The 144179-nt window shown below is 41.4% G+C and overlaps 3 protein-coding genes across 3 annotated transcripts; 1 reads left to right on the forward strand and 2 right to left on the reverse strand.

The window, feature by feature from the left end:
* Positions 1-467: 467 nt before the first annotated feature.
* LOC149287545 (thrombospondin-type laminin G domain and EAR repeat-containing protein-like) lies at positions 468-59504 on the reverse strand. Its single transcript, XM_089492754.1, has 12 exons — positions 59426-59504; positions 46470-46687; positions 35662-35900; positions 34557-34647; positions 29072-29231; positions 27623-27754; positions 26827-27059; positions 14965-15151; positions 12008-12237; positions 2777-2964; positions 911-1012; positions 468-621 (listed from the first exon to the last, which is right to left on the reverse strand). Exons 1-12 carry the CDS (start codon positions 59502-59504, stop codon positions 468-470), a joined length of 2013 nt encoding a protein of 670 aa, XP_089348880.1.
* Positions 59505-106877: 47373 nt separating this feature from the next.
* On the reverse strand, positions 106878-109620 carry LOC149287546 (ubiquitin-conjugating enzyme E2 G2-like). The gene is made up of 3 exons (XM_089492691.1): positions 109573-109620; positions 108782-108922; positions 106878-106990 (listed from the first exon to the last, which is right to left on the reverse strand). The coding sequence occupies exons 1-3, from the start codon at positions 109604-109606 to the stop codon at positions 106878-106880; spliced, it is 288 nt and encodes a 95-aa protein (XP_089348817.1). The 5' UTR covers positions 109607-109620.
* A 25537-nt stretch (positions 109621-135157) lies between these two features.
* On the forward strand, positions 135158-139754 carry LOC149287547 (small ubiquitin-related modifier 3-like). Its single transcript, XM_089492684.1, has 4 exons — positions 135158-135178; positions 138818-138946; positions 139383-139454; positions 139692-139754. Exons 1-4 carry the CDS (start codon positions 135158-135160, stop codon positions 139752-139754), a joined length of 285 nt encoding a protein of 94 aa, XP_089348810.1.
* The last annotated feature ends 4425 nt before the right edge of the window (positions 139755-144179 follow it).

Consider the following 144179-nt stretch of genomic DNA (forward strand, 5'->3'; position numbering starts at 1 on the left):
ATGTCTCTTTATCCCTGTATTATATGAATATACTTTTTTTGCTTTTGCAGTAAATAATATATGTCCAAAGATATCTGTGCATTCTAAATAAAATAATGTAATTGTATTGCCGTGTCAAATATCTAAATCAGTGGGATATAATAAAGCGTAGGAGTAGGATAGTGGCTTCCATTTTTTGCTCTTAGTAGAAGTTTGTTTCTATTGATTACAATGGAGCTTTTTGTGACCGCAATTATGGTAGTAGTCCGGATGTTGAATTGCAAACCATATATTTTCAACTACTTTAACACTAATTGAGGTTTAGATGGGTAATGAAGTCCCTTACCTCCATATGCTATACAAGCAAATTCTATTGATTTCCCTACTTGTTTTTTAACAAAAAAAATAAGGCATAATCCATTGCATTACAAGTGTCTAAAATAACACAATGATGGGTAGATTTCCAATGATTACAGATATTTGTGTTTTCAGAAAGTCTTCAGTTTAAGCACTCTGGAGGTAGGTTCTTTAGCACTGGAATACATTAAATACGAACCAGTGCTGGTATTGAAAGCCTCCCAGTCTCGGCAGCCATAGGTGGGAAGATAGTGGGCAGCTACAAATCCCTCATATCCTTGCCACCTGTGAAATAAATAAAACACAAAAACTGACACATTCTACTAAATGTTATGATGTACAGCTGGCTGCATAGTGCATCAAGAATATTGTGATGATAAAAAGGTGTTACAAATGACATAAGCATCATAAGCAGCTGGAGTATAGTCCGAAATGAAGAGGAGAATAGAACTGGGTTACCATTAATTCCTATCATGTTGGCTCTTATTGCACCACTAAAAGTGGTATTGCATGAGTATTATCTGTCATATAAATACCACACCCTTTATGACAGCATAAATTGTATATACAGTACCTGTATATAACACTGTTGACAGAGAATGAGCTGCCATCAAAGGAATTTGCCACAACCAAGAAGTAGTCCTCGCCAACTATGAAGAATTCCCAGTCCACTGCACTAATAAAAAAAATGAAAGAAAGACATACAGAAGAAAAGGGTGTAAAAATTGGGTAAGACTGGAGGAACCAAAGTCATATAGACTGTGAGCTATCGAAAGACAGGTAACTATCTTGATGGGTGACTTCCTTAGATAGACTGAAGGAAAGAGAATAGTTTAAGATTGAAGAACAATAGATAAATGCAGTTATTCTCTACAGTCCCAACTGACATTTTCAAATTGCAGGCAAGGTTATGCATGTTTTTTGTGTCATTAGTGAAATTCCAAGTTGGACTTTTCTCCAATACTGTAACATCCAAGAAAGTTTGCTAAGTATAGTCGCATATTGCTAAGAGCCACATCTCTGCTCTATATTATACAGCTCATGGAGAAATATGTTATTCTATTCACACCACAGCTATATAATAACACCTGAAATAAGGTATCCCAGAGAAAAGCACACACCCACATATGCACACATATCAGCAATCTGCAAACATATCGGCAATACACAGATTGATTTCTGATTACTGGTGTTTAGATGTGGAAGATAAAATTGGTTCAGTTTTTTGGGCAACATAGTCTATGCAATTGTTATTGCACACTACTTGGGCAAGTACATGGACAGCAGGGGGAACTCCATTTTTTGTATTACTGGCATCAGGTAAACAAAAAAAAATGGCTCATTATTATTCACCCAACCAGATACTCTTATTAAAATAAATAATCAGCTCAGTATGGTATTTGAACAACGCAAGTATAGTACTTGCGTTGTTTTCTGTTGAACACTAAGAGGAGTGTTGTTCTGGGCCGCTGCAGTACTGTGAGGAAGTACCTTTTTATTATTTCATTTCTCACGTTCACTATCTGGTGTTTATTTCTTTTACCTTCTGGTGTTACAGTATGGTATTTGAGTAAGGAAAGTCATCAAAAATATCACATGAACGACTAGCACCCTTAGGTCTGCAGATAAAGCAAGCTGGAACCAAGATAAAAGCCTTTTTTTAATGCTAAATTGCATTACTGTACATAGCACTGTATTTTATGCTGAAGTTCAAAAATATTTGAAAAAATTAGGCTAATAGAGGGGGCTCTTGTATAGAAAAGCAGACTGTATGTATAAATATATATTTAAATGGAGAAGTAAGCACGGCAAGTAACAAAACTGTTCTCCACATACTACAAAATAAGGCAAAGAAATTAGTTTCACAAAAGAAACATACAATGGAGAACAAAGCAGATTAACATATGAGGAGGAACTAATACTATAGTAACTCCAGAACCAAAGCTTTACATATAATATATGTAACGATTATAGAGTTTCTTGCTCTACTTAAAACTTATCTTCAAAATAAGTCAGCTATTTTTAAAGTTGGTGATAATTTAACAGTAAGATGTTGATGATGATGATGATATAAAGAGATAAACCCTTGTTCCATTTATACTACTTATAACCTTTAAAACCTGCATGAACCATTATTCCGAAAGAAGGTTTTTAAAGCCATTTCCCTAATGGTTAAGATTCAAGAAATTGCTATCTATCTGATGAACAAATAACCACTCTCTTAGGGATCCTAATGGTTTGCTGATCAAAAGCTGAGAATCTACGATGGAATTAGTTCACATAGTTCACAAGCTAATGCTACTTCAATAGCTCTGAGCATCATTATATTATTGATATTCATTTACAACCATGATGTTCCAAAACTAATTTACATATAAACATTTCTCCAGGATGCTTCACTATTTTCAGAGTTAGAGGCAGAGCTCTTTCAGATGAATACCTGTAAGTGAGGATATCCTGGAACTTCACAAACAACTGTCCAGTGATGTTCAGCTCGTAAATTGTTGAATTGATGACATACAAATTTTTGAGCTCCTGTGTCCCTACATCGTAACTGTGACTGTTGGCAACAGCAAGAAAAAAACGGCCCTGAATTCGGAAAAACTCCCAGTCAGAAGCGCCAAATGTCTAAAATAAAAAGAGAAAGTATTGATTTTACAGCATCAAAAATGGCAGAAACTGTTCAGTTCTAGTCTAATGGCATTACAACCTATTTCACATGACTCCACATCGGTATTATCCTTTACTTATATGGTGTAAACAAATTCAGCAGTGATAAGATACAGTACAAAAATGAGGTTTGGACACTCAATTTGACAGCACAGCAATACTGGGGATTATAAAACTGAAATGTTATGGGTAGAGAGTGATTAAGATTTTTTTTTATTTATTTCTTTTATTTCTACAAGCAGTGGATAAAGTACAAACAATGTCATTAAAAAAAAATAAAAGAAAAAATCATCAAAGGAGATATATAAAATAAATATATACTGCATTTGCTCGATTATAAGATGACCTTGATTAGAAGACGACCCCCCAATATTTTAATATTTAATTTAGGAAAAAAAGAAAAACCCTGAATATAAGACTACCCTATAAGAAAAAAGTTTTACTAGTAAATATTGATTCACATGTAAACTATTTTTCATATTTACTTTCAATAGTTTTTTATTAATTTTCAAAGAAATAAGAAGTACAAATAACACCAATAGTAATACATGGGAGACAGTCACAGCTGTCAGTTATGATCAAACCAAGACAGTCGCAGCTGTCATTACATTGAAAATTCAAACCATCTTGATAAGCATTTATCTCAGTTACATTGTAACATTATAAGGTAATAAAAAACGTAAACAAGAAAACTTCCCTGTAAAGGAAGAGGAACAGAACAGTATGCCTGAGTGAATTTTTAAAAAAAGTGTATATCTGCTCAAGTATTTTATAGTGAATAGTTTTAATAGTAATCACGATTTAATAGTAATCGTGACACCGGGCTTGACCCGGAGATTGCCAGATGAGCACTGCTCCTTCGGTTCTCCGGGTCAAGACCTGAATCCTCCAGGTCGCGGAAGCGGGGTCTTGACCCATCCCGCTCCCCACCCATTTTTTCCTTTAGCCGGAGCCGAGAAGTTCCCAGGTATGCTTATAATGGAGCAAATACGGTATTTATAATACAAAGTGACAAACGTGAAAATTTGGAAAAGGGAAGAGAGAACAACAAAAAATCATAATTACAAAATAACCTTTAAGGATTCAAATTAAGGGAGAAAAAAAGGTTTAAAACTATCAAATATTTTTTATTTATGACCTTCGATATTTTGCTTTGTTAGAACTATTATCCCTTTTCTAAATTTTTTATTAAGTGCAAATTTGACTGAACATACATACCATCACACATACAAAGTGACACCGTGGCTTCTGAGGGCAGAGGTGGATCTTCCCACTTGGGGAATTAAGATAAAGGGGGGAGGCGTCAAATAGTTTGGCTTAAATGGTTAGTCCAGGGTTGCCAAATAAGGTGGTAGGTGTATATTTGAAGCAATAGAAGCAAATAAACCAAATTCCTTTTTATATTGATATTCAATCTGGTTTATTACCTCTGAAATTAGTGGGGTTTTTTTCATTTTCTAGATATTGTGATCTTTACAGCCATTAGAATCTGAATTAATAATTTCTGAGATAGTTTTTTAACAGGAAGAGTCATATGAAAAAAACCAGATTTGGTCTTATTTCTATATCCAGGGAAAATATTTTAATCAGTAAATTTTTCTAAAATATTTTTGAGTCACGTTTACTGCTTTGCTACCAAAGATGAAAATAGCAAAATTTATCTTTAAGGCATCGCCAGCAGAAATCAGAGTTTGAACTATGGATTTTATTAAGTTTTGTGGGGACATTATTTTACAGTGCAGTCCTGTCAATGATATGCAGGTTTCCTAACAAATGTTATGCCAGCTAAAAATTCTTCGAGGGGTAACGATTGTCCCAAAGTATCCTCCCATTTTTAAAGAAACAATGTTTACCACTTATTAATTAAATATATTTTAATACTTTAACCCCTTAACGTCCATTGCCGGGTCAGGCACGTCATGCAAAACGGTCACTTAACGACCCATGACGTGCCTGACACGTCATGAGACTTAAACAAGCTTAGAAAGTGATCAACGATCACTTTCTAAGCTTAAACGGTGTTGCTGTAATGCCTCGATGTCGAGGCATTCAGCAACACCGAGATCGGCATCATGGGCCATGTCTGGCCCCTCCCCGGGGCGTCAGCATCCGCCATACATTAAAAGCCTTTAGGAGCCGATCAACGATCACCTCCTAAACTTCAATGGTGTCGCTGGAATGCCTCGATCAGGAGGCATTCAGCGACACCAAACGCTCAGCCCTGTAAAAAAAAATAATAAAGTTGAAAAAGTTTGCTAGATGGTCTCCAGACCCTCTAGAGAACTCTGGCTCCACTTGCAGGTAGAATACAGGTACTCCATTCAACCATACAAGTCAATGGAGCCCAGCTTTCTAATCACTATGTGATTAGTAAAATATAAAAAAAAAATAAAAAAAAAATAGCATAGTAACATTTAAAAATTATGCATCAGAGGAACTATCCAGTTCCAGCAAAATGTAAAAAAAAAGTCCAAAAAGAATAAAATAAATAAAATTAAAAAATGAAGTTTATTATTATGAGCAAGTGCTAAAATTAGCGCTGTATCTTCCCAAAAATCCTGACATGGAAAAATTTAAATAAAAGCATTTCAAATACCCAAGGGGTGTCTAATTTAAAAAAATTAATGGTTTGATGGGGTAAATTGGAGTGGCCGGGCTCAAAGATATGGCATAGGCACAGACTGACCGAAAAGGGGAAAAAAAAGCGCACTTCCAAAATGTGGCATTTTAACCCCAAACACCAGACAAACCCATACATGTGGGGTATGACTGTACTCGGGAGATGTTGCTGAACACGCATTGGGGTGTTTGATAGTGACGTATACCTGGAGCTATACATTTATACCCAAAGTACAAAATTTTGTGTGAAAAAAAATACCGAAAAAAATACTACCACAAAGGCTGGTGGCAGAATCTGATGCATGGAAAGGGTAAATACTACCATTTTAAGTACCTTGGGGTGTCTAGTTTTCAAAAATATATGGTTTGATGGTTTGACCAGATGTAAAAGTTCCAAGTTAAAAATTGTGCACTTCCTAATGTGGCGTTTTACCTCCCAAACAACCCGACAAACCCATGCATGGGGGGGTATCACTGTACTCGGGAGATGTTGCTGAACACATATTGGGGTGTTGTTTGAAAGTGTTGTATACCAGGACCTGTAAATCCATACCTGAAGAGCAATTTTAGCGATAAAAAACAAAAATAAATTACTACCACAAAGTTTGACAAAGACTGGTGGTGGAATTAGTGCATGGAAAGAGTTAAAATTCTAGCATTTGAAATACCTTGGGGTGTCTAGTTTTCAAAAATATATGATTTGATGGGGTAAATTGCATTGGCCGGCTTCAAAGATACCCGAAATGGCACATGGGGGGAAGAATTACCAGATCTGGAAAAAGTGGTTTTGAAATAGCAAAACGCTACTTGTACTTAATGCTCCATAACGTGCAGAAAAAAGCAAAAAAACCATAAAAACATTGGGTATTTCTAAACTCAGGACAAATAGTATAATATATTTAGAAGGTTTTTTCATTAGCTTTTTTGGACGAGTAAAAGATTTTTGGGGTAAAAGTCAGAAAATGTGGGGGTTTTTTTTTACATTTTTCAGCATATTTTATTATTTTTTATGGGAAATTAGATAATATCATCAAAACAATGGTATCTGAAGAAAGCCCTTCTTTTCCTGAAAAAAACAACATATAATTTGTGTGGGTTCACTAAATGAGTGAAGAGAAAATTACATCTAAACACGAACACCGCAAAAGTGTTAAAACCTCCGTCCCAATGGTACAAAAGGTAAAACACAGCCTGGTCCTTAAGGGGTTAAGTATTCTAGAGATTTTTATATATAAACAAGGTTTTTAATAGATCAGAACATTTCCTGGTGGTCAATTTTTTTTTAATTCTTAATTAGGAAAAAACACTTTTCTGGGAGTCAAATTAGATTTTTCCTGTAAATTTGAAAAGTTTATTTTGGTTCATTATTTCTGAAAGTAAATTTATGCCCTTAAGGGACCAAGTAGTCAGATCCAGGTCATCTATTCTAAAACTTTTGATTGGAGTAAATTTTGACAAATGTCCTAAAGTATGGATTTTTTTTTTTAATAGTTATTAAAAGCCCTTTTATAACCATATTGCTTGTCTAACATTTTTTGATTATATTTGGACAAAGCCATAACAAATGGGATGGATGATAAGGATAACAGTCCAACTTGTCCATAAGATACCAACTAGTATTTTCTAGTTCCGGGTTTAACCAGTTTCGGAAATGGGAAATCAAACATGCTTCTTGTAATTTGGAAATGTCTGGGATAGGAAGATAATGGTTATATACATTTTATTGTAAGTCTTTTCTTTTATCTCTTGTTTTAGTTTTATTAATTTATTTGTCACAAAATAATTTGTTCGGTTCTTATTTAAGTTTTTAATTTTAGCCAGTTTTATATGTAGTGTTGAGAGTTCATCTTATTTTTCTTTTTTAAGGTGAGCCCTAATTTGATAAAAAGGGTGCGCATGAATCATTTGAAGGAACAAGTTTTGAGACTTCATTGTTTTCGTTTATGCTAAGATAATTTTCAGCTTCATTAATTGTGTAACATGTACTGTATTACTCAAAATTTTTTTTTTTTTGGATCTTAATTTATATGCTGAATATGCTGGAGAGTAAGCTGACCAAGTAATGGAACTGATTTTAAAAGCCATGGACTCCAAAAATTTAACTTTAATGAGAAACCAATGTATTCTAGAATAAGATTGGTGTACCTGTGGAAAAAAGTGTAATCCTTTCATTAATGGAATTGATATTGAAACTAAAAGGGGATCCATTTTTTTCCTAGCATCTAGATTTTTATCTACTCTAAGGTCCATCATGCAGTTAAAATCACCTCCTATAATCAAGGTGCCACGAATACCCAGTCTACTTTCATCATTACTTTATTTAAAAACCTAAGTAGGTTTTCATTTGGAGCATATTTATTTACCAGAGTGTATAGAATATTGTTTATTTTAGCGATCAGAATCTGATATCTCCCAAGATTATCGTTGAAATCATAAACATAAAATAATTATAGTAGTACCTCTGTTTTTCTTTTCCCTCTTAAGTTTGAAGCATAGACTATAGGAAATCTTTCAAATCTCCATAGTTTACTGGGGGATCAGGCCAATGTGTCACAAATATTATATGTAATGAATTATCCTTCAGATATTGGAACAAACATCCTCGTTTTTCTTTTTTTAACCCTGGGCATTATAGAACGCTATTTTTAATGACATCCAACCTCAGACCCCAGAGACCCAAATATCTGCCCTGTGACTCTGATCATAAAACTCAAGATGAACAAACATTCTGATTACCAAATCAAGACCATAGAGTCCTAGAGTTGCAACGATCGCCTCCTAAACTTCAATGGTGACTCTGAAATGCCTCGATAGCGAGGCATTCAGCAACACAGAACACCCACCCCAGGACGCGCTGAGACCGCTCCGGAGAGACTCCTCTCAGTATCTTTAGATCTGAGTAAAGTAATAAAGAAATGAACCAAATTGCGCAGTATTTGTCACCAGTGTAATTGTAACCACCTTACCTGTGGCTACGGCTGCAGCATCCTCCCGCGGATGCTGTCAGACTTTGCGCATGCGCAAGCCACTCCAATGATAGCCAACCATTTACTCCTGTGGCAGTATACGCATGTGCAGGCCATTTCTCCGTCATTTGTGCACTTGGCTTGGGGCAGGGTTATCTGCTTGGGGCCTATTTTAGGGCTCCTAAGCTGTCCACTAGCTGCCTGTCAAAGTGATTCATTGCTTGTTCTCTGGGCTCTGCTCGTACGTCTAAGTTATCCTGTTTGTTCTGGTTCTGACCTCGGCTACGTCTCACGGCTATCCTGACTTCACCAATCCTTGACCTTGGCTACGTCTCACGGCTATCCTGACTTCACCAATCCTCGACCTCAGGTTCGTTTGTGGACTGCTGTACCCGTGTCCCAGACGCCTGTTCTGGTTCTTGTCTGGGTTCTGCACTGTCCCTTAGGAAAAATTACTGCAGTTTTTTCTGAAGTAATACTGCAGTTTTTTGGACATGAAAAAACTGCAATACTGCACTTTTACTGCAGTATTACTGCACATTTACTGCACTTTTACTGCAGTATTACTGCACATTTACTGCACTTTTTTTTTATACTGCAAACCTACAGTTGTACTTCAAAGTACTGCAGCTTTATTGCATTTGTACTTCCGTACAAAAATAACTGCAGTACAACTGCAGTACAGTGAAAGTACAAATGCAGTAAAAGTGCAGTAAATGTGAAGTAATACTGCAGTAAAAGTGCAGTATTGCAGTTTTTTCATGTCCAAAAAACTGCAGCATTACTTCAGAAAAACTGCAGTATTTTTTTTGTAAGGGGTGGATCCTCAGCTACTGATCCTGACCATTCCTGGCCGTTACGGTAATAGTATAGAAAAAATTGCACTTACGAGATGGTGAGCACACTTGACTGTGTGCTAATGAGCTGTCTTATTGACAAGGCCAATAAAAGGTTATTACACAACTAAGGAGGGTAAACCACAACATTAGACAGCCTGGCCATAGGAAGGGTAAACAGGTTTGCCATGTGAACTGGCTTAAGCCCTAGAAGGATAGGGAAAGATGTTTTTCTGTAGACAAATCCCCAGTTCCAGAGGTTAGAATTTTTGCTGTTCTTACCCCTGGACAACAGAAGGAAGCTAAAGAAATTATATAAATAAATAGGTCTTCTCAATTATACCTGGAAGAACTAGAGAAATCTGCCATGATATAATCACAGAACCAGGAGTAATGGTAAAATTAAAGGCCTATAGTATTCCTGAGGCAACAAGGGAAGCAATATAAATGGAAGTAATGAAAATGTTAAGAGCTAGTAGTTATCGAGGAGTCACATAGCCAATGGTCTATCTCCATAGTCTTAGTACCTCAACCAGATGGGTTGGTAAGTTTTTGAAATTATTTTAGAAAATGTAATGAACATGCTAATTGTGTTTCAACCTACATATTAAGTAGCACCTGTTTGGTATAAGTGTTTAATTATAGCGGGGAAAACTGGAATTATTTAACCAGGCAGCGTCATTGCTCCTAATAACCAGTTATCTATAGTGGGAGAAAAATATTTGCATTTCTTCCATATTATTGATTATTACGAAAAGTGTGCACATTGAACCTTTTCTTTTTAATAAACCAGGTCATATAGCATATGTACTGCATGTCTACTAATTATGTACACTAATTAATCAGTGATGGTAATTCTGTAAATACACCATCTTACTAGTTATAGATTTTACTTATGCATTTGAGAGTTTGGACATCTATTTCTTTACATTTGAAGCAGTTCTTACATTCTCCTCCTGTTGATAGATTCATAGCTTCCACATAAAATTATGTGGGTATACTATGGTTTAACACTATATAGTAAACATTTGCTTAAGGTAAGGAGTCTGTATTGCTTATTTATTTGGTAGTGGTTGTGGGAAATATATGCTGCAGGACCAAATTTAGGTCATTACACACCTTAATGAAATTTTTTATGAGAATCAACAGTTAAAGGGGATATCTGACTTGCTCCTATATTTATAATGATTAATCATATCCCCCCTTTGGTATGATGCAACTACTATAGAGTTTTACTTTAGGAGTAGGGATTGGGATTGAGGTTAGAAGAGTTTGTTAGGCTCACCACAAAGTTACAGTGCAGAATCATTGAGTTCCTCCATTTTAATATGTTTTAGAAACTAGAGGTGCTTTTATTAGGAGAAATACAGACCAGGATTCATGATGACCAAGAAATCTATAAATGTACTACTATAATACATCCTCTGTTTAAAGCCTTGGACAGACATTCAGACAACCTGAAATCTCCATATAAAACATATTTTCTACAAGCTTATAAGTACAGTACATTGTAAAGTGTGTTTTCATTACAATGCAGCATCTTATCCAGGGCCGGCCCAAGGCAAAATGCCGCCTGGGGCGAATTTTAAAATGCCACCCCCCCCATTATCTACCCTTCCTCTCCCCCCCCCCTTGTACTTACCTTTCAGCAGTCCTGCGGTGAGTCTCCCTGTTCGGTCTCGGTGCCGGCTTGTAATGCTGAGCGCCGGAAATCTTCCGGCACTCAGCATTACAAGCCGGCACCGAGAGCGAACAGGAAGAGTCGCCACAGAGGAGGAAGAGAGGGGAGCCGAGCGGGTACTGACAGCTTGGTAAGCGAAAACCACTCGGCGCCCCTTTCTCTCTCTTTCGCTTTAAAGAAAAAAAGGGCTTGGGGCGGCAAAGTGCCGTCTGGAGCGGTTGCGCCACTCGGCTCCATTGTCGGGCCGGCCCTGATCTTATCCCAGCCAATGAATGTTTCCACAGCAACTATATGTGACCTTGTGACAACACTTCCTGGAAGAAGAATGGTAGAGGTATAAAGTGTATATAAAAACAGCTGGCATTGAACATATTATAGGCTCCTTAAAATGTGGATGCAACAAGATATCATTTTATAACCTCTCAATGCCAAATCTACTACAAAAGCTAGCTATGTATAAATATGATAAATGTGTCAAACTGTTGCCATTTTCATGCTCCATTCCACTAAATGAGAATGAAAAACTTTTTATGTTCACCTAATGGAGTTCTAATATTCCATGAATTCCTTGTGTTTAAGTTTATACAATTTTTCCTGTAGATTATAAGGTTGCTACCTATTGTTCAAATATATATAAATATTTAGCTGTGAGAAGATGTCTAAAATTAGAAGGCGGGCAACATTTAAAAATAATGGTATAAAGCAGTAGGACATCATTCCTCTGACACAAAATGATGCTAGGTACCTGGAGGTACCTTGTTAGTCTTATCAATTAAGGGAATAAATATTGAGACAAATGGCTAGAAAGATGGAATGAAATAAATATATAAGATACTGTAGCTTTAAACGTATAGGTAAAACAACTGTATAAATGGGAACAGTTAGAAAGTGATACTTACTGTTATGGACTGGAACAGTCTGAAGGCACCTCCTAACCAAACGTAGATATGGGAATTGATATTGGTTGATGTGCCATTGAAAGTGTTTGCAACAACAAGGAACGGATAGGGTCCTATAATGAAGAATTCCCAGTCATAGGCTCCAGAGGTAGGTATGGTCTGGTTAATCTCAAAAAGTCCACTGACTGCATTCCACTTATAAATAACACTGTTAATGTTGTGGTTATTGTCTGGAACAATAAAATGTGTAGTAATTAACAAATACTTATCAAAGTATGTAGAATGTTATTTGAACAGCATACTAACCTCCAAAGTCTCAATTAAACTGCCATTTCTATGTCATGAATATATTTTACAGTATTTTTTCATTGCAATGTGTTTTCAATGTGTTCTTTCCAATTTTCCACTTGTATACATTGTTCTAAATTACAACACAGTTAGACTCACTGGTACACTTCATAGTAATTTTGTATAGATTGTACATTTACTGACTAACTAAATTGTATTAGATTGCAAGCTTTCATGACTACATATTAAAAATCTAAAAACCTTGCAATCTAATGGAATTCATTTACCCTTCAAATGTATTTTCTTTATCCGATTTTAACTTTTTCTTTCCATAGCTTTCATGGTACAATTCTGTAACTCCTATGGGATCTATGTTTACCGTAACAATTGGTTGAGGTAGCTGTTTAATGAATGTGTATTGTGAGGGTATATCTGGTTGGTTGTTTTTTTTCTTTTTATTAAAAGGTAAAGTTGAAACAATTAAAGGCATGATTTTTAAACGCGGTTTCTAAAGTTGACATCAGTACTAATAAATAAACTTCTCAATTGGTGCACTAGTAAGACTTAAGTCATAAATTAATAAACCATGTTAGGCAGGCAGAGTATTAGCAGCAAGTTGAGAGGTACCATGCAGCTAATAGGACTTCTGTACCCATTGTAAATTGCTGCAGAATATGATGGTGTTACAGAAATTACCGGTAATAATACTTATGCAGTTGGTCTTTCTAACATAATGTCAGATTCATATCTGAAAATTGCAAAAAGTAACCATGTCAAATTCACAATTCTCCATACTTATTTTAATATATGAGAATCAATGGTCTGGTGGTATTATGTTAATCTTACTAATGGATTTTACATACAAGTTAACATTAAAGCTTGGAGGGGTTTTACCTCTGAAGAAAATGATTACGAAAAAACGTACTTACTTTTAAAATACAGTTTACATAATCCTTATTTAGGAAATGTAACCCCTTCGGGACTGGATCTTTTTCATACCCTAAGGACCAGAGGGTATTTTTATTTTTTGCCATATGCTTGTTAAACCATGATTTCCTTTTCCATATTTGATAAACTCACACAAATTATACATCATTTTGTTTAGAAGAAATGGGGACTTCTTTTAAAATCATAGAAATACATAAAACATATTAATTCTTAGTGATAATAGATTAAAAAAAAACTATACTAAAATATTTTTTTTTTTGCAATTTTACTCATTGCAATGCTTATGAGCAATCAGGGGTCCCAGCATGGTCTAGACCAGTGCTCCTCAAGGCACACCTAACAGTCCAGGATTTAGGTATTACTCAGGTGTGTCTAAGGTGTTTAAGGTATTTTTGTTAATTAATTGTGCAACTTAGAAAAACCTGAGTAATACCTAAATCCTGGACTGTTAGGTGTGCCTTGAGGAGAGGGTTGAGGAGCACTGGTCTAGACAAACCCCCCTGTCCTCAAGTGAACTTTTGGTGTCAGCAATGACTCCTCCCAGAAGGAAATTGTTTCTAGTCAAGACGTACTGGTAGATCCTAATGTGCTTTTACCAACACCAGAGAGGAAAGATAGGGTTCAAAGAGCAAAACCCAGAAATAAATGCATGTGGCTAAATACACAGAGTGTATAATCAAGGCTACATTGCCATAAGGCACTCAAAGGGTTCAAAACCAAATACTAAAAAGCACACTATGAATCCTCATAGACAACCCTTTTAATAGAAGAATATATATAGGGAACAAAACTAAGTATCAATATGAATAAGTATATAAATAGATTTATTTATAGAAGAATAGAATTTATAAAAATGTTCTCCCCTCCTGCCTACCTGATCAGTCTGTTTCTTCTACTTTAGAATAGTTTTTAATGCAGTGCCTGGGCAAGCTGTTTTGATAAGGCCATTCATAACCTGGCGCTGATGCATGGCCTGATGTCTGGTAGCAGACTAGATACTTTACTTTTGCATTATGGGTCATTTATTTATTAACTAGTTAATATCGATACTTAGTTTTGTTCCATATATATATGTTACATATATTTCTTCCATTAAAATGGTTGGTTATAGGGATTTATATTGTGCTTTTTTTAATCCTTTGAGTGTCTTATAGCAATGTAGCCCTGAGCCAAACGCACATTTGTCATGCCAGTGTTTAGTGATTTATTTCATACATATTAGGGAAATTTTACTCATCATTGTTTTATTCATTTATTTTTAACTTTATGAATTCGTTATATGTATTTAATTTATATTATATAATTTATATATCGGGGTTTTGCGATTTGCCCTTTCTGTCCTCTTTAGTTTTCTCATCTAGTTGAACGGGTTATCCCCATATTCATTATTCTGTTTATTATTTAGCACCTCTTTCATTTTTGTACTAATGGGCTTTTAGACGTAACTTCTGATGACAAACAGGTATGTCAATATGGTCGCATAGGGCTTAATTACAAAAAAAATATCTGTTGGAAATGAGGATTTGAAAGGGAGCATGAACATTGATAACAGATGTACTATTGACAACCTATTCTGCCCACCAGGACAGACAAAAGGCACTTCCCAGGAAGTGATCATCTATATGTAAATTTGTTGGATATTTTATCTCTTAACGTATAATTGTAAAAACAAGTGAGGTTTTCCTAATTGTATTCCTAAAAATAGAAAATGGATCTAATACCTTCTCGGTGGTTAGCAACAACAAGGAAAGTGTCTCCGTCTATGTGAAAAGCCTCCCAATCACGAGCACTGTATGTCCTTATCTTCTGATACTGTAAAAACTTCATCTTCTTGGGATTCCATTTGTAAATGATTGAAAACTCTTCCCCTTTATCATTCCTCTCAAAATTGGCTAAAGCTAAGAAAATCTGAAAGCAAGAACAAACATGTAACTGTACAAAATGCAGGACTAAGAAGAAGACCATGGATCTAGACCGGGTTTAAATAAAAAAATTAAAGTGTTAAGAATGGAATATTCTGTTGGTTTCCTTGTGACTGCTCCACATTTAAAACTTTGCAATATACATCATGCTGTGCCTCCCCCAACTTAAACACCATCTTTTTTTGTGGGAGATGGGGAGAGAGGGTATATAGTGAGAGGGAGGGTAGATAGTGAGAAAAGGGGGAAGAGGGGTAGATGAGTGAGAGAATGAATGAATTAATGTGTGGATGCATTGTGTGAATGAGTGAGAATAAATTAATTAATGTGTGTATTAATTGTGTGAATGAGTGAAAGAATTAATGAATTTGTGAGAATGCACAATTGTGTGAATGAATTGTGTGAATTAGTGAGTCACTGTAAAAGTGGTTGTGTGTATCAAAGGTGTATAATCGATTTGTAGAAAGGCAAAGTTGACACAAGTAGGGTGTTTAAGCCTTGGGGACAAAGATGGCACAGGTAGCATGTTTATAGGACAAAGATGGCACAGGGTGGGCTTTTTGGGGACAAAGATGGCGTACGCTGGGCTGTTTGGCGACAAAGTTGACTCATGCTGGGCTGTTTGGGGACAAAGATAGCACGTCCTATGTGTATAATTTGGGTGCTGGTCAGGTTCTATGTGGGCAGTATGAATGCCAGCCTGGCCTTTGGGGTGTGCAACCTGTGATCTTTGCCTGTAATTTGGTGGGTTTTATCTATCCCTTTAATGCTGAGTTTTTATGTGAATTCCAATTGATCTATACCTGCAATGTATTTTATGTTTCCATACATTATTTATGTATACCTGCAAATACAGGGTTTGTATGTCTTATTCAGTTGATCAATACCTGCAATGTTGTTTCCATGTGTTGTTTATTTGATGTATACCTTCAGTGCTGAGTTTACATGTGATTTCCAGTTGATCTATAACTATTATGATTCCATACATTATTTATGTATACATGAAAATACTGAGTTTTTAAGTCTTATTCAGTTGATCTATACCTGCAGTGCTGTTTCAATGTGTTGTTTATTTGATCTATACCTGAACTATAGGGAGTAAGTAAAAGAGAGGTATGGCTTAGTGAAGGAGGGGACAAAGGGACTCTGGGGATGAGGACCTTTCAATGTCACGGTAGGGTCAGAAAGAGGGAAGACTGCACTGACTCTCACAGTCTTCCCCTAATCTATGGTCAGTGTGGCAAATATCTTTTTGGTGTGGTAGTGGAGGGAGTGATTGCATGCTAACGAGCCTGGAGTGGGGCCCAAGGAAATGCTTTCCTGGGGTCTAATTCTTTTCAATATAAAATATATTGGTTGCAGGGTCTAATATTTATATATATTGGCAGCAGGGGCTAATATTAATATTAATATATACCGGCATATATATATATATATATATATATATATATATATATATATATATATATATGCCAGTATATATATATATATATGCCAGTATATATATATATATATATATATATATAATTGCCCCCCCTACTTTGGTCCCTGTCCCCCCATGTGTCCCCCTAAATATGAAAGCTGGTGACGCCCCTTCTGATGTGATTTTCCGGCTCCTATAGCACAGAGACAAAAACACTGTAGCCTTCCACTCCTATTTCAATATCCTCAACTGTATGCCATTACAAAATTAAACATCTATAGCTCCTTGGAGTTTGACTCGCTTTGTAGCCCTCACTAAGGGTTTAAACATCTAAGCCAATTTCCACCTCATGTTGAATGTCATTATCGACTTAGATCTGCCTTGTCTCCAGGCCTTTGTACTTCCCTTTAAGCTTTAAAATATCTCACTTGAAAAGTAGATTTCACCTTGCTCTGCTGTTTTAGAAGCTGTTTTACTCAGGATCTGACACTCACACCCAACTTGTCTACATTTACCAATAATATTAACAGTCTTATAGAGAACACACACCTCCAGCTATCCTTCTTCAGAGTCCCAGGGAACTCTGCTACTGCCTGCGGCTGTATGGAAGTAGTAATATAAGCCCTTAGTGAGGTTTTTTTATCCCAGCAAGAACCAGCCAAAAATGGTTAAGGGGGATAACAAAACAAACAGTACAAATCCAAGTGGTGCAATAAAAAAAATATTCTAATGTGTAACTAGGGCAAATAAACCAATAAATACCATAAAACAGCCATTGAATAACAGTGGGTGTATGTAAACTACTACAGTAGGGAAAAGACACCCAATGAAGAAGAGGCTGTTCTTTAGACTGTAAACAACATCCCCCATGTTATGTAAAAAGGAAGGGAGACCAATTATGTTATGTAATTGGGGAGACAGGGTAATTGTAGAAGGACCTACCCTGTCTGTGTTATTTGAAGGGGACAGAGGCAGCTTACCCTTTAATTGTATGTGTCAGCCCAATGCGTTACTATTCCCAGGGATACCCTAACAAATACTCTCCCCTCCAATTATGCCACACACCCTGTCTGAATGTCATTGCTTCAGTTGCTGATCATGAGTGTTTTAGGTTTAAGAGACAAATTACATTTCTTTTATTTCTTATGGGATTCATATTAACAGAATGGCATCATAAAACTTAACATGGCAACAAAGAAAAGATTTAAATGACCCCTGTTCAAAAGTCTGCATACCCTTACTTCTTAATATTAACATCAATGCAGTCTTTTGTAATTGTGACGGTATAGCAGCTTGCCGCAAATACCTAGAACAGGAGAACCTAGGAATGGAACCCATAACACAACTAATACATTTTATCCTCAACCACAACTACTTCACATTTGGACAGGACTTTTATCTCCAAAAAATGGGGACTGCAATGGGCACACGGATGGCACCACAATATGCCAATTTATTCATGGCCAAACTGGAGGAGGACTACATCTCCACCTGCCACAACAAACCACTGGTATATCTCCGCTACATCGATGATATACTAATCATCTGGACTGGTAGCGAAGAGGAAGTCCTCAGATTTCATGAAGGCTATAATGCCTTTCATCCCACTATAAACCTGAAACTGAGCTACTCCCGCACTAACATCCAGTTACTGGACACTACCATCTACATAAAGAACAAGTCCATTCAGACTTCACTCTATCGCAAACCAACAGATAGACCAACCTATCTGAAACACAACAGCTTCCATCCCAGACATACCAAAAACTCAACCATATAGAGTCAAGCTATTCGATATAACCGCATCTGTTCGGATCCTATGGACAGAGATAAACACCTCCAGAATCTCAGGGAGGAATTCATCAACCATGAGTACAGTATAAAAATCACAGACTTCCAAATACAGAAAGCTATCAATATCCCCAGGGAAAACCGTCTGAGATACCGGCAGCCACAAAAAAGAGATCGAGTACCATTAGTGGTCACCTATAATCCACAAATGGAAGCCCTGCGCAAGATCTCAAAGGAACTACAAGAAATCTTGCACACTGATGAAAGACTTCGGACAGTATTCCCACATTCCCCACTGCTCTCATTCAAACAGGCTCCCAATCTCAAACAATGTATAGCGAGGAGCACCCTTCACAGGCAAATAGCAAATGGTACCTCTCCCTGCCAACAAAAGAGATGCGAAACCTGTGCACTCATCCTTCCCACAGATGAAATACAGATCCCAGGCTCACACTTACACCACAAAAGAAATGGCTGCTTTACGTGCAAATCATCTAACGTGGTGTACCTCATCATGTGTGCTAGATGCCCAACAGCGATGTACGTGGGGGAAACAGGCCAAGCATTACACAAACGGTTTAATTCCCACAGACATACCATCAAACAGAAAAAAATAGATACACCTGTTGGAGAACACTTCTGTCAGCCTGGACACAGCATTCAGGATGTGAAGCTGTCAGTACTGATGGGATTGTTCTGCACCCAGAGGGAAAGAAAAATATGGGAGATCAAACTAATATACCGTTTTAATACCCTACTAACTGGCCTCAACAGAGACAGAGAATTCATCTCCCATTATAACATTACAAACCATTAATCCTCTCACAATTTGAATTAACTATAAACAACTTATTCCTGGGAACATATGACACCTTCATGGATCTGGCATATGTCAAATGGTTTTATGGCCCCTCTAACCAGGGAGTAAACTGACCAAGGATGCTTTGATTGAATCATATCTGTCCATTGGATCTCTGCTAGCTAATTTACTGCTGAACAAATTCCCCAATACCTCTGTGTTTATCTAAAGTCTTTGTTAATGTGTGAATTGTGCTTTTATATTTAGAAAAGTCTGTGTTAGCTTCATTAATGCCTGAGGAAGGGACCTAACAACTTGGTCTCGAAAGCTCGCAATTAAACTCTCAGTTAGCCAATAAATGGTATCATTTTAACTATAGTTTTCTCCTGTCTTTTGTAATAGTTATCTATGAGGCCCCAAATTCTTAAAGGTGGAATAGCTGCCCATTCGTCATAGCAAAATGCCTCCAGGTCATGCAAAGTGTTTGGTCTAGGGCTGCAACTAACGATTATTTTCATAATGGATTAGTTGGCCAATTATTTTTTCGATCAATCGGATAAAAAAATTAATGTAAATTTTTCATTTATTTAAAATAATTTAATAAACAAACAGGATGTTAAAAACAAACAGCAGAATAATTTTTTTTATATAAAATTCATTTCTTGTTTTTATTTCCCAACCTGCCCCCCCAGTTGTGCACATTTGAGCCCAGGCTTGCCACACTGCCTCCCAGATATGCCACTCCACCCTCCCACATATGCCTTATCCCCCTGATACGCCACTCTGTCCTCCCCACATATGCCTTATATTCCCTATAAGCCTTATACGCCCAGATATGCCACTCCGCCCTCCCCACATATGCCTCATATCCCCACATATGCCTTATACCCCCTGATATGCCTTATACCCCCTAGTATGCCACTGTGCCCCCTGGTATGCATTATACCCCAGTAGCCTTATACCCCCAGATATGCCATAGTGCCCTCATGGATTCACAGACTCGTTCACATCACACTGACACAATACTTTTATAAATAAATACAGGATTCATCTTCACTGCTCCCCAGGATTTAGATTCCCCCTTTACATCTAACTGCACCTTAATTTAACTTTATTAAATTAATTACCGTATTTGCTCGATTATAAGACAAGGTTTTTTCCAGAGCAAATGCTCTGAAAAATACCCCTCGTCTTATAATCAGGGTTGTCTTATAATCAGACCTCAACTAGGTCTGACTATGAGACTAAGATCCAGATCCCCCGCAGCGTTACAGGGGACCTGGATCCTCCTGTCTCCCCCACACACACACAACTTTGCGATTCGCCGGCTGTCAGATATCAGAGTTCCCCGTGATCTCTGACAGCCGGGGAAGGTCTGCGCGATGGACGCAGACTACCCCCCAGCCGCTAACCGCACCTCCTCCCAGGTGCAGGGGAAGTTGTCTACGCGAATCGCGTAGAGCTCTACATGCTGCCCGGACTATGCACCGGGGACTCAGAAGCTCCGGTAAGTTTGGAGGAGGGAGGGAGTGTTAAATGGGGCATAGGGCATTTCTGTAGGCAGAGTGCTGTGTGAAATGCCTTTTAACCCCCTTAATGCCACTCTGCCTCCAGAAATCCCTTTTAACCCTCTATACGCCACTCTGCCTCCTGAAATGTCTCATACCTCCCTATATTCCACTCTGCCCCATAATATGCCTTTTAACCCCCTAAATGCCAGAGTGGCATATAGGGGTATAAGGCAATTCTGGAGGCAGAGTGGCACATAGGGGGTCAAAAGGCATATCATGGGGCACAGTGGCATTTAGAGGGTTAAAAGGCATATCATGGAGCACATTGGCATATAGGGGGTATAAGGCATTTCTGAGGCAGAGTGGCAAGCCAGGGAGCAGATGTGCATAACTAGGGGGGGGGGGGTCAAGTTGAAAAAAAAGGAAGTAAGAACAAAATATTTTTCTCAATCATAGCATGAATTAACATTTACTGGTAAAACTTTTTTCCTATAGGGTCATCTTATATTCAGGCTTTTTCTTTTTTTATAAATTAATATTCAGATTTTGGGGGGTCGTCTCATAATCAGGGTCGTCTTATAATTGAGCAAATACGGTAAATTAACTGTCAGTCCTCAGCATTAAATTAACCCTAAAGACCCCATTAACCACAACTGCCCCTAAATTAACCCTAAACACCCCATCAACCACAACTGACCCTAAATTAACCCTAAACACCCCATCAACCACAACTGCCCCTAAATTAACCCTAAACACCCAATCAACCACAACTGCCCCTATGCTGACATCTGTATATATGTCTGTGCTTAGTATATATAAAGTTGGTTCCTTACACTGCCACCTGGTGGTGAACTTTGGCCATGTTTTTGTCAACTTCCTGTTCCAGGTTATTCCACTGTAAGCAAGTCTGAGGAGAAGTAACAGTTATGAGCTCTCCCTTTTTCTTACACACAAGCCTTGGAAATATAAGTCTGTAAGTCATTGTTTTAAATGTATTAGTATATACTTTCACTGATTTAAGTACTGTTTCATGTTGGTATATATTATTTTCATGTCAGTAAGGTGATATGAGCTTGGCTAGCTAGGCCTTTGTTTTCTGTCAGTTGATATTTGAATAGTCATATATGCCTGTCACTTGTATGCATTGTAGTTTGAGAATGTGTACAAACAATGTTCTAATATATGTTCCTAATTCTGTATATTTAGCAGTTAAATAAGTGTTAAATAAGGGATGGGACCAATCTGCCCCTGACTGCAGGGAGGGACTAGGAGAAGGAAATGGGCAGGTCAATCGGCAGTGACTGCAGGGAGGGACTGGTAAGTAGTAACTGCTGCTGTGAGTCACACTGAATGAAACAGATTATAAAACGAGGGGTATTTTTCAGAGCATTTGATCTGAAAAACTCTCATTTTATAATCAATAAAAATCGATTCAACTAATTGATAATGAAATTTGTTGGCAACGATTTTCATTATCGATTATTAATGATTTTTATCGATTAGTTGTTGCAGCCCTACTTTGGTTTTGCATGAACCGCACGTTTGAGATCTCCCCAGAGTTTGAGCACAAGTGTAAGTAAGGGTAGTCCATACAAAGACCCTTTCATATTACATGAGAAATATCACCATACCGCCCAACTTAAGTTTATGGAATAAACCTGCAAATTATACTAGACCTTAGTCAGCAATTTCCTATCAGTCTCTCTTGTTCTGTCTCACTTGGTCTTCTTTAAAAGCACAATGGTTCATTTGAGTCTACAATTGAATGTAACAAATGTAGAGCTGTGTACATCAAAGGAACTCTTGGCAAGAATAAAGAAGATTTGTGAAAGGTTGATATTTATGCATTAATGTTTTTATTTCCAACCTTAATTACTATGTTACTATGTTACCATCTAATTAAGCTTAACATTTTTCTCTACAATTACCACCCTCCTTCATAAGAAGGAAAAAATCCTTTTATCTCAACTGAATAAGTTTAAAGAGGAAAATATGTATCCTGAAATCTTGTAAGAAGATTCATTGATAGTGTTACTGAGTAATTATATAAGGAAGAAGATGAGTTGATAAAATACACATTAAATATATCATTAATGTGTTGCTTGTAGAACTAGCCTCTGGCAGAAGTTTTGCTATATAACTGCATTACAAGTATGAATGAGGACTTGATTACTTATTATCAGTGTCCACTGCAGCTCCTGTGGTGCATGGGGCTCCACAGTCATTGGGAACTACCAAAGACTTCTGGAGCTCAAACGGCTATTTTGAACCCAGAACTAATGACATATGTTGCTGATGTCGTCTGTAATGATTAAATACCAGGCAAGGTGTTATCACTGACACAATGTGTTTATCACCTCATAACCACACAAAAGTACCAATTTCACATCTATATAATAACATGTTACAAGACAGATCCATTTAATCCAAAACAGGATATATACAAGGAAACAGGTTTTTTTTATGAGAGGGGGGCAACATTTTATGTTACACCACGTTTCCAGAGTGATCTTAACCTGTCACCTGTCAAAAATTGATAAAGTTATTCATCTTCATGAAAATCTAGCAATACATACAATGTGAATGACTTGTATGAAACAAGAAGGTCCCAAAGAAGAGAAATGTGTTATTGTTTATGAGAGGGCTGCAGTGCAAGGTTGAATTTATATTTATTTTAATGAGAACATCTTCTCTCTCATGCATCCACTAGCCTGATCGAAATGTGTGGCAGGTCACATAAAAAATCACTATGACATGTGCTTATTCTGTTTCCAACAGGTCCAGTGTCATATTAAAGCTACCTGCGTCTGCCTTTCTGTCACTTGTCACAAATCCTATATTTTCTTCATTCTGAAATTACCTATATTTATATAGGCTACAGGGTTTACAAATAAATCCGTATTAGAAACCCACTTCATATATATATATATATATATATATATATATATCTTGAAGATGTAATCTTAAATCTTGGAAGTTAGAGTTCTACTGTATTGCATTTTGCAGTTTTTGTAAGGAAAGTATTACTTACATATTAAGTAAAGGAAACTGTTAAAATTGGGTAATCTATATCTATATCTGTGGTGATTACTCTAAATTTAGCTCTTTCTTTTGCTTGAATTTTGCCTAAATAAATATTATTTTCAGTTTGACAGTTTACAAATGTGATATATTCTGTATTCTCTATGAGCATGAGGAAATCCACTCCCCATCTTAGAGAAAGAAAGCCAGTAACACAGCTGTTTTTATAGAAAGTTTCAATATATTCATAGCATGTCCTTGCTTGTACTTCATACAGCCTGGGGTGCTACATAATCACACCAAAATCTTTTCCTCAGTTTTTTACTCTCTGTTCAAACAGCATAAAACAAACAGTATAGCAGCTATTCTGTTCTACCATAATATTTGTCAAAAATAGGTTTCCTAGAAAAGATAAGGGGACAGCTGCAAAATATTATAAAGCAACATACTTATTAATGAATGTTGACTTACCCATTACACGTGGCTGTTTTCCAAAATCAATTATCTGTATCTGAGACTAGATGTCGAAAAAACCACCTGAGAGTTGGTCCATTTGTCATTTATAAGCACAAATTCATGGTCTGGATAATTTAATGCACGGCACAGAAACTCCAACTTACCAAGGCTTTTTTTTATTCCATTTGAAGCTATGCTATCTACTTCTAGATGCAATTTGTCTTTCAAATCACAATCAGCTTGGAAGAGGTTATATCTTTAAATGTACAATCTACAAATTATGGCCAAGCCAGTGTTGACAGGAGCCATGCCTAGCCCAGCACTCGCCAGTACTCGTACAGACCTTCCTCGTGTTACCTTAAGTTACATCAAAGACCTTGTGTGCAACCTCATAATATAGGGCAGGGGTGTCCAAGTTTTTTCTGCAGTGGGCCACTTCATCAGAATTGTATACGTGCGAGGGCCGCACTCATTTTTCACTGAGAGAAAATATGGCCTTTAATAAGATATGCAGATTAAAATAAAGTAAATGACACAAAACCTTTACTTTTCCCTCACTGATTTCTGGGCCTACAAATTCAGGATTCTGGATAAGTAAAAATAAAATAGTTCTATTTATTTTAGGGATGCACTAAAATGAAAATTCTGGACCAAAACTGAAAATTCAGGGTTCACTTAGCCGAAACTGAAAGTGACCCCCCACACACTTTTAATAAAAGTAAGTTACACACCAAAATTGTACAAAAAAATTATATATTATGTTAACAGCAATCTCAGGCATACCCAGATTCCAGCATGTACTGGTTGGCTGGGCATTGTATTTTTTGTCCAATTTTAGTGTGCAACCACACTTTTATTAAAAGTAACACACCACAATTGGACAAAAAAAATCAACAATATGACTTGGCATGATAGGAGTGTGATTGCTAACAGCAAACACACTCTTTTTATACCCAGGCAACCAGTGAATGCTGGAACCTAGGCATGATGGGACTGTGATTGCTGTTAGCAGATTGCTGTTAGCTGTTAGCAATCTCACTCCTATCATCCCAAGTCAGCCAATACATGCTGGTACAGGGTGGCTGTAACTGCAGACCCCATACTGCTTGCAGCATCAATACACAAGGGGGGCAGCTAGCCAGGTTTCAGCATGTACTGGCTGACTTGGCATGATAGGAGTGTGATTGCTAACAGCAATCATAGTCCCATCATGCCTAGGTTCCAGCACTTACACATCCATGCTATCACACACACACAAATTCATTCATTCACAGATTCATTCCCTCAATCAGACATACTCATTCACACAACCTCCCCCACCCCCTTACCTTCACTACAGCTCTCGATGCCGCTCACAAACTTTAGCGGGGGGTGCGGCCTCCCTCGTTCTCCCCACAGAGGAAGCATCACTGAAGCAGAGAATAGACCCTCCCACAAGTAAGCAGCAGGGCTCTTGTGATCCTGGCTGCCGATCTCACGCCGGCCGCACCTCGAGGGCCGCATGTTGGACGCCCCTGATATAGGGTATAGCTTGGCTAGTAACAACCAGTCAGCACTGGCTGACAGAAAGGATCCCCCACCTATTTCTTCCTTTGTTTTATATTTTGAAGGTAGTGATAAACTAGGTACAATGGGAAATTGGGTTGGTTGTAGTTTGTTTGGTTTGCTTTGTTTTTTGCTTTTTTTGCTTTCAGTATTGTCACAGCAGTGGATTTTGCCTTGCAAGCCTGGTATTAAGATGAATGAAAGAAGAAGAATGGGAAGTCCAGATGTGCCTAATGGGTTGTGTAAGGCTTTGGAACTGTGGAAGTCATTACTTGCTCACAGCATAAGCTGTGGCTGGCATGTCATTTATATTAATATGTGTTGAGTGTATGTGAGTTTAACCTGCCTTGCAGCAAGTTTTTAATCTGAATATCATTGACATACGAGAAAAGATAGTTGTAAAGGCCTACTGCCTACTAGTCAGATGAATATACTTAAACGTATTTTCCAACTTATTTATATTTTAATGTATCATAGATATTCTACTGGCATCCAGCAGATGGAATCTAAATTGCAGAGGTTATCACATACCTCACCACCTGTGTAAAACACTTAAATGCCTTTCTCTATTTTAAAGTGTGTGGTCAGAATAAACAAACAATGGTACTATTATATGAAAACTGTTATCAATAAACCTATTTGCACAGTAGGTGTAGTGCAGACCTAGACTAGTCTAGTTGTTTGTCCCACTCTGGTGGTGGCTTACTCTTAGATAACATACATGTACTCGCACATCATTCAATTGTATTACACACCATGGCGTATTATTTAGTTTTATGATAACATAGCTAGTATCATAGTAGTTAACTATATGAAAATTCGACAAAATTTACAATTGGTTCACATTGTTATAGCAATATATAGGCTTCTTTCTATATATCACAGGGGGGGTTTCATGTAGTTTTAGTTAAATTTAGCAACTTTCAGATGAGGAAAAAGGGCGAGGCAGTTATCATGCAAGCACAAAAAACCTCAGCTAAATTTGGTCAGTCAAGTTAACACTTAGTAATTAATAGTCCCCTCAATTATTAATGTCAAAGGTGGCTATGACAGATAAATAAATAAAAATTACATGATATGTATGCTGGCAATATTGTTAGATACAGTGTGATTTTTACCCTTTTTCCTATTGTAAAGTGTTTCCAGGCTTGGGCTTCGTTGGTGATGAAGTACTGATGAACTTTAAACTTTCCATCAATCCATCTGTAAAGAACTGATCCAGGCTGATTATTCCTGTTGGCCATCACAGCAAAATGGCCCATGTTTGGGATCAAGAAGATTTCCAGTCCCATAGTCTCAGAGTCAGTGGCCAAATTCTGATATTCCTCCACATAGTCCAGCCTGTCCTTTCCTTGACCATACAAACACATACACATTACATCTGTAAGATCATGCTTTTGTATTCAACTTAGATCATCATATTTTTCCACATTTGCTATCTCAGAAATATATTTTCACGTTTTGCATTCTATCGGTGCAGAATATTATTCTTCGCTATCCATTATATAACAATCCTGTGCTATATATGCTCTTTTATTTTCATTCTCGTACAACCTTAAGTGAATCTCATGCTGTATGTAGCAAGACTTAATTTATCTGTATGTTAATTTTCTATTGGGTAATTACATTTTTTAGTTTCCCTAAGCAGTTCAAAAGGTGTACAGAAATTCAGTTTAGGAAAATGTGAGGTAAATCATTTATAATCACCAATATTGTCTTCTATTAACCAAGACAATTTGCTTTATTGGTTAGCAGTCAGACCTTTTCTGTTTATCTTAACAAATTACTTGTTTTGGTTAACTGATTCACACTATGTCTCAGTGCAAATGCATAGTTTTGCAGCAATATGTTGCTACAATAACATCAAGACACATCAATTTATATCTGTAAAAAAACGTTTTCTTTCTTTCTTACGTTGAAGCACTGGGATCCACTTGACCCCATTACAGATGAAGAGACCTTTGAGGGATGTATCTATCCAAAACTGAGACATTTCACTGTCTGTGCAAGGAGGATGTAGGCCCAAATGTACCTTCATTTCAGCTTCTAAACATAATGAAAAATGAGTACTGTTAGGTCAAGCAGGTTAAGGACAATGGTTAATAGAGTCCTATTTTCAAGTTGTTTTTTTTTGGCAAAGCCAAACTGGCAACTTAAGGCCAGCAGCCACCTGATGATTTAAGTGCAGCCAGCTGCTGGATATGCACAGATGCATGCTTAAGTTTTATATCCAGCTTATGTCCAGCTTCTGGTCGCACACTGCCAGGTAACCACCCCAGCCCTCCTTATTGGAGTACATTTTGCATGTGCATTTTACTGCATACAAATCTGTGCAGGCATTTAGTTATTGGAGTTAGAAAATAAGAATTTAACTCACTGACTCATAAATAAGAATAATTGACTAATGTATCTTCTCCTCCAGCTGCCTGCACTGAAAATAGGGAGCATACTTTATTATGCTTCTTGCACACACTCAGAAAAACTCATATTTTAGTTAGTGGAAGCTGAGCTCCCATTGAAATAAATCAGGGTAGCAGCAGCCAATCACATGCAGTCTGCATTTACAAACATTAGTGAAAAAAATGGGTCATTCCAAAAAGCTCAGTGAATTCAAGCATGGTACTGCCACCAAAGTCAGTTTGTGAAATGTCATTCCTTCTAGATATTCCACTGTAACCAGTATTATTGGAAAGTGGAGGCATTTAGGAACAGCAGGAACTCAGCCACGAAGCAGAAGACCACGTAAAGTCACAGAGCAGTGTCACTTAGTGCTGAGAAGCATGGTGCGTAAAAGTCGCCAATGCTGTGCTGATTCCATAGCTGAAGAGTTCCAAACTTCCACTGGCATTAATTTTAGCACAAAAACTATGTGGGGGGAGCTTATGGAATAAAATATACCAATCCCTCAGTTGTTATGTTAAAACTTCTCTAAAGTATATTTTCTTTTACAAATTCATTATATAATTTAAAGCAAGTGCAATTGTTTGTAATTAGAAATCCTAGAGATAAATAATTGTTTCTGGAAGATTTCCAGAAGTAATTCACTCTAATAGGTAGGGAAAGCATCATATGTGTGTGGAAGTTGGAAGCTAAGCTCACAAGGAAGGAGTTAGCTATACAACATGGTAGCTCTGAATAAGTGAAAACCTAATTGATAACGTTCTGAAACTGTTATATTTCAGTTCAAGAAAATTGCCTTATTCTGTTTTTTTTGTTTTTCTTTATTGTGTAGACACCCCAGCCCTTGTAACCAATAAAATAAATGCATGTATATATATTTCCACCCTTGAAATCTGTACTGTTAGCATTGTTAAATCTTTCTTACCAAAATTCAGAATTTATATTTTGAACTGTCCCACTGACCATATGGATACGTGAGATGTGGTCCAGCATTCTGCATTTTCAATGGTAGCGCCTTCAGCACCTCTGGAACTGACAGCTCTGCAAGCCTTGGTCTTGTGTTTGGACATATTGTGGACACTGCATCTGATCCTGGCAGGAGAACAAGCTGTCTCAACAGGCCCTAAAAATAGTAATACAATCATTCCATATAATGTAGAGGCATATCCTGCTATAAGGACCTTTACTTTAAGGACACTCAAGAATAAAGACATAGTTACAGTGCAACCATACTCCTGTTTATGTACGCTTGTTTCGCGAAAAAGGACACATAACAGCGTGATGTCAGCATGTTAGCTAGCGCTTTGTGCTGGAAATATCTGGATGATTACAGTGCAGTAGTACAAGTGAAAAAAGGTTGTGTTTCACTTTAAGTGCCTATTTGTTTTACATACATGTTCTGGAGCTATTGTGTACATTAATGCAGGGCATGTCTGTGTTCCAGTACAGCAGCCAAAAACAAGAGCTTGTTAAATCGTTATTTTAAATTTCAAATTTAAAAAAAGGTTTTGAAAGATATGGTCTCAATCTTACATTCTATCCCAATTTTATATCCACTACATTTTCCATTAATCCAAAACCGGTTCTCTGTTGAACATAGGAATAAAAAGGGAGCAGATTTTATATATTTAAACACATGTTGATCCACCTAGATAAAATAATAACTGAATATATTAAGTACTGCAAAATAATAAACAATTATCATTGTATTTATTGCCAATAACTAAATCGTTTAGCAGTACCATCAATTATTAATGGTGTAAAAATCTAATGTGTTAATAGCTGAATATTCTGTGTGTTTCAGTTATTTCATGTAAACTAACTTATAAAAACAGCTGAAAAATAGCCGTTCATTACCAGTCATATGTAAGTCCGTAAACGGCACAATTTTGTGTAAGATTCATGTAGCGTTTTTTGCTATTGTGTTATATATACCGTATTTGCTCGATTATAAGACGACCCTGATTATAAGACGACCCCCCAAAATCTGAATATTAAAGAAAGAAAAAGCCTGATTATAAGATGACCCTATAGGAAAAAAGTTTTACCAGTAAATATTAATTAATATAAACAATTTTTTGGACGCTTACATACCCAGACACTAATATACCCTCCCAGACACTTATCTACCCCACCCAGACACTTAACTACCCACTCTGACACTTACCTACCCACTCTGTGTGACCCCGCTAGGCCCCGCCTCCTCCAGAAAATTGAAGAGGTCTACTGGATCCGCTCTGGGATGGCACAGTGCCGCTGGGTCCCGGACCTGCTTCTGGAGCAATCTCCCCAACCGGCTCTGCGTCCCCGCAGTGGGCGGGCTATCCCGGGAGAAGGAAGGTACGCGCGTATGCAACCTCGGCTGCTGCCGGCACTTTCGCCGGCGCTCGGTGATAGACGCCGGCAGCTGAGGTTGCCATACAGGAGGATCCAGGTCCCCTGCAGCGATGCGGGGGATCTGGATCTTAGTCTAATAGCCAGACCTCATTTGAGGTCTGATTAGAAGACGACCCCGATTACAAGACGAGGGGTATTTTTCAGAGCATTTGCTCTGAAAAAAACCTTGTCTTATAATCGAGCAAATACGGTACTATTACAATGCATGCTAATAAACAGAAAAGGTGTTCTTTAGAATACCACCAAAAAGCATAAAGCCGCCCAGTATTTCAAATATTTTTAGGAGTTTTGTTGGCAAGCTTGTGTCAAATTAAGGGGCAGACTGACCCATAGGCCACTCTGGCACGGACTGGGAGCCCACAAAATTCAAAGGCCCGTCTGCTAGTGGTGTAGTCAGGGGGCGGTCTGCCTAGGGTGTGTGCCCCTCCAAAGGGGACTGTACTGCCTGCCACTCGAGGACCAAGGCAGGTTGAGGAGATCATGGATATCGCCCTAACAGTCCCAAAATCAATGGAGCGCTAAGCACTGAAGCTGTTCCCACCGAACAGAAGGCAGAACAAGAAGAGAAGATAGCAGTAGAAGGAATAAGAAAGAGAAGCTGCAGGAAAGGAGACAGGGACATGGAAAAGGCAAAAAGCCATTGTGAGAGTGTGAGAAAGCATAAGTGTATACGTTTATATGTGAGAGTGTGATGGGAGTTATGGTGTACCACCATCAGTGGCTGTCTCAGTATATAGAGATGTGAGTTATACTGTATAAGAATCAATGTCTGGCTCAGTATATTGTCATGGGAGTAATAATGTACCACGGTCAATGTCTTGCTCAGTATGTAGTGTTGGGAGTTGGCTGTATTACGCTCTGTGTTTGGGAGTTATGCTGTACCACCGTGAATTTCTGGCCTATTATATAGTAATGGGAGTTATGCTGTACCACCTACTGTCATTGTCTGGTTCAGTATATTGTGATGGGAGTTATGCTGTACCACTGTCTGTGTCTGCCTCAGTATATTATACCGTATTTGCTCGATTATAAGACGAGGTTTTTTTCAGAGCAAATGCTCTGAAAAATACCCCTCGTCTTCTAATCGGGGTCGTCTTCTAATCAGACCTCAAATAGAGTCTGATTAGGAGACTAAGATCCAGATCCCCCGCACCGCTGCAGGGGACCTGGATCCTCCTGTCTCACCCCCCCCCCCATCATACACACACTTACCGGTGCTTCCTGCTGTATTGCCGGGGCAGCGGGTTGACGTCTACGCGATCCGCGTAGACAACGTCCGCTGCAGCCGGAAGGAGGTGTGGCTAGCAGCGGGGGTTGTCTGCGTCCGTCGCGCAAACCTTCCCCGACTGTCAGAGATCAGAGTTCCCCGCACCGGTGCGGGGAACTCTGATCTCTGACAGCCGGGGAAAGTATACGCGACGGACGGATACAAACCCCCGCTGCCAACTCCACCTCCTTCCGGCTGCAGCAGAAGGTGACGTCAACCCGCTGCCCCGGCTGGAAGCACCGGTAAGAGAGGGCTGAGAGGGGAGGGGAGAGTGTGTGTGTGTGTGTGTGTTAGTTAAATGGGGGTATAGGGGGTGTGTGTGTGTGTGTGTGTGTGTGTTAAATGGGGGCATAGGGCATTTCTGGAGTGGCGTTAAGGGGGCATTTAATAGAGCACTCTGCCTCCTGAAATGCCTTATACACCTATATGCCACTCTGCCCCATAATATGCATTTTAACCCCCTAAATGCCAGAGTGGCATATAGGGGTATAAGGCATTTCTGGAGGCAGAGTGCTCTATACAATGCCTTTTAACTCCCTTAATGCCACTCTGCCTCCTGAAATGCCTTATACCTCCCTATATGCCACTCTGCCCCATAATATGCATTTTAACCCCCTAAATGCCAGAATGGGATATAGGGGTATAAGGCATTTCTGGAGGCAGAGTGGCATATAGGGGTATAAGGCATTTCTGGAGGCAGAGTGGCACATAGGGGGTCAAAAGGCATACCATGGGGCACAGTGGCATATAGAGGGTTAAAAGGCATATCATGGGCCACAGTGCCATATTGGAGTGGCAAGCCTGGGGGCAGATGTGCGTAACTGGGGGACAGGTTGGAAAATACAAGAAATAAAAACAAAAAAAATATTTTTCTCAATCATAGCTTTTATTAAAAAAAATAGTTTACATGAATTAACATTTACTGGTAAAACTTTTTTCCTTTAGGGTCGTCTTATATTCAGGCTTTTTCTTTTTTTCCTAAGTTAATATTCAGATTTTGGGGGGTCGTCTTATAATCAGGGTCGTCTTATAATCGAGCAAATACGGTAATTGGAGGTATGCTGCACCACTATCTGTGTCTGGCTTAGAATATAGCTTAGTGTATTGTGATAGGAGTTATGCTGTACCGGTGTGTGTCTGGCTCAGTATATAGTGAACATGAATATAGCTTTGATGAAGTCATTGATCAATTTGCAGAAATGTAAGCTTTAAGGGAGAGGATGTAAATCCCTTTGCCTTGGCAGAATAGACTAAGTAGTCACTTTGGACCTGTGTTTTTGGTTTCTTTTGTTATGATAGAACACAGTATTATCTGTTCAAAAAATGTTATTTATTTAAACTTATTTTTTTATTAAGTAAATTTTTCATCTTAAAGTGTGTTGGGGTGCCACATATAGGATCCATCCAAGTGCCAAATACTCTAGGTATGCCCCTGCCGTCTGCCTCTGTGCAGAGCTATTTTTTTCCTTTAAAATGTCAGCCCCCCAGGCTGAGGAGCCATCCAAAGACTATTACACCTATCTCGTGGTTAACTTTTATTAAATGGACCTGCTGCGGCCGATTAAATAGACTTCCCTGAGTCTCCTGTGCTCAGGAAAATGTAAACTTTAATGCACATGCCTGCACGCTTTTATGCAGCATGTGGAAGTTAGGGAGTCAAAACATTAGCCAGGCCAATATATTGTTCTTCTCCTGTACATTTTATAATAAATTATGTTTATAATAGTTGGTGATTTCATATTTGGTAAAAGACCTACTTTGTGTCAAAATCTTAGTACGCTTTCAATCAGCCTTTGCACTACCTTGTTTTAGTTCTTGCTTACAATGATAGTAAATATATTAACTTTTATATTTTTCAGATTTATTTATATATTTATGTATTTAAGGTTATTTTTACAATATTGTTCTATTTTTCCATTTCTGGCCATTTTATTTAGTATTATTATATCATATATACTTTATATATTTTAGTGATGTTGTGTGAAAACCACAAATTATTTTTACACTGTTTAAATGTTATCTCTCTTTGTTACTACTAATACTGCAAACATAGATATGTGGTGATGTAACCACAAAGGAGGGGCTTAACTAGGAAGGAGTGTGGGGCCCTGGATTATCTCATTCCACCCCTGGTCACATTAATACAAGCCTTCAATAATCAGGCCATGACTGAACATGATTAAAAAGTAGTTATGATAAACACTGAGAATTTAAAGATAATACGGGGGTATTTTTAATGTGATATTATGTGTTATATTTTGCAGACTAGAGGAAACAACACTTTTATTGGTTTGTTTGCTTGTGAACTTTATGTAAAACCATACAACTGAATATGTACTTTAATAACTTGTTTACTAAACTAACATATACCCCTAGAATGAGGTTGTTCCCTGATGGTATTTTATACACAAAAAAGTTAAATTGCAACAAAAGTAACATTATAGATGTAGAACTTGGCAGTTTGTAGCAAAACTGCTTATTGAACCCTCCTCTCTCCTCTCTTCTGTTAGTCAGTCTGCCAGAACCATTTAAATTTAACAAAAGAGGAGGCACAAAATAGTGCTACCAGTAGGTTCATGATATTTACTTTTTCACATTTACATTGAATAGGTTTAATTATACTGAACCAAAAAGAATTGGAAAAGCGATAGATCCACTTTAAGTGATCAAAGATTTTTCATTAATAAGCAACATTAACATTTTAAGGATTCATTACTAGTTCTTAAAAAAACCAGAATATAGTGTACTTAAGGATTAAAATTACTTTGTCGTTTTGCTACATACTGAGAAAAAGCCCTTCCGACGTCTTCTGCTTCCCACATATATTGAGGAACCACTGGTGTTTAATGATACAGGAAATGGTTTATCCAGGACTCTACACATAAATATAAATATCACATTACAGTAATAATTATTTGCATTCTTTATAACATAACATAATATCCCACAGTTTTATGCTGTGTGAGGGTAAAATGAACAACTGAATGGTAAGTCTGTCCCTGTACATTGCTATGTAGGGTTTCCCTTTAAGCTGTACTAATATAACTGATTGTAATTCTGTCTTTGCTGTAGATATACTGCAGTGCTTATTTTCAAACCAAAAAGGCATCAAGTCTCCTCACTCTCTGTCGTTAATTGTTCATATGACAAGGTATGTGTAAAGTTACTGAAGTCCTATGTAGACTACAGTTAGACTGTTATGTTCTTCAGCCCGGTAAGGTATCATGTCATAAAGCAGGCATACAGCTTCCTAAAAGCTGTACTGAGTACCATTAGTTTATATTTATTTTACTCCATTCCATAGATATAATCATAGTAAATCAATAATCACAATATGTTCTACAAGGACAGAACTCAGTTATGATATCTTAAATAATATAATTCTATAAATGCATCACCAGTACATTGGGTATTTAAAAGACAACAAACTGACAATCTACCTACAACCAAATAACACACAAAATGACACAATGATACACACACAAAATACCACATAGCTATTCTAATGATGACAGGTTATACATAAAGTGTTATAGGAGTGAAGAGCATTTTGAGGTACACACAATTTCATTACCTTCTTGCAGGCTCCTAATTCTGTATTTTATTTATATGTATATGACATAAGGCTACTGTAATATACTGTCCCATATAGTTGAAACCTTAATTAAAACAGGGTCTTAATAAGAATTTATTATAGTGTTTTTTAGTATTTTGTACTTCAGTGGTAAAATAATACCACTAGCCATGTGTAGTTTTTTTACATAGCATAGACATAACTAAGAACGTTAGCAAATCACAAAAATATATTCATTTTAAAGAGTAAAGAATTCTGCTGTGAGAAAAAAATATGCGATTTGGGATTATTACACACATCATGTCCTATACTTACATTTCAAGAGGAAGACTGCAATCAACTGTGAGAGACAGGGATCTCCCAGACACCGCTAGGACTAATGTATGCCAATGGTTATCAGCCAACAAAACGCCTCTGAATGTGGCTTTGGTCTGCAATCCATGAGAGAGGTCAGGGTTTGAGAACATAAAATGGAGCTTGTTTTCAGAGTATCTGATCCCAAGGAGAAGATGTTTATTACTTTCTGTGATCATGGTGAACAGGTACTCGTTTTTCTGTAAGACATCATAGTTTGGTGTTAGATACACACAACAAGTATCAATGTTTTATGCTCATAATAAATATTAGCTTGTAGCTATAGGTAATTAGGCATTATAATTATCTTACAAATATTTGCATATAAAAACTGTTCTAAGGTGGCAGGATAAAGAATCCTGTCTGAGGCAGTATTCCACATGAGTCATATACAGTATTATGTTTGTGTTTGCATGTACTTCTCTGCCCCATGATATGCATTTTAATCCTCTATATGCCACTCATCCTCCAGAAATGCCTTATACCCTCCTATATGCCACTGTGCTCCATGATATGCCTTTTAACCCCCTATATGCCACTCTGCCCCATGATATGCCTTTTAACCCCCTATATGCCAGAGTAGCATATAGGGGGTTAAAAGGCATATCATGGGGCAGAGTGGCATATAGGGGTTTAAAAGGCATTTCTGGAGGAATATATACCTATATGATTGCTAACAGCAATCACACTCCTATCCATTCCCAGGCAGCCAGTACATGCTGGAAACTGGGCATGATAGGAGTGTGATTACAGCCTCCCTATGCCATGCTACCCCCCCCCCTTACACATCCATGCTATCACACCCACACTCCTGGCTTCTGCTGTCAGGGGGTACGTCCATAGGAGACTGAAGGGGTTAAATAAAATGCGCCAACACCAATATTAATATAGCAAGCTGCGAACAGACCTCCATCCTAGGGACAACATCCTTAACCTCTTTATTTATTTTTTTGATGTTTCCATCAGCATGCACAGGGAACAAATTACTGCATTTAATTTTTCCCTTTTAGCGTCAGCATCAAATTGCCTTCCTATTTAACCACAACAACAAGTTCACAGAACCTTGAAATGGGTATAGTGTTTATTTGTTTTCATACGTAAAACCACCTACAGGTTAACAATCCGCCACCACATACACCCTGGACCTCGCAGGAGCTACAATTGCTTTTGCCTTTGGTGTGTGGATGTAACCACAAGCAGCGCCCTCTGCCGTATGCAGTATACTTCTCTATATGACAGCTCCCTCAACAACAAAACTTAGAGTTAAGTAAGTACTCTCTCTCTCTACGGAGTATTCACTTTTGCCTTCCTTTTCCTTTTCCAGAACCTACAACGTAATCACATACACAACATATAAGTTTTAATTGTTACATCCATAGTTCTTCCATTACAAACATAAACACATTAACTGTATCCAGGCCCGGACTGGGACAAAAAATAGGCCCGGGCATTTAAGCCTGAGCAGCCCATATTTATTTATTTATTTATTGTTAAAGCCCACCCTTCATGTACCATCTTTGCATTTAATCATTCACACAAATCATTAACACATTCATTAATGCAGTCTCACAAATCATTCAAGCAATTCATCCACACATGAATTCATTAATTGTCATACGCATTCACACAATTCATCCACACATTTATTCATTCATTCTCATACGCATTCACACTACCCCCTCTCATCATCTTATCTGCCCCTTCTCACTATGTTCCCCCTTTTCACTATGTAACCCCCTTCCCCACTTCTCAATATGTACCGCCTCTATCTATCCCCTCTCCCCCTTTCTCACTACCTAACCCCCCTCTGCCCCTTCTCACTGCAGCCCCTTCCCTCACCCTATTTACCTTGTTGCCAGAGCAAGCAGCAACTGCGACCGCGCCTGTGGCAGGGCAGGATTGACTTAGGGGCTGATGGAGCTGCAGCTCCAGGCTCCTACCTTAAAATAGGCCCAGTCAGGACCGGACTGACTGGGCCTATATGGCCGCATTAAGGCAGAGCCCCTTAAGCCCGCCGCAACTGCAACCGGGTCCGCCACTCTAAGGCAGAGCCGGCCTTAGGTGTTCTGGCGCCCTGTGCGGACTACTCCTCTGGTGCCCCCCCATCCCAAAAAAAGAAAGGAATAAAAACTTGTAACAAAACTCCCCTTTCTCACTATCTATCCCCCTGTATCACTATCTACCACCTCTGCCTCTTCTCACTGTTATCATTATATACTGAGGCAGAAATTGACGGTGGTACAGCATAACACCTACCACTATATACTGAGGCAGACAATGACGGTGGTACAGCATAACACCTATCACTATATACTGAGGCACACATTGACAGTGGTACAGCGTAATCCCTATCACTATACATTGAGCCAGACATTGACAATAGTGCAGCATAACCCCAATCACTATATACTACGCCAAACATTGTTGTGGTGTAGGCCTACCACTTCATTGTCTGGCTTAGTAGTAGGGATGCACCGAAACGAATTCTGGACTGAAACCGAAAATGCAGCATTTACCTGTCCGAAACCGAATATGACCTCCCCACACCATAAAAAAAACCCTTTTATTTAAAGTAAGTAACACACCAAAATAGGACAAAACAATTAAAAAACAATATTATATGTATATATATATGATTGTTAACAGCAATCACATTCCTATCATGCCAAGGCATACCCAGATTCCAGGATGTACTCGCAGACTTGGCATGATAGGAGTATGATTGCCCTATCTACCCCTTCTCACTCCCTTCTGCCCCATCTACCCCTATCTACCCCCTTTCCCCCGTCTCACGCCCTTCTCCCTATCTACCCCCTCCTAACTATCTACCCTCTCCCTCTTTGAAGTTCACTTACCTTTCAGGAGTCCTGCGGTGAGGGTGCAAGGCCTCTGCCTCCCAGCTCTGCCACTGTATGGAACAGTATAGAGTGATGGGAGTTATGATGTACTTTTAGAGCATAATTAGATCATGAAAAAGACATTGGAAATGGTACAGCATAACACCCATCACTCTCACACACTTACCAATCCACACCTATATACCAATCCACACCTATATACCAATCCACACCTATATACCAATCCACACGTTTATACCAATCCACACGTATATACCAATCCACACATATATACCAATCCACACATATATACCAATCCACACATATATACCAATCCACACATATATACCAATCCACACATATATACCAATCCACACATATACTAATCCACTCTCACTGAATATTTTCCTACCTTTCCTCTTTTCTCCTTACAGCTCCTTTTCCTCCTCTTCGCTCCTCTTCTTCAGTTCTTCTGTCTTCTCTGTCTTCTTCCGGTTCAGAGGGCACGGACAGCGGTGGGCGCGGCTTCAGTGTTGTGCGCCGGGGTCTAACAACAAACCCCGGCGCACAGCAGCTGTTGCCGCGCGGATCACAAGGGAGCGGTATCGGAGGTCTTTAGCAGACCTCCGATACCGCTCCCTTGCGAGCCTGCTCCTCCAGCGGCGGACATTACTGTCCGTCTCTGGAGGGGTGCCGCAAGGCGGCACCCGGTGCGGACCGCCCCCTAGAGTGTGACGCCCTGTGCGGTCGCACACCCCAAAGGCCGGTCCTGCTCTAAGGGGCCGGGAAGCCCCCACCAGGGCCGGCCTTAGGGGTTTGCGGTCGCACAGGGTTTAAATTAAAACATCGGGGGGTTTTTTCAACTTTATTTAACATCCTCCATGTTAAATAAAGTTAAAAAAAACTTTATTTAACATGGAGGATGTTAAATAAAGTTAAAAAAACCCCGATGTTTTAATTTAAACCCTGTGCGGCCGCAGACCCGTAAGGCCGGCCTTGGTGGGGACTTCCCGGCCCCTTAGAGTGGCGGACCCGGTCGCAGTTGCGGCGGGCTTAAGGGGCAGGTGCCCCTTATGCCCTGCGTTAATGCGGCCGTAGGTAGGGTAGGGGCCTGGAGCTGCAGCTCCATCAGCCCCTAAGTCAATGCGGCCCTGCCGTGGCCCGGCCCACCGGGCAAACGCCCGGTGTGCCCGATGGCCAGTCCGGGCCTGACTGTATCATATCTATACTACAAAACCCATATAATAATTTGTTGATTCCCCTAAGTGGGGGTTATCACATACAATGAACTGTATAAACATGGATGCAAACATCCATGTTTTTTCCCCAGGACAAAAAGGGCTTTCTTCAGATACAATTTTTTGATCATAGTCATTTTCTATAAAAAAAAAATAATTAAAAAAAATATATATATACCGTATTTGCTCGATTATAAGCAAATGCTCTGAAAAATACCCCTCATCTTATAATCGGGGTCGTCTTATAACCAGACCTCAAATAGGTCTGACTATGAGACGACTAAGATCCAGATCCCCCGCAGCTGCAGGGGAACTGGATCCTCCTGTCTCCCCCCCCCCCCCGCCCCACTTACCGGTACTTCTGAGTCCCCGGTGCGTAGCTGGGGCAGCGTGTAGAACTGGTGCGGGGAACTCTGATCTCTGACAGCCAGGGAAGGTCTGCGCGATGGACGCAGACAACCCCCGCTGCCAGCCACGCCTCCTTCCTGCTGCAGCGTAAGTGCGTTGGATCTACACGCTGCCCCGGCTACATGATAGGGAAGTCAGAAGCACCGGTAAGTTTGGGGGGGCGGGGGAAGGGAGTGTTAAATGGGGGGCATAAGGCATTTCTGGAGGCAGAGTGCTCTGTGAAATGCCTTTTAACCCCCTTAATGCCACTCTGCCTCCAGAAATGCCTTTTTAACCCTCTATACGCCACTCTGCCTCCAGAAATGCCTTAAACCTCCCTATATGCCACTCTTCCCCATAATATGCCTTTTAACCCTCTAAATGCCAGAGTGGCATATAGGGGTATAAGGCATTTCTGGAGGCAGAGTGGCACATAGGGGGTCAAAAGGCATATCATGGGGCACAGTGGCATATAGGGTTACAAGGCATATCATGGGGCACAGTGGCATTTAGAGGGTTAAAGGGCATATCATGGGGCACAGTGGCATATAGGGGGTATAAGGTATTTCTGGGGCAGATGTGCATTACTGGGGGGCAGGTTGGAAAATAGAAGGAAATAAAACCAAAATATTTTTCTCAATCATAGCTTTTATTAAAAAAAAATAGTTTAGATGAATTAACATTTATTGGTAAAACTTTTTTCCTATAGGGTCATCTTATATTCAGGCTTTTTCTTTTTTTCCTAAATTAATATTCAGATTTGGGGGGTCGTCTTATAATCGAGCAAATACGGTGTATATATATATATATATATATATATATATATATATATATATATATATATATATATGATTACATAAGTTATGGTGGGTAAAAGGTGATGGAAACCCTTCCATTTAAATTTAAGGGGTAGTAGAAGTATTATTAAACACTCATCTACAGACACCAGTTTAGAAATACCCAATGTTTTTATGTTTTTTTGCAAGTTATGCGGTAATAAGTACAAGTAGCGTTTTGCTATTTCCTAATAATTTTTTCAAAATCTGGTCATTCTCATAATCAGGATAAGCCGAATCAGAATCCAGAGTTGGGGTCAACAAGCCGAATCAATACCAGACGAGCAGGAATCAGGAGCCGAATCAGAGTGACAGGAGCGAGGTCAACAAGCCAAGTCAAAACGGAGCAGTCAGTCACAATCAAATGCACAAGCAAGTAGTAAAATACACCAACCAAGGTTGACCCAAAAGAGGAAGTCCAGGTTTAAATAGGGAGAGGAGGAGCCGTGTCCTGCATGAAGAGGTCACCCGAGGTTATAAGAGCATGTTACATATCTTGATCCATAATCCAATTAGTAGTAGTCAACATGGATTTGTGAAAGACTGGTCTTGTCAAACCAACCTATTAGCATTCTATGAAGAAGTTAGTAAAAATATAGACCTGGGTTTTGCTGCAGATGTGATTTATCTGGACTTTGCCAAGGCGTTCGATACAGTTCAGCATAAAAGGCTACTCTATAAATTAACAGAAATAGGCTTAGGGGCAAATGTCTGTATGTAATTCCAAAATAATGCCCCAGCGGAGACAAGGGTAAGTTACAACTGAAAACAAACCAATCCCGTTCCCGGGATCAAAAATACCCTTATTATTACCCCACCCTAAAACATAACTTTTATTAATGTATTTGTTAAACGGTATAACCAAAAAAGATGTTTAAAAACACCAGTGTCACCAGTCCTACCATGAAAGGTATACATCACTGTAACATGAGGGCATATGCCCACAGTCGTATAACACTAATAATATCAAATCATATATACTGTTGATGGCTGCAGTCCTAACAACAGAAATAATTGAATTATGACCAGTGACACAGGCTTGTTAAAAACTCAAACAAATAGCCCCCCTGACATGTTTCGCTCCTCAGAGCTTCATCAGAGGTCTGGGCTAATTAGGGGGCTATTTGTCTGAGTTTTTAACAAGCCTGTGTTTGATATTATTAGTGTAAGTGGGGGCTGGTAACTGTCTACGATCATAGTACTTGTTTTGATCCTGAGAGGCAGCAATCGACACAGAGGAGCACACTGAAGATAGCCACTTAAGATGGTCATCCAACGCAGGAACTCTCGAATCAGGGGATCTCGCAGGAAGAACAGTCGGGTGGAAACCATAGACACAATAAAAAGGTGTATGCTGGGCAGAGCTTTGTACAGCATTGTTTAGGGCGAACTCCGCGAGTGGAAGAAGGTCAGCCCAATCGTTCTGGTTGTCATTAATGAAAGCCTGCAAATACTGTTCAAGGCGTTGGATCGTTCAGCCGCTCTGTTGGTTTGGGGGTGATAAGCGGTGGAAAAGGAAAGGGTGATACCCACAGCATTGCAGAAGGCTCTCCAGAATCGGGAAACAAATTGGACTCCATGATCGGAAACAATCACCTGGGGAAGGCCGGGGAGTCGTACGACGTCTCTGACGAAGATGACTGCAAGCTCCTTAGCTGTCGGTAATTTGACAAGAGGCACGAAATGAACCATCCTGGAGAACCGGTCAACAACAGTAAGTATAGTGGTGTAGCTATGAGAGGGAGGTAGCTCCACTATGAAGTCCATGGTGATGTGGGTCCAGGGACGACTGGGTACTGGAAGGGGCAATAGCAGACCGGAAGGGGTCTTGGTCGTAGCACAAGTGTGGCAAGATTTAAGGAAGTTTGCAACGTCCTGTCTTCAGGAGGGCCACCAAAAACGTTGCATAGGTGCGCTGGAGAACAAGGTGGCCCGCAAACTTTGTGGTATGGTGCAACTGGAGTATCTTCTCACGGTATACAGGGGGCACGAACAACTTGTCAAAAGGGGTCTGGGCTGAAGCAGAGGGTTGACTGGCTTGAACACGTTGCAGAAGGGGAGAGGAAACGGCAAGAATGATAGCAGAGATGATACGGTTAGTAGGTACGATGGTTTCCAGGTCAGGTTTCTCCTCTGAGGCTGTACAGAACATACATGATAAAGCGTCGGCCTTGGTATTTTGGACCCCGGACGATAGGAGATTATGTAATTGAAGCGGGATAAGAAAAGGGACCATCATGCTTGTCGGGGTGTTAGTCGCTTGGCATCGCCAATTGTAACATTTCACCCTTCGCTGTATGGACTTGTTTAAACTTTGTGCTACTCATTTCACGTTTCCAGCCACTAGTGGCCGCCCTTGCCACTCAGAACCACTCAGACTGATTATCATGTCCAGGTGCACCTTGTTACCTGATTATCACAGCCTATATAAACCTGCCCAGCCCTTCAGTCTGGGCCTTGACACAGGACTGCCTGTTTGGTTCCTGATCTGTTCCTGCTTTGGTTCCTGATCTGTTCCTGCTTTGGTTCCTGATCTGTTCCTGCTTTGGTTCCTAATCTGTTCCTGCTTTGGTTCCTGCTTTGGTTCCTGATCTGTTCCTGAGTTGCGGCCAGCGCCCCACTAGTGGACTCCCAGGTCGAGTGCCCTGCATACGGGCTCCCTGGTTGAGTGCCCTGCAAGTGGGCAACCTGCTGTGTGCCCTGCAAGTGGGCAACCTGCTGTGTGCCCTGCAAGTGGGCAACCTGCCGTGTGTGCCCCATCCCGAGGGCTTCCTGCCGTGTATGCCCCATCCCGAGGACTTCCAGCCAAGAGACTTTCCTGGTTTATATGTTGTTGTACCATCATCTACAATACAACTCTTAACTCCGCATCTTCTGTCTGTGGTTTATTTCCTGCGCCTGTCTGTAACAACCCCAGGCCATCATGCATCATGGGGTACAGACAGAGCCCCTCGTATCCCCTGCACCTGGGCTCCTATCAGACCTGCTCACCCGGTTCGTGACACCAATATACTGGAGGGTCTTGTGATCCCTGTGGTTGAGGCCATTGCAGAATGGACTGGAGCTCGTCAGGATCCATCTCGAACCTGACGTAACCTAGGAAGGATACACGGTTGACTTCAAATTCACATTTCTCTAGTTTTGCGTACAACCTGTTTTCAAGAAGACGTGTGTTCGATGTGAAAGCAGATCAGGCGAATGGATTAGAATGTCATCAAGGTAGATGACAACGAATTGGTGCAAATAATCCCGAAAACAGTTATTTACAAAGTCCTGAAAAACAGCCGGGGCATTACAGAACCCGAATGGCATTACTGTATATTCATAAAGACCAGAGTGGGTGTTAAAAGCTGTCTTCCACTCGTCGTTCTGACGGATATGAATGAGGTTGTACGCACCCCGTACAAACAACTAGAGATGATAGGCAAAGTATAAGTGTTTTTGATGGTGATTCGATTAAGACCTCGATAGTCACTGCACGGACGTAGACCTCCATCCTTCTTGGAAACAAAGAAAAATCCCGCGCCGGCGGGAGACGTGGAGTGGCGGATAAAGCCTTTTAGAAGATTTTCATGGACATAGGTCTCAATTTCTTCGGTTTCACCCGGGGATAATGGATACACCCTACCCCGTGGGGGTACGGTACCAGGAAGCAGGTCGATAGGGATGAGGATGGTGTGGAGGCAAGGAGTCAGCCTCCTTTTTGTCAAACACATCAGCAAAGGTCTGATATTGTGGAGGTAGGATGGTGGTATCTTCAATACACAGGGTTGAGGTGAAACGCAAGTGGAACACCGCCAGGAGGTGATCTCACGGGTGGACCAATTGATGTCTGGGTTGTGTAGCTGCAGCCAAGGGTAGCCCAACACTATGGGAGCAGCCAGAGAAGAAATTACATGTAGAACCACAGTCTCTTTATGGAGAACCCCTATTTGGAGACCAAGCAGTGTAGTGTCATGGGTCACTGCTGCAGGTAGGAGAGGCCGCCCATTGATTGCCTCCACAAAAACCGGAGAGGCTTTCTCCTCTAAGGGAATGTTGTGGAGCCTGCAGAAGTCGCGGTCGATAAAGTTTCCGGCGGCCCCGGAGTCAATAAGGGCCGGGGCTAGAATGGTTCTCTCCTGGACTGTGAGAGCAAACAAACGTGATGCACGGTCGTGGGGAAAAACAGCAGGAAGGCCTAGAGGAGACTCCCCAATCCTCCTCAGGCCCTGTAGTTTCCCGGGCTTTACGGTGCAGGAGCACTGAGTATGTGAAATGCTAGCATTTTAACTCTTTCCATGTCAGGATTTTTGGGAAGATACAGCGCTAATTTTAGCACTTGCTCATAAAATAAATTAATAAACTAATAAGTTAGTATCAATTAACTTGGTACTTGGCAGTATGGTAGGTGAGTAATGAGCATCAATCTCAGCCTTTGCTAAGCTAACTGCCTTACACTCCAACTATCGTCAATCTGTAACTGCTGCTACTGACAAGTTGAAACGGCATCAGCACACTTATATATCCAATTCTTGTGCCTCCCTCTTGTAAATACTGATTGGCCAGAGTGAAAAAAGTAAGGAAAAACTGCCACAGTTGTTGGACCCTTCAATCACAGCCATTACCATCCCATTTTTGGCTACTTCTACCCATAAATTATTGAAATCTATCCTCCAACACACAGTCCCTCTCTCTTAACCTCATCAAGGAGCGCCAAAACTGCTTGTAATGATGCCAAAATGACTTGTAATGGCAGCTACACGTGGTATAGAATCCAAACGAATTGGTTTTTGTTAGTTTTGTCGGAGATCACCCTCGTTTTCGTTGATTCCAAAAAGTCTATTTTAATTCATTTTTATGATTATCTTTTTCTGTACGTATCAAAATATATTAAATATTTAAGGTTTTTTATCTCTATTACCCTGTTCTTTCCCTGATCCAAGCACTCAACATATTACAATCAGTCATTCGGCAAGTAGACACTTCTCATTTTCAGCAATGTATTCTGGACTAAGTTTGATCTCCTCAAGCGGCCTACCTACACTATGGAGAACTAAGCTGAGGATCCATACTGGGGCCAGTTTCCTTCAATGCTTGTAAAATTAATCCCTTACAAGTGTACTTTACCAATAGTGACATATTCTTTGTAAATAGCAATATCTGCCCTAAGTATTATACTATACATTAGCTTAACAACAAATTGTGTTTCATGCCCATACCAGCTCAGGGCAGCTATACTATCACGATGTCACACTTTCACACTGATTAAATATTCTGATTTGTGGTACTTCTACACATTTCAGACATACTTATACCAGAGCTAAACAAATAACATCTGTAGTGTAAAAAATACATTCATTAATTATATTGTAAACGTTCGGTCACTTAAGGATGTGTGCTTTGTAAAAAGTGATATGTTAGTGCTGCTCACAATTCACTAATATTACATGCTTTCTTGCAGCAATAAAAGAAAATTACGTTTTATTTACCTTGGATGGAATACTTGGAGTCTTCAAAGTAACAACAATAGAGAACTCCTCAGGGAAAAGGTGGCAGCTGTGGAAGAGTCTAGTTGAAGGAAAGCTGAGGGCATGTGGTGAAGGATAGAGGCGAAATCCACGCGCACCACTAGACTGCACCATTCTCAGTTTAGTGAAGGACTTGCTGGGGGAGATTATTTCTGATAACATGTCCAAAGGGCGAAGGTCTATAAAAGGATAGCAAAATGAGACATATCTTATTACATAAATCAGGACTTTCTGTGTTTTTTACATTCTGTTTGCAATAGCTTTTGAGAGCTAAAATTGCCATTACCCTCACATTTATTCTGCTAAGAGTGATGACAAGTGTAGACCACAAATATTTTATATTATTTAATATAAATGAATGTATTTTGTGTTGTATAATTGCATTTTTTAGCTTATTTTTATGGTATAGGGGAGGGAGAGAGCATCTGGGACATTACAATTAGTGACCGCTGTATGCTGTCCAGCTAATATCACATTAGATCAGATTCTACTTTTTTATACTCAGCATGTTGCCATGGAAGCAAGCTGCAATAATATAAATATACAGTAATGTGAACAGCCAGGCAAGATTTGTTAATAAAATCTAACCTCAGGTTGTATATATATATATATATAGAGAGAGAGAGAGAGAGAGAGAGAGCTTGTGGCTTGTCTAACAGAGGCCACATTTTGTAGACTTTATGATATATTTATGCTATTTAACATTTTTTACCATGTGCCCTGAAATTTAAACCTTAGTACCATTTTATGAGATTGATGTACTCTAGCACACACATACCCACATTAACACATACCCATACTGACCATTCCACCATACTAAAGCAAATTGATTGAAGCTTAAGCACAGTGTCTACTGCTGATCAGACCACACCTCGGGCCAACTGGTGCACTCATAGTGACCACCCTTTGCTCCACTTACTACTCCTACATTGACATATTGCAAACCTTTCTAAAAACAAAAAAACAGTGCATACTCTGCCAGGTCTCGTTCTTAAAAACATTAGAGATAAGACAATATTTTGTCATTCTTTAGTGTTTGTTCTGGGGCTTTATGTTACTGCACCTTCTTATCTTATTTCCAACTGTTTAAGCTGTTCCTGCCTCAGTTTCCCAGGTTCCCCTGGGTCCTTCTTAGTTCTATTTCTGGAGGCGGCTGGTATCTTCAAAACATCAGCAGAACCTGGCTCTTATAAGCAGGATCATTTTAACAGCATCACCTCTAGCTAGGTTTTTATAAGAATATCTGCTTTTTCTCAAAAGGATTGTACGAGTTGTGCTTTATCTGTGCCTTCAGTGGCCTTATATAGTCAGAATTTTTTTTTAATAAGGTGTGTATTCTTAAAGCTTAATCTAACCTCAAACTTCTTTTCTGCAAGGGTGATATGTTTATTAGAAACAAAGTTTGACCAAAGAAAGGAAGCATATCAATGGATTAATTTGACTCAAGCCATTAATTTTTTATTTTGCTGACTAGTATCCATATTTTTCCATATAGTATCCATATCTTTACAAATGATAGTCCCATTAAATGTCTCATGTATATACAGTTATTAAATCAATATGTGCATTATTCCTCGTCATTCTGCAATGAAATTGGGCCAGAGTTTTGACTTCTAAGAAGCATTCTATTCATTTGAGTTATATTGAAAAAAATATGGTATATAGACTTCATCAGTTGTGAAGACATATACGAAGTATTTCAATTGATTAAGATTAACCAATTTTGTGATTTTAGGAACGTGTATTTGGAGAAATATTATGTAATGGGGTTTGTGTACAACATACTATGGCAGGCATATACACATCAAATATATACTTTAAATAAAGCTTTACAATTGAAAAAGAAAATATATACACAAATGTACATAATATTTTTCCAAATACACTTTTTTTAAAATACCAAAATTGGCTCATCTTAATCAATTTAAATACTTGGTATATGTCAATTTGGAAGATACTGTATATCAAGGTGCTTTTGCAGTGCCTGTCATCACGTGGATTAAAGCAAACACATGGAACTAAATAAGAGAAAAGTGCAAGTAGATAGATGATAATAAGGAAAGAAGAGAATAAAGGAACGTGGTACGGGGACTCCTTCTGAATTAGTTCAGATGTGCAGTTCAGATGTACCTTCTTAAGTTAAGAAGGTACCATATAGGCTTGTATTTGTTTGGACAGTGCAGGTGCTGGGGCATTTAAAATGAGCAGGGCCATCTTAGGTGTCAGTCCAATCAAAGAAAATATCCCTCGAGAGCATGTTAAAGATTCTTGTACAGATAGATAATTGGTTTTCTTTCAAAAGTCTATACAACCCACATACTTATGTGTAGAAATCTAAGTTCACTAAACCTTCATCCTTAGAGCTAAAAGTTCATCAACAGCCTTTAAAGCATCATCTTAACCTTGTCAGAGAGGAGCTTAGTACTAAAAAGTTATGGTGGGGCCATGCAACTGTCAACTGTAGTATGCTTTATGGGGAATCAATTCTTATAATTAAATAATAAACACATGGAACTATCATCAACTCTCAAAAATACATAGTTTACTGAAACTTGAAAAAAAAACCCTTGTTTTGTGCACTGCTCAAGCTCTTGTGCACAGCTGGTTAACATTCACGATTACTGCATAATTTTATTTCTAAATAAATAATATTCTTGCTCACCATTAATTTTCAGTTGTCATTATATATTGCTGTGGTGGCCAAGATACAGAAATAAAGACTATTTATGGGGGAAGGACCATGTACTACATTTAAATTAGGAATGGTTACTTGTCAAAATAAATAAAAACAATTCAAAAATAAGAAACGGTCTGCTATTTTGTGCCAGTTGCACATATTATCCTTTTATCATTTACCAACACTTATCCATACCCTCCCTAATCTGCCACTGTTCAGAACATGATTTAAACTTGTTTTTCTTTGACACGTGTTTTCTTACTGGCAGGTGTGTTAACCCATTGAGTGAAAAGATGCATGCGCCTCAGGCACTTAGTGGGCGTGTTATGAAGCAAACTAAATTGAGCATGTTATCCTAAAGTGACTCCAGATCATCAATACATGTACATCTGTCAAGAGATGTTTTGTCCTTTTTTTTTTTTAAATGATCGTGAGCAGATGATGTCACTTAATGTCTGGTCTATTTTTTTGCAAGCCAAAGACAAGGATATAGTGATTAAACACCATGCCAATGAAACAGAGTACAAGGCAAGTGGAGGAAGATTAACATTTTACTAAAGCAGTTACTATGGAACAGGGGTTTCAAACTCTACTCCACCAAAGAAGGGGCATTTTAGAAGACATCTCATAGCTAGATTTAGGTTACTAATGGAGTAAATGAGTAAATTTGGACCATCTAGTCTGCCCATTTTTCATGATGTTAGGACTCAGACCTTATTTAGTTCTTGGTCTTCTCTTAGCGTAAGGCTATCTTTATACCTAGCTCAAGCATGCTGAAATGAATTCTTACATACATTCTACATGTTCCATTTAGACAGGCTAAACCCACAGAACATACCTATATACCGGTACATATATATAATTAAGTTCTGTTGAGAGCGCAACACATTAAATGCTTTTTGTGTCTTCTGCTATTTGTGCTGTTCTTGGTGAATGGTGTTTCTTTAAATGGTGTCTGTATGTTAATGCTATACATATATATTTAAGTTCTGTTGAGAGCGAAACACATTAAATGCTTTTTGTGTCTTCTGCTATTTGTGCTGTTCTTGTGGGAAAACATGTGGTGAAAGCATACAGTTTTCTTGGACAATTATACTGAAGCCCACAGGGTCAGAATGGGTCAGAGTGGGCCCGGACTTGGATGCCAAGTAGAGCTAAGCCTGAAGAAGTTTTTTGAATGTTAGGGTTGGAGTTACTGGAAGAGTAGGGGCCATTTTGTGTGTCACCTTACTGCTTGTTGTTTGCTGCACTGGGCTCTGGTGGTGTGTATTTTTGTCTCTGTCTTGGGACAGAAGCTTGCCAGGTATCTAGGAGGTTGATGCTGTGGTGAGAGTATTTGGTGGGAGGTTCCTGGTGGGTGGAGCTTGTAACCTCGGGTGTGTGTTATTTGTTCATATTAATTATTTATGTAATTTATTGGTGTTTTGGTAGTCATTGTGACTGTTTAATTTAAGGTTGCATGGCAACGACCATACCTGGGAGATGTACCACTTCTCTGGGTAGACACTTGAATCCTCTGGGGCACTGACACGCTCCACTCCCCACCCATTTCCCCCTTAAATGGAGGTGTGCCCCACAACGTCAACAGGAAGGAACATGGAGGTTGTTAAGAACGCCCACCAGTGGTACCGCCCACAATGTCAGCCAGACCACCCACTGACATCAGCTGCGCAGTCCTGGCCGCATCCCATGGGACTAAAGAGCTGGAGCCTAAAAGTTCCCAGGTATGGGCAATGACAGCACAAAATATACTTTAAAATTATGTAAATGAAATGCAATACTTTGGAGTTAGAAAATTAGACCATTTATGCAGAATGGTTTCCAATATATTTTACATGCAAACTGGGCTGGAGTATAGCTAATAAAAGATGTTTTGGTACAATAAAGATTGTTTTATATATAACAGAGTATATTATCCTATGTACCCTCCCTCATCCCTCCAAATGTATGCACTAATTTAAAACAAGATACTGTTGAAAATGCTACAAACCATGCAGACAACAAGGAATATGGAGAAATATATATATATACCCTTAATGACAAAGCCCGTACATGTACAGGCTCAAAATGCATGGTTTCCAATGGGTTTAGGGACCGCCCATTGTCCTTAAGGGGATATATATGTTGGGAAATATGCTCAAAGTTCAGGAAAGGATAAACACCTGTATTACTCAGTTTGCACAGGTAGATTCTTATTCATAGGCAACTTCAATGCTCACATGATATACGGTAATTGCTATATGTGTCACTGAATATTTTTTAAAAAAATGTTGTTAAGACAACCTATAGAGTTTTGAGAAACTTATTGTAGCAAAATACATGTTTTTTTTTCCAATAAGTTGCCTTGTCCCGGAACCATGACCATATGAATGTTTTGGGTTAACCAACAGGGAGATCCCTTCAGAGGATGGTGGAAGCTGCTCATCAAAAAAATTACTGTTTATTACTGCATACCGGGGGAGCTGTATACTAGTTTACTACTGACAATACTAGCATCTCATATTTGAATAAAATTATTTGTTGAGTGTGAAAACTGTGACAAAAAAGTGATCTAAAATTGCTTGCAGCTTTTTAAAGCATTGTCATTTAAAGTTACAACATTTGCAGATATATTAATAGTACTTAATAGTACTAGAATATAACCTGTCATATCCAGAAAGTTAAAAAAGTACAAATATTTAAAAATCAAGTTTCCACCATACAGAACACACATACTTACAATCAGTATACACAATGTTAACAGTCTAGGAAAAAAAGGTCTAAATATACCATAGTTTTATAAAACAGTAGAGAAAGTAAATGGTTGTGCTATACCTTAAGTTAAAATACATACAATTGTCCTTAATAATACACAAACCTAAATATCTGGTGTTGCCAATAACATATACTCGTAAGTTGTAGGACCTGGTACATTATTATAAAACACAATAAAAAAAACTACCGAAATCTGCAAAACAAAAAATTTATTTTTTTAGTTGTAAATAATGTCTTGTGTTAAAGCCATATATCTTTTACCTTCAGAGTGCTCAGAAGATCCCTTAAAGTTAGTGTTCTAAGAGCATGAATAATTCGTCAGGTGCCAAAATACAAAATTATGGTTTAGATAAAAATATTTTCATACTAGGATAAATCCATTCATTTGGGAATATTGAGTTATACAATTCAAAAGTGCTGCCCTCTAGCCCTAAAGGTGTTACTCTGAAGTGTGTCCAGAGCAGCCATAGGCTAAACAGCAGGAGAGATCATTCTGTTCTTTTTATTTACCATAGAAAATTGTGAAACTCAGACCTGTAACGTGTAACATTTAAAACCCAGATTCACCAATGCAATATAAATGAAGTGTTGGTTCAAACTGAACTTTCATTAAACAAAAGCACTTGATGTGTTTGGATGTATTGTAGCAATCAGTGCAGATTTGTCTTTAGAGATTTTTAATTGTGGTCAGTAATCCAAAAACGACATGTGTGTTCATATGCATCAACATATATTTATTACACCAAACCATCGTATTGTTTACAGAAAAATAGTAATATTAGATATAGATTGATATTAATAGATATTAATATATTTTTCTAGCAGAAAAACAATTTTAGGCAAAATAATGTCTATATTGAGTTATACATTTTTTTATACCTAAATAGAAACCTGTGTTTATACTAAATAAGGTAATATAATGCGTGTAATTTAAATTTATAACAAGATTAATATTTGAAGGAATATATTTGTTGTTATATCTTACCTGTACATGGTGTCCATAATTGTAATGCTGTGGTTTGGCCTATGTTGGTGTTGCTCAAGAAAAGCAAAAAACAAACCAAAAGCAGGATAGACATCGGTTGTCTTTCTTACACTTGGGTCCATGTAAAAAAATAACAAAACACTCTCACAGTCCTTCTCTTTTCTAGGCACGCAATCAGCTTAGATATGACAAACAAGTTCTCATGGCCTTATGGACTTACAATCTTGTCAGATGGACATCATACCCAGGAACTGGATATATACCAAATGGTCCATCATCAAAAATCAACTACCTGGCAGGCTCCTCCATCTTCCCTCAGAAATATCTTTCTTATTGACTGTAGGATAAAATTGTTTCAAAGGAAAATCAAAGGATAGATGTAACCTGCAATAGGTTTGGAAGCTTTAAAGCCAGCTGTTTGGTGGGGAAACAGCAGGTGAGCCTCTCTCAGTCTGAGGGATGAGCAGGTGATTGTTCAAGGGGAAACCAAACATCCAGACATTTAAATGAGTTTGTAGTCATTTTTTTCTTCTTCAGGATCTTTTCATCTTTTGCCCAGCCCTCCCCAGGTGAAGGAATTTCCCACTGTAAATGACTCTGCCCTTGCAAAGCAGCCTAGGTGGGGCCAAACGCATGCTGTGCACCTGAGTGTGTGGTTACTACGTTTGCTGCAGTTAGGAAAGTAATATGTTACTACAGTCACGTTAACAGCAAAAAAAATCTGTTTAATACTCCATGTCTCATTATGTGAGTTTCCAGTGAAACCTTAAAGGTTACATGTAATGTAGTCATATGGAGCAGAAAATAATTGTAAAGTGACTTGGAATTTCTTCATTGCACCTTTAAATCTAAGGTCACATATCCAGATTTTGCAGAAGGACTCCAACTGTAACCGCAGGGAAAGAAATTAGTATCTCATTAACCAGAACAGAGTTTGAAAGCTCCTATGAGATGAAAAGCCAGGTTATGTTTGTTGACCCACTGAGCCATGAAGCCCTACACTAGTACCTTTATAAATGCAGATTTACAGTATTCTACCTATACAACCACACTCCTCTAGTGAAATATTAACTTTTTCCCAAATCTATATTTATCCTGAAAGGTTCAGGTCATACAGAAATGTATTAGTTAGATTAGAAGTCAGAAACAGGGCATTGGGTATCCTTCCCTTTTGTAAGAGATAAAAGAAATATGAGGGTTAATTTTAGCCCATGTATGCCCACTGTAGACTATTACTTAGGTTGAACAAATCTCTATATCTTTGTCAAATTAATGTTTTTAATAGCACTGTAACTTTTGGCTAAAATTAGTCTGGATCCTGCCTATATTTAGCATCATATTTAAATAATATCAGAATCTTACATTCCCCCAAGGTGATAAGATAATATTGGGTAACATGAATATTAAATATATTGTAATTTAAAAAGAGAGGGCTTCTTCAGATATGTCTACATTGGGCACAGAGAAACCCTGCAAGTAAAGCTTCTTTGCCTTTGCTGGTGGTATATTTGATCATGTTTTTCAAGGAAATAATTAACTTTGAGGTTCAGCCAAAACACTATCTTACAGCGAGGCACTCTCCAGCCCAAGGTATACTCCACACACCACTAGTGGTCTTAATGATTTACAGAATTAGGATAGGATTAAATGTATTGTTGTCTAAATCGTAGCACATAGATTCTTCCAATACTATTATACAGAGGTAGCCATCAATCCATTTCATGTGCAGTTGACTCTGTCTGCTGTAAAGTTTGTTTTGCACTCTTGCTGCACATGGCAGACAGATGACTCATTGGTTTTGAGAGTTAATTTGTCCTTTTATAACTATTAACTTCATTATCACCTCTGGCATTTGTCATTTCCTGTCTCATGCCTCCAAGGTGCTCTTTTATCTACCATATACTGGTGTAGCAATCAGAGGACTCATGCTGTGTAGCTAAACAGCAGCTACACCCTGTCCAGAAGACTTAAGTTGTGTAGCAGAAATACTTCCACATCAGCTATATATAGGAAGTAAGGCTGTCACAGAGATTTCTTTTACAATCCTAATTAAAAGAAAAGGAACTGTATTTTTATTTTAATGCATGTTGGAATCCATTTTGCATGGACTCCACTGCACTTTAATAGATGCATATTGGTGCATGCATTCTATAGTTACTCAGTCTCATTTAACTCCACCACTGTCTGCCTTTACTGAAACCAGTGAATCGTATGTATGTACACTTCATGCACATGCTCTGCCGCACTTCTACTAATATCAATGCGAGCCAAGCTCCATTTGAAAACAGAGGGGAGAGCAACAACCAATCACATGTATGCTGGTAAAGAAAACTTCCCGTTTGGCACATATTTTTCTTTCATACTAAATATGTATCATTCCACAAAGCAGCTAGCACCGAAGAGGGCTAGTTGTTTACACAAATCATCTCATTTGTAGCAGTAGAAATATTGCAGCGGCTCAGGGAAAGCTGGGGACAGGGTATCAGACCCGAGTGGGAATATGCAAAGTGCTGCCATTGTAATGCCTTTATGTCGAGGCATTCAGCCAAGGGCGGGCTGGGCAGGGGGGCAATTGCCGGCAGACGAACATTCATGGCAGCACAAAAGTTAAAAACTAAGCGGCTGCCCCCGGGACTGGCCGCCGTGGCCGTAGCGTACCTGGTGGGGGGCGGCACGCCTCCAAAAACGATGCGCGCGGCAACTGTGGCTGTGCATCGGGACTTGATGTCAAATCCCGGCGCACAACACTGAAGCCACGCCCACTGTCTTCCCCGCACCGGAAGGACAGGACACAGAAGAGGAAGAAGAAGAGGAAGAATGAAGAGGAGGAGGAAAAGTGACAGTGCCAGAGGAAAGGTAGGAAAATATTAGTAAGTGTGTGAGAGTGATGGGTGTTATGCTGTAGTTTATGATGAATGTTTGTGAATGAGGGTTTCAGATTGCATGGAAGTGTGGGGATAGCATGGCATAGGGAGACTGTCTAGGCATGATAGGAGTGTGATTGTTGTTATCAATTTTTTATTTTTGTTCGTCCAATAATTCAATAACAGTATTAATAGATATATATGGTTGCAAACAGCAATCACATGCCTATCATGCTAAGTCAGCCAGTACATGCCAGAACCTGGGCATGATAGGATTGTGATTGCTGTTAATTATATGTATGTATATATATATATTAATATTGTTGATTTTTTTTGTCTAATTTTGATGTGTTACTTTTAATAAAGTATTTTAAACGTTGTTTGTTGTTTTTTTCCGGTTTTGGCCAAATGAATGCTGAATTTTCAGTTTCGGTCCAGAATTTTCATTTCGGTGCATCCCTACTATATACTAAGCCAGTCACTGAAGTGTTAGGCCTACACCACATCAATGTTTGGCTTAGTATATAGTGATAGGGGTTGTACTGCAGTATTGTCAGTGTCTGGCTCAAAGTATAGGCACACATTGACGGTGGTACAGCATAATCCCTAAGTATATAATGATAACAGTTATGCTGTACCACCGTCAATGTGTGCCTCAGTATATAATGATAACAATTTTGCTGTAACCCTGTCAACGTTTGCCTAACCATAGAAACTATGCAGTTTTAAAGTGTGTGTGTGTGGGGGGGTGCCACATACAGGATCTGCCACAGGTGCCAAATACTCTAGGTACGCCCCTGCATCATGCAGCAGTCAGACCCAATGGCCATTCCTCAGCTCTTTGTCGCACGTCTTAAAAGGGGTGGGATAAAGGGCTGATGCACGGCTATTGGGCGGCGCTGTGCGTGCACGCCGGCCGCTTTAATTTCATTAGGCGCCAGTGGAGCGACTGCTATCAATGTCGCTCGCAGCCGCTTTTTGTGGCGCAATGGGCCACTTGACTAGACTTGCCCCCCAGGCCTTAGGCTGCCAGCCCTCCCCTGCATTCAGCCATACCAAAATCTGAAACAGGTGCCCCGTCTGATCGCTCCACAGACCGTCAATGTGTGCCATATTAAATATGGTGCCAGCCGCCTGTTTAAAAGAAGTGTCAAGGCCAAAAACCCACCACAGGACGCACTGTGACCATTCCAGATAGGGTCTCTATAGGTATTGCATTCAACCATACAAGTCAATGGAGCCCAGCTTACTAATCACAATGAGAAAAAGTTAAAGTATAACAAAAATGTTTTAAAAAGTTTATTTGTAAAGTTAGCGCTATGTCTTCACAAAAATCCTTGCATGGAAAGAGTTAAAATACTGGCATTTTAAATGTCATGGCATATACATATGGTTTGATGGGGTAAATGGAATTGACCAAGTTCAAAGATGTCACAAAAAGAACATGGGGGCAGAGTTTTCAAAATTCCAAGTTGAAAAATTGAGTTGGGCATCCACCAAATGTGACCTATGACCACCCCAAGCAACTCAACAAACCCATGCATGGAATTCAAATCTGAAGTAAAATGTGTGTGGGGGGACACAATAGAATTACTACCACTGGTAGTAGAATAAGTGCATGGAAAGAGGTAAAATACCAGCATTTGAAATACCCAAGGGTGTCTAGTTTTCAAACATATATGGTTTGATGGGCGTGAATTGAACTGACTGGCTTCAAACATGTCCCAAATAGGACATGGAGGCTACTTGTAGTTATAGCCCTATAACTTGCAAGAAAGGCGAAACAAAACATACAAATATTGGGTATTTACAAACTCAAATTGTACAATCTATTTAGCAGGTTTTTTCATTTTGTAGAAGAGTAAAACATTTTTCAAGTAGGCATCAGAAAATGTTATTTTTTCTCAATTTTTCACCATATATTTTATATGATAGACTCAAAATAATGTAAAAAATCCCCTTTTGTCCTGAAAAAAACTCAATATATAACTTGTGTAGGTACAGTAAATGAAAAAGAAGAAACTTACAGCTAAACATGAGCACCACAGAAATGTTAAAACCATTGTTTTGTACCATTATCACAAAGGGTACAAAAACAGCTCTGTCCTTAAGGGGTTAATTTATTTACTTTATTTGGAAGACTGCATTTTTGAAGGACTCACAGAGTACTTTTATATTATATATTCTAAATAGAATATACGGTATATATAATATATTATATTCTTCTTTCCAGAAGCCATCAGGGACATTAGAGAGCCTCCCCTCTGTAATAGATACATTGTAACTAACCTGCAGCACAGCTAAGTACTTACTTTTCAGTGGTATGTGTGACTGTGTAGCTTACCTCTGCAAGTGGAAAACCTCCATGTTGCTAACATGTTCATTATGCTATACTCCAGCACTGAAGAGGTTAATTAAACACACAGATGTTTTGCACTCCAGCATTACAAGAGTTAAATACACTAGAGATTTTACATTCCTGCATTGAGAAGATTAACCATGTACACACACAAACAGAGGTTAACTACACATCTGGATAGAAGGTTTGCACTTAAGGACTAAAGAGGTTAACTACACACCTGCGTGGACACATGCATTCTACTGTGCAGCCCCCTATCCCCTTACAGTGGATTTGCTACATTGTATCTGACAGAGGGAAAGCTGCCTGCTCCCAGCATTGCCTCAAATACTTAAAGGGACACTCCCGCCACCATATGCAATTTAACCCCTTAATGACAAGACTGTTTCTTTTTCATAGTACACTTTGGGACGAATTTTCTTTTTTCTCATTTTATGTACCCACACACATTATATATTGTTTTTTTCAGGACAAGCAGGGCTTTCTATTCAAACCATATATTTTTTAAAACTAGACACCCCAGGGTATTTCAAATGCTGGTATTTTAACCCTTTCTATGCACTAATTCTACCATCAGCCTTTATAACTTAATACATTGTTTTTGTACTTCAGTTGTGAATTTACCGCTCCTGGTATAGGTCACTGTCACACAGCACCCCAATATGTGTTCAGGAACATCTCCTGTGTACAGCAATACCCCCATGCATGGGTTTGTTGGGTTATTTGGGAGGTAAAAGGCCACCTTTTTGAGGTATGGTTTTTTTTGCATTTGGACATCTTGTCAGTCTGTGGCCATGTCCCATACTTGGGAGATCTTTGAAGCGGGCCAATTCGATTTACCCCATCAAATCATACATCATATTTTAACTCTTTCCATGCGACAAGTTTTGTGAAGATATAGCGCTAGTTGTAGGGCTTGCTCATAAAAAACTTTTTTGTATGTATATATATATATATATATATATATATATATATAGACTTTTTGTGACGGGGGGATTATTTTGACGTTACCAATTTTTTTTATTATTTTATTTTATTAATCACATTGTGATTAGTGGGCTGGGCTCCATTGACCTGCATGGATAGACCCTCTGTGAACTCATTGATCTGGCAGTTGGTGCCGCCATCTTGTGAGTGGCGGCAACGCCATTCACTGATGACGCTTGTGGTTGCTCTTCAGAGCAATCACAAGGCGATCGGGGGTTGTGTTACACAAACCGATAATGATTAGGAAGCACTGTTTTAGCCTGTCACATTTATTTTCTGGGGAGGGCTTACCTCCCATAATCCAGGCTTCCATGGATCCAGCAAAGCCCCCAGTCACAGTGATGCAGGTATTAAACAGCAGCCCGTACATGTACAGGCTCTGTCACCAATGCAGTGCATTGTGACCCTGTACATGTCGTGAAGGGGTTAATGCATATTATAGCTGAGTGTCCATTTACAATTTCCATAATGTGCCTTTTTCAAATACATAGGGGAGATTCTGCAGAATTCATGCCCCCCCCAGCTAAACATATCTCCCTGGATTAAAGTATTCATATTCAGTCTGCAGGGTTGCAACTTTCTATTTCATTATGGAAATATAAATGTCCCTTTGTTTCTGAAGAATGCCTATTAAAGTACTCATAGAGTATTATAATTATTAATCAGTGTGGTTTAATATTAGGACAAAGGTTGCGTTGCACCACTCTAAAACTGGGGATTTTTTTAGATTTTAGAAAGGCTGATATTTTTTAAATGGAAATGTATGTAGGTGAGTCTTTGATGGCTTTAACCCCTTAAACACAGTTCCTGGTGAAGGGGAGTGCCTCGCAGCTGAGGTAGTCCTCTGAAACCATCATTCACTGTCCCCACGCAAGAAGACTTATTTTATTAATGGATCCGTTGTGATCACAATGAACAAGAAACTCCATTCACGTGGAATGAGTACTGCTGATCAATCAGAGACTGATCATCAGTCTCAGAAAAGCTAGAAAAAAATTATTGCTGCCTTAAGGTGGTGATCAATACATGAAGGAGGCACAATGGCTCCCTGCAACAGTCCTATAAAAAAAAGTGTTGTCTTCTTTGGAAGAATATATACTTTTGTTGGAGTATTTTGAGCTGATGGGCTGCTAAACAGTCCCAAATGAGACATAGGCTTCACAAAAAATGTAAAATGTAAAGTTTGGAAAAGGGTGCTATGCCACGTAACTTCCAAAACTCATAACTAAACTATGCATGTGGGGTATTTCCGTAATCTGGAGATGCACCTGAATACATTTTGGTTGGTTTCCCTGCAGTTTCATGTAATCTGTGCAAGTAATACTAAAAAACATGGAAAGGTTGATGAAAAATCAATGGAAATTAATTTTACGGCTCCCTTTGCCAGAGATTGGTGACCAAATGGCTGGATGCTAAGTTTCTGGATGCTCCTAGTGAAATACCCTGGGCTATCTGCTCCCCAAAAATGTATACTTTGTACTGATGACATAGAGGTTTAAAGACAAATAAAAAGGAGTGGACGATATTTAGAAAGGAGAAACATTAAACATGTCAATCATGTGTATTTACAGAGGTCCTACTTGAACTCTCCAAAATAAAAACAGACAAATCCATGGGACCCGATGGGATAAATCCAAAGATACTGAAAGAGGTTCAGGGTATCTGGCAAAACCGATGGCAGACTTATTTAACCAGACACTACTGACTGGAGTATTTCCAGAAGACTAGAAGTTGGCAACTGTAGTGCCTCTTCACAAAACCATAGCTGGAGGACTTGACCAACTCCATACCAGTAAACCTTATATCATAAATTAATGGATAATAAAGGAAAATATTATCTGGATTAAATAGTTTGCAAGATTAGAAACATCATGTATTTACTGCAGGGAGATCTTGCTAATTTAATTTATTTCCTTGACTGGGTAACTAAAATAATAGACCAGGGAAGAGTAGACATAGCTCATCTGGATTTTGATAAGGCATCTGACTCTGTCCCTCATAGAAGACTTATTAGGAAATTAGTTTTGGATGTTGAAATAGTTGACAATGGTGGAGGAGACAGAAGGTTGCAGTTAATGTATATTAAGCTTAAGGTTTTGTTACTAGTGGAATACCTCAGAGATCAGTAGTGGGACCCATACGCTTTAATATCTTTATTGACAATGTAAAATAATACACTTGGGACGCAACAATCTCAAGGCAGAATATAGGACTTGGGAGTAATTATTTCTGAGGCCTTAAAGTTAATCAGTAAATGGAATAAAGCATTGGGAAAAGCAAGCAGTGTTGTATAGTTAGCGGCATTGACAGCAGAAAGAGAGGGGTGGTTCTACCACTTAACAGATCTCTGGTCAGACCTCAACTAAAGTTTTGTGTACAGTTCAGTACATCTCCGGAAGGATAGTGGCATACTGGGAAGAGTTCAGAGACTACTCTGAAGGAGGGCTACTAAGTCACTTAAGGGTTTGCAGGGTAACAATTATCAGGAAAGAGCAAGGGATCTCAATATGTATTGCTTGGAGAAAAGAAGAGGGCATATGCTAAGTTTAAATACTTGAAGGTATTCAACAAAGTACAAGAGGGAAGTTTATTTCAGAGGAAAATTTGTAAAACAAGAGGCTGTAGTCTAAAACTGGAGGGTCAGAGGTCTAGGTGTAATTTTGTTCTACTTTATTATTTTCTCTGTCAATGTCTCCCTACCTTCTCCACTGACCAATTCTGTGCCCTTTCCTGCAGCTCCACTTCTGATCTTGCATCTTCTTGTTGTTCAGTCTTCTTTCTTCCGTAGTCATTCTTCATCTTTGCTTTTTATGGCGTTTTATGCGTTTACGCAAAAAAGTGGAGCATCTGGAAACATGCTCTCACCCGTTTCTCCAATCTTTCTACAGTCTTCCACCTGCAAAAGACACACTTTTCTCTACAAAGCCAGTCAGGACATCCAAACTGCTTGACAAAGGCCCTGTTTGGCCGAAACGTTGCTTTTTTTGCTTTCTCTAAATAACAATTGGAAGCTGTTTGGAGTGCTGGGATTGTTTCTTTGTCCATGTGCTTCAAGAGGGTTTATGCTGTCCCTTTTTTCCTGCTAGCACCCAGCTTCCTGGGAGTTAAGTGCAGAACCATTTTTTCATTTTTAAGGATATCCAAACTGCAACTGCCTCAACCCAAAAACACCAGCCCTTTGGCAACTCTTTAGACTACTGACAGCATTTGCATTCCCAGTGTACCAATATGGTGCTCTGCAAGTAAAGAGGGGGTGGATACACTTGTTACTTCACTAATGCTCCAGTGTCCCAGTGAGCACCACAGAAAATTGGTAAGTATGCAACATGCATTTTGAAATAAGTTTATTTGCCACTAATGAGTTCATATAGTATATCCTCAAAAATAGACTATTATGATAGTACTTGGGTAATACTAGAGTGCCCCACCCCCGTTCAATTGTTTGAGAGGCTCCATTGTTTTATTAAAATAAATCATATCAGCTAACTTCTATTAAAAAAAAGGTGAATCATTAAAAAAAAGCTAAATAGGTTCTAATATTTGTCCTGAGTTTAGAAATACCCAATGTTTTTATGGGTAAACTCCTAGTATGACAATATGAAGATGGACACACTTGGTACATATATATATTTACATAATGGTGATATATCAGGCCTTGCCAGCAGACATTCTCTGGTTTAAGGACACATTCCTCAGATAATGGACTGAATGATACAGCTTCCACTCGGATTGAGTGCCTACATTCAGACCTTGGAATGTGTAATGTCTAAGGAAGTAAATAAGACGAAGAGAAGGGTTCTTATTCAAAATGTTCAGGGAGCTGAGAGTTTTGTTATTTCAATTTGTAGGCTGGATGTGTACATTTAGAGGAAAAGAACACAATAATTTTATTCGTATGTAAATATGTTTCTAAGAGAATCTGTATATAACTTATATTAATCACAAAACATGCAAGCCCTATATTTAGGAAAATGTATCTAATAGGGTCTGCTTCATGTAGGGGATGCTCGTATGGCATTTACAAATAAAACAGAATATGCAAGTAATTCATACATAGCAACGATTCTAACATTCTAAGAGCGAAAAGTTGGATCAGATGCTCATAAAAAGCAGAACAAGCTCAGCATGTCACTCAAACCAAAGAGCCTTAGATGTTCTGTGTGTCATTCATTCACAAAACAGGATTGCGCAGAAAGCATATCATTCACAGTGTAAACAGCTGAAAATGCTCTGTATGTGACTGATAAAAACAGTATGGTAGAGGCTGTGTCATTTACAAAAACATTCTGCAAAAGGATGAATCCGGCTGTCCTCATGACTCTGCCCTTCTCTAAGTGCACAGAGAGGCCAGAATAATGCAGATAGATTCATGGAGAAACAGAGGCCAAAGGGAGGCCAGGCGTTCAGCAAGTCCCTGGCTGTCGGACAGGAGCGGTTGCTGCTCTACAGGAGCTTTGGTTCCGGTGACAAGTAGGTCTGAGATGGAGGTGAGGGTCCTTCCATGGTGGCTCCGCAGCAGCGAAAAAGTCCAAGGCGGGTTCTGGAGACATCTGATGGTGAGGTGATATGCTCCAGTGCTCACACCCGGACAGAATCCACAGGATCAGACGAGGTGGACCTGAGGCCTGTTCCTGCACCACATGCCATATCCAACATGGCGGAGATGGGAGTCACAAGGTCTGCTGATGCAGGCTTCAGGCCTGCTGTGACATCACACTCCAACTCCAAAATGGTGCCTGGATAACTTTATTTGACAGACACCACAGGAGACACGCTTAGGGGAAGCAGGATGAACTGAGGCTTTGGAGGATTCTATGTTGGGGACACCTGCTGAACATGTTTTTCAGCGTATGGCGGTCTGGCCAGGTCTCCACGGGGACCAAAAGGTCTGTGGTTGTGTATTATGGCTCCAGGGAGACCACCCTCCCAGTCTTTTCAAGGTACAGCCAGTGCTTCCGGTACCTCGGGAGCCCCGGCTAAGATGCACAATGGGTACTGCTGGAAGGTTATTGAGGGTTTGTGCAGGTGGGTGACGATCTGCCGCTTCCAGCATGAGTGCTCAGGATGTAAAGGCTGCTACTCAGTGTCCATATGCCCCAAGCACTAGAGAGGGGGTAAGAGTGCCGGAGGTTTTAAGAGGGGAGACTCCAGTGCGGCTAGAGATGATGCTCCCTTGGCTGACTAAGACCCCAAGGAAGCGTTGTTGTTAACAGGGTTTCATATTCCTTTTCTTAGTGGGGTTGTTGTTGTTAGTTCACGGAATCTTAATTTGGCCTTGGCTCACTTCGAGGTACTGTCTAAGAAACTGGCCTGGGAAGTTTTGCTTAATTCACCATTTGTCCTTCCCCAGGGGCTGCTCGGTCAATGTCAGGGCAGCTCATTGGGTACAGACTTTTGGGAAGGGTGCATTGATGGCTAAGACCTATTGAATCGGCCTTCCGGCTATTGCCTGTGCATTTACTGGGTATCGAGTCCCACGATGTCCCGCTCGGCTCTGGCGACTGCTATCCACGTCGCCATGAAGCCGCGTCTACTCGCTTACTGGAGTGACGCGCATTTGTGACCTCGAATGACCCCACCTAACCTCCTGTGCCTTGTTCTTGACCCCAGCTGCCATGGAACCTTCACTAATACCTTACCCTTAGTTGGTGTAAAACATCTATTGCATTGCTGCTCTAGTCTGATCTTGTTAACGCGTTGTGACCTGGACTGCTTGACCTCGCTCTTTGTTTCCTGATTTTGGCTTACACCTTGCTTTCCTGGTACTGACCTGGCTTGTTTTTGATCTGCTCCTTGTCTCCTGATTTTGGCGTACTCTGAATTGTCCTATTGCAGACCCGACCTGTCTGACCTTGGCGGCTTTTGCCAGTCCTGCCTGATTCTCCCGCTTCAGACCTACTCTGCTTCATGGGATCCACTGTACAGTATCATTACACATTGATTGACGATTGTCCATGTGCTGCTCAATCTCTTGTGCCTATTTTGAGGCTTTTAGCACTTTTGTGGAGTGAGTTGTCAAGGAAGTGGTGGGGGCCCCTTCAGTCATACATTACTTGGAAGGCTTTCTGTCCATGGGCCTCCAGAGTCCACCCAATGTATTGTATTGTTGGCACTAGTCTAACAGATGGCCAGGAGTCCCATTGTCCCCGACAAGATTAAGGGGCCAAGTACAGTGCTCAGTTTCTAAGGGATAGAGACTCAGGTGAAATGGTTTGTCGGCTTCCTGAGGTCAAGGTTGTTGATTTACGATTTAAGCTAGTAGTTTCCAAAGCTTTGTCTAAAGTCACCCTCAGGCAGTTACAGTCATTGTTAGGTAAGTTCAGTTTTGCCTGTAAAGTGCTCCCTAATGCATTTTTTCATTTGCTTAACAAGGTGCTTCAAGGACGACTTGAGGGTGTGGGACTCTTTTCTCAGGGATTATAATGGGATGTCCCTATGGTTGGGTTTTCAGTGGCTCATCGAGACCTCAAACTGTGGACTGATGCGTCCAGCTAAGTGGGTTTTGGGGCCTACTTGGCCGTATTGGTGGAGGGATTTGGGTCTTACAGTGACGTTTTTGGAGTTGTTTCTGGTAGCGGTGTAGATTTGGGAGGATCATTAGGCGAATTAGCAGGTCTGTTTTTGGTGTGATAACCTGGCAGACCATAAATGGCCTTACCTCCTCCTCCACTCCTGTTCTTTTACAGTGCCGTCTTGTCCTCTGCTGTCTCCAGTTGAATATGAATTTTCAGGGCGTTCATGTGCTGGAGGTAGATAACAGTATAGCTGATTCTTTTTTAGCAGTGGGAAGTGTTTTTCCAGCTGCTCCTGAAGGTGGAAAAAGAGGGCAAAGTGGGTGGATGTGGTGGTTGGGCAAGCAAGAGCCGGGCAGCTTTTGAGGAGGGCTTTGGTCCCGGCTACCTGGAACTTTTCCAATAAGATTTGGTGTGGTGTGATTCAGGCCTAGGGTACAGGAGTCTCTTTTGGTCCATGGGGACTTAACCCCCATGTCTAGGTATCAGTTCACAGCAGTGTTCAACCACTGTTTAGCGGGTTTGGGATTACGGGTATCTGACTTTGGAACCCATTCATTCAGGATTTGCGCAGCCATGGAGGCAGCCAGATGGGTCTTATTGCAGGACATTATTATGCGCATAAGGAGATGGGAGTCCAACATATTTTGCTCTTATATCAGGCCGCATCTTCTTTAATTGTGCTATGTTTGGGGTGGGTTGTTGTTTGATATTGTTGTTTATTTTGTTTTTGATGCGTAGTTTTGGAGTGTCGGTGTGGCTCCTGGGGCACTCCTTTGTGTATCAGGCAGCGAGACGAGCAGCTATCTGCCCCACTGGCCAATAGCTTGCTGCTGGTTTTCCTGCTGATAAAGTGGTGAAATGGTGGCTTAGTTTTCGAGGTATGAAGTAGGATAGCAAGAAAGTTAACAAGACCATTTCCAGGGTTTTTGCTTTTATGTTAAGCATAGTGAGTGGAAAGGGATCCTGCGGGTTTATTTAGGTGAGATGGGGTTCACTTTTTGGATGTGTGGCTGGATATTTGGTCGCTGAAGATCCAGTCTGGCTTAGAGAGCGCGGTTGAGGTGGTGGGGGGCCAGTGAGATCCAAGGTGGTTGCATCCTCTGGCAATGGCAGTTGGATATGCTGGCATGCTTCAAGGATTAACCACCTGTTGGCAAGAATATTTATTTCACAAATTTTTAACTGTATGTCAAATGGAAAAATATATAAAATCCGATATAAATAAATAACATTTACTGAACAAATATGGTACAGCATAACTCCCATCACTATATACTGAGCCAGACATTAATGGAGGTACAGTATGACTCCCATCACTATATACTGAGTCAGACATCGATGGTGGTACAGCGTGACTCCTATCCCTATACACTGAGGTAGACATTGATGGTAGTGCAGCATAACCCCTATTACTATATACTAAGCCATACATTAATGTGGCAGGCCTCGTCCCTTAAAACAGCCTGTGCCCCTGTTGCCCCTGAAACAGTCTGCCTGTGCCGCCGCTGTCCCTGAAACAGCCTGCCTGTGTCACTCTTGCCCCTGAAGCAGCCTGCTTGTACCTCCTCTGCCCCTGAAACAGCCTGCCTGTTCCAACTCTGCCCCTGAAACAGCATGTCTGTGCCAACCCTGCCTCTTTAGCAGCCTGCCTCTGCCACCTCTGCCCTCCCAAATCAGCCTTCCTGTGCCACCTCTGCCCTCCCAAATCAGCCGTTCTGTGCCTCATCTGCTCCCCCAATCAGCTTGCCTGTGCCACCTCTGCCCCCTAATCTGGCTGCCTGTGCCACCTATGCCCCCTATCAGCCTGCCTGCCCCATTTCTGCCCCTAACTAACTTACTTATTGATTCACCCATTCACTCTCCCACATCCCCTTACCCCTCTTGGTGAGGGGCCAGCCTAGTATCGTTGGGGGCTATGCAGACGTCTATGCTGCCTAACGCGGGCCCGCACCTTACTGCTGTGATGCCTGCGCCAGGGAGACTGGAAACTTGCACACCGACACCCAAACACACCAGGACAGGCTCTGCTACACCGACACCCAGACACACACACCAGGACAGGCTCTGCCCTCTGCTCCCCCTGCACAGGAAAAGAGTTTCCACTGGGCAGCCCCTTGATGAGTGACACGCGGGGCGGACCGCCCCCCTTTAGGTATGCTACTAATGGGCTGCCATGCCTGGGATGTCGGTAGCCACGACAGGGATATAATTGGTATGTCTATGCCAGCCGGTGGTGGTGTTACAGTTAATTGGCTATTTTATGTTGATGTTATTGTTTGTTAAATGCAATGGGTTGGCTTGGTTGCCAACTCATGCTAATGAAGCTACTAAATGTTAAAATGTTTACGATTATTTGCAGATTTATATATTTATATTACAGTTGTTTATCTGATTAAGAGACGTGTTGAGTGTCACAGTGCGGAGATATATATACATATATATATATATATCTAGATCACCGTGTACAAAATGTATCCATTAGCTCACTTTAATAAAATTGTTAAACTTTGTATTTGTGTGGTCTCATTTATTTGGGGTTCAAAGGGGGGGTGCCGACTTGGGCTCTACCTCATTCAAGGCCTAAACAGTCATATTTTAGAGCAAAAGAATGAAAGATAGATATCTGAAATGTCTTTGCAGCAGAAGAGATAGGGACAAACACATTAAAGGTATTAAAGAAATGCTGAGAGGTAGATCGGATATACATAAGCCTATCCTGAAGGGCAAATAAGTGTGGGATTTAAGCAGAATTACATTTGTGTGTATGTTTTTGACTGTATGTAATTTACATTGATCTGTAACGACAGTTCTTCAAATGAGAGTTAAAAACCTTGTATTTCCCCTGTCAACATACATCTTCCAAAGCATCCTATTGACCTTTACATGATTACAGACTCTGTACCAGAAAAACTGCTTCTTATGACTCTAATTTATTATGTTTACCTCCAATCTTTTAAGTTCCAACTCCCTTATAGTACAGTTCTTTCTTGGGAAAACTAATTAAGAGAAGGAACTGTAACATTCACCCACGATAATTACGTTTCAGAGCAAAACTCTGTGTTGACCCGTTGCATAGAACTTAAGAACTAAATAAGTCTGATGTGATATTGAGGTCTGGCTCAGCATATGCACAATTGATACATTAAATACCGACCACAATTATTTTCATTAGTATTGTGAAAATGGTTTAAGAGGCTGTGGACCTAAAGTGACCTCTAAGTCAGAAGATGTGTTTAATTGCCCATGGAGTATGTCATGTATAAGATGTACTTAATCTCCAATTTGAAAATTTAATTCTTTTGGTTAAGAATTGAAAAGCCCTGACTCTATTTAGCAGTCAGGGCGGCATGTGGTTGTGGGGATATCATGTATTTATATATAATACGTTAGGGTAGATGTTACATTAAAAAAAAGAAGTGTAGAAGCTTTCAGCTGTGCTCGCGCCTCTTAGTTTGCCACGCTTTTTGCGCTAAAGGGTGTGCGCTCGCGCTGCGCTAAGGGCGGGATTTTGCCCTATAAATAAACCTGCTGAGGTGCGTTCGTGTCACACCTGCAGCAAACCGCTAGCCGACTTCACTGACCTCTTTGTAGCGTCTGGTGAGCGGCAGCATAGCTGGAGAGCCAAAGGTAAGAAGATGGAAGAACTTCTTCTGAGGCGCCCACCCTCCCACCCAAAAAAAAAAATCTTTGTTGTGGCTTTTATTGCGGTTAAGGTTGCCCTTTTTTCTTTTAAAAAAAAAATGTAGGAGAAAAGAGGGTGAACCAGTGGTATTTTGACTGTCCTGGCTTTAGGGCGGATGGTCTTTGAGTATTTAAGTATGGTTGCACTCTGGGGCTTGGGCGAAGAGTGCTTTATGGTTATAATGTTTATGTTGATATTAAGTAATTGGTTGATGTTACATTGTAAGCTAAATAAAAGACCACGGCCTGTTTATCCAATTCAAGTTGTCAGTGTTTTTATTTACTATAACACGTTAAGAGTTTTTTGTTTAAGCTTGACATGTTTGATATGGGGTACTTGGCTGGATTAATTGGGAAAATGCTTTTGTATACTTACTAATGCAATTTTAGGCACTGTATTATGTATAATTTTAAGACAAAATAAACAGAATATTGTCCTGAGAAATGCATTCTCCTTGCACCTCACAGGTTAAGAAAAGTTTGAAACATACATACTCTGCAAGAGCACTCAATTCTTGGCACCTGCTGGAAAGTCAAATAATATAAGATATACAGGTTAAAAAATCTTGGAGGGGAGATTTTATTAAAAGGCTGGGACAACAGAATATGCAATGGATATTTGTTTTAAAAACGCTTAAACCTAAAGGGTTAAATTAAGACTTTGAACTACATAATTTCTAGTTTTTATTTTTAATTGAGTTTTTATTTATTTTTATATAATTATTTTAGGTAAAAGCAAAAAAAATATGTATATATGCTTCCTAGAAGGACACAATAACACATCTGTTTCTTAGCAGGCCTAAAAGTTAGGTAAATACCGTACAACCTCAGATGAACATATTACAAGTGTCATGATTTATTCCACAAAATGAAGAACCCATGTGTGAAAAACTAAGTACACCTTCTGATTCAGTAGCTTGTGGAACCCTCTTTGGCAGCAATAATTTGGAGTAATTGTTTTCTGTAAGAATTTATCAGTCTCTCACATCGTTGTTGAGGAATTTTGGCCCACTCTTGACATGTGTGCCATGTCTAACTAGGGAATTTGAACAGCAAAAGTGTGGTGAAAAATGCAATGTGAGACCCATGTTAGACAGGGTGGTCTTTTTTTCAGCCAGCACTGTAATGCAAACAGTCTCTGCCTCACTTAGTAAGACCTCTTGTTTAGTTTTCCAATAGTAATTTAATATTTAAAATAAAGTTATGCTCATGTCAAAAGATACAGTTTGACACATATGTTAATTTAATACAGCAGTCCAAAACACAGAAGGAAGGAGCAGAATATCCACTGTCGGAAATACTGTCTAGATTCCTGTATGCATAAAAATCTATACAAACTCTGCCTAAGTTAAACTAAGAAAACAATGCTTCCATTGGCCCAAATTCTCCAAATCCAAGATCCATAATGGGTACAGACAAAAGACACATAAGTAACAGGTTTCAAAGAAGTCAGTCAATAGGGGTCATTTATAAAAAGTAATTCTGGTGCAAAGTGGTCTTATCACCATATGAACCCAGACAGACAAATATAATTTCCCTTAAGGGTTGTCTGATTTCCTTCCTTCAGTCAATCTTTTTTTTAACTCACAATTACAGCAAATAACTTTGAATGACTGAATCTCAATCCTAGTGTGCAGGGTCCACATTTAGCATCTGCCAGCATAACCAGTTTGAGAAAACAATCAAGAGTAGCAAGCATTATCAAAGAGCATGGAGGGGAGGAGAGGTTAGCTAGTGATGTCTGAGTGGTTTTGCCTTTCTCTGGGTCTTATGCTGTGCTTTATACACATCAAAAAGAAGTTTGTCCTTTGTTCCCTGAGGAACCTGTGTTGGTAAATAAAGGCTTCATACAAAGAGCTGAAGATAAATAGGCAGAGAATTGTGCCGCCAAGCCCTGCACCTCTCTGTATAATTATATCGCTCTCTCTGATCCGCACAGTCTCCAGGGGAAGGAGCCTTTGAAGCTTAACCCATTCACTACTTCACACTAAGGGATGCAGCTGATCCAGGCAGCAAGTTGAGACAAGGAGAAGAATCGGGGCCCCTTGGGATAACACCATAAGAGCAACTCTTTCCTTAGTTTCAGCTTTTTTTTAGATTGAAAGCTCATTAGAAAAGTAACTAACACAAAAATTAAATAGAAACATATTGATACATAAAGGCGCAATGAATCAATAATCCCAGACATACATTATTTAAAATCAATATTTTTATCCACGCAATACATAGAATGTAGTCCTGCAAGTTGGGCCCTTTTTACATAATCTATCGATGTTCATGCCCCATGGATATATGTATTGTGAGAAGTGGTGCTTAATTGTTGTGGTATATAAATAAAAGATAATAATAATAATATAACATCAATACATATATAAATCATTGTCACAATATATATATATATATATATATATATATATATATATATATATAACAGTACAAGCCACAGTTGATTATCAGGCACTCATTAGTATGTATTGCAGTGTAGTATAGCATATGGTATTGGGGGCACGGTTCTGTCAGTGACAATGTAAAACAAGGCTTGGGAGTAGTTATTTCTGATGACTTAAAGGTAAGAAGACAATGCATTTAAGTGTCAGAAAGAGCAACCAGAATGCTGGCTTTTATAGTGAAAGGCAGGAGTAGCAGAAAGAGGGACGTGGTTCTGCCACTTCACAGATCTCTACACAGTATTGTATACAGTTCTGGAGACCCAATTTCCACAAGAATATTGACACATTGGAGAGAGTTAAGAAGAGGGCTACAAAAGTGGTTTGCAGGACAGAAATTATCATGAAAGATTAAAGGATCTTAATACCTATAGCTTGTAGAAAAGACAAAAGAGGAGAGTAATAGAATGTAATAGGATGTAATAGAAACAAAATACTTAAAGGGATTTAACAAACTATAGGAGGCACGCTTATTTAAAAGAAAGAGCACTGAACAAGAAGTCATAGTATAAAACGAGGGTCAGAAGCTTAAATGTAAGGAAGTTCTACTTTACTGAGAAAGTAGTAGATAAATAGAAGAGTCTTCCAGCTGAAGTGATGGATGCTAATACAATGAGGGAATTTAAACATACAAGGGATAGATATGAAGCTATCCTCACTGCATCAGGAAAAATCAAAATTAAATTATATGCTTCTATGCTTTGTTGCTAACTCTGAGTTGGAAAGTGAACTAGTGAGCTGAACTAGCATCAAGTTCTGGTCGGACTGGCCCTTTGTGAACATTTTTGGACAAGGAGGCAAGAAAGCAGTGGGGTCACATAACGTAAGGATACACAATCCCATGGTGAAAGCCCCCATTGTGTGCTAGCATAGTGTATGTGTGTGTGGTTTAGCATGAATGTGTAAACGTGTGTTAGTAAGTATGAGTTAGTGGACTTTACTGTGAGTATGTGTAAGCATGCGTATGTGTGTTAGCATAAGTGTGTAGGTTTGCGTAAGTGTGTACATGTGTGCAAGTGCATATGTTGGGGGGCAAGAGGCCGATGGGGCCACTTGGCTTTACTAGCCCCTCTGCTTGCTCTCATGTGTGAGGCGCCATTTGTATTTCTATATTCACAGTGAACAAGGAGGTCTACATCTGGACTACCCCATGCCATGCAAGGACACCTCCTGGTTTTCCACAAAATGTAAACTATGTGATAAGGACAACTGAGAATAAACAAGTGTTGATGACTTTCCCATTTAGGTCTACTCAAGGCTATTTTCACCTGGCAGATGAGATAGTGTGATCAGCAGGTCTCCCAGAGTGAGGCTCTAGTTTTTCTTCATGACATTTAATAGGATTCTATTATATTTTGATTACAGTCATGTTAAATATTATGCATTACCCAGAGCATAACTAACCGAAGTATATAAATTTACAGTATTTAAAAATGTCCTACCTTCCTTTTAGTTTGGATTTCCTCATAGTTGAATCACTTACCCATAAAAGGGTTAAATTATTTTAGCACAGAAAAACAGAATTTCTGTACAATAGGGTACTCAGAAATCAGAGGTCTGATGAATGGCATGTCCTTGTCGCATTCCTAGCTACCTGGAGAGTATATTGATGTTCCTTTCAATTTGTTATGGTGTATGAATCTTTTCCTGCTGCTTTGACAAGTCTCCTCCAATTGTGCTGTAAGAGGTCAAAACGTACCCCTCTAATCCAACTTCCTATTTTACACTGGATGGGTTTCAGCATTGGTCTAGCAAATTCATGGAGCAATGATAACAGCTAAAATATTGTACATAAAAATATAATGTCAATATAACCTAGATAAGTAATGTCCAGTGCTAAAGATTTAGTAATTATACAACTGTAACTGTGCTCTGCCAATTCAGGGTTGAATGATTGAATTGGAGTCACTGAAGATACAGATGAGTATTTCAAGAATTGTAGAACTGATATTGCATTTTAATGAGTTTAATGTGTATTGGGGTTTTGTTAAGTGCTCTCCCCTTCCTTGGAAGATATTGCCTTGGAACACAGTATGATCAGATCAACTTTTGAGCCTAAAACAAAGCATATGAGATTTGCTTCATTCCTTTATACTGATTAGTGAAGCATGCTTCAAAAAAGTCCCTTAAACCAGAAACACGTATGGAAAATGTGTACTCCAGGGCTGCAATGAAATATTTCTTGGCCTGCATGATGCATTTTATGTGCCCCATTGAGCTACTGCAGCATGTCAGGATATGCCATTGCATATTTTGGTTTGAATGTTTTCTGTTTACTAGTATTGGCCCCCATTTTGTTTGTTTTGGAAAAAGTATATAAATGTTTGGAAGACAGACCTTGAAATTTGGACATTTATTATTATTTTAAATGCAAAACAAAATTTAGCAATAATGAGAGATTTGGGAAATACTAGGCGGGCTGACTGATAATCACTGTCAGATTTGCTGCATTAGTGTAAATTTCTGCATTAACCTTTAAACTTTTCCTCTGGCAATAAAATAGTTGAAAAGCCTTTTTTGCAAATTGCTGGCCTACAGCTTCTTAAGTGCCGAGCTGTCAATTTCAAGGTGAAACTAGCCTACTAACAAAGTATCATCTAGACAAATGGGGCTTTATCAAAAAGAGTAAGCATGTTCTAACACAAATATAGCTGTCCTATAATCCTTAGGTTATTTTGATCTGCATTTACAGTTTATTTTGGAGGAAGACAATGGTTTCGTATAACAAGTTGGCTAACCAAAACAAATATTAATGAGTTGTGTTAACACAGGAAATGATACACATAGTTAACTTGTTAACTTGGGTTCTTACCTTCACCTTACCTGTGAAATCTACCAGGCCAAGGTAAGACAAGTGAGTAGGAACAGTCCACACACCAAATCCGTAATATGCTCACACATTGATGTATAAATGCCATACACCTACTTCCCCCAATTTTCCATGTTTCCATATTCTCTCTGTACAAATATTGCCTATTAATAATATGAAATTGGTCAGAAATACAGAGCAGATGATTGTTAATGGAATATCTTTATAGATGTACAGAGACCTTTTACCATCACTCCTGTGTTTCAGTGGCAACAATTGATCATTAGAAACCCTTTTGCAATTATGTTACAATTTCCTTGTTTTCCATAAAAGTGGTTAAGCGATTCCAGACCTTTACACGGTAGTGTATATAATGAAAACACTTTATGTGCATTAACATATATATATATATATATTTATTTTTTTTAAGTGTGTATAGAATGGTAATACTACAAAAAATGTCCCCTAAAATTATTTCTGGTCCCAATAAAGGAAAAATTTAATTATAGAGATGAGTAACCATATTTAATGCTATATGTGGCCTAAATTATTTATTGCTCCAAATAATGCTGATTTTTAAGATACATCCAGTCCACAGTAACAAAAGAAAAGTGTGTTTAACACTTAACTAAGATATGCTACACAGTATATTATACAATCCCTTTTATTTGTGAAAATTAACAGATTATTTTTAATTTTTATTTTTAATAGTCCACTATTATACCTGCAATTTGGACATAAAGATAGAAACCTAAATTCTATTTAGTTTATACATGGATAGACAATATAGGGGTTGGAGTCTGGATAATGTGGCGGCCCTGGTACTTTAAGGCCAGGGGACCCAATAATGTCCACTCGGTTGACAGGTGAAAATTATGCTAGCTGATGGTCAGGCATATCCAGCCAGTGGCAGCAAACTACAGCACCTCATCTGCTGCTGGGTTTGGTTGAGTGATGTTGGGCAGCGGGCCAAATGGCCAGTCCAAGTAGAGACACTAAATGTCTCAAATCTTACCAAAGTTGCTCTTGTCCCATCTCTTTGTCTGCCTCTAACAAAGCCATATGAGTAGGGAAAGAGATTTGAGACTGCTACCTCTATCTCTGTCCAGCCAACTACCTGGTGCATTTTGCAATGCTTGCATGCCCTGAGGCATCACATTAAGTCATATCCTCAATCCATGTGCCCCAGCTAATCAATAAACAGAGCCTCTCCCTATTATAATAATATAATTGAAATTGGTTTAAGTTCAAAGAAAAGACAACACCCTCGCCTACTGTATTGCTCATTCCCATGGCTAGGGTGGGAGCTGAAATTTACTGTAAGGGAATTTAGGCAATTAGGAATTAACCTTAAACTATAAGGTTGTTCAAACTGGGTTGCTAAAAATAGAATACAAGAAAAAAGACTAGGGCTTTGCACAATCAGAACTAATTGCACACCCTTAAATTATGTTCTGATTTGGTAGCAGAAAATCAGCTTGCCAGAAAAGCATGTATTATGGAATATGAAAAAAGTGGACAGTGCTCTGATTTTAAAAACAAACATACGTTGCAACCCAAAATTTTAATACCAAAAAATAAAATAAAAACAAGCATTAAATAAACAATTCATATAAAAATACATACAAATATATGGGCAGTATATTAATGGTAGGAAACTGCACAATCATATAGCAATATATTTACATAAAAAAGAATAAACAAGTAATCTCACTTACACTTCTGAAGATATTATTGCGGAGAACCAGAGAATTAAATAACAACAAAACGCCCTAAATGCAACATGTTTCAGTCCCACTGTAAACCTTCCTCTAGCAGGCGTTTGCTCGTTTATATGATTGTGCAGTTTTCTGCTATTAATTTACTGGCAATATATTTGGATGTATTTTTCTATTAATTATTTGATGGTTGTTTCATTTGTTTGCATAATACATTGTTTTATATTATAAAATTTTGGGTTGCAATATATTAATTTTAGATATTTTCTACTTGTACTCTGGAAACCGGTGAAGGATAAGACACTTCTAATTTGTATATACACCTGTCATAGGAGGTAGTAAGGTTTATTTATCTATAATATTAGTTTCAATTACATTTGTTCACAGTTGGTAATTCTATAGCCTCTGTCATATGAAAAAAATTATATTACTGGCCTAAATGAATCTATTGCTGTAAATGCCTTATCACAATGGCCTTAGCAGGACTGACCAAAGGCAGGAACAGTTAATTGAATAGGGGACACAGGTGGAAAGTCACTTACTATTATGCTGCCCCTTTCCAGTACAGCTCTCCCACACACCATAATGAAAAACCAGAGCTTGTGTGCTCTAGCCAGTCTAGCTGCACACATAATACATATTATAAGGTGTGTTTATAGGACATGTGATGTCTTTGGAGTGTGTAAATGGCATATAGTATATTGACAATGTGGATGTGTTTAGGGGTGTGTATGGTAGAAGGTCTGCGAAAGCAGCCATGAATCCTGCCACAGGACATTTGGCCTGACTCTCAATGCAACTAAAATATCATTCCTCTCTACTGGGGGCTGGCTACATTCTTTTGGATAGGCAAAGATAAGGGGACAACCACCGATCCACCACTGATTTAAAACATTGGGCTCCTGGGTTCAAATAAAATGTGACTCCTTTATATCTTACAAGGTGTAATTATGTTCTTTCTTGTTTACAATTTCTCTCCTTTAACTATAATTTGCCTTATGAATTCAAAACAAAAGTAAATTAAAATAAACATATGCATCATCTTTCAGATGAAAAGCTGCCTTCTCATAATCACTGATGAGTTTCAAAGCTTCCTCCCACTAGAATTATCCAGTTTTCCTGTAAATTATCAGCCAAAACTCAAGTATGTTCCTATGCTTTTGTTCATGTGACTAAGGAATAATCATTAGCTTGAAAATGGAATTAAGTGGTGCAAGAGACCCTCATCTAGTTAGTTAATTGGTATAATTAAGAATCTCAGCTTGAAAAGGCACCTGCATCTTTCCCTTCAACATTGGACAGCACAGCGTGGTCCCATACTCTGAGCATCTGCAATTTGGTCCTGATCGGACCTTTCAGATATCTATTTAAAACTGAATCAGTTTATAAAGTGCTTGTAAGAAAAATACTACTGTGTCTGATTTTAACCCTTTTGAGGTAATTTTTCCTCTTGGTAGACCGGGCCAGTTTTCATATTTTGTTACATATTTTGTCTCCCTACCTAACACCACTTAGACTCTGGCGTTGTCACCATACCTGTCTGGGTTTTGCCCGGAGAACTTTGGGAGAATCGCTCCTTCTCCGGTTCTCCTGATGGCCCAATACTCAAGGAAGTGTGGTTACCCTGCACCTGGTCCTGTAATGTGGGTCATTACAGTCTGTATAGACCCAGCTAGTGAAAATTTAATAGTACTATTTGGGGCAAAAGGGTGATGTTATGGTTCTTGGCTTAAAAAAAATAATTGGTGGTACTTGGGAAAAGTTTTGCAAAATTGATGTAAATAAATGCAATGATTTTTAGTATTGGTTACAATAAAAAATTATGTTCTAATTTTTTTTAAATTTCATAGAAACAAAAATATATTTACTATACTTAGGTCATCTATGCATGTGTATAAATTGTATATATATATGTATATATATATATATATATATATATATATATATATATATTAGACTTAGGCGCCAGCCAACGCTTTGTGTTCATCTTCGTGGGGAAAAAAAATCTTCGTATTCCACGAATATTCGCCCTGCACTTCATTGGTTGATGGCAGGCGGGCCCCCTGCTGGCGACCAATGGAGTCGCTCGTACATACTTTTAAAATCCTGATCCTGAAACTGCTGAGTAGCGGTACGCGTTAGCCCCGTATTAACACTTTTAAAAAAAAAACTGCAAAAAAACCTGAACCCCACGAAGATGAACACGAAGACGTTAAAGGTCTGTACAAGCAACCAATGGTCTAGCATCAACCAATTGGTTGAGGCCAGAGGAGGCCCCTACAGGTGACCAAGAGTCGCTCGCACGGTCCTTTAACTCCTCGCGAGAACCTATGGATTTCTGCTCCCATTAACCCCTGCGAAAAAGTACACCCCTAAGTGGAAATGTCCAAATAATTATATATATATATATATATATATATATATATATATACACACAGTGCTGTATCTGCCACGAGGCGGCACATTTCAGGGGAGCGACAAGAAACACCGCCCCAAATGTCCACAGGATCCAATTGAAACTCACTCCGTTTTCGTGATAGGAAATAGGATTCCTCATTATAAAATAACCTCCTGTATATAAAACCATTGTATTAGCCCTGTCTCTTTAACCATAATTGGAGATTAATCTAGCCTTGGTGCAGAATTAATCTGAATTTTATTAAAGACAGGAGGCGAGTATTTTGCATTACTTCCTTTACTTAATAACCTCCAGCAGCAAAACAGTTAATGATAAAAGAACAAATAACCAATAAGAACAGAGCCCAAAGACCCTATAAATGATACAAAGTCCAGTCACTCCTCCTCTTTCTTTGCCAGGATAAGCCAAACAGGAAAAACCAGGAACAAACAGCCATATCCCAGCGGAAAAACCCAGCAGAAAACTGAACGAACAGGATCCACGAACACTCTAGACAGCGGAGGAGCGGCCTGAAAAGGAGAACAAATACGTGAAAGTACCAGGCATTTGTAACAAGGAAAAAACCTGGTAATAAAGACACAAGAAACTGGTTATAATACCGAAAACATCATGAAATAAAAACTAACAGTAAACACATATAAACAATCCCCGAAAAAAGGCAAACCCAACGAAAAAACCCAGGGAGGGAAAATCTAGAAGGGGGGGAAAATACTCGCCTCCTGTCTTTAATAAAATTCAGATTAATTCTGCACCAAGGCTAGATTAATCTCCAATTTTACAGCAAGACAGGAGGCTTCGTATTTTGCAATTTTAACGCCCAGCCATAAAGCTAACAGAAGCATGAGACAGAGGGCGAAAGTAAAAAGTCAGGAACGTGGACTCCCGCGACCAGTCCGCCGCCGACATGATGTCGGCCATAGAACTGCCCGCAGCGAAAGCCGCCGAGGCAGCCGCACCCCTAACCGAGTGAGCCCCGAAAGAGTCCGGAACATCAGCCAACCGAAGGATCCAGCGAACCCACCTGGCTAAGGTGGGACTCGAAACCGGGCGGAAAGGTCGAACGTAAGAGATGAACAGAGGACCCGAATCAGAGGAACGAAAAGGACTAGTCACGTGAATGTAAGCTAAAACACAACGCGCCACACACAACCGAGGTCTGTCCGGGAAATAAGGATAAGAAACCGAGGACGACAGACATTTAGTCCGGCGTGAAATGCGAACGGAAACCCCCGCAGGGGAAAAAGAAAAAGAAGAAACATCAAAGGCCAGAACATCGGAAATGCGACGGAAGGACACCAGACAAAGAAGCAAGGCAAGTTTGGCAGACAATTGACGCAGGGACAACCGATCGTTGTCTGGCCAACTCTCCAGGAACTCAAGGACCTTGGAAACGTCCCAAAAAGAAGCATAGCGAGGCAAAGGGGGTCTGGAAGACCGAATGCCGCGCAGGAGCCGACAGACCGCGGGGTCTTTACCGACCCCAAGGCCCGCCACGGGAACGTGCGCAGCAGAAATGGCCGACCGAAACAGGTTGATGGTCCTGTACGATTTCCCTTGGGAAAAAAGATGAGCTAAAAAGTTGATGACAAACGTTACAGGGGCCGTAAGGGGATCACAACGCTGTTCCAGACACCAGCGACTCCAGACCCTCCAAGCCTGGAGATAGGATTTCCTGGTGCCAGGAGCCCAGGATCCCCAGAGTAGATCTCGAGCCGTCGCCGATAAACCTGACATGTCCCAGGAGCCCCGGAAACTGTCCAGGCCACGAGGGACAGGCGGTCCTGCAGGACCAGAGGGTGAGGATACCCGTCTGGGTCCAGCAAGAGGTCCCCCAACGATGGAAGAAGAAGGGGATCCGCACAAGACAGCTCTAGGAGCAACGGGAACCAAGGTTGAGTTCTCCAGAGGGGGGTCAGCAGAACGATCGTAACACCCTGACGAGCTACGGTGTGAAGAGCCCGAAGGATCATGGAGAACGGGGGAAACGCATAAGCTCCCCTCGGAGGCCACGACTGGAGGAACGCGTCCGCAGCCTGCGAGAGCGGATCCGGCAGCCAACTGAAAAACGCTGGAGTCTGACAGTTGGTCCGGGACGCAAACAGATCCAGATGAAAGGGACCGCGGCGAAGCTCGATCGCGCGGAAGACCGAGGGGAGTAGACGCCAGTCGCTGGCGTCCCTCCAATGGCGCGAGAACCAGTCCACCACCAAATTGTCTGACCCGGGTAGATACTCCGCCCGAATTGACAGATGATTGTCTAGACCAGACCTGGGCAAAGCACGGCCCGCGGGCCACATCCGGCCCGCTGAATAGCTCGGACCGGCCCGCAAAGAGTGTCCTGGTGACTCACCAATGAGTCCGGTGTCCCCCCCCGCCCCGGTCACTTACCTTAAACTCCTGTGTTGGAAGCGTTTGTCTCGGGTGCCGGCGCTTTACGCTGGGCGCCGGCATATGACGTCAGACGCCGGCGATCAGCAGTGAAGCGCCGGCACCCGAGACAAACGCCTCACGCTTCCAACACAGGAGTTTAAGGTAAGTGACCGGGGCGGGGGGGGGGGAGATCCTGAGAAGGGGGGGTTAGGGAGTTAGAGGGGAGATACTGAGAAGGGGGGGTTAGGGAGTTAGAGGGGAGATACTGAGAAGGGGGGTTAGGGAGGGAGGTCTTACTGTGTGTGTGTGTCTTACTGTGTTTGTGTGTGTGTGTCTTACTGTGTGTGTGTGTATCTTACTGTGTCTGTGTGTGTCTCACTGTGTCTGTGTGTGTCTTACTGTGTCTGTGTGTGTCTCACTGTGTCTGTGTGTGTCTCACTGTGTCTGTGTGTGTCTTACTGTGTCTGTGTGTGTCTCACTGTGTCTGTGTGTGTCTTACTGTGTCTGTGTGTGTCTTACTGTGTCTGTGTGTGTCTCACTGTGTCTGTGTGTATCTCACTGTGTCTGTGTGTGTCTCACTGTGTCTGTGTGTGTCTCACTGTGTCTGTGTGTGTCTCACTGTGTCTGTGTGTGTCTTACTGTGTCTGTGTGTGTCTTACTGCGTGTGTCTTACTGTGTTCATAGCTTATTCAGTTATTGTAATAAATATTTTAGCCCATTTTTTAGCTCAAAATATTTTTTCCTTTTTTTTCTCCTCTAAAATCTAGGTGCGTCTTATCAGCAGGTGCGTCTTATAGAGCGAAAAATACGGTATGCACTCCGAAGCCTTGTTCATTTTGTTCACTTCTGTGCTGTGCTAATAGTTATTCAGGCCTTACTTATTCAAGCACCTCTACCAATGACGTAGGCTTGAATAACTTTATTAAACAGCACATAAGTTAACAAAATGGACAAGGCTTCGGAGTTTGTAGTTTGTAGAGGTCTGGCCCTCTAAAACCATTTTAATTTCTCATGTGGCCCCATGGGAAAATTAATTGCCCACCCCTGGTCTAGACAATATTGATAGAGATCCTTGGTCAGCTCGGTCAGAAGCCGCGAGCGAGAGCCCCCCAGACGATTGATGTACCTCACCGCGGACACGTTGTCCATGCGCAGAACCAGGGAGCAGTGCGTAAGGTCCTTGGTGAAGCTGCGAACCGCGAAGGAGCCGGCTATCAGCTCGAGACAATTTATGTGAAGGCCGCGCTCCTCGGCGGTCCACGGACCTCCCGTGGCCACCGGGCCACAGGCCGCTCCCCAGCCCAACAGACTGGCGTCGGAGTCCAGAACGAAGTCCGGAACCGAGCCGAAAATGGCACGACCGTTCCAAGCTTCCATGTGCCCCAGCCACCAGCGGAGTTCCAGACGAGCCTCGTCGGAAAGAGTGATAAGGTGATCGTAAGAACCCGACGCGCGAAGATGGAAAGTTTTTAAGCGCTGAAGAGCACGATAGTGGAGAGGGCCCGGGAAGATAGCCTGGATAGACGAGGACAGAAGGCCAATAACCCTCGCGAGGTTCCGAAGGGAAACGCAGCGACGACCGAGTAGGCGACGAATCTCCTTTTTTATAGATTGGACCTTTGCGGGCGGTAACCTGAGTACCGCTGCCACAGAATCCACCGTGAACCCCAGAAATTGGACAGTCCGAGTGGGGGAGAGAGATGACTTCTCCACATTGATAACGAACCCTAGATCCTGCAGGAGACGGACCGTGGTCGTGGTGTCGCGAAGGAGGGTCTGCACGTCGCCCGCCATAAGGAGGATGTCGTCTAGATAAATAATGGCGCGGATGCCCCTCGTACGAAGAAACTCCATAACCGGCTTTAGGAGCTTCGTGAAGCACCAGGGAGCCGAGCTGAGGCCGAATGGGAGACAAGTGAACTGCCAAAGGCGGTTTCGCCAATGGAACTGCAGAAAACCCCTGTCGTTCGGGTGCATGGGAACGGTAAGGTAGGCGTCCTTTAAGTCGAGTCTCGTAAACCAGTCGTTGGTACGTAAGAGGTCGCGGAGGAGATGTATGCCCTCCATCTTGAAGTGACGGTAGACTATGAATGCATTGAGGGCCCGCAGATTTATGACGGGGCGAAAGTCTCCCGACTTCTTGCGCACTAGAAAGATGTTGCTTAAGAAACGAGGGGAACCTGACGCCCGTTCTATAGCCCCTTTGTCCCGAAGCGAGCAGAGTTCTGAATGGACGAGAGCGACTGCCGCGCGCGCAAATCGAGGGGGGCAAGGAGGAAACGCTTGGACCGGAGGCGAAAGGAACTCCAGACGAAACCCTAGGACCGTCTGAAGAACCCAGGGGTCCGAGGAAAGGGCCGACCACGCATGGAAAAAATGGGCGAGTCTGCCCGCAATAGGTAGAGAGGGAAAAACAGGAGAGATTTTTACCTGACGCAGTCTTCCCCCTGAAGGACGAAGATCCTCTACCGCGGTAGGCTCCACGCTGGAATGGTGTGCGGAAGCGGGACCGGAAGGTGTTGGACGACTCCTGATATCGGGGTCTTGAGCCGAAGGTGGCTGACCTGCTGGCGGCACGACCCCTCTGCCGGCCAGCCCTGGCGGAAAAACGGTCCCCGGATCTGAACACCTTCTTCAAAGATGTCTGCGCCTTCTCCAAGGAGGTGAAGACGGTAACGTGACGCGTAAGATCCTTGAGGAACTTCTCTCCAAAAAGCAGCCCGTTCGCTTCAGGACCAAGCTCCTTGGGAGCCAACTCCACCAATTTGGCATTGAGCTTGAAGAGAGCCGCTTTACGGCGCTCAGCTGACAGGGCACAATTAGCATTTCCCAGAAGGCATAGGGCTCTCTGGGTCCACTCGCGAACCAAATGCGGATCCAACGGAGATCCATCGAGAAGGGCCTCGTCCGCCATCTGAAAAATGTGAGTAAGAGGACCCGTAACATCCAAGAGCTTGTCTTGAGTGGAACGCAGACCAAGCTCGATCCCCTTCCTGGGATCCTTGCCATTCCGTGTGAGAAACGTAACGAATGATTGGTCAAACTCAAGTGTATTGGTGACCTTGGCGGGAACGGTTGGCCGGGGGCATTCTGACCGGAGCCGCTGGCGAACCTCTTTGTCCAGTGGTCTGCGGACCCAAAACTTGACAAACTCCGCAATGTGATCCGATGGGGTCCATTCGGTGGAGCGTGGATGACGTATTGCCCTGGGGTCGAAAAGTGGGATGCCCATCTGATCGGTGACCTCAAAAGGTTGATCCTGCTTGGAACAGGAGGGTTTGGGGTCGTCGGGTGGCAAAACGGGAGCCAAAACAGAAGGAGAGCCGTGACCAGAGGAGCCCGCCTGATACTCATCTAAGGTTTCATATTCTGCCTCTAGGTCGGCTGATGGTGACTCGGGATCTGTAACAGGCCTGGACCGCTTCAGAGGACCCTTGCCCTTGTCCGAGAGGGATGGGGCAGCCGCCCAACCACGTTTGCGGGAGGGATCCCGGTCAGTGGGGGAGATGGAAACCCCATTGTCAGATTCCTCGGCCTCAGCCGGAATGATTGCCTGGCCCGGGCGGGCTCGTTGAGCTTCAGCCAGAGCGGCGGGCAGAGAAGCCGCTAATGCAGTACGAAGCCATGCCTGAAAAGCTGCGGGGATAGGTGTCTCCGAATCATCCGCCATAATGCCCAATGTGTTATCTGAAACACATAAAGGGGAAATAGTAAGAGAGAGGCAAGGGCAAAAACCGCTCGTATAATGAGGTAGCAGCTCCTAATAACAATACTGTAATATAGCGGTAGCAGAGAGGCGGGAAAAAAGGGGGGGGTCACCCCCACCAGACAGCAGAGGGGTTCACCCTCGCAAATAAAAGGGTACGTGACCCTGTAGTAAATGGTGGGTCCAAGACCCAAACAACCTGAGAGCCAGAGGCAGCAAATAGCCAAGGGGTTCACCCTCGTCAACGTACAAGGGGGGTTCACCCCAACAGGCAGGTAACAAAACAAATGTGAGATGCAGGCAGGCTAAAGGTAAATATATCTTATTTTTTTTATTATTTTTTTTTTATTTTTATTTTTTTATTATATATATAATTATTTAGTTAGTTCAACTCAGTTATCTGCAATAAAAATGAAAAAGAGTGGCCGGGAATCGAACCTAGGACCCTAGAACTAAAAGACCTGCACAGTACCACTGTGCTAAAGAAAAACAAAATGGCCGCGCCGCGTGGTCAGACTAAAGAAGCTGAGCCGCGCGCAGGGAAAAAATATATAAATAACGGCCGGATTGTGAACTAGTAGTTCACAATCCGAGGCGGCATAAACCAGAAAAGCTGGACGAACCCGCCGCGCGGTCTCCGATACAGGAGACCACGCGGTAAGAAAACCAGCCGGGGAGAGGAAACAGTACCGCGGCCGGATTGCAGACAGACAGTCTACAATCCGAGACCGCGGTGAAGGACGGGTTGAGTGATCCCGTCGCGCGGTCCCAACCAGGGACCACGCGGCCGGAAAGCTCAAGCCCAGAACAAAAAACCGTCGCGGGACGACACAGCCGCGCGGATAGAAGCCCGCGAAGTCGCGTCACGCGGCAGAGATGCCGCGGCGCGACCGCGAGGCGCAGGCCCACGTGACCGTCGTACAGATAACGACGTAGACACGCGGGAGGAAAGTTAATAAAACGAAAAAAGGGGGAAAACCAATGGAGGCCAAACAATAAAATAACGATAATAATAAAATAATACAGGAGGAATACAACAGAAATACCACAATAATAATAATAAAATAATGAAGGTAGGACCAAAAATATAGTAGCTACCACAGAAATGAAAACCCAATAGCTAAATAACTATACCAGATAAGGAAATAAGTAAATAAGTAAATAAGTAATAGGCCTAAATAACAATCTTCCAGATAGGAATATAAGTAATAGGCCTAATAATTAGGGCGAATAAAATGGAAGGTTCTCACCTGGAGGCTAAGCAGCAAAGAAAGAGGGGGAGTGACTGGACTTTGTATCATTTATAGGGTCTTTGGGCTCTGTTCTTATTGGTTATTTGTTCTTTTATCATTAACTGTTTTGCTGCTGGAGGTTATTCAGTAAAGGAAGTAATGCAAAATACGAAGCCTCCTGTCTTGCTGTAAAATTACCATCTATATTTTCTCCTGAATTTCCTGCTATGAAGCACACTGTTAGAAAGAAACAGAAATATTTGGTGAAACCATACACCCTTAGGGCCTCTATTTGTAACATGGTTTCAATATATCTGTCAGATTAGTGTAACATTCTGTCTCAAGTCTGTTTCAGGTCTGAGTTAACAGTTTAATACCACCCTTCTCAAACCAGAATGACTAGGTTGCTGTTTTTCTCTGAACACGGAAATACACTAAATAGATATTGTTTTAAAAGGATTAAAAAATCATTAACATTGTTTTTTTTTCTTTTTGTGCCTGCTCTTCAGCTATAACAATGGAAACTCTTTCTTCCTCCTCATATTTTGCAGTGTTTCTATACGTGTTGGTTTTGCACTAATATGGCACATTAGCCTGTTCTGCAAGTTAGTGGGCCAAATAATGGATTCCAGTTGTGTGCAATACCTAATCACGGGAGTGATGGCCACTGAGGGCTGGCAGTCTCTGTCACTAACTCAACCACTCATGTTAAGACACACTAGCTTTCACACTTATACATACATGCTCATATCAACACACACTTACAAATACACACTCATGTGCAAACACATATACAGTATACTTGCATACTCACTCTAACATATATGCATACTTTCTACCTTCCTTCCTAACTTTCTTACTTTTTCACTCTCTCGCTTTCTTATTCACTCGCTCCATCCCTCACTCCTTTACCCCTTTACACTCTTATCTGGCCTTCTTTTTAGTTGTTTGCATACTATGCATACACCCTCGCCTTTACATAACATTGCTTTACATGATGCCGTGCCACATGCACTCTTGCCTCTGCAATTGCCCATCCAGCAGGGTAGGGCAAGCCTAGTGATAAATGGCCCATAATTAATTTGACACATTTGGCGGTCACTGTCCCTTACTATACCATTGCTAAGATGGGCTGCCAGTTTGTCTATTTTTATCAACTCAATGCAGATTTGAAACAAGCTATGCGTCCTTTATTGTCTAGCAGTTTAATTAAATGAATTCAATAAAAAAATATATTTAAATAGAAGTAGCAAAAAGCGCTGGATGACCACTAATAGGGAAAAATAGCTGTTGATCATAAATATAAAGGGGCATATCACAGTTATTAAATATAGACATTAATAACTTTGACAAACAGCATGAAGACTATAATGTCAATGTGTTAATAGCACAGCTAAATAAATATTAACCAATGTCCTTTCCTTATCTATACCATCCATATTTATCTATTAAGCCATGTCTAGCATATCTTAATTAAACTGTCCCTTCAAAGGTGCAAATATGAAGAGTACAGTTTGATACCTGTCTTTTGCACCTTTGAGTTTTGATTCAAATATTGTTGTGACTGCATAATTTACTACTGAGTGCAACAATACTATGAGTGAGCACTCAAAGTGGATGATAAGAGTTAAGGACAGGAAAACAAGTCAGTCAGACAGCCTTATATAATTAGATTATCTCATTACACTATTCTTAAGACTGGGAAAAAGAAGAGGGAGAAATACTATCACAAGAACTACAAGCAAAACTTTTTCATTACGAGCAAATGGAGAAGATACTGCTGCGACCAAGGAAGTTGACAATGTTTATCTGAAATTTAATTAATCTTGTTTGTTGCGCCCTCTGTGAGCTCACCAATATATTTATGATCTCCATAGAGTTTAGGTTAAATTAACCAATTCACCACATACTGTCGCTTGTATCCCAAATGTGTTTGAATTATTTGGTAACAAAATAGTTACCATGACAGATTTTAAACTTCAGAATGTGACGATTTCCCCTGAGAATATATAAGTGGGGAGATAACTAATCACTCAAGTTTATCAGAATTTTATATTCTGTTCCAAACCCTGGATAAATTTTACTTTTGCTGTACAGCATGAAGAGTAAGTACTTTGTTCAGGGAATAGGGTGTGGTAATAACACCATGAGTTGTACCTCAGTTTACAAAACCCCACTCAATTCCCAGAGCTACGTGGACTTGCCTTACTTACAGAATTGATATATGCTAAATTATCAGTCTGGAAATATAGCATACCTTGATTTGTTTTCAATATTTTGCTACAGTCATGCTTCAACCAGTTTTAGCGTTCTGTCCCCCATTCAGGCACGTGAGGACTTATGTCTGCAGGGGGCAAGTCAGCTTGGCTCACTCCCCAGCTCCATGAGTCAGCCCAGGACCTGATTTGGCTTCAGGTCTGCTCATGCTGCACTACAGTTGTATCATTCAGCTGTCTATCGTCACCATTGCTGTATTCCTTGCTAGTGTCAGAACTTTATTGGGCTATGCATGTATTAGTGTACACATTGTCACACAAGCTCACCCCCCCCCTATGTCACAGCAAGGGGCTTCTGTCCTATATATTTCCTTGGGTTATTTTGTTAGGATTGACACAGGTAGATTGTGTCTGTTATTGTGAGGTGCAGGTACCAACTTCAGACTCACAGTCATTTACCTCTACAAATAGATAACAGGAAATGGGCTCATTGCTGGCATGTCCCAGCATTTTAAATGGCCTTGTTGGATTATGGTTGACACTATTTTGCACTTTATCTAATAGATCCTTGATAGGCTCCTAGCTCTTTCGATCTTGGATGCTGTAAGAACTTGCTTGACCCGTAGTTACAGGTTGCGAAAGTTACCCTGATGTGACCAGTGTTGGTCATTTATGGTCGCAATTTATGTCCAGGGGGTCTCAGAGAATGGATGAGCAGTATGTAGAATTAAATGAAACAACTCTAGCCAAACAGGTTATTGTTCATCAGTCACTTGTTTCATGAAAAGCTATCATTACACAGTATTTGCTGTATACAAAAATAGCAATTATATGTAATATTAATGGGACCTCAGGCCATGATACTAGAGGGCTTGCCTGGGTCTGCCCTAGGTATCGTGCGGAAACCAAATTAGTCGTGCCCTTGGTATGCACACATAATGTTTGAGACTACCAAGGACTGCACAACAGACATATGTGCTGGATGCAGGTATCTTCTCCTCATCTGCCACACAGCAGAATTTCCACAGATCCATTTAGGAGCATGTGATAAAAAAAAAGTAAGGTTTAGGGTGGCGTCATTCTTGGAATGCCATCAAATTATTAATGTATGCATTACAGAATTTGAGATTTACAAGGTTGTCCTTATTTAAGGTCAATTATGCAAGGTATCAATCTTTTCAAAGCAGTCCTGGTTTAAAGTGAAAGCTAAGCTAAACTGTCATTTAAACCTTTAAGGAGGTAGTAGAAGCATTATTAAACACTCATCTACAGACACCAGACAAGCCAGAAGGCTTGTTTTTCCCTCAGTAAACTCATGGTGCTGCCACAACCACAAGGGATTCTGGGTAGATACATGCAAATAAGGTCAACAATAGACAAACAGCTGTCCACTAGCTGGCCACTGCACCTCTTACCTGAGTTTTGTATAAAGGCTGTCCTGTACAGAGGGCAATTACTTTCAAGAGATCCATGTATAAAGTGGATATAAAGGCAAAAGGTGATTATTGTTGACCTTATTTGCATGTGTCTACCCAGAATCCCTTGTGGTTGTGGCAGCACCATGAGATTTCTGAGGGAAACACTTGTCTGGTGTCTGTAGATGTGTTTCATAATGCTTCTACTACCCCCTTAATTTTAAATGGCAGGGTTTTCCATCACCTTTACTCACCATAACTTATGCAATGCTATTTAAACCTTTAGAAATCCTTAATTGGTCTATCTAAAATAAGAAAAAAAGAATATTGAACATCACAGCAAAAAAAAAAGAGAGAATGTTGAAGAATATAGAATGGCAAGTACTATACGTATGCTAGTGAGATATATAGGTTCATTACAAAAATAAGTACCGTATTTGCTCGATTATAAGACGAGGTTTTTTTCAGAGCAAATGCTCTGAAAAATACCCCTCGTCTTATAATCGGGGTCGTCTTATAATCAGACCTCAAATAGGTCTGACTATGAGACGACTAAGATCCAGATCCCCCGCAGCTGCAGGGGACCTGGATCCTCCTGTCTCACTCCCCCCCCGCCCCACTTACCGGTGCTTCTGAGTCCCCGGTGTGTAGCCGGGGCAGCGTGTAGATGTATACGCGATTCGCGTAGACAACTTACGCTGCAGCTGGAAGGAGGTACAACCGACAACCGGGGAAGGTCTGCGCGATGGACGCAGACAACCCCCGCTGCTAGCCACACCTCCTTCCGGCTGTAGCGTAAGTTCTACACGCTGCCCCGGCTACATGACAGGGGAGTCAGAAGCACCTGTAAGTTGGAGGGGGGGTGGGGGCAGTGTTAAATGGGGGCATAAGGCATTTCTGGAGGCAGAGTGCTCTAGGAAATGCCTTTTAACCCCCTTAATGCCACTTTTCCTCCAGAAATGCCTTTTGAACTCTCTATACGCCACTCTGCCCCATAATATGCCTTTTAACCCCCTTAATGCCAGAGTGGCATGTAGGGGTACAAGGCATTTCTGGAAGCAGAGTGGCACATAGGGGGTCAAAAGGCAAATCATGGGGCACAGTGGCATATAGGGTTAAAAGGCATATCATGGGGCACAGTGGCATTTAGAGGGTTAAAAGGCATATCATGGGGCACAGTGGCATATAGGGGGTATAAGGCATTTCAGGGGCAGATGTGCATAACCGGGGAGGCAGGTTGGAAAATACCGTATTTGCTAGATTATAAGACGACCCTGATTATAAGACGACCCCCCAAAATCTGAATATTAACTTAGGAAAAAAAGAAAAAGCCTGAATATAAGACGACCCTAAAGGAAAAAAGTTTTACCAGTAAATGTTAATTCATGTAAACTATTTTTTTAAATAAAAGCTATGATTGAGAAAAATATTTTTTTTGTTTTTATTTTCCAACCTGTCCCCCAGTTACGCACATCTGCCCCTAGGCTTGCCACACCAATATGGCACTGTGGCCCATGATATGCCTTTTAACCCTCTATATGCCACTGTGCCCCATGGTATGCCTTTTGACCCCTATGTGCCACTCTGCCTCCAGAAATGCCTTATACCCCTATATCCCATTCTGGCATTTAGGGGGTTAAAATGCATATTATGGGGCAGAGTGGCATATAGGGAGGTATAAGGCATTCCAGGAGGCAGAGTGGCATTAAGGGAGTTAAAAGGCATTGTATAGAGCACTCTGCCTCCAGAAATGCCTTATACCCCTATATGCCACTCTGGCATTTAGGGGGTTAAAAGGCATATTATGGGGCAGAGTGGCATATAGGGAGGTATAAGGCATTTCAGGAGGCAGAGTGCTCTATTAAATGCCCCCTTAACGCCACTCTGCCTCCTGAAATGCCTTATACCTCCCTATTTGCCACTCTGCCCCATAATATGCCTTTTAACCCCCTAAGTGCCAGAGTGGCATATAGGGGTATAAGGCATTCCAGAAATGCCCTATGCCCCCATTTAACACACACACGCACACACACACACACACATACACACACACACTTACTTACCGGTGCTTCCAGAAGGAAGCAGCCGGAAGGAGGTGGAGTTGGCAGCGGGGGTTTGTCTGCGTCCGTCGCGGATACCTTCCCCGACAGTCGGGGAAGGTTTCCGCGACGGACGCAGACAACCCCCGCTGCTAGCCACACCTCCTTCCGGTGGCAGCGGACGTTGTCTACGCGGGTCGCGTAGACGTCAACCCGCTGCCCCGGCAATACAGCAGGAAGCACCGGTAAGTGTTTGGGGGGGGGAGACAGGAGGATCCAGGTCCCCTGCAGCGGTGCGGGGGATCTGGATCTTAGTCTCATAATCAGACCTCTATTTGAGGTCTGATTAGAAGACGACCCCGATTAGAAGACGAGGGGTATTTTTCAGAGCATTTGCTCTGAAAAAAACCTCGTCTTATAATCGAGCAAATACAGTAGAAGGAAATAAAACCAAAATATTTTTCTCAATCATAGCTTTTATGAAAAAAATTGTTTGCATGAATTAACATTTACTGGTAAAACTTTTTTCCTATAGGGTTGTCTTATATTCAGGCTTTTTCTTTTTTTCCTAAATTAATATTCAGATTTGGGTCGTCTTATAATCGAGCAAATACGGTAATTTCTTTATATAGTTTGCCATCCCTACGCATTGGATGTTTTGCAGTCTGTACATCAAGAGAGAGGCAGCCTTTACAATCGCCTTTGTGACGGGGAAAGCTTGATTGTCTGGCCTTAAAGCTTGGAAGGCTTCATCTCTCAGCTAGACCATGGACCTCTGATGACATCAGGCACCCAGTGTATAAAAGTGCGTGTTTCCCAATACTCAGCTTCCATATGGGACATTGGATTCCTCTTGTGTGAAGCCACGTATTGCAGAAAATAACACCATAATTTGCAGCTTTTTGGGCAATACACAGCCACTGTACTTAGCAATTTCTTCACACACTACATTAAGTGAAATGTCATTGTTGCAGTGTTCTGAGTTCCTGGAAGCTTGCCAAAGTGTGCTATGGGATCATAGATAGGTAAGCATTCCTGCTAAAACTACAGGTAAGCAAAATAAAATATTTAAAAGTACTTAAAATAATGTATTACTTATATACTTAACACACAGTCTCCCCCTTAATGTTATCAATTTTAATACAATATTAGTATTTATGTTTCTGGCTTTTACAACAAACACTAACCTTTTTCAAGAATTTTATTATCTTTTGACATACTAATCATATACCGATTGTGGTAACTGGAAAACCTACCATGTATGTTATGCAGTCTGGAATACATCAAACAATAACTGTGCAAGGCCCCATATGATATACATTGTACATGTCGAAACAGCAACTTTATTTGCTGTCGTCTGCCCAAAGGCAGTGCAATTATACACCGTCTCACATAGAGTTACTGGAGGGATTCATAAGTGGGCAAGACTGGGTGTTCCCAGATACTGTTCTCTCTATCTTTTTTTTTAATGAAGGGAATGGGAATAGCTGAGGAGGGTGTTATATTGTTCATGACATTTATAGCTTGGCCTGGCTCCGTGTTGTGTTATTTTATTGTGTAATTGGCTAGCCTTTCTAATGAATATCTGACACACCCTGCCACTTAAAAGTAAACACCATCAAACATTCTTATCAAACCTATAGGTATATTTGTTATACTATGATATATTGTAAGGTCATACAAGGATCCCAACAGCATATGTAACAAATATTGTTTTTGTTAAAGTAAAACCCACCCAAAGAACAGTGAAACTAAAACTTTTATTGGGGTCTGTTGAGTAAAATAAATTCCTGTTCAGGGGGGGTGGGAGGTTTAAAAAAATTAACATTTGTGAGGCACAGTGACAAACTAGCCACACCATCCTAAATCCTATGTAATGGAAGGACCATAAGTGAATCATAAAAAATGTTTATTTTAAATGTTTTAACTACATTTGTTCTGATTCTGCTTGGTGCATTCTAAAGGGCTGACCACGTATGTCACATTGTACGCAGGAGTGGCATCAAGTCAGTTCCCACTTAGCGAATAAATAGCTTAAGTATAACTTCATTCTTGACTAAACACAGTGATGTGTGTTCCAAAAAAGGTAGCTTATTTAACATAAAGAAGCCTACCATAATGTTATGACCACCTACCTAATATCGTGTTCCTCCTTTCACCGCTAGACCTCTTAGGGTGTGCTGTGGTATCTGGCACCAAGACATTAGCCTTGTGTTCTCCAGGTAAGCGGCGCACCCGGACATCCCCGTTATGTAAAAGAAAACCTGATTCAACAGACCAGGCCACCTTCTTCCATTGCTCCGTAGTCCAGTACTTATGCTCAAGTGCCCATTGTAGGCGATTTTGGCATTGGATTGGGCAGAGCCTTAGGAAGGGTGAGGCGAGAGAGTCAGCTGCGATGAGGTGCACAGGCGCCCAGTAGATGCTGGGCAATGGGATATGATGAACCAGACCTTGGGCTCCAGTCCTACACGTTAACACAAGCAGAAAGAAGGGAGGAGGCGGCAGAAAAGAAGAGAAAGGTAAAAGATGGGGAGAAAGTGGGGTAGGGGATAGTGACAAAAAAGGTATCTGATGTGGAAAAAGAAGAGGCTGATGGGCAGAAAGAGGGGCTATCTGATAAGGAGGAAAAGGGTGCTTTAAGCCTACATGTAAGCCAGTATGTGTGTGCATATAGATATGGCGAGGCATGTATATTGGCAATGTTGGTGTGTGTATGGGAAGGCATATGTGTATTGGGCATTTGTGTATAAAAGTAGTGTATGTCAGGGGTGGTCTCTCCCTTCCTGATTTCTTTCACTACTATTGCGCTGCCCACTTGCTCCGACTACTCGAGTGGAGATTTCACCCTGCCCCTAATATATGGATTGAGATGGAGCAGACCTCCTTGCCATTTCCCTTGCCATCTGTCGTTGGGCTCTCCGGCTCGCGCTTTGTTCGAACCCCTTTGTGCGTGCCTCCTTGGGGGTTTGGCGCCGGAGGAGGATTGGTGGGTCCGTCTCCGCTGACTCCCATAGCTGGTAACCCGGATTTTGTTCCAGGACTGGAGAGGGGCTTCTTGAAGACCACTTTGAAGCTGTCTGAGGTCTGGGATGGGTCGGCCCCTGTATGTTTCGAAAGGGCTTCTCCCACTGCTCCACGCTCCATGCAGCAGTGCTTCTGCTATAATCAGATTGCGCGCTGTCACTTCACTTCCGTGTAAACATAATCTCAAGAGAGAGCTGACCCCTTTTGAACATCTCGCAGGGAGGGAGACTTTGCCCAGGGGTGGGATCTCCCTTATTTACCGCATTCTTCTGCTGCAGGACTCTTCGGTGTCCCCGTCGTTTATGGGATTCTGGGAATCTGCCCTTGGTGTCGTCCTCTCTGACCACCAGTGGGAGAAGATTTGTGTCTTGACGCACAAATGCTCCATCGCTTCCAGGGTCCAGGAGACTGCATACAAGCTCTTGACCCTGTGGTATCGTACCCCTGTGGCTGTTAGCAGGTTTTTGCCGGGAAGTGATCCGTCCTGCTGGAGGTGCGGCCTCGAACCTGGTACCTACCTGCATATTTGGTGGGAATGCGGCTGCTTGAAGTCCTACTGGGCGGGTGTTTTTCGCTGTCTGGGGGAGGTTGTGGGCGAATCAATAGCGCCTTCCCCGACTCTGGGTCTCCTTCTTCACTCCGAGAGGTCCTTGGGTACCATGAAACGCTCAGTTATACGGCATCTTCTCAATGTGGCGCGTTGCCTGATCCCCCTGTGCTGGAAACGCCCTGAGCCTCCCTCCCTACGCCAATAGGTGTCCCGGGTAGAGGAAATACGAGTAATGGAGGAGTTGCTCCACCTGTCCTACGACAGGATGGAGGCTTACATGGGGACCTGGACATGCTGGATTACCTTCCAGTCCTCTGCGGTCTTGTCGGACCTCCTTCGGCTGTAACACCTTTGACTCGCCTTGGCCCTGACCTACTTGGACATTGCCATTCCTTCCACTAGGTGCTCTCCTCTCCTCTCTTCCTGTTTGACCCCCCTTTTTTTTTTTCTTTTTCTCTTTCTTTTCAGGCTTTCCCTCTCTCCCTCTGCCCTCTTTCCCCTCCTTCCTCCTCTTCCCATCTCCCTACATCTCCCTGCATTTACAATGCAATGTCATAAATGTCCCTGTTGGTGTAACATTCAGTTGTCTTAGTACTTGTGTCCATATAATGTACCTTCTCATAAAAGAGAGAACACCCTGTGACCACATTTATAATGTGAGTGAAGGTTATAAATCTTCTTTTCAAAATCCAAAGTTTATTAAATTTTTCACATAACATGGGGAGGGGAAGGGGAAAAGGATACAGAAAGGAAAAAAGAGGGGTGGATAGGACGGGGGGGAAATCAGGAACACATGGCATGTATCAATCGCATAAATAAGTACAAAGCTGAGGGCAAAACACAGTCTCACCAGGTACACATAACATAGGCACCGAGATACTTTACATAAGGCAATAATCGAAATACAGGAGTAGGAGGGGCACAATGGAGGAAGCCTCCACAACTCCCGCAGAACAGCAGGAAGCGCACAACAACTACTGCGGCCAAACAGTAAAAGGCGATTATGTGTCGGCCCCACCGACTGACGACAGCCAGAACCATGTGGCCAGCCAGTAGAACCATGTGGCCAGCCAGTAGAACCATGTGGCCAGCCATTAGAACCATGTGGCCAGCCAGTAGAACCATGTGGCCAGCCAGTAGAACCATGTGGCCGTTTAAGCCTCCCTGAGTTTCGGAGTCATAGCGGAAAGATCCTCAACCCTTTGGATCTCCTCCACCCTAGCGATCCAGTCCCGCCATGAAGGAGGGTGGGGCCGTTTTCAATTCAGGGGGATAAGGCTTTTAGCAGCATCGAATAGGTGTCGGACTATAGAGCGTTTATACTGTGAGATAGAGTGTGAAGTGTGGTGTAGAAGCAGTGGCAAAGGTTGTAAAGGAGGGGGGAGCCAGAAAGCTCTGAGATCACTCGGTAGACCTCCCTCCAGAACGATTGTATGAGTGGGCAAGACCACCAAATGTGCAACACGGTACCCTCATCTGTATCGCATCTCCAACACCTATCAGAGGTGTTAGGGAACATCCTGTGTAGCCGCTGCGGAGTTCTATACCAATTAGTCAATAGCTTATAGTTAGTTTCTTGCGTCTTGGTCGCCCTAGAGCTCTTGTGGATAAAAATAAAAATCTTGTCCCAGTCCCCGTCAGCAAGTCGGACGTCACAGGCGGACTCCCAGGCCGTGCAAAAGGACGGTCGTGTCGTGGTAGTCGCAGTGAAAAGCAAAGAGTAAAGCAGGGAGATGGCCCTCTCCGGTGGGTAGTCTCTCGTGCACCAGGTTTCAAAGCCTGTTAAGGCCCGGTAAAGACGATCGGTATGAGGCAAGGTAGAAAGATAGTGCTGAATCTGATAATATGTGAAACGCTCCAGCCAGGTAGGCTCAGAATCAGGCACTAGCGTCTCTAAGGGTAGCAACCCACCCACCCCCAGTAGTGCCTGAGCCCGGACAGGGACACCAAGAAAATTCAATCTCCCCCCACTATGACCCGGCGCAAAGTCTGGGTTCCCCTATAGGGGTAGTAGGGGCGAAGGCGCATTAGAAAGCCAGGCACCCTGCCGCACCTCCCTCCAAACCAAAAGAGTGGCTAGTATGAAAGGGTGGGACACCCCTCCGAGACCACCGTCCGGGCCCCATAAGGCATGATACACCCGGCCCCGCAAATCACCAAGCTCCAGCGCCACCCACGGTTTAGCTGTGGGACCAAGGATGCTCCATTCTATAATGCGGAGGAGATGAGTAGCCTGGTAGTACCTGCGGAAATCAGGCAGGGCAAGACCACCCGCAGTCTTGGGACGTATAAGCTGAGAGTATCGTTGTCGAGGGCTCTTATTGCCCCAGACAAACAGTCACAATGGACCGAAGGGCCTGAAAAAAGTCACGAGGTATCCGAATTGGTAACGTTTGGAACAGGTATAGCACCCGAGGTAAAAGGTTCATCTTAACCACATTGACGCGGCCTATCCAGGAGAGGTAGAGTGGCGTCCACCGCCGCAAATCCGCGGACAGGGTCGAAAGTAAAGGGGTGAAATTCGCATGGAATAGTCTGGCGAGATCTGCAGTCAGCCAGATCCCCAAATACTTCAACCTCTCCAGGCACCACTTAAAGGAGAATCGAGGCATAAGCGACGACACCAAATGAGGGGGCAGGGAAATGTTAAGAATTTCCGACTTTGAGTAATTTATTTTACGGTTGGACAACTCGCCATACACCCGAAAGGCCTCAAGAATATTCGGGAGCATTATTCCGGGGCGGTCAACAACAAAAAGGAGGTCATCCGCGTAAGCCACCACCTTGTGGTGCCGATCACCCTCCTGAAACCCCACTATGTCCGGGTCCAAGCGGACAGCCTCCAGGAAAGGCTCCAAAGACAGAGCAAACAGCATCGGGGACAGGGGGCCTCCCTGTCTGGTCCCATTCTTTATCGCCACAGGGGGCCATTAACGCGAACGCGGGCAGTCGGGGAGGAGTATAACGCCCGAATCCAGGTAAGCATAGAGGGACCTAAACCCAGGTGGGCCAGGGTGGACTCCAGAAATGCCCAGTCCACCCTATCGAAGGCCTTCTCCGCGTCAGTGGACAAGAACACAATTTGACGCGCATCGGTACGTGCTTTGTGTATTAAGTTTAGCAGTCTAATAGTGTTATCACGCGCTTCACGACGAGGGATAAACCCTGCCTGGTCAGGGTGAACCAACTGTGGGAGAAATCGAGCCAGCCGCAACGCCAGCATCTTGGTGAAGAGCTTCAAGTCCACATTTAAAAGCGAGATGGGCCGATAGCTGTGACATAGACCCGGGTCCTTGCTCTCTTTAGGGATAACCATAATCGTGGCGGCCAACGCCTGTGAAGGGAACCGAAGGCCCTCCCGAAGCGAGTTGAGAGCTGCCAGTAGGTGGGGGAAAAGGTGCGTTGAGAAGGTACGATAGTACCCCAGGGGCAGACCGTCCGGTGTAGCCTTGAGAGCCAAGGACATCTTCGGCGGAGAAGGGGTCCTCCATGGACTCCGCTTGTTCGACATGAGACATAAGATAGCGGTTGGTGCGAGACCGTTTATCAACCAGGGCATCCCCATCCGCATCCTGAGCTAAGCCATAAAGGGAAGTGTAATAAGTGTGGAACGCCTCCACAATCTTGGAGGGAAAAGGAGACAGGACACCTGTAGGCGTCCGTATTTTGTGAATATGGGTATTGCGTCTGAGCGGGTTAATCATTTTGGCCAGCAATTTGCCGCACTTATTGCCATGTTCGCGGAAAAACCTCTGGCTGTACAGAGAAGCATGTCTAAACCTAGAATTAAGGATATCAGACAGTTTACCCCGCAGCGAAGTCAGTTCAGCATACGTCCCATCGTCCAAGGTGTCTTTGTGCGTGGATTCCAAGAGCATTTTCTGTGTGGTAAGCCTATCAATCTCCTGTGTGCGCTCCTTCTTTCTACGTGAGCCTTGTTGTATGAAAAAACCCCGGAGCACGCTCTTGTGAGCCTCCCACACCACCAGAGGGGACATCCCCTGCGTAGCATTTTCCTGAAAATAAAGTTGCAGTTCCGTCTCCGTCTGAGAAACTAGGGTCGCGTCCAACAGAAAAGAGTCGTTAAGTCGCCACGTCCACTCCTTGGCCCTGTACAACGGAGAGGATATCGTGATAGAAACTGGGGAATGGTCAGTCCAAGTCATCGGTAGGATCGTGGCAGTCCGTAACAGGTCAAGGTAAGTCTGGGAGAGAAATATGTAATCCAGTCACGAATAGCAAGTGTGGGGTGAGGAATAGAAAGTGAAGTAACGCGCAGTAGGGTACAGGGAGCGCCAACAGTCGATCAGATGCTGCTCAGCGAGAATTTTGCGCACGGAGTGCAACTGATTATGTGGCACACAGCTAGTACCAGTAGATGTATCAGACCCCGGGTGCAGGGGGACATTGAGGATCCCCCCCCCACAATCCAAAGGCCCTCACCAAAGGCGGAGAGCGAGGCCGCCATAGACCGTAGGGCCACATGTTGACCGCCGGCGTGTGGATTGTGACCGTAGATGAGCCCCGTCGGGCGATCAGGGCATATGGATGGCCCCACCTGTAGGCGATCTCCCGTTCCTGAAGTGCAGTCGTCACCGGGCGAAGGGCTCGCCGGGCCAGTAGCGTGTAACGGGAGAGATCTTGGTACAGGGAGACCTCGTGGCCCTGAAAGGCCCAAGATCGGCGTGCCCGTGCCTTTAGCATGATCTCCTGGGCCGCCGCTAGGGCAAAGGGCCCTGTGGGCACGGTGAAACTGGATAGGTTTCCTCCTGGGATCCGCAGGCCAGCCCAGTATCATGGAAAAAAGGTTGTCTAACAGATTAAGGTCCTCAGGTCGCTCACCCTCAGGTAGGCCCCGCACTCTAATGTTAGATCGCCGACCTCTGTTATCCAGGTCTTCGAGTTGGTAGAAAAGTGCAGCCAGTTGATGAGAACAGGAAGGGCGATGCAATGAAAGCTGTCGCTCAACCTCCCGAGATCTGGTTTCGACACCGGAGACCCTCACATCCAGGCGGGAGACATCAGCACGCAAGGCTGTAACCTCGGCCGGGACCGTCTGCTTCACCTCCGCGACGAGTAGGCTGAAATCCTCCTTAGTTGGCAGGGAGGAGAGCAGCCGGCGCCAGTCAGTTGAGGACGGTTCAGACGGACCCACCAAGGATTGTAGGGAAACGCTGTCCTCTGAGGCGCGGGAACACGCCGGGGTCGGCGCCATGTTGGAATCGTCCGGCTGAGACAGGAGAAGCGGAGGAGTATGAAAATACTCCTTCAGCGAAGCAGATTGAGGTCTGCCCCCAGGCGCCGGGGTAGTCGGCTCCGGTGGACCCTTTTTAGTGCGGCCCATAGCGATTTATACAGGTGTGCCTTCTGGATCCGACGACGGGCGGCGCGGAGCACACAGATCAAGCTGCCATCTTCCCTGCCAGGCCAGCCACGCCCCCTATAAATCTTTATTTACTCATCATTACTACACTTAAATGATTTTGGATCATTTCTTTTTCAAACATTGTTGCATCTCTGGGGGATCAATTACCATGAAGAACACTTTAATTCTTTAATTTAATGATTGTATCCAATCTTAATAAATACAGATTAATACTGAGATCACTTTATTTTGTGTAAATTTGTATTTTTTCAATACCTTATTTGCCTTACTTTATTTTGTATCCAAGTTGTGATGATTGTAATTTGTAACATATAAAAGATAGATATATCATGATAAGTTACATATCTTTAATTATATTAAAACAGATTTATAATGTCCTTATTTTTCATTGCCATTCCAGGTGGCACATGAGAAGAGAAGGCTCCGCCTACCAGGTAGGGAAGGAAACACTATAAAAAAGGAGACCTCCCCCTTCCTCCCCAGTGTTGTTTCCTGCCCTACTCAGGTAGCGGTTAGGCTGAAGCTTACCTTCTCTCTTTTTTGTTTTCTCGGAGCCCCGGGGGGGCGTCCTCTCTCCGATACCCGGTAGTGGTCCCGGTGGATCCAGGGTTATGCGGCAGCCTCGGAGGCTGTAACTCCGCGGTCATCGCGGCAACACGAGGCTCAGCCCTCGTTAAGCGCTGCCCACAGCCCAGGGGGCTCACTGGGATGTGCGTCCCCGGGCTCCGGTTCTCTCCGTCCTGGGGAAAGCCTGCTCATCCTGTAAAAAGACCCTACACGACCCTACGGCCAAAATGTGCAGCTCCTGCTCTCGGCCTAAAGAAGTTTCCACAACAGAATTTACCTCCTGGTTGAAGGGGGAACTTAAGTCTACCTTTGACTGTTTTCGAGCCATGGCGCCGGTGCCTCAGCATCAACCTTACCAGCAGGGTCCACCAAATGTTCTTCCAGATACCCTGGAAGATTATTCGGCTCCTTTTTCTGAATACGACTACCAGTCGAATGACCCCCAGTCTTCGGATGAGGACGGGGAAATTAAAGAGGAAACCTTTTTCTTCCCAGTCGAAGAAACAGGGAAGCTCATCTCTGCAGTCAGATCTACTTTGAATCTACAGGATGACATACCAGTCTCAAAACCAGATCCTTTTCAGGGTCACTCTAGGAAACCGCAGACTTTTCCAGTTCACGAGTCACTTTCTGCCATGATCACGGAGCAGTGGAGATATCCTGACCGGAGATTCTTCACGTCTTCCAGAATCAAAAAACTGTTTCCTTTCGATAGTAAGAATTCTGATGGCTGGGAAGTCCCGAAAGTGGACGCTGCAGTAGCCAAGGCTATGAAAAAAACAGCCATTCCGTTGGAGGAGGCGTCCCATTTCAAAGACCCTATGGACCGGCGGGCTGAGAATGCCGCCAAAAGGGCTTTTGAAGCAGCAGCGGCGAACTTTCGTCCAGCTATTGCGATGGCGTCAACTTCTAGAGCCATTAAAATCTGGCTCCAACAGGCGGTGGAAGACCTTGCAGCTATTCCAGGGACTGAGCAGGTCGCAAGAAACCTGTCCGACACCTGCTTAGCAATTGACTTCATCTCCGATGCCTCCATTGAATCTGTCTGTGCATCTGCTAAAGCTACGGCGCTTTCAGCGGTTTCTAGACGAGCTCTCTGGCTTAAGTCGTGGTCTGCAGATAATGCCTCAAAACACAAGCTGTGCAGCATTCCGTTCCAGGGGAACCACCTCTTTGGCAGCGACCTCGACACGATTCTAGAATCCACCACGGGCGACAAGCACTGGTTACCTCAGAGGAAAGGACCACCTCGTTTCAGGTCTAATTATTACAGAGCTCCAAGAGACAGGGAGTCCTGCAGGCCCTCAACCTCCAATCAAGACTACCAGTCCTTTCGGGGTAAACCCTATGCAAGAGGTAGATTCCAGAGAGGAAGAGGCAGAGGCAGGGACGGTAAAGCAGGAAGGTTCTGACACCAGCAGGCTTCAGGTAGGGGGCAGGTTAACCGATTTCATTCATGCCTGGGAAGAGATCACCTCAGACCCCTGGGTCCTTTGCATCATCAATCAAGGCTATGCACCGGAGTTTACTCACCTACCTGCCCAGAAATTCCTTCTGTCCATGCCTCCCGCAGATCCTTGGAAAAGAGCGGGATTCTTCTCCACACTCAACAACTTAATTCACAAAAAGGCTCTAGTCCCGGTACCTCATCAAGAAATAGGAAAGGGAACCTATTCCCACGTCTTTGTCGTGCCAAAACCATCCGGGAAATTCAGGCTAATAATCGACCTACAGTTGGTAAATGCCTGTATAAGATACAACAGGTTCCGGATGGAATCCCTGAAGTCATCGGGGGACTTCATGGTCACTATAGACCTGCAGGATGCCTATCTACATGTCCTCATCAGGGAGGACCACCAAAGATTCCTCTGTCTGGCCGTTCCATTGCCTCAAGGTGTTCGGCATCTTCAGTTTTGGGCTCTTCCTTTTGGAATGGCTTCAGCACCACGGATTTTCACGAAGCTCATGTCAGTGGTCGTGGCCTTCCTGAGGCAAAAAGGCATAAAGGTGGTCCCATATCTGGACGATTGGCTCCTGATAGCGGCCTCGGCATCATTGCTCCAATCCCATCTAGAGTTTTCCCTCAGGACCCTCCACAACCTAGGATGGCTAGTAAACTTACTAAAGTCACAGTTACTTCCAAACAGACGTCGGACCTTTCTGGGAATGATCCTCGATTCACAACTACAGAAGACTTTTCTCCCGCGGGACAAGATCCTAAGATTAAGGGAATTCACGCACACGGTCCTACAGAACAGGTCAGTGTCCCTCAGATCCATCATGTCATTGCTCGGTCTAATGACCTCCTCTATCTCGGCGGTTCCCTGGGCACTGGCTCACGCAAGACCTCTTCAACAGTTCTTACTGGATCACTGGGATCGCTCCAGGACGTCCCTACACAAGAAGGTCCGGCTTTCTCCCTTCGTTCGGGAGTCACTCCGTTGGTGGCTGTCAGCCAAGAATCTTTCACAGGGACTCTCTTGGCAGACAAAAGATTGGGTGGTAATCTCCACCGACGCCAGTTTGACAGGCTGGGGTGCTGTCATGGGAAGCTATATTACCCAGGGAACCTGGTCTCCACAAGAATCAGGCCTGCACGTCAATCTTCTAGAACTGCTTGCGGTCTGGAGGGCTCTAAGGTTCTGGTCTCCAATTCTGCGGCACAAGTCCATCAGGATCCTTTCGGACAACATTACCGTGGTGGCCTACCTTTCCAAGCAAGGTGGCACCAGAAGCAGACGCCTGCAGACCCTGACTGCTCAGATCTGCCGATGGGGGGAGTTCAGTCACTGCACTCTCTCCGCAGTTCATATCAAGGGTTCACTGAATCAGGAGGCGGATTACCTCAGCAGGAACTCGGTATCTCCGGGAGAATGGTCCTTAAACAAAAGGGTCTTCGCCTTCATCACGAGCAAATGGGGTACTCCTCAGATAGACCTGATGGCCACGCATCTGAACACACAGGTAAAGGAGTTTTTCTCTCTTTCACCAGTCGGCCGTCCCCGAGCCCTGGAAGCACTCTCGCAGACCTGGGATTTCGATCTCGCATACGTTTTTCCTCCGCTTCCCCTTATCTCCAGAGTGCTCCGGAAAATTCGGGAAAACCCTCAAAAAGTCATCCTGGTTGTTCCTTTTTGGCCTCGAAGAATCTGGTTCTCGGACCTTACCAACTTGTCCATAGACAAGCCCATGCTTCCTCCTCAGGTGAAGGATATTCTCGTTCAAGGTCCTGTTCTCCACCCAGATCCCTCCCGACTCAACCTCTCAGCATGGCTTCTGAAAGGGAGATCCTGACCTCTAAAGGATTAGCTTCATCAGTGGTGAACACTATTCTCTCCAGCCGCAAAAATACTACGGCTGCTAAGTACCAGAAGGTTTGGGAAACCTTCATCACCTGGTGCAATGTGCACGGAGTATCCTCTCCATCCATCCGTGAGGTGCTGCATTTTTTTCAAGACGGCTTTGATAAAGGATTACAACCTGCTACTATCAAGGTCCAGATTTCGGCACTGAGCAACTTCTTGGACTCCAATCTGGCTTCCCATCCCTGGATCTCCAGATTTTCTAAGGGGATGTGTAGACTTCGCCCTAGGCTCCGTCCGTCGGTTCCACCTTGGGACCTTAACCTCGTGTTGCACCAACTCACCACGTCTCCTTTTGAGCCTCTAGAGGATACCTTTCTAAAGCTGCTCCTAGTAGCCCTCACCTCCGCTAGGAGGGTGAGCGAGCTCCAGGCTCTCTCCAGAGTGGAACCTTTTCTCAGGATACGTCTCTCATTTGCAAGGCAGCGACCTGGAGGTCGATTCATACGTTCATAAGGCACTACAGGCTGAATCTTCATCTCTCAGACGAGTCTCAATTTGGTCGTCGTGTCCTGCAGACTGGAATCCTTCCCTCCCCATCTTGCTAATTCTTCTCATGTGCCACCTGGAATGGCAAGGAAAGAAAGAATTCCTACCTGGGAATTCCTTTTCCTTGTCTATTTCCAAGGTGGCACACTTTTTCTCCCACCCATTAAATTTACTTTTGTTTGGCTATTATTTGTCTGAGTCTTTCTTTTTAACCACACTGGGGAGGAAGGTGGAGGTCTCTACCTGGTAGGCGGAGCCTTCTCTTCTCATGTGCCACCTTGGAAATGGACAAGGAAAAGGAATTCCCAGGTAAGAATTCTTTTTTATCTACTTTCCTCAAATTAACCTTTGTAAAAATAAGGGGAGCACAATTTTCTGTTCCTGCCTCAGGGGCAAAAGGAGCTAGCTATGGTTCTGGGACAGGGGTCAGCATGGGCATCCTGACTGGTCTGCAGCTACGCAGCAAACTACGATGCACTGTATGTTCTGACACCATTCTATCAGAACCAGCATTAACTTTTTCAACACTTTGAGCTAGAGTAGCTCATCTGTTTCATTTTAATCATGTGATAAGCAATACAATATATAACATGTATAGGCTTTCACATAAAAAAGTTGTACGTTTTTGAAGAGTATAATCTGCTTTTGCAACCTCTGCAACATTTAAAATTTGGACACTGCCATCATTTCCACTGCCTGCTTTGTGTAAAATTATGTGATTCGTGCCATACGAAGAGGCTTGTATAAAACATCTAGCATGCTCAATTCCATTTGACCCTGTAATTCTGACAGGGTCACTGAGCACTTGTGTAAGAAGGACTCCCTTTAACTTATGGAGCTTTATTTTACTGTTAAAGTCATCAATATGGTCTCTAAAACACAGGATTAGCATTCACGCAAGACCAGCAAAATGTCTCACTTCGTAAACACACGCTAATATCCAAATCTCCATACAAAACTACAGAAACAGTCATCAACTACAACTAAGGAGCACAATTGTTTCACTAACAAGTTGATGGGTACGGGTCTAACAGTATGGGTGTGACAAGTAATGGGACAGGTCTAACAGTCAATTATATATTATTGTGATGCGCTAAGTTGCCTAAGCATGTTGCATTGAAAGATGTAATGGGATAGGATGTTACAATCATGAGAACTGCAAGTTAATTGCATGTATACTATAAAACAAGGCAACAAAAATAGCTTTGCAGTCTATCAATGTTCATGTAGCCCTAGGTACCAGGAATTGGGATGACCCTACTCCTGCTATCTCTAGTTCCCATTACAGCAATGCTTTTTCTCCATATGTTTAAATTGAAAGATTTAAAGTAACAGCTTTCATAAAAACAGCATTAAGAAGACATGACCATTCATAATACAATTATCAGTCATTGAACAGGTCTCTATTCAATTATTTTAATTAAGTGCCACGGGTGCTTGACAATACAACCACATTCCCATTTGATCTATATTTTTGTACAGAACATCATTGTATGCTTTAATTATTGAGAGGGAAGCAGTAAAGACCTAGATGTGTCCGCACAGGTCCAATATTTTCTATAGGCTTTGATATGTACAAAAGCTATGAGATGAACCAGGGGAATTCTCCATCCAGCTTGCAAAAAATGGAGTAATCCCAATGGCTGCTGCAATTACGGACTTCCCAGCACATTTTGAGGAAAGTAATAGAGCACATAAATGATCCCTCACATTCAAAGGTCCTTTGCAAGCATCAGTATAATCATTAAAAAAAAATTGTATAGACTCCATCCATGTGCAATTCCAATGGGTCTTTTTAAAGTCCTAAAGACTTCTGCACAGTTTGTCGGGCAATCTTGTTAAACTGCTCACGATCCTCCCTCCACATTTTTGAGGCATCCACATTTGCTCCACTTTCATCATTAGGCTCTGCAGAGGAAAGATACAGTTAACAGGAATTCTGTTTATTATTTAGAGCAATTCAGTGGGAGATCCTAAAGCACCGAACTGCTTTGGTGCCTATAGGTGCCAGGTTTCTTAAAGGCTCAAGGTCGATAATGTAAACAGGAAGAAGGGGATTTCTAACAGTACTTTATTATTTGAGGGTCAAATTTTACCTGCATATTATGCCTAGTATGCATATTGCCATACTAGTCTAAATGAGAAAATGTGTGAACCATTTAGACAGCCAAACTTCATATAGTAAAATAATCAGAGGTTAACTCTAAAAAAGCTTATGTGACTACATCTTACAACAGATTTCTCTATTATTTAAAAGGATACACTCAGAGATTGGTTGGCCAGCCAGCAGAAAAACATTTCTGATGCCTGCTACCATGCAGGATCAATCACTTTAGTTACAGAAGTATAAGTATACATTTTTGAGTAAAACAAAAAAGGAGCCAATAAGCTTTTATGGACCACAACACTTTCAGCCACAGTGATGATGATGGATAATGGAGTTGTACCACTCAAAAGCAGGTGTAGGCAGGGGGTACAAAAAGTTTGGCACACTTGTAAAAATGTATATTTTCTACCTTTATTATGATTATGGAATTTACCCCTTGTAGGTCTACCCTGTGAATTGTTGTGTCCCGTGAGCTTTTTGTGCAAACTCGATGTACAGTAATGTGAAAAAGAATGCCCTCTTTGAATTCTATGGTTTTACATATCTGGATATAATCATCCGTTCCTTAGCAGGTCCAAAACTTAGGTAAATACAACCTCAGATGAATAACACACCAAGTCATGATTTATTCAACAAAATAAAGCCAAACTAAGTACACCCTTACTATTTTCATAGGAATTAAGATACTAAGTAGCAGACATGGCAGAACGCTTTAGATTTGCAAAGTTGCATCTGAACAAACCACAAGACTTCTCTGCCCTTTGAACAGAAGGGACCAAAGTGGAGATGTCAGGCCATAATGCACAGCGCCACGTTTGGCAAAAACCAAAGCATATCAACAGAAACATCTCATACCAACTCCCAAGCACAGTGGTGGAAGGATGATGATTTGGGCTGGTTTTGCAGCCACAGGAATTGGGAACCTTGCAGTCATTGAGTCGACTATTAACTCCTCTGTATACCAGAGGAGTTAATAGAATCAAATGTATTCTAGAATCAAATGTGAGGCCATCTTTCCTACAGCTAAAGTTCGGCCAAAATTTGGTCATGCAACAGGACATTAATCCCATGCACACCAGCAAATCTACAACTGAATAGCTGACAAAGAAAAGAATCAAGATGTTGCAATGGCACAGTCAAAGTCCAGACTCCTCCACAACAATTTGAGAGAATGATAAAGTCATACAGAAAATGGCTACTTCAATTTTTTCTGCTAGACGTGGTTCTACAAGCTAGAAGTTACCTAGGTAGTAGTTACCTAATTTTTAGACCTGCTAAGGAAAATATGTCCTGATATGTAAAACCATAGAAAGCACACCCTCTTTGAATTCTGTTTTCATATGACTGTATATAGATCTATTGGATATATAAACTAAAGGTGGTTGGGGGTTTTATCACTAGTATAACAATAAAAATAAATAAGTTCTCTATTTTAAAAGTGGTTATGTTTTTTCAGGCATGAAATCATAAAAAAGCATATAGGTTAAAGTCGTTTTTTTCCTTTGCTCAGATATAAGTTTCCGCAATTTATTTAGTGAAAAGAAGTTATGGTAAAAAAAAAAGAGATCACAGAGGCTCAGTGATCTGCATACCTGCCAACATGCTCACAACAGACAGCAGTATCTTCTCCACACTCTGCACAGGGCTCCACCTCTCTGCACTGCTCTCATATCCCATTGGATCATCCCCTGGGGCATGCAGAATGGAGATGCAGACTCTTCCATCTGGGTATACTTGGGAAAAAAAAATTAAATGGTCCACTGCACATTAATAAATGGTGTAATTGCACCACAAAAAATGCACTATTATCAAATATTCTAAATACAAATTAGAAAACCAAAAACAGAATTTGATGTGGTTTTATATTGGGTTATACACTTTTTTTCATTTTTACTTTTCTAGATATGTTAACGGTCTCGCCAGCCTCTCAACTTCCTTTAGAGAGAGTTTCTATACAGAGAGCAAAACCATGTCAGCTTGAATGTACTAGGGGAGAATGGAATTCTGTACATCTACCAGTGTTGCCTTATAGGAGGTACATTGCAAAATACTGCTTCTCCCCTGCAATGCAGAACCCCTTGACTAAGCCCCTTTTAGCCTGATGGCACCCAAGTCTATTGCACAAGATAGTGTGTTATTAGCATGGATAGTTTTCAGCAGGGTTCAATCCTCCACCCTGCTAATGTGCTATTAGGAAGGGTGGGTTCCCGCAGAGTTCAGTGCCGACCATGTCTGTGCACACATGGATGGCACTGCTTTCAAGCACAACAACAGTGTTAAATGCCAGTTGGCACGACTGTTATAGACATGCACATACAGTAGAACACTGATAAATGTAGTAATGCTAGTACTATCTGTTAACCAAAATATTTTAGTAACTTACGGTTTGGGTGAAACATTTCACATGTAAATCTCATTTTGGGAGGGCTAAGTGGATAATCCAAAGGGAAGCTGAGGATTGCTGGGAATACTCCACACTCAAAACATGTATCTTCAGGTCCCCTGAGGACAAAAAGTTTTATTGCAGACAGAATTGCTAAAATTAGGCAACCTAACTAAATACATGAGACGGTTGAAAAAAAAAGTGTGTTTTACCAAAAACACGAAATAATAAAATATTTGGTTACATATGCAGATTACTTTTAGTTGAATAAGCCAGACAGGGGAAATCTACATACTAAATAGACTTAATAGTTTTTACAAACAATAAACAAGGGCTGCTAATTACATTAAAAAAGCTCAATATTTCGATAGAAGGGCCTGAAACTTGCATAATAATTGCAACAATCTTGCAATCCCATAGAGAGAATAAAGACAACTGCAGTATTTACATTATGGCTTATTGGTCTTGGATCACTCTTCCCTTACTGGACGGCAGGTGATATCACTTAACCATGCACTACTACCAAGTCTGCCTGCTCTGGAGAGAAGTGGTGTCCTGGCAATCAGGTAAGCAGATCCTTGGTGACTCCAATATCATTACCAAGTGTATTAAAATATGGCATGGTCTAGTTTGGAACAAATGCTGCTACAAAAAGAGTAAATAGGACACAATTCGGCCAAAAAAGAAATGTGGAAAAGGCTGGGATGTGAGATACAAAGTTCAAGTCTGTATGCTTCAGTAAAATACTTTCATAGACCCAATTTATTAAAATATACTCTGTGCTACAATAATATTCAGATGGATTCTGGGCAGTATATAAAAGGTAGTATAAATTGACAATGAGATCTTTCAATTGTTCTGCTAGCCCCTCCTTATGCACTTTATTATCCACTTTCTCCCACCTCTTTTTTTCTTTGCATCTCCTGGGCTTCATGGTTTCTCCTAAAAAACACACCTTTTTGACCAAGATGACCACGAGAAGCATGTGTGTATATGAGTGGTGATCGTTGTGGTTCAATGTGGTGTGTGGGCTATGGCTTGTGTGGTTAAGTGTAAACTGTGCGATTGGTTAAAATCTGTGTAACATGTAGGTTTCAGATTATGTCCTTTGGTTGAGAACACTGGGTATTTGACTGAGAAAAGTACAGGCATACCCCACCTTAAGAGTATTCACTTTAAGAACACTTGCGAGTAAGGATATAGTTGCAGCACAACCATTCCGTTTACATACGCTCACCTAGCGAGAACGGGACACATAACATTATAATGCCAGCACGGCAGTTCATTCTTTCAAGTGTTTTGTGGAGTAAATAACCTGACAATTGTAATGGAGTATATGCATTGATAAGTGGGGAAAAAAAGGTAGCTGTTCACTTTGGATCAACTTTAGATATATGTGTGAAAAGGTTAAACTGAACTAAATGGACTGAAGTATTTTTTCACCCTACTATACTACCAATTTATAATACATTTCCATTTTACTTACATGCTCTGTGTGCTTTAATGTTGAGTATGCCTGTGTGTATGTTGGAGTGTACATTTGTGTGACAGATTGTGATCAGTGTTGCTGAGAGTGGTGCGTGCACCTGAGTGCATGAGTGTGTGTTTTAGTGCCTGTCATGGTACTAGTTTTACTAGGTAGGGGTGGTCATTAGTAAAACGAACAGAAGGAATTCTACCTTGTAAAATATAGAATTTTAGGCCCTACTTAACGCCAGTCACTCCTCAAGGATGACAATTGTTAGGGAAAGTGTACACATAACTGTTCAAAGTTTTAAAAAAAAAACTTTAATTCAAAGACATTTTTCATTTTAGAATTAGTTTTGAAAGATCAGAAGCTATCTATAGAAACAACTTTGAAAAGGCAAGCAAAACCCAATGGGATTTGGGAATACAGATTGATTACTTTTAGGAAGGAAAATAATGATGCTAATAACAGTCTGAACTCTTATTTAATCTAAAGGCACTTAGTGGAAAGCTTTTTTTCTCAACAGGTCTGTTTTTTAATAATCTCGCATTTCTTCTGGCATTCACTAAATCACACAATATATCCATAGGAAATACAAACGACTTTGGCATGTTAAATCCTGCAATACTCCACTAACATTATAATAAAGAAACCAAGACAAGTGTAATTTAAGGAAACATAGGATTAGCACACAATGGAACAAAATACACTCTGGCGTAGCAACAAACCAATACTAGATATTCTCAAAAGCATGTGTTTTATGTATACTGTGAAACAAATCAGGGCTTCCATAGGAGAATGCTGTTGAAAAAGATGGCAGAGCAATATGTGATTAATCCTACAGAAAAACATCATGGGACATCAGGAAGTAAAACCTTCAACAAACTACGTTTAAATCTTCCAATATTCCAGGCACCAGCAAGTTCAACACACACATACACATATTCTGGGGTTGATTTGTAAGGATGCTGATGAAATAATCACACACAGGCCCATACATATTTGGACTGTGACACAATTTTCATAATTTTGTCTCACTATCACTGTATTCTTTGGCTATATACAGTTCTGTAGTCTGCCTATCTTTATTGCAGGTAACTAAAAGGGGTTAGCAAAAACACCCTGTACCAAAAAAATATAATAGGCCCTAAATTCTCATTCACTGTCTCATGTTTCCCTGCCAACCACTTCTGTATCTGCTTTTATCTTTTTATCTCTTCTCTCTTTAATCTTCTATCTTTGTCCGCATCTCCATGGACATAACCCACCACTGCCATTATGGTGGAAGTTCCCGCCGGTTATGTCTGTGGAGATGCAGACGAAGACAGAAGATTATGAAGAAGAAGATGCAGAAGTGGCCGGCAGAGAAGGTAGGGCCTCGTTGTCATGGCTTCATACAAAATTCCCAAAATTCAGTTAAGTTGCAGTTTGTACGTATCTGAATGCTAAATACTTTGATATTGCACGTGACCCTTTTATATAAAAGCCCCAAAAAGCACACACGACCTTGGAGACAGTGCTGGTCACCTTAAGACCGTTCCTACCAATCCCTATTCTGCAGCACGTCTAGACCACATGGTACCCAAACAAGTATTACATGACAGTCAGCACGCCATTTGTGCTACAACTTATGTAGTATCATACATGGCATTTCACATACAAAAAGAAAAAAGATCAATACAACACAGAAGACATAAGAACTCCGACTTTCCAACTTTTTTTTTTTTTATGAGTAATAACATGAGTGTGGAGACCAGCCCCAACACCCCCCTGCTGCCTGATTGCACCCTGAGAGCGACAGTGCAGCGTTAACCCCTTCAATGCCACAATTGTGTATGACACATTCGTGGCATTGCAGGGGTTAACATTTGTCCCCACAAGCTTGTGGGGACTAAATATCAGTCAATGCTGTGCTCCAATGGAACATCAGCATCGAAAGAGTTAAAAAAAAAAAATTAAAAAAAAAAAAAACAGCACTGACCTAAAAGTCCAGGGTGCTTCCAGGTCAAAAGCTGTGAGTTTAGTAAGTGGGCTGATGATGATCAGATCACTCCTGACCAACTGTTAGTTTTAAAAAAAAATCCTGGCTCCTAACTTTTTTACCTGGCGCCTAGATTCACAACAAATTTGTCAAGCCCTGTACTATCCTATTGATTTACCGTATTGGCTCGAATATAGGCCGCACTTTTTTCCCCCACTTTAAGTCTTTAAAGTGGGGGTGCCGCCTATATTCGGGGTCTAGCGCCCGACGCCCGGGGCAGGCAGCGGGGTTAGGATACAGACCCCCCGCAGCGGTGCAGGGGACCTGCATCCTACTCTCCGATACGCTCAGACAGCCTCCCCTGCCAGGACTTTCCACGGGGGGGTGCCGGCACGGGAGGTTGTCTAAGCGCATAGTGCGGGCGGTCATCGGCTGCGGAGGTTGTTTACCCGCATTGCCGCAGCCGGTGACCGTCCGGCGTTTTACCTCTGCCCCCAAGACTTACCAGAGCAGACTCCCGGGTGTCTTGCGGGGCCGGCGGGGGACATCTACGCAATACGTGTATACAACTTCCGGTGCCGGCACATCCGCTGAGTGCCGGCACCGGAAGTTGTATACGCGTATTGCGTAGATGTCCCCCGCCGGCCCCGCAAGACACCCGGGAGTCTGCTCTGGTAAGTCGGGGGGGGGGCAGAGTGGCAGCATATCTCGGGGCGGGGGGAGAGGAGGAGGACAGTGGCAGCATATCTCGGGGGAGGAGGAGGAGGACGACAGTGGCAGCATATCTTGGGGGGGGTGGCAGCATATCTCGGGGGGGGGGGAGACAGAGTGGCAGCATGTTTTTTTGGTTTTCTTTAAAAAAGCACCAAACTTTTAGGGTGCGGCCTATATACGGGGGCGGCCTATATCCGAGCCAATACGGTATTTCGACCATGATACAAACTTGAGCAGGCCTATAGTAAAACACACAAACCTGTGTCTTTCTTACTTCCTTCAGTTCTGTAATTGTGGCATATGGTTAATCTATGACACAGACTGTATCTCGTGTAGTATCCATATTCTATAACATGAATTACATGGTTCTCTTTAGTTTAAGCCAATGCAATCTGTGGATTTATTTTCTTACATATTTTGTTGCATCACATCCTCCCAAGCTGGGTATTTGTCCCCAGATGTCACTGTCCAGCACACGGTTCTATGCTCTTGCTCTAGTATATTATGTGAAAAAGGACAAGTTGCTCCTATATAACACACAGTTGAAATTGTGAACTTTCACTGGTTTTATTTGGCTTTTTACAGAGCCACTTAGCCCTTTTTGGGGGCTTCAATTTTTTGAACTCAATTGGGATGTCCCATGTAAAAATATTTGTGCATTAAATACAGTCCTCTATGAAGAAATATAGTTTAGAACCTAAATGGAGGGAGTATTTGATTTTGTTGCAGTAAACTTTTATTTTCAGCATTTAACATAGTTACAAAAAATTTAGGGAGACATTGTAGGGACTCTGTAGCCATCATACACACTTTAATTCATATGATTGCCCTTTTCACAGCTATTGTCTGTGCATGAGATGTGTTCAGCCACATTGTTATACACAATACTGCCAATACTGCCAGTTAGCTTCAGCAACAATGCAGGTGGGGGTCTATTTAGAGCCCTGTACAGAAATGCACAGAAAGCGTTCCCATTGATTTCCTAACACTCATTGGCTACTTCAAGCAGCCAATCAGTGGCAAGACTTAGCAGAACCACATAGAAGGAAGCATCTACCTTCGGTAAGAACTCAGTAATTTAATATAAACTTTGTGTAACTTGATAAAGACCTCATTGTGAGGTCGAAACATTGGTGCTGTCTTCCTTTAATAAATCTGCCTGAGCTGCAACCCTTGAGTGCCTGGAGCCTTTATTTATTTTGATCTACTGGGGAGCTGGCCCTTCCTGGCACAGTTAAGCACCTGAGTTCCTTTGGTGTGTGTGCAGATTCATTAGCATGGATTAGAACTATTTGTATCCAGCACCAAGGAGATCTTAAAAGATTAAAACAGCTCTCTGTGGTTGGAGTGCCGAGATCCATGCATATCCAACCCTATGCTATGCTCAAAAGCAGCAGGTGTAGTCAAATGGGGGAGCCCATTTAACTATGGCGAAGGAATGAAAGTGTGTATATGTCTCACTTTTACACATGGCGATACTGAAATGAATGTATTAATTTGGTTGTTGTAATGTGATACTTGTAATTAAAAAATGGTGGGGATTCCCCTTTAAAGAAGAAGAAGAAAAATGACTGCTTTAGGTGTAATGTGTTGTCTACTGCATAGTCCCGTCTAGCATTTTCTACTCATATAATCATTGCTTCCATGGTACTAAATTTCCATTACATATATATAAGTGACTGTATAATTATCCTATGAATTCAAAACATATGTATCACTTATCAAAGCCCTTTAACATTTTTCGAAGGGTCTAGTGAGAAGTCCAGGTGTATATAGTCGCTTAGGAGAGCAGTATGACATCATTTATAACCAGTGGAGGTTGGGGCACTTCTGCTGAAAATGCAATTTACACTTTTAGTTGCAAACATTTACTTCAAAAGACTCTGCTTGTTATACTTGCTATTTTTTCCCCTATGTGCAGGACTTAAGGAAAAAAAAACATAACAAAACACAATGAGAAATCAAAGCATGCTCTAATAGCAAGGTCATGGCGCTCCTTATAATAGACAGGGCGTGCAAGGCTATAATTGAACTATCTGCCTCCAAGGCTCGTCTTAAAGGCTGCACGTCATACAAGAGGCAGGCAGGTGTCTTACAGAGCTGGCTCATTCTTCCAAGTGAACGGTACTTTCAGATTATAACCCATCATCAGAGATTAGTTCTTTCCACAACATTGCGAGGCCAGTCCTTCCTGAGGTTAATGAGATATCGTTCTATTTGTATAGCTATAGCTGTGTACAGAGTCCTACATATCATTACAAATCAGTAGATTGTGAAAATAAAATAGAAACAAACAATGGGAAAGAGGGCAGCAACAGATAACACCACAAATAAAACCGATAAAACGGATTGCAACAAGCAGGTGAACATATCCTACTATAAAACTGCCAAAAGTAACATTAAAGCCTCCTTAGACTATTAAAATATAAGTAAGCCTGTAACTTTGCAATACATATGGCAACTGTTAAGGATGACCCGCATTTACAACTGTAATGCCAAAACATTTTGTTCGAACTAATAATAGCTTATGGTGGTTTACTCACATGATCAAGGCCTCCCACTCAAAAAAATTCTCCTCGTTAATAGGACCTGCAATGGAACACAGAGCATTTATAAGAAGAATCAGAAACCCAAAAGGTGCACTGTACAAATCTAAACCAATAGTAAGCACAACAATATGACAAGAGATGGAACTGACAAACTAGTTCACACAACAAGTCAACTCAAACTGGTTCATCACATGTAAAAGTTGTATTAAAAATGCCAACACACTTTATGGAGCACTGTGGACATGTTTTTATCAATACATTTGTGTTGTGTGCATTGTAACAGATATCTTATTTTTATGTAGACCGTAACAGTAGCCAGCCAGAGGAGCATGGAGAAGCAAACTGCAGTGCGTTCTACTCCTTACAACAACATATGTTTAGCACATGCTTATTGTATATTTGTATAAAAATGGACCTATAGACAAAATACTGTTAATTGTAGGTTTTATTAGAATATCAACAATATTTTACCAAGGTCCAGCTGTGACTTTGATTGACAGACAATATTTTTCTTGAAGAAGAGAGCTTAGGAATAAGACGTACCTGCTACAATCCCCTCTGGCGGGTTCAGTGTCAGCTCTGAAATATAGAAGGAACAAAGTAAAATGTTAGACAGCATATATCCCATAATGACATTTTTTGCAAAGCTTCTGTCTCAGTATATGAAGTGTTGCTCTTGGACATTTTTCTGTGGTCGTATACATTTTTATTTCTGCATACCAGTCTGTGGAAACTATTATAGCACATGTGCCGGTAAAACAGAAAGTTAACCTTACGTGATTAAAACCAAAAAACAATATTGTAATGATGACTTCTAAGGATCCAGGCAGAAAGACCTGGAGGTTTACTGTAAAGATTAGTACATAGAGGATTCAGTATACATAAAAGTTGAAATGTTTACACTGCAAAAGAAAAAAGCAGTTTGCAAATATGTATTTTATAATAAAAATTTTTTACCAAATTGCCAGGAGTCACAGCTTAATTTTAGAAAAACAATTACAATTTTCCTTAGCCAAGTTAGAGACACTATATTTTACGGTGCCTTCACCCCCCAGGCGCTCATTAAAGCCCACTGTACAGAATTATATACAGTACACTGAAACAAACAAGTAGTTCTGATTTGCAACAGCCTCCTTAACATACAATCCAGATGCTTGCTCGGAGTTAATCTCACAAAGAAGAAGACAGGTAGCAGCGTAGTTCATGCGGAGCTACAGCAACTTTGTCAGCATCATAAAAGAAAAGGGACCTGTCATAAAAAAAAAAAAAATATGTCTGGCTAGGCATTTTAGGATTTGTGGTTCTGCACAGGCTGGATATGTACCTGTTGCTATAATACAAATTGTACTGCTGGAAAATTACAAAATGTAGTTTTAGTATTTAGTTCCCACTTGCCCGACAAAGATTCTGTTATATAACTAAATGCAGCACTAGAGGCAACTTTATATTACTGTTGAATACCCAGGCCGTTTTCGGAAATAATTAAATGATAAACAAAGGAATTTGTTACATAAAAACAGGACACTGAACCTTTAATCACAAAAACGTTAATGCTCCTTTAATGCTCTAATAATTTTTGTTCAAACATATGCTGGAAAGCTCAATTAATATTTTGTGGAACAGCACCCTTAGGTGCATTTAACCGCCTGATGTATAGTAACCAAACATGCTGTCTAGATAACAATGTCTGGCATTCTTGGGATTAAAAACCTAAAATACACACATTAAAAAGTAAACATGTCTTCAATTTCTACAGGGCTGGAATAGAACGGTAATATTTCAAAGGCTTAATCCTATTATTTTACCCACATCCTACTTAAAATTACCATTTTTGAAGTTGTGCCTTGTTTACATCAATTATTACAGGAGGGGGTAGGGGGTTTTGTGCACATGTGGTTTCTTACCTTGAAACCTTTACCCTTCATCTTTGAAGTTTGATGTGTCATAGCTTAATAGCCAAAAGTAAAGAAAAGGCCACATGAACGGTAGACAAGCGCTACAGTCAACTGTTTGTTACTCAGCCGCAGACCTCTGATTCAGAGGGTACTGTATTAAATGACTTGGCTATCAGGAAATGCAAGTCTCCTATTTAAGATGAGAATTATGTCAATATAAAAGCGGCAATCTGTTACAAGCAGTAAAAAGATCTGGAACATTTCATCGTATAGGTACAGCTTTTACATGGCAAAAAACTCCCAAGCAATTAATTGTAGGCAATGTCACAAAGTGCCCCAGTCCAATTATCAAGAGCTGTGATTGTCACTTAGGTGGGGAAAAATACACTGAAGGCACAAGGCTGAGCTCGACACTACAGCAATATGTGTTCAAGTGATAAAATTCTTAAACACAAAAACCATCCACTCTAAACACAAAGTTGCCTGTAAAGTGGCCATTAGCACCAGGGTGATTATATGAGTTTGTGCATTTTTTTTTATTTTTGTCATAGCACAAATATCGCACACACATGTGCAGGAACATGCATTATGTATGTTGAGCGTCAGGATCACACCCACAGAAAAAAAGGAGATCAAGGCAACCCATTATAAGACAATCCCCTTTCAAACGTAGCATTCCGCAGTCGAGCATGCTACCAGGTAAGAGGGTAAACTGGCATGAGACAACATGACACAGGATAAAGGACAACACCATAAGTACATAAATTCCTAAAACGCTGCAGTCCAGGGCCTGTCCGTCCACAGGAAGAGCTTTGTGCAACTCTGGAGAGCTTGAAGCAGCCAAATTTATGGCAGAAAAGTGCTTCCATTGAAATCAATGGAAATCATGGAGCAGAGGGCAAGGAAAGAGTATGTATGGGGGGGGGGGCTAGAGAGATTAGGTTTAATACCTCCATGATTTCTAAGGTGTTTCAACAAATCCACGTAGTTAACTTTTTTTCATAGTGCATGAGTGGGGGGGGGGGGAACGGGACGTACCGCTATTTTTGTATGGCTTAGAGCAGGGGAGGGCAATTAATTTTCCCATGGGGCCACATGAGAAATTAAAATGGTTTTAGAGGGCCAGACCTCTACAAACTCCGAAGCCTTGTCCATTTTGTTAACTTATGTGCTGTTTAATAAAGTTATTCAAGCCTACGTCATTGGTAGAGGTGCTTGAATAAGTAAGGCCTGAATAACTATTAGCACAGCACAGAAGTGAACAAAATGAACAAGGCTTCGGAGTGCATACCGTATTTTTCGCTCTATAAGACGCACCTGCTGATAAGACGCACCTAGATTTTAGAGGAGAAAAAAAAGGAAAAAATATTTTGAGCTAAAAAATGGGCTAAAATATTTATTACAATAACTGAATAAGCTATGAACACAGTAAGACACACGCAGTAAGACACACACAGACACAGTAAGACACACACAGACACAGTAAGACACACACAGACACAGTAAGACACACACAGACACAGTGAGACACACACAGACACAGTGAGATACACACAGACACAGTGAGATACACACAGACACAGTAAGACACACACAGACACAGTAAGACACACACAGACACAGTAAGACACACACAGACACAGTGAGACACACACAGACACAGTGAGACACACACAGACACAGTGAGATACACACAGACACAGTGAGACACACACAGACACAGTAAGACACACACAGACACAGTAAGACACACACAGACACAGTGAGACACACACAGACACAGTGAGACACACACAGACACAGTAAGACACACACAGACACAGTGAGACACACACAGACACAGTGAGACACACACAGACACAGTAAGACACACACAGACACAGTGAGACACACACAGACACAGTAAGATACACACACACACAGTAAGACACACACACACAAACACAGTAAGACACACACACACAGTAAGACCTCCCTCCCTAACCCCCCTTCTCAGTATCTCCCCTCTAACTCCCTAACCCCCCCTTCTCAGTATCTCCCCTCTAACTCCCTAACCCCCCCTTCTCAGGATCTCCCCCCCCCGCCCCGGTCACTTACCTTAAACTCCTGTGTTGGAAGCGTGAGGCGTTTGTCTCGGGTGCCGGCGCTTCACTGCTGATCGCCGGCGTCTGACGTCATATGCCGGCGCCCAGCGTAAAGCGCCGGCACCCGAGACAAACGCTTCCAACACAGGAGTTTAAGGTAAGTGACCGGGGCGGGGGGGGGACACCGGACTCATTGGTGAGTCACCAGGACACTCTTTGCGGGCCGGTCCGAGCTATTCAGCGGGCCGGATGTGGCCCGCGGGCCGTGCTTTGCCCAGGTCTGGCTTAGAGGGAATACAATATTGTTTGCAGAAAATACACATATGTATCAGACCATATGGCAGAGTTAAAAAAAAAATAAAAAAATGGACACCCTTATCCTAGAAAGAATACCAATCCAAGAGCTCTTATGTAGCATTTCATAGCACTTGCATGTTTAGCACTACATGTCCCCCAATGTGTTTTGATATGAAAATGTAAGCTGGAAGGACATGTTTTCCAATTCTGTGGAGTATATATTTTAGAGGGTAATGTCATTGTCGGTTCAAGGCACAGTCATTTAGAAATAATCAATATAAAGCCTGCTTAGGTGATGTTATTGCTTTGAGCAATACATTAAACTTCTAACCTTACAGCGTTTTCTAGCAGACTTTTGCTTTATCACATTATGTATGATTAAGAATATATGCCCTTCCCCGAGAACAACGCAAATAACACCACAAAGCCAACAGTTTATCAGCAAAAACAACAAGGCTAAATCTGTAAGCATTACATTTTCTATCAGGAATACATTAAGTAAAATTTTCTCACCAAAAAAGATGTTAGTCATGGAAGCCTCCATGCCCTGGACTCCTGGAGGGGCCTGAGGGCCCACCTCCTTCATACAAAATATTAGGGCTGCAACTAACGATTATTTTCATAATCGATTAGTTGGCCGATTATTTTGTCGATTAATCGAATAAAAAAAATGAATGTAAATTTTTTAATAAACAAATTATGTTAAATACAAACAGCAGAATAAAAGAAAAACTTTGATAAAATACATTTCTTGTCTTTATTTCCCAACCAGCCCCCCCAATTGATGCACATTTGAGCCCAGGCTTGCCAGGCTGCCTCCCACATATGCCACTCCACGCTGCCTCCCACATATGCCACTCCACGCTGCCTCCCACATATGCCACGCTGCCTCCCACATATGCCACTCCACGCTGCCTCCCACATATGCCACTCCACGCTGCCTCCCACATATGCCACGCTGCCTCCCACATATGCCACTCCACGCTGCCTCCCACATATGCCACGCTGCCTCCCACATATGCCACTGTGCCTGATACGCCTTATACCCCCTGATACACCACTCCATCCTCCCCAGACATGCCACACTACCTCCCAGACATGCCACGCTGCCCTCCCCACATTTGCCACTCCACTCTACCCCCAGATATGCCACTGTGGCCCCAGATATGCCTTATACACCCTGATACACCACTCTGTCCTCCCCAGACATGCCACACTGCCCTCCCCACATATGCCTTATATAATGTATATGCCTTATACCCCCAGATATCTCATAGTCCCCTCATAGAGTCACAGACCCGTTCACAGCACACTGACACCATACTTTAATAAATAAGTACTGGGTTAATCTTCACTGCCCCCAGGATTTAGATTCCCCTTAGTTTGGCCCCCCTTTTATCTCTAACTGCACCTTAAGTTTACTTTAATAAATTAATTAAATTAACCCTCAGTCCTCATCATTAAATTAACCCTAAACACCCCATTAACCATAACTACCCCTAAATTAACTCTAAATACCCCATCAAAACAACTACCCTAAATCAACCCTAAACACCCCATTAACCATAACTGCCCCTAAATTAACCACATCATCCCCTAAATTAACCCTAAAGACCCTGTCAACCACAACAGCCCCTAAATTAACCCTAAACACACCATTAACCACAACTGCCTCAAATTAACCCCAAACACCCCATTAACCACAGCTGCTCCTAAATTAACCCTAAACACCCCATTAACCATAACTGCCCCTAAATTAACCCCCACCTCCCCTAACTTTCAGCAGCCCAAATATTAATTTTATACTCACAGTTAGATGAGTGTCACAGCCATGTGGTTCTGGCCTTCTGGGAGAAGGAAGGGGGCGGGGCCAGTTGTCACAGTGATTACAGGGAGGGGCTGGTAAGTAGGAGCTGCTGCTGTGAGTCAGACTAAACGGATTATATAATGAGGGGGATTTTTCAGAGCGTTTGCTCTGAAAAAACCCTCATTTTATAATCGATAATAATCGATTCAACTAATCGATAATGAAATTCGTTGGCAACGAATTTCATTATCGATTATTATCGATTTTATCGATTAGTTGTTGCAGCCCTACAAAATATGGACCCTAGACTAAGGTGTCCGTTGGGACTTCTTCTCCCTGGTACATAGTGTAATTTTCCCTAATTACCAGAGACTCTAAAAACTCTGGGCCTCAGACACAGATTTGGGGTATCTGCATTTTGGGAGGGGGTTTATGTGTGGTGTTTTACTCTACATCGGATGAGGACCTCTATAGAGAGTATTTGCACCAAGATCTGGTTTTGGCCAGAAGTCAGGGAACTGCCCATGTTTACCATCTTTCCAACAGACTACAATAGCAACCCCCTACTGTGCTGAGGTTGGCTGAGTGCAAATACCGAGCCGTGTGCAAAGGAGCCCTGAACTTTGTGTGTTTTACTGTGACTACTGTATGTTAATTACCCCCTTATACCATTTTAAATACCAGTGCATATCCCATTAGTCCCTTTGTGACAATGGCTGGATTTATTTTTTGTACCCTTCGTGACAATGGCTGGATTTATTTTTTGTACCCTTCGTAACAATGGCTGTTTTAACATTTCTGTGGTGTTCGTGTTTAGCTGTAATTTTCTTCTTTCCCATTTACCGAACCCACACAAGTTATATATCGTTTGTTTTCAGGACAAGGAGGGCTTTCTTTACAAGTCATTATTTTGATTGTATCATAATTGGGGGAAAAAAGCACTTTTTATGACTTTTACTTGAAAAATCTTTTATTCCTCTATAAAAACTAATGTAAAACCTGCTAAATAGATTTTACTTTTTGTAAATAGAAATACTCAATGTTTTTATGTTGTGTTTTTTTTTGCTTTTTTCTGCACCTTATGGGACAATAATTACAAGTAGCGTTTTTCTATTTCAAAACCATTTTTTCCAGATCTGGTAATTATGCCCCCATGTGCTATTTGGAACATCTTTAAAGACGGCCAATGCGATTGACCCAATCAAACCATATATTTTTGGTTTGAGATATCCAGGGTGTTTCAACTCTTGTCATGCACTAATTCAACCACCATTTCTGTCAAACTTTGTGGTAGTAATTTTTTTTAGTTTTTTCCCCACACATATTTTGATTCAGGTATGAATTCACAGGTCCTGGTATATGTTACTGTGACCCCAATATGTGTTTGGCAACATCTCCCAAGTACAATGATACCACCCATTCATTGGTTTGCCTGGCTGTTTGGGTGCAAAAGGGCCACATTTGGTGATATCGGTGGTGAATTATTATTACATGAATTAATGTTTACTAGTAAAACTTTTTTCCTATAGGGTCATCTTATATTTAGGCTTTCAGATTTTTCCTAAATTAATATTCAGATTGGGGGGGGGGTCGTCTTATAATCAAGCAACTACGGTACAATGTGAGCAGGATATTACTTTGCTGCAGAGGGATTTAGATAGACTGGGGGACTGGGCACCCAAATGGCAGATGTAGATAAATGCGAAGTTATGCACTTTGGGGTAAGGAATGCACAAGCAACTTACACCTTAAATGGTAGTGAATTAGGGGTAACAACAAATGAGAAGGATTTGGGAATTGTTAGAGACAACAAACCAGGCAGCAATGCACAATGTCAGTCAGCAGTTGCTAAGGCCGGTAAGGTATTGTATAAAAATGTATAAAAAGGGGCATCAATTTGCAGGATAAAAATATAATTTTGCGTCTTTATAAATCAATATTCAGACCACACCTTGAATATGCTGTCCAATTTTGGGCACCTATTCTAAAGAAGGATATCATAGCACTAGAAAATGTGCAGAGGCGGGCTACACAATTAATAAAAGGAATGGAACATTTTACTTATGAAGAAAGGTGAACTAATTTAAATCTGTTTAGTTTAGAAAAATGGTGCCTCAGGGGATATGATAGCATTATATTAATATATTCAGGGCCAATACAAACCATTGTCTGGAAACCTATCCATAAACAGGACTATGCATAGGACACACGGTCACTCATTTAGACTGGAAGAAAGGAGATTTAGTCTAAGGCAAAGGAAAGGGTTTGTTTTTTTTTGGTTTTTTTTTACAGTTAGGACAATAAGGATGCCTGCATTGGTAGCCTTATCAGAGTCTGCACAGACATTTGAACAACTGGATGAATACTTGCAAAAACATAATATTCAGGGATATCATTTTTAAATTATGGGGAAACAGCTTCTTGATCCAAGGAGATTTGCCTAGTTTGGGCAAAATTGGAAAGTGCCACAACTGCTTTCTTTTGGATCAACATGAAGCATGGGAAAGGCTGAAGTTGATATGCTGAAGAAAGACATGCATCTATGTATCTATATGCAACTGTTAACTCACCATTTTAGCGTGACGTGTCTGGCCTGTCATAGGTCATTAAGGGGTTAATTTCCTCTTCAAAGTCAGATAATCTCACAAAATACAATAAGACAGCGAAAGGTTGTGTGAGCGTCCCCACACAGAAAACTTTCCTGTGGTAAAGATTTCATTTTACTTTTGAATGAAATATCTAAATACCGCTACTAAACAAAAATCACAGGTTAAGTCTAAAATTTACCAAATCATTTGCAATGACCAACACTAAAGTGATCATTGCTTAACACCTTATCAGTGGCGAGAATTGTCATACCACGGAGAGGAAGGCAGCTTCTACCTCATGATATTACAGGATAGAACAGGGTACTTTAATATGCATTCTTACTTGGTGGGGACATTATGCTGTCCCTTAACTTAATACTACTAAAATATCTCCAGATTGCTGTAAAGCTTCTGCTAGAAAAGCTATCTGGCAACCAAAGTCCCCCATCTAGTGGCATAATAAAGCACTGCACGTTATAGAAATTAGGCTTAATAGAATGTCTAGCATTGTGCACTCAGTCCGCAAGGTATTGTGGCAGGAGCAAGGGTGAACTTAGGGTTAGTGGTGCCTGGGTGCAGTATATTTTTTTGCAAAAGCACACAATCACTCCAACACTATACATTTACACATATATCAACGCTCTCTCTTTTTCTCGCTCCTTCTCACCCTGCCAGCCATTGTCACTAAGCCTAGACTCATTCCTGATACTCTAACATCATATAATAACACAAACACCAACACCATACATTTACATTCACAGTCTGACATTGTACAGTAACAGACATACATAACACCACAGAGTAACACATATGCTAACACCATGCAGTAATCCACCTGCACACAAACGACACCCATTGTAATATATATATATATATATATATATTAATTCACATATACACACACACACACACACACACACCCAACCCACAGGGTCACTCGTCACTCTCCCTGCAGGGCCTAGATCAACTGCACCTTAACCCCCACAAGACCACAACTTTATTTGCTGCTACCACCAAGTTATATTAAAGGTTTTAAAGGTCGCTTCTGTAATCCCCAATTTAGTCCAAAAAACAAAGCTTCCAAACTGTTTAAAAAAAAAAAAAAAAAGTAAGATTTTAACTTGGGGAGCTATGAGTTTAAAATTAGAGCACAAAGACAGAACTAATTACCGTATTTGCTCTGAAAAATACCCCTCGTCTTATATTCAAGGTTGTTTTATAAATCAGACCTCGAATAGAGGTCTGACTATAAGACTGAAATCCAGATCCCCCGCAGCGCTGCAGGAGACCTGCATCCTCCTCTCTGGAAACCTCCGCTGCTGCCTGCACTTTTCCTCTAGAGGGTTTTATGAAGGAGCGCCGGCGACACGTGACCTTCTGGGGCTCCATCATAGAAGCCCTGGCGCAAGTGCCGGCAGCAGCGGATGTTGTCTGCGTGATACGCACAGACAACCTCCCCTGCTGCTGGCACTTACGCCAGGGCTTCTATGATGGAGCACCGGAAAGTTACTTCACGCTGGTGCTCCGTCATGGAACCCCCGGCGGAAAGAACTGGCAGCAGAGGTTGTCAACGCTCACTGCGAAAGCATCCACCGGCTGCCCCCGCTAGACACCAGGGAGTCTGAAGTACGAGGAACGAGTCTGGGGAAGCATTGGTAAGTTGGGTGGGGGGGGGCAGAGTGGCATATGTGGGGATATATGGCATTCCTGTAGGCAGAGTGGCATATAGGGGGTTAAAAGGCATATCATGGAGGCAGAGTGGCATATAGGCAGGTATAAGGCATATCTGGGGGGCAGAGTGGCATAATGAGGGTTAAAAGGCATATCATGGAGGCAGGGTGGCATACAGGCAGGTATAAGGTTTATCTGGGGGGGGCAGAGTAGCAAGCCATGGGGCAGATGTACATAACTGGGGGGCAGGTTGGCAAACAAAAAAAAATAATATTTTTCTCATAGTTTACATGTGAATTAATATTTACTGGTAAAACATTTTTCCTATAGGGTAGTCTTATATTCAGGCTTTTTCTTTATTCCTAAATTAATATTCAAATTTTGGGTGGGTCAATTTATAAATCAGGGTCGTCTTATAATTGAGCAAATACTGTAATGAATATTTAATCTGAGCAGAAATGCTCACAGTGCAATAATAATGTTTACAGAGGACAAAAAAAAAAAAAATCACTCAAAACCCCTTCATGACCAGAGATGTACCAGATACATCATGCTAGTGTCTTTATAGGACCAGTGACGTACCTAGTAAAAACTGTTGCATGCAGCTTCAGGGAACAGGGCTGATGGCTTCTTCAGTCCCCACAGGAGTGTATTGACCAGCCCCGACCCTCTCCTGCTATCTCTGTGAAAGTGATAGTGCAGCATTAATCCCTTCAATACCGCAATTGCAGCACCAGTGGGATTACTACATCTTTCACTGGGGCACTGCTGGTGAGGTCTGTCTTTGGTTCTGGCAGACCAGCAACAGTGATCATGCATGATCAACCCCAAAACATCTAACTGTACAAAACATTCATTAATGGATAATTTCCCACTGACAGGACTCCAGTGATACTCCTTGTGCTAGCCGGTAACTACTTACCTAACCCCTAGGTATAATCAATTAGTTGTTAGGCTAATTAGTAGACTTGGGTACCAGGGGGCTCTTCGTGTTAGTCTTCGTGCTTGTCTTCTGCAAAAAACCAGTCTTCTCGTGGACATTCTTCGTGTTCGTTTTTCAATTTTTTTAAGGGGTTAATACGGGGTTAACGCGTACCGCAGCAGCTCCGGCGCTAGGAGTTTAAATGTCCGTATGAGCAACTCTATTGGTCACTAGCAGGGGGCTCGTCTGCCAAGGGTTGATGGGAGACGAGCCCCCTGCTGGCGACCAATAGAGTCGCTCATACAGACTTTTAAAATCCTGGCGCCGTAACTTGTCCGGCAGATACCACTGGTCTCCCTGCTCTATCAGTTAAATGTCCGTACGAACAACCAATACAGTCGCTTGTACGGACATTTAACTGATAGAGCAGGGAGACCAGTGGTATCCGTCAGACAAGCTGCATTAGGATTTTAAAAGTCTGTACGAGCGACTCTATTAGTCGCTCGTACAGACTTTTAAAATCCTGGTGCTGTAACTTTTTGCACCTTAAGGGTGCTGGAGCAGAAATCCGTAGGTTCGCTGTCAGGGGTTACAAAGGTCGTGCGAGTGAGTCTACTGGTCACCTGCAGGTTGATGCCAGAGGAGGTCCCTGTAGGCGATCAATAGGCTCAGTCGCACTTCCCTGTAACCCCTGATGGCGAACCTACGGATTTCCGCTTCCGTCAACTCCCGCGAAGATAAGGTAGGCTAGATGGGGAAGGGACCCGGGGAGATTAGTAGACGAAGACGATCACAAAGATCTTCGTGGTTTTACCGCCGCTGTCTTCTCTTCTTTGTGTCTTCGGAACGAACACGTAAATGCACTCTTCGTGTTCGTTTCATGTTCGCCCGAAGACGAATGCAAAGTCTACTAATGAGTTCTGAGGCACTAAAAAACTTTCAAAAATTAGAGGAAAACTCAGGGAAGGAACTTCAGTAAAAACCCATGCCATGTGTCCAAGAAATGTTAAAAAGGAGAAGAAAATAAAAACTCAATCCTGTGTTTCCTTTAGATTAGTGGTTGTGGAGTGTCTTTGAGCTTCCAACCAACATCTTTGTACATTTTTGATTTGGTGGTCTCTTGTGACCATGTAATACTGAGATACTACATGTATGCGGTATCTATGCTCTCAGGTGAAATGTGAAATTAATTTTGTGTTTTCTTTCTTTTTTCCAGGTAACCTAATGTGAAATATACATCCGAAACTGTGCCTGGCATACAAAATGGTATAACACAAACCTCAAAATTATGTGTTCCCATTAGATTTGTTGTTACATTGGGCCACCAAGTTTTTTTTATTTTTTGTACCCTTTGGAACCAAGACGGTTTTAACACTTTTGCGGTGCTCGTGTTTAGATTTAATTTTCTCCTTGCCCATTTAGTGTACCATACAAGTCATATATTGTTTATTTCAGGAATTTTTGATCATATTATCTAATTTCCTATAAAAAAAATAAATAGAACATGATGAAAAATAAAAACAAACAAACACTTTTTTTAATCACAAAAATTTACAGCTCCTGTTGTATGTCACGTTCAAACAAGACCGCAATATGTGTTCAGCAACATCTCCCGAGTACACTGATACCCCCATGCATGTGTTTGTCGGGTTGTTTGGGAGGTAAAATGCCACATTTAGGAAGTGCACATTTTTTAACTTGGAACTTTTACATCTGGTCCTACTGCCCCCATGTCCTAAAAGAGCCATCTTTGAAGCCAGCTAATTCAATTTACCCCATCAAACCATATATTTTTGAAAACTAGACATCCCAAGTTATTTCAAATGCTAGTATTTTAACCCTGTCCATGCATGAGATTCTACCACAAGCCTTTGCCAAAGTTTGTGGTAGTAATTCAGGTATAAATTTATATCTCTATGTATACATTTTACTGGAACCAGATGTTCCTCTGATGGTGACATCCCTGCATAAATATTTAGAAATTTTACCACATTTATTTTTTAGCTATTTTTATTTTTTCCATATTTTTTAAATAATTTTTTTAAATATTTTACGAATCACATTGTAATTAGAAAACTAATTGACCTGCATGGTTGGATGCAGTACCTGTATTCAACCTGCAAGTGGAGCCAGAGTTCTCAAGAGCGTCTGGAGACCCTCTAGCGCCGCCATCTTGCAAGTGGAGCAGTCACTGAGCGTCCTGGGGTGAGTGTTCGGTCTCGCTGAATGACTTGCTGTCAAAGAATTTCAGCGACACCATTAAAGTTTAGGAGACAATCGTTGATCACCTCCTAAACCAGGGGCGGTCAACGCGCGGCCCGCAGGCCAAATGCGGTCCGCCTTCAAAGCAGCCGTTGTGCAGCTGTAAGACCTCCTCCGCCGGCCACCTAACGAACACACACCGTGCCATCCAGTGGCAGCAGTTCCTCAGCTCTTCGACCCGCCTCTTTTAAGACGCGACGTTCAAGGGGGCGGGCTCACAGAAGAGTTCCTCTTGACAGAAAAAATTGTTAGGGGTTATAGGAAAGTGGACCCATATTCAAGGGGGGGGGATTCCCTTGGGACAAAAATTAAATACAAAAAGGGGGGTGGCTGGGTTTGGCCATTACAAAATCAATAGGGGGGGGTAGCATCAATAGACAAGAGGTTGGTTGGGCATCACATTAGCCAATACAAAATGGGTGGGGGCATCAATACACAAGGGAGGGGATTGGCTGGGGCACCATATAACTCAATATACAAGGGTGTGGGGGCATAAGGGGGGCAATACACAAGGTTGTGGGGGGGACACATCAATCAATACTAAAGGGGCAGGGCTGGGTGGTGATAGGGTTAATTTAGTGAATACTAAGAGAAATAGTGTCCTTTGGGTTACCTATTAAAAACCGTTTTGATATGTTGGGAAGATTTAGAGATAACTCATTATTTGAAACATAGAACAAAATCTAAGAAAATGGTCCTTTGGAGGAATGTCTTCCCTATACATACTACTAAAAATTCCTTGTCTTTTTTTAGACCAACGTTTTGGAAAGCACAAACTACAAAATCAAGCGATGTGCAGTGTCTCAGAATACGAGACGGACCAATGGTCAGACCGATTCCGAGGAAGACGAGGAGGACGTCGAGCCCATATTAAGACACACAATAAAAAGACCCAGAATTGCACCATAGAAGATCTTCGAAACTTGGGAATCTACAACCTGTCAAAACATATCTTAACGGTCAGCAAGGTTACTCTTTTAGTTAAGGGCTTGAAATTTGCCCCTGTAGACAGCTAAATAAGGTTGATCTGATTATCGATTTTAACATATTCGTTAGGAAGCTGGCTGTCAAAAGGTTTTTCTTGGAGAGAACATGTTGATACTAATTCAGAGCCTACTTTGACCTGTGAATCTGACAAGGTTATAGATTCCCAAGATCTTTCTCATTTAATTTATTTGAATAGTTTATTTAATGAAAATGGTAAAAATAAATCTATAAGATTACAGACAAATACGAAACCTGTTTCAAAACTTAACCCGACCTTTGAAAAAGGGATGTACCTTGATGTGTTTAAAACCTTAGTAGAAAAGGAATTTTGGGCGATGGAGGTTGATTCTTGAAAGAATAACCTTACCCCGGCTGAAAAAAACAGCACTGAGATTTTTAAAGAATTATGACAAGATTGTCACTAGGGGTGCAGATAAAGAAGGAGGTGTTGTCTTACATGTGGAAATGTTTACAGCAGGAATTACGGAGGACAGAGACTGAATTAAGTCCACTTGAAAGAAGGGTATCCATAATGCCACAGTGATGAGTGGTACTTGAAAATGCCCAGTTGCAAGGTGAAACACATTGTATAAGGAGGAACAAAGTGGACCTTGAGAGACTATTTGATTAATTTTATTTATATATATATATATATTATGCAAGTCTGCAGCTTTATGAAAGCACTCTCATATTGAAGGAAACAATATTCTTTTAAACAAATAAATAATATTTATTAACCCTTCTCTGCCTCCACTGAACACATATCTACTTGAAGGAACTGGATCCCGGAAGTGAAGAACACAGCTACCCCAAGGGTCTCATTTCCATGCAAAAACATGAGCAGTGGACTTGGAATTTGTAAGGTGCCATTTTTTTTATTTATTTTTTTTTTAACACTTGGGTGTAAGAAGAATCTAAATTGATTGACTTTATTTGTCTACATTTCTGGTTGAGACAACTAGAGGGAGGGTGCAGCTGGTGTGGCGAGAGACGCAGGGCACACAACACTACATTTTTACAAATCAGAAGTTGTTTCAGTAATTGCACATACCCAGAAAAAGAAGTGTACTGAAATACTGTGTTAAATATGGAGAAATGATTTTTTACTGTAATCTTTGGAACAGGTTGGTGTCACGAACGCACTCTACTCCAAGCGTGCGCGTGACTTGGTTCTGGTGGTAAAAGGGTTAAAATTCACTATCTGTCTGCCCTAGACCGAAAATAGTGATAAAAATACAAATATCCACCCTTAATACCACCCGCGATTAACTATAATGATATAACAAATATCAAAATAACGCTGCCACCACCAAGACAATTTAGAAATGGGGTGCCTTGGTACCCCAAACGAATCAGACTAAAAAAACCCACACAGTATATTTTAACACAATAATTATGTGATTTAAAATTACCAATAGAACGGTCTCTTCAGGTAACGTGAGTCTTTACCAGACAAAGGCAGAACTTAATAAACGAATATTTATTATGAATAAAAAAATCACAGTGCATACAAAAAAGATGATAAACAGATTATTTACACCAACAGATAAAATAAAAAGGAGAAAATTACAGAAAACCTAACTACTCACTGAATGGTCAAGTAACAGTTTTTCTGTCCGTAGGGCTCCGGCAAGGAAAGATGGCGACTTACTCAAAATTAGATCTTGGCCCCTAGTAAGCACACTGACCAATCTTCTTTCACTAACTTTATACTCTTTCCCAGTTCATCTCGAGTTTCCAAGCCGGCCCAGAGGTGGTATAAGCGGAGGGAAGGTGTACCATAAGTGACCTCCCCCTTGTGTGGTGGAAACATATCAGTCAAAATAACTTATTTTCATTTTATCGTCCCTCCTGTGCTCGCCACAGTAATAATTTATGCGCTTATGAATTTCTTGTAAATTGTGAAGTCCATAGATATGTCACACTTGCTACATATGACTGAACATCATAGACAATTCCTTCCAAACCGTTTACGTTGCGCCGCCATGTTTGTACTCTTTTTGTAGGGTGCGCTTTCCCCGTTCTAGGTATGCACACAAGGAGGTATGATAATGAATATATGAGTTATTATTGATATGTGTTGGATATGACCTGGATATGAGATGGTTTTCCTGACTGCTAGTGGTCACTTAGCATTTCAAAGAATCCAGTATCTATGAGGGGATACAGGCATATGGTCGTCTACATTTGAACCTAGACAAAATGGCAGCTCCACTGCAGGACCTAACACCCTGTAGAAGGCCCCGGTTGGAGTCCGAGCTTCAAAGGACACATTTATCTCACAAGACCTTTTGGCACCACATGACTGTACAATCAAATTAACCCCTCTCATACTGAAATTGGCCATACCATCTCTACCAAGTAGCAAGTCCATGTATGCACTACACAAGTTGGTGTGACAGTTGGTACTAAGCTGGCTAAATAAAAAGGTGTTAAAATGCCCCTTGTAAAATACTTTGGGATATTAACTTTCAAAACAATCTATACTTTCTAGCTGCTATTGAGGCCTGACTACCAGTATATCACATTTCTAACAAAACTAGTTTGGATATAGTGATGTGCATCATTCATATTTAGCCCTGTAACTACCAGTATAAATTGAAATACCCAGCACATAAAGTGTTCCGAAAATATAGGACAAATACCTAAATAAGCTTTTCATACATATACAATTATATATAAATATATAATTAATTTGCGGGGGTACTTTAAAGGAGTAAGTGGAAAATCAAAGCTGAATAAAGACATGGCAAAAACACAAAAACTGCTTCTGGGGCACAAACATAAATAAATAAATAACGTAAATAACCCTGGTCCTGAATGTTAAGAAAAAGCTACATTTTATCCTCCTTATACAAATGCCTTATTAACCCCCAAACGTAAGCATTTTGCACGACAGGGGCATTATACTGAATATTGTACAGTAGCTGTTTAATATGGGACAGCTCTTTACAACTTGAATGCAGCTATACTTTGTGTGCAGCAAACATGAAGCACAACATAACTATATTACACGTCCAACTTTATTATAAGAGAGCCATCCCCGAGCTTGGGTTTCTACACGCGTTCAACAACAAGATGTCAAGTGCACAGCCAACTTTAACAACCGCGGGTTCAAGCCAGCCTGCAGACCCGAACCGTTACCTTCATACAGAAGTGAATGTGAACGCTTCTAATATAAAACGGAGGATTATATCTCTGCTCTGAGAAACAAACATTGCGCATATAAAAGATGACTTCAATGTAGCGTTTGTACGCTCGTTCAGTTAACTCACGTTTATACTCAGCCATCAGTCGCTTAAGGGCCGTTCCAGCCATCGCAGAAAAAATGCCGTGTATTGTATGTTTACGGAAGTACACAGTCCCTACCGGGACACGTCACCTAGAAAGGAGTTTAAGCATGCGCGCTCTACTCCCATTACGCATGCGCAACGTGCCCAACGTCAAGCAGTTGCAGGAAAGCTAAAAAATAAGGTGCGCATGAGCAGAAAAAAACGACGCTCTTGCTAGCTATGCCAAATCCAATTACTTGATAACGGTGAGGTGACAGCTTCACGGCTGACAGTATGCTATGTACGCACACTCAGGCAATAGCAGATATATGAAGCTTTTCAAAACAAACCAATCTGTTCACAGTCAGCAGAGTTTTGTAGGCAACATCCGCTGGAGGAACAGATCAGCCTTTTCTAGAACCACAGTATTGCATGGAGGGCGATTAGCAAGTTCTTCAGCTGCCAAATGCATTTCTTCGCTACTGAGATTGTATGTTGTTGGTAGAGTAAATTCCTAGTTATGCAAAGGAATTCTAACAGGCCATGGATGTAGCTTTTAAAGTCAGTTATCAAATATAAAACAGATCTAAATTGTTTCCGGTTGCGTGAATGAATGAACACCACATTTCAAACGTGAATGTTACGTATGTCTCTCTCACTTGTGGTACCCGCAATATGAATGGTGAATCTAAAGTGCTGCCTAGCGGAGACTGAATATGATGATTTTACGTGACGTTATCCCCACAGACGTATCACTAGCGGCAAAATTACGTTAATTTACATGCTCCATCCTTATATGCTCCCCAGAGCCTACTTCCCCCTCCAATATGAGCGCGTTCACGAGCAAAGCCCGCGTCAAGACGAGCAGGGATAAGGGCGGGGCCCTACGTGTGGGGGAGGGGAACGGACCGAAGAGCGCGCTTCGTGCACGCGCGATACTGCTCACGTGGTACAATTCCTCCAATAGGATAGCGCTATAATGTGGGGGTGAATTACAAGGCTGATAAAAGCGAGAAGGCGAAAAAGAAACTACATCCCATCACCTATATAACATCAGAAGCGAAAGAGCGGGAGAGACGGAAACAATCATGTCCGAAGAAAAGGCGAAGGTAAGGCTCGTACCTAACATCCTATGAAGCATGTTATTACTAGAGGTAACTAAGATTATAGTAGCGGAGAAACGGGGCCCTTAGGTCGCCTGGAGCCGGTGAATACAAAATGGCTTCCTCTGGAGTACCACAGGCGTGGAGGGGGGCTAATAGCTTTATGCTGGCCTAGAACGGATATGTTTGTTACTGAGGTAGTATTTGCACCTGAGCGGTTTTCGCGGAATTACTATCCCGGGGGATGCGCGATAGGCCCGGCCCATGAGAACACACGTGTGGCGGGCGTTCTCTGTATTCATGGTCAGCCCGCGTGTTGCTAGTGCTCCACCCTCTTGCTTATTAATGAATCTCGAGCGAGCCCCCTGTTCTGTAATTCTTTGCTATTAATGGTTTTTAGTAGCGCTCTACACAAAGTGGGGTATTGCCCAGTTGTGCTATTTCACCCACGCTGGCGAGGCTAATGGAGCTTGCTTCGTTAACGTTTGCTAGTGCGGCTCGCTCGGTCCGGTAGTAATAATCTCCAGAACATTCATTGTTGACTTTCGGGTTCCAACAAACTTGGTTTAACTACCTCGTTACTTGTTCGTATCTGCAACAAAGCGCCATAGTTCCTTCGGGTAGTTTGAGACAATTTCCATTTTGGAGACACACGTTCTCCTTTCCTTTCAGCGCTACGGAATATGATGGCGCCATATAAAACCATAAATCGTGTGCGTTGGCTCTGTGGCTTGCTGTGGAACTCTACCGTGGCTGTGCGTTGTCTAAGGTAGCAGGTTAAACTGGTTAACAACGCCTAAATTGTCGGATGTGAGACTGTAGTGAATTAAGTCGTGTAGTGTCCGAATTATAGAGCAATCAGTCTTATGTTGTGTCCTGTTGAGTACATGATTAGAACAATAATGGTCCCACGTAAGGTTAAACCCAGCATTGGTGAACTTTCTAAAGATAAAGGTTATGGCATGAAGTGAGAGCAGTAAGCATTGACATGTAGGTAAAATGTTAGAAACAAGTTATGGATTCATTGTCAGGCTAGTGGTTGTCCTAGTACCCGGGATCTTGATAAGAAAAATGTAATGTTTCCACATGGCTCGAATTGTAGCCTTTGCTTATCTTAGGACATCATACAGGAGCTCGTATTAAAGCGACTGTCAACAAAAAAGTCTTAATGGGGGGGGGGGGGGAGCACTGGTTCTTGCATGGATATACTTAGGATTGTCTAACAGTTTTTTGTAAAAGTTTACACATGTGACTTGGTATGATGTCCTGAAGAATGTATAGAGCTGTGCCATGGTAAGAGAAAGCTAATTTGATAAAGATTACTATTGGCTGATGTGTAATGGATTGCAAGCTTCTGGGATTATGTAGGTCTCAAGTGGTATTAAAATATACCTGAAGAAGAGACCAGGATAGTATTAAAAGCTTGCAATTCGTTGATAGTTCTCTAATAGAGGTATCATCTTTACCAAGTTTGCTTTCTTTCGATTTGGTCCAAAGTACCAAAGGTAGAGCAGATGTTCTGTTGCTATGGCAATTGCATTCAATTTGACTTGGCCTTTTTTGCAAAAATGTTGTTGTACTAAAATGCCTGACTTGATGTAAATTGCTTCAGTATAACCTAGCATCTCTAGCTACTGAAGTACAGTTTCTAGTAGACCCAAAACAATCTATACAATTTTTTTCATCAGGTTTTTGGTGTGTTCGTTGTCCCATGCTTTCTACAGTCTCCGCCAACCACGCTTGTTTCCTTGTCTCCTTTTCTGCAGTTCCGCGTCTGTTGCTGCCTCTTGGAGTACATCCACAAAAGGGGTGGAGCCACAGCATGCCCTTTGGGGACAGCCTCTCTGTTCCTCCAATGGGGTGGTTGTGCAGAGGCTCCACCTTTTTTTCGGAAGCACTCCGGGAGGCCTGGTTAATGGAGCTGATACCAGGGAGAAGTGGAACAAGAAAGGGAGACGGGGACACAGATTCAGATGACGTGGAAGCTAGGGAGACATCGTGTGTGCGTGTGTGAAGATGCAAAAATTTGGAGCTTTCTGTGTTTTCACTGGGATCATGTCTTGTTCTTGAACACTTGTGCCAATTTAGTTAACTTGCACATTGTTACAATTTGTACAGATCTGAATGCACAAGCCCAGGTTTTAGTACTAGTTTCTCAAGAATAGCTTACCTGTTGTGATTCTGTGAATGAAGACTGACTGCATGAAAGTGTTTAGTACCATGGACATTATTTTATATAGCGCTGTACAATGGGTGGACAGGACACAAGGAGTGTGTAACATAACCATTTTATTTACAAACGGGTGAGGAGGGCCCTTCTCAAACAAGCTTACAATCTAGAGGGATTTAGGGTGTATTTACACAAAAGGTAAAAGTGCTGTTAGGGATAGACCAGCCCCACTAGTAAAGGTATTGCAGGAGAGGGAATAGGAAAGGTGAGCTAAAGGAATAGGGGAGGGCGTTTAATGTTGTAGTTTTTTTTAAATATATAATATAATACGCACGCAGTGAAAAGCGGATAGGCTGGGGGAGAGCATTCCAGAGGATAGGGGTAGCCTTTGAGAAGTCTTGAAAGCGGGGGAGAGGATAGAAGGCGATCATTGGATGAGCGGCAAGACCGGTTAGGAGTGTATTTAGAGATGAGTGAGGAGATGTAGGGGGGAACTGCTGTGAAGGGCTCTGAAAGTAAGAGTAAGGATTTTGAAATGAATCCTAAAGTGCACAGGCAGCCAATCAAGAGACTGACAGAGGGGAGAAGTGTTAATAAAGCGAGGAGAGAGGAAAAAGTCTGGCAGCAGCATTCATGGTGGATTGTAGAGGGGGTGAGACAGTTAAGTTAAGGCGGGAGATAAGGGCATGGACGAGAGCCTTAGTGGCATCTTGTGTTAGGAAGGGACAGATGTGGGCAATGTTTTTAAGATGGAGATGGCAGACTTTAGAGACAGACTGAAAGGTCAGAGATGAGGGTGATGCCAAGACAATGGGCATGATGACACAGGGAGATAATAGCACCATTAACGTTAAGGGGAAACTGATGGTGGGCAAATCCTAGTGCTGGGGGAGAGGGGGACGATGAGAAGCTTGGTTTTGGAGAGATTGAGTTTCAGTTTTCAATGTGCAGGCATCCAGGTAGAGACAGAGGCAAGACAGTTACACAATCTAAGACAGAAGGAGAGAGATCGGGAGGGGATGGATCTGGGTGTCATCAGCATACAGGTGGTATTGGTCGCATCTTTTGGCTTTCATTTTGCCAATTGAGGAAGTGTAGAGAGAACAGAAGGGGGTCCTAGAACTGAGTCTAGGGGTACCCCCACTGAGAGGGGGAGGGAAAGTGTTACTGGAGACAGATGCTGAAGGTAGGATCATAGCGGTAGGACGTGAACCAGGAGAGAGCCGTGTCACGGAGCATGAAGAGTTTTGAAGGACCAGAGGGTGGTCCAGTGTCAAAAGCAGCCTCAGTCCGGTAGGATTAGTATGGAGTACTGCAGTAGTTGAACTAGAAAATGGTTTCTAGGAAAAACCAATACATTATCACATGTTCAGTTGTATCATGCAAGTTGCAGTGTTTATTGGCCTTTTTAATGTCATGAAGAAAATTGCCAAGGACTAAATATTTGTCATTTTAAATTGTGTATTCTCTAACAGGAAACTGTAAAGACTGAGAATGACCACATCAACCTGAAAGTTGCAGGCCAGGATGGATCAGTTGTCCAATTCAAAATAAAGAGACATACTCCTCTCAGTAAATTAATGAAAGCATATTGTGACAGACAGGTGTGTATCCTACATGTTTCTCTTGCAGCTTCATAAATGCTCAAATTCATAACATTCCTTAAGTTAAAATGCTTTTTAATAATTTTGCAGGGCAATACATTGAAACAAAAAGGATAAAATATTACAAACTTTTGGTTGTTTCATATCTTTCATAAAAGTACAATATCAGAATGTCCAGGGCAAACCTATGTAGTGAACTGTTGAAGTCTGTGTGTAATGGGCAGCTTGATATGCCAAGCTTTTAGGTGATCTTTTGATTCTGCCTAGCACCTGTATATGTGCTGGAATTGCGTCCAACTCCCTTATTACCAGTTGCAAGCCTAAGGTATCAACTCTTACAATTTTACTATCCTTTAGTCTATATTCTCAAATTGGCCAATCGTTAATACAATTGAACATGAGGCAACACTCTGCTAATTTTATTTTTGTTTTCTAGGGTTTGTCAATGCGACAGATAAGGTTCAGGTTTGATGGGCAGCCTATTAATGAATCTGACACACCTGCACAGGTGAGAGTAATTTGTTCCAAGATCAAGAGCCTAGAGTAAAATCAACAAAGCAATTCTGTGACAGTCCAGGTGTCACTCAATATATATTTGTATAGTATGCTTCAGGTTTAATACTCTGCATGTATATATTTTGCTTAGAGATGTCTAATCGTTTGACGGATGGTAGAATACTAAACTAACTTCCATTCATTAAGTGTAAATATATATTTTATTATTTTTTGTCCCTCTATCCTTCAGCTGGAGATGGAAGATGAAGATACTATTGATGTGTTTCAACAACAGACAGGCGGCTGGTGCTAATTATCTTCCTGAGGCCTGGCTCCCATTCTTGCTCCTTGCATACCCCTGCCCTTTGGAGTTGCTATTAAATAGTAACAAAAGGAACAATGATCACAACACTTCTGAAAATAACTGACTTTTCTAAGTAACACCCTTCCTGACAATCCCCATACCAGTTGCAAGTGCTGCAGGTTCTGTTGTAAAAAGGCCCATGAAATTGTTCTTTTCTTTAATTTGTGCCTGCCCCCCCTTCCCTATATGTAAATAGAGGAGCAAATCCCCAAGTAACTTCTGGGCCAGACTGCCTGTAATATGGTCCATTATACCATAGAACAAATTTGAGTATTGCCTATAAAGGCACTTTTTGTGATTCATGAATCAAAGGAGAGGGGAAGGTTGTATATTTTATTCACCATTATGCTGTAAAAGTCTGGGGTGCTTAAATGTGATCATAATAGGTAATTTAGTTTTTTGTTTTAACAAAAAAAAGCGGTGGCTACTGCCTTTAAAGTGATGGTCAATGTTTTAAAAAGTCATTTGGGTGCTACATGTTGCTGCTGACCTTGCATATGGGATTACATCTATCCAGGCATCCATGCAGTTTTATAGCCAGCATATGCTTCCATCACATGTTGTGGTATTCATACCAGCCCTGTGACCGCTCTGCTTAACCCAGTCTTATTGGTCACAAGTTTGGGTTGATAACTATTGAAGAAGAAAAAACAAAGCTAGAACTTAAGTTGCGCAGTTACTTTGCCCCTTGGTAACTGTGGTACCATGTATGTTAACGAGGGGCAGACCTGCCTCCTGTACCAGACATTTTATGGGCATGGTGTCTGTAAAAGGTGACTTTTTGTTTTATATTATCCAGACAGGACGGTTTTAAAATATCCTATTAAGAGGTAAATGCATTGTATTTAAACAGATTTTTGAAGTACACATCACTGCTAACTAGAGTGGCTATTTTTATTTTTTGACAAATTTGCAGAGCATTAGCTGGTTTTATTCCAACACTTCATAACTTTTTTCATTTATACCTATATTCCTGTCCTATTACTTATGCCAGCTCAGTACTTAAATTAAGACCTTGCTTTAAAGTAGGAATATTATTTGTAACTCATTAGTCCTTAATGTAGTCTTGGTTTTCTTATACTTCTACTGGATAATTATTTCCACAACAAAATAAAGAAAAATCAGAACCCAAGTCTTCAGTGAAGTGGTATCTTCTTTTTGCATTCCCGTCATGGTATCTTCTTGTGAGTTTTGTGGTTGGGTTTTTTGTTTTTCTGCTCTCCCCACAAAGGGCTGTGGTGAACCCACCATGACTAGGATGTCTACTTGTTGACCTTGGGTGTACTCCCATTCCCTGTTACTAAAACATACACTCAATTGTGTGAAAAGCAAAATGTAAGTACTGTTGTAAAGCTTTAGTGTAGTTGCCAAATAATAAAAAAAAAATAAAAAAAAAAAAATATGGACTTAATGTTAAATATCACAAGTTACGACTTGCAATGTGGCACTTCAACTGAAACCAATTCTTTAAAGCAGAGGCCCTGAAACAGTGCAATACAAGGTAATGTAATTGACAAACTTACTTTCTGTGGACCTGCAGACTGCTATTGTCAGCCATGTTGTATAGCATTGTGAAGTAGTCAACAGAAGTCTGTTCAACAATGAACCATTGGAATGGTTACCACAGACCGTATAAGGTCAGGCTATTTAGTAGATGGGTTAAGATGACAAGACACATCAGGCAGCTGTGTATTTGACATTTGTATAACCATTTTATGCAAGAAGTAGCAAACAATGGGTTGAGGGTTGAAGCCTCTTCTCCCAGAACATCATATGGGACAGTATGTGCAAGGTGTTTTACCTGTCATGTTTGAACACACAATTCTTTGACAAGGTGCACACTCAAAGGCGATATAGCTGGCTCTAGTAGCCATGTTTCCACCAACCCTTCTATTTACAAAATTCATATTGGTTATAATACACAAGTAAAAAAAAAAGTCAAATAACTATAGGAGTACTAGATGTGATGGTATATTTACTATATATATATTTGCCTATTTACTGATCTTGGCGCAGTACATGGCATCGCTGTACTTTTTTGAGAGAATACTATTAAGTGGTCTGCTTTACTTTCTTTGGTAATGATGTGGAGCGGGTGATGACGAGTGCTCATCCCCATATTATGTCCCTTGAACTGCTGGCGGCTTGCCTTTGCCAGCGGCCTGGCTGCCTCGCAGGCCTCCCTCTGGTTCCTGCTTGCCTCCTCCTAAATGTAAAGCACTTAAGTCATAGCTCCTTGGTCAGGTCATGACAGTGTTAATTAGTCAAGGATAGTCATAACTTGTAACTTAGGCGTCAACATGTACAGATCACTGTGCCGAATAGATAAGGAAACTCCCAAGGACATAAAATGGCAAAGGACCTCTTTTTAGGGTGCCTGGCCAGCGTCATAGGATAGAGGGCCAGCCTGCATCACGGAACCGAAGCCACCTAAAGATGACGCCATCACGTAAAGACACTCGCCCCCAGGGCCGGCCCAAGCCAAAATGCCACCTGGGGCGAATTTTAAAATGCCCCCCCCCCCCCCTTTCTACCCTTCCTCTCCCTCTGTCTTCCCCCCCCCCCCCCCCCCCCCCCCTTGTACTTACCTTTCAGCAGTCCTGCGGCGAGTCTCTCTGTTCGGTCTCGGTGCCGGCTTGTAATGCTGAGCGCCGGAAATGAGGTAATCTTCCGCCACTCTCAGCATTACAAGCCGGTACCGAGAACGAACAGGGAGACTCGCCGCAGAGGAGAGAGGGGCACCGAGCGGGTACTGACAGCTTGGTAAGCGAAAACCACTTGGCACCCGTTTCTCTCTTTCGCTTTAAAAAAAAAAAAAAGGGGGGGGGGCTTGGGGCGGCAAAGTGCTGCCCCTTCAAAAGTGCCGCAAAGGAGCGGTTGCCCCACTCGGCTCCATTGTCAGGCCGGTCCTGCTCGCCCCCAGGAAGATTCTGGAAAGCCCCCACACCAGCTATAAAAACCTACGGCTGCAACCAGGGATCCTTACATCCGAGACAAGCGGCTCTCTGCTAGGAGAGTGCTAAATACTTGTCAATACGGTAATACATCAACTTCCGGGTGAAGTTGTCCAGATTGCCTTTATACAACATTTATATAGCGCTTTTCACCCGGTGGGACTCAAAGCACTTTACAGGTATATGCATGCAAGAAAGAGTGAATTATCTGAAGGATTGGGAGAAAAGATGGGTTTTAAGTTTTTGGTTTTTTTTTAGTTTTTTTTTAATTTTGTTATTTAAGAGCCGGAATTACCGTATTTGCTCGATTATAAAGGTTTTTTTCAGAGCAAATGCTCTGAAAAATACCCCTCGTCTTCTAATCGGGGTCGTCTTATAATCAGACCTCAAATAGAGGTCTGACTATGAGACTAAGATCCAGATCCCCCGCACCGCTGCAGGGGACCTGGATCCTTCTGTCTCCCCCACCCCACACACACTTACCGGTGCTTCCAATTTCCTGCGCGATCCGCGTAAACAACTTCCGCTGCAGCCGGTTGGAGGTGTGGCTAGCAGCAGGGGTTGTCTGCGTCCATCGCGCAGACCTTCCCCGACTGTCAGAGATCAGAGTTCCGGTGGAAATTGGAAGCACCGCTAAGTGTGTGTGGGGTGGGGTGTTAAATGGGGGGAGACAGAAGGAAGACTGCTGCCCCGGTATACAGCAGGAAATTGGAAGCACCGGTAAGTAAGTGTGTGTGGGGGGGGAGTGTTAAATGGGGATAGGGCATTTCTGGAGGCAGAGTGCTCTATGAAATGCCTTTGAACCCCCTGAACGCCACTCTGCCTCCTGAAATGCCTTATACCTCCCTATATGCCACTGACCCATAATATGCCTTTTAACCCCCTAAATGCCAGAGTGGCATATAGGGGTATAAGGCATTTCTGGAGGCAGTGGCACATAGGGGGTTAAAAGGCATATCATGGGGCACAGTGGCATATAGAGGGTTAAAAGGCATATCATGGGCCACAGTGCCATATTGGAGTGGCAAGCAGATGTGCGTAACTGGGGGACAGGTTGGAAAATACAAGGAAATAAAAACAAAAAAATATTTTTCTCAATCATACATTTTATAAAAGCTAATAGTTTACATGAATTAACATTTACTGGTAAAACTTTTTTCCTATAGGGTCGTCTTATATGCAGGCTTTTTCTTTTTTTCCTAAATTAATATTCAGATTTTGGGGGGTCGTCTTATAATCGAGCAAATACGGTATTTATATTTTAAGAGCCGGATTTTGTGTGCACTTGAAGAGTAATGAGAGAAGAGGCATATGTGTGGATCGGAGGGGGCGAGCAGGGATGTAGGGTGTTAATAGCTCTTTTAGGTAACAGGGTCCCTGGTCCTTTAGGGCTTTAAATGACAACACGCCTATCTTAAAG

The sequence above is a fragment of the Sceloporus occidentalis genome, unplaced genomic scaffold, assembly GCF_023333645.1.
Source record: "Sceloporus occidentalis isolate IW3139 unplaced genomic scaffold, rSceOcc1.0.p SCAF_59, whole genome shotgun sequence".
Taxonomy (NCBI): domain Eukaryota; kingdom Metazoa; phylum Chordata; class Lepidosauria; order Squamata; family Phrynosomatidae; genus Sceloporus; species Sceloporus occidentalis.

Bases quoted from the DNA above. Each gene is read 5' to 3' on its own strand.
- LOC149287545 (XM_089492754.1), bottom strand. From the start codon at position 59,504: ATGTACGGGCTGCTGTTTAATACCTGCATCACTGTGACTGGGGGCTTT. The intron at 34,648-35,661 runs GTAAGTATAGGA...ATTTATGTGTAG, and splicing joins TGCAGTCTTCCTCTTGAAAT to AGTCCTGGATAAACCATTTC. The intron at 2,965-12,007 runs GTAAGTATCACT...TTTTTATTTTAG, and splicing joins GACTGTTCCAGTCCATAACA to ACATTTGGCGCTTCTGACTG.
- LOC149287546 (XM_089492691.1), bottom strand. From the start codon at position 109,606: ATGAGATTTACATGTGAAATGTTTCACCCAAACC. The intron at 108,923-109,572 runs GTAAGTTACTAA...TTTTTTCCCAAG, and splicing joins TGAAATGTTTCACCCAAACC to TATACCCAGATGGAAGAGTC. The intron at 106,991-108,781 runs GTATGCAGATCA...TTTCCTCTGCAG, and splicing joins TGTTGTGAGCATGTTGGCAG to AGCCTAATGATGAAAGTGGA.
- LOC149287547 (XM_089492684.1), top strand. From the start codon at position 135,158: ATGTCCGAAGAAAAGGCGAAG. The intron at 135,179-138,817 runs GTAAGGCTCGTA...ATTCTCTAACAG, and splicing joins TGTCCGAAGAAAAGGCGAAG to GAAACTGTAAAGACTGAGAA. The intron at 139,455-139,691 runs GTGAGAGTAATT...TCTATCCTTCAG, and splicing joins AATCTGACACACCTGCACAG to CTGGAGATGGAAGATGAAGA.